Here is a 144,179-nt window from a genome sequence, read left to right on the forward strand (position 1 = left end):
AAATAACCGATTTCAATTACCCAACTAAAATCACTAATTTAAAATGCAGCGGAATTACGGAATAAACGACTGAATACATTTGTATTTGACCATTTCAAACAAAATTTTTTTGAATGAATTTTTGAGGTAGAATATTTAAAATCAAATTCATATAAAGATGCCGGTGCTGTTGGCGCGTTCTCGAAGCTAACGTCTACGACATCGTCGATGGGCAAGAGTGCAAAAAGCCATGTGTGTTCGTGGATATAAATAAAAATTCTGTTTTATTTATTTGTTGGTGATTTTTCGTCGGTTTTTATCTTGTTTTCCTGTCACTATTATTAAATGGCGTCAAAAGCAAAGAAATTTATATAGAGACAGAAGTATGACCGACCGAATATGTATGTCTGTCTGTAGATATTTATATTTGCTGTCTATACAAGTGCAAAAATACATAAAAATGTGCAAATAATTGTAGCACATTGTAAAAAAGAATTGTTTTGTATTCATATTTTTTTGAGTTTATTTTTGTTTTTCTCAATCAACCTCATCAATGAAATCTTAATTTGGAAATATTTCAAGAATTCACACATTGGACAAATGGACAATAAAGAAATAATTGTGTATTTTAAAGATTTTTGGACGGCCTTTAAGAGGGGAGTGTCTTTTAGTAAAAAAAAAATTAAAGAAAATATTTCCGCAAATTCTACACACATACATATGTACATATTTTTTCCATGCTATTTTTAATTTTTTTATAAGTACAAATATTTTTATTTAATTGTTTAGTCATGACAGCAAGTTTGTTTGTTTGTTACACATTTGAATGGGGTTTTTTATGACAGTGGCATTTTAATCGTTGACAGGCGGTAATAAAATTTATTTTATTTTAAACGAAAACTGTAGCAGCCACAAACAAATACTTGTTATCCAGGTGTTTATTTGTGTCTTGTTTGCAAATTTGTTTAAATTGAACATGTGCAACATAGAGTCACAACAATGTTGCAATATGTTGAACATATATATATCTGTAGTATTTGTATATTCTTACCTTATTTGAAAAGGGAATAAGTCATTATTTTGGTTTTATCTGTAAATAGAGAAAAAGAAAAAGTAAAATTTTACAAATATGGAATAGAAAAACTTGGTTATTAGAAATACGTATTGTTTTTTGGGTCTAATGAAAACCTTAATAGATATTTAAACAATGGAATTATACTTTTTAATAAAAGATGAAAATGGGTTCGAAATGAAAATGAGTTAGATTGATCATTATTAATCCAGTTCAATTTCAACAAAGTTATGCATATTATCGTGCTTAGGTCCAGCGGTATGATTTCTATACTTGTATTGGGTCAGAATGAAATACTAAATAAATGAACATTAAACCAATTTAGCGCCATTGAATTCCAGTTCGTCAACAAACGGACAGTAGTTTAGGATGGAAAGATCTATAACTTCTTATCGGTTAGTCCAATAAGATAAAAGGAAGTAATATCGAGTTTATGTATTTCATGTGGGCCAGACGCGGCCAGAAGTCCCCAAAGTAGTATATCTCGAGTATGAACAATTTTTAAAACGACCCAATTTCTTCGTTTATGGATCGATTTGCAAGACTCAATTTTTATCTTAATAAGCTTGAATCTATGTATTATAGTCTCTTGTATCTTAGGTACTTATGTTAAGCTGATAGATGCTTTAATCGCTTCCCCTAAGACACCTGTGTTCCCTTGATCTTTTCCGCTTTCTAGTAATTAGGGTTGCAGGATCTCTGGAAGCAAATGATGATCTTCAATGGCCACGTTTTTGTTGTGTTGCCAAGTTAATGTATTGCATTTGGACCTTGTGGATCTACCAGGGGCACGGGCAGAGGTCCCCAAAGAAGTATGCCTCGAGGATGAACAATTTTAAAACATCCTAGTTCTTTGTTTATGTGTCGATTTGCAGCGCCCGATTCTCATTTTCATCAAGCTGCCATCTGTCCGTATTAATTTTACCCTCAGGTTGACTATGGTCTATTATAGTCTCAGGTACTTATGTTAAGCTTTAATCGTTTCCCCTTTACAGTAATTAGGGCTGCAGGACCTCTGGAAGCTAAAGTTGATCTTCAAGTAGAGTAGTCCACGTTTTTTTTTTTTTTTGTTTTTCCTAAAGGATCTTGTTTTGCCACGTTGATCACCTCCAACAATGGTCATTTTAGTCCTATTATATGAGTGTACAACATGGGTCTAGACTCTACAGTTGTTAATCGATCTAATGGCGATATAGCGAAAAAGTTTAGAAGTGTTCACAATACTGCTTTAGTTTTGCTAGTTCCTGGTCCGCTTTACCGCCCTAATTCATAAAAAAATTTCTCGCAGTCAAAGTTGCGGGACGGACAACCGAAGAAATCTACATTACGATCTCAGAAACGATCATGGCCAATACATAGGCACGGACATATACGAAATTCAATATGTTTATAAACGATGCCGATTAGCTAATAAAATGTGTTTGTCCAAACACCGCAATGACTTCACTGAAACAGTCAAAGAAGACATAAAACTTAATAATCATTACTACACTAAAAAAAGGTGGGTGTTCAAATAAATAAATTTATTGATTCTAAGCGAAATATTTTGTAAAATAAATGTTGTTAATGCCAAAAAGAAAAGAAAAACAATCGATAAAAACATGAAATAAAAGAAATGACCACAAATCATTTACAACATATTAAAAGTCGATAACAAAAATATACACAGTTTCCAGCAAACAACAACAAAAACAACTGAATATTGGCACGGTATTAACACTTCTTTGATAAATTGTTGAATCTAAACACGATGACGATGGCTGTAAGGCATCAAAAACACTTAAAATCATCAGCACCATCATCATCATCTTCATCCACCTCATGGTCTTCAAGAGAGAAGTTAAACAAAAAACTATAATGAAGAAAGTGTTGCATTCATTGGCGGAAAAACAGACGGACAAAGCGACAATTGAATGGATCAACAATGGCGAAAAAAACTGTGAAACAAACAGACATACGAACGTGTACAGCGCGAGTAAATATGGTGCGAATGTTTTAAACAGCTTTTACCCACGACTCACTTTGAAAGCAATAGATAAAACGATATTAAATCAAAGACTATAAATACTTGTTAAAAAATTATAGCAAAAATAGAAAAAAAATTATTTTATAATGTTGTACTATTAGAAAACGCTTAGCCACTTAATGTACACAATAAGAGCGAGAGCGGGTGGTGATCAAGACCAGATTTTGCGCACATTTTTTTAAAACCTAACACACAACTTAACTAAAACAGGTCTGGAAATAATACTGGACAAAGTCGATATTCATAGATCGCTTTTGAAGTTATTAAAAATATAAACTAAAATAAAAACTAATCCAGACTATAGACTACTAGTCCAAACTTAGTCTACACTATAGACGAGACTATAGTCCAGACTATAGACGAGACTATAGTTTAGACTATAGACGAGACTATAGTTTAGACTATAGACGAGACTATAGTTTAGACTATAGACGATACTATAGTCCAGACTATAGACGAGACAATAGTCCAGACTACAGACAAGACTATAGTCCAGATTATAGACGAGACTATAATACAGACTATAGACGAAACTATAGTCCAGACTACAGACGAGACTATAATACAGACTATAGACGAAACTATAGTCCATATTATAGACAAGACAATAGTCCAGACTACAGACAAGACTATAGTCCAGATTATAGACTATAGTCCAGACTATAGACTATAGTCCACTATAGTCCAGACTATAGACAAGACAATAGTCCAGACTATAGACAAGACTATAGACATGACTGTAGTCCAGACTATAGACATGACTGTAGTCCAGACTATAGACAAGACTATAGTCCACACTATAGACAAGACTGTAGTCCAAACTATAGACAAGACTATAGACTGTAGTCCAGGCTATAGACAAGACTACAGTCCAGACTATAGACAAGACTACAGTCCAGACTATAGACAAGACTATAATCCAGACTAAAGACAAGACTATAGACAAGACTATATAGTCCAGACTATAGACAAGAGTGTTGTCCAGACTATAGACAAGACTATATTCCAGACTATAGTCCAGCCTATAGTCCAGACTATAATCCAGATTATAATCCAGACTATAGACAAGATTATAATCCAGACTATAGACAAGACTATAGTTCAGAAAATAGACAAGACTATAGTCTAGACAATAGACAACTATAAACAAGACTATAGTCCAGACTATAGGCAAGACTGTAGTATCATCTATAGACGGGACTAGTTCAGAGTATAGTCGAAACTACAGTCCAGAATGGAGTTCAAACTATGAGAAGAGATTACAGTCTATATGAGACAACAAATGAGACTATAATAGCATACTATAGCAATTACGAATATATAGTCCAAAGTGTAGAATAAATTATAGTTCAGACTTTAAACTAGACAAGAAGTCCAGAATGTTGAAAATGAAAAATTAAAAACTGTCCCCTACAGTTAGTGGCTGGCACAACACAAACATGTCCCAACATTAAATAAAATCAATGATGATCGAACGTGTCTACGTTTTGCACATACAAGGGCAGTTTTGAAAAACCAATAATGGTTAAAATATATTAAACAAGTTCATGTTCATACATTAAAAAAAAAAAAACAAATTGACGCTGAAAAAACAGTCAATGTTTTAAACGGCTAAAACGGCAGCAACACCAACGACAACAATAATAACTGACTAACAATACGTTGGTTGATCAAAGCAAAAAAATCGCTTGATGATGAAGATGTTGACGATTATTACAATGATCATTGATCATGACGATGATAATGTTGTTGTTATAAAGATTATGATGATGATGATCTCAATAAAGACATTTTTCTAGCATTTGTTTTGAAAGCCAACAAGTCTGGTCTATAGAAATTTAATCCACAATAAAAACAACAAGAAAACACTACAAGTTTTCAACAACAATAACTGCTGTCCATAGTTGTTGTTTTGCACCGAGTCAGAGTATGAGACAGGGAGTCAGCAGCTTATTCAATGAACATAATTTGTGAAAACATTTGCAACACAAATGTAAACATGAGATTTACCAGTTGCCATCAACAATGTCATCATCAGCCATTCTCCTCCCTTCTTTTTTCTTTCTTTCTACCAACTGCTGTATTGCAAGTAAGTGACAGCATTAATGTTAAAAGTCTGCTTCAACCTCCTACTTCTGCTAACACCACCACCATCAACGCCACCACTATGAGGCGAGTAATGTCTGGTATTTTTTGAACATGTTAATCGGTTACTCATTTCAATGAATAACTATCACTATGTATAGCCAGGCAACTACTTACTTATTTGGTAAATTTAAAAATTAACAAATATTTTAAACAGAAATAATTATTTGTTTAAAAAAGGTTATTTTTTAAAGACTTTTTTAGTAGTTATTGTTGTTTCATTTCAAACAGGTGATGAAAATAAAGAAAGAGGTGCAGAAGTGGTTTTAAGTGTAATATTTTTAATCAATCGGTAATAACGCAGCCTGATCCTATCCAATGACCGACCGTGGAAAAGTCCGTTTGTAAACTATAGTCTAAACTATAGACAAGTCTATAGTCCTGACTATAGATGAGCATATAATCCTGACTACAGACGAGACTATAGTCCTGACTATAGACGAGACTATAGTCCTAGTTATAGACGAGGCTATAGTCCTGATTATAAACGAGACTATAGCCTTGACTATAGACGAGACTATAGTCCTGACTATAGTCCTGACGAGACTATAGTCCTGACTATAGACGAGACTATAGTCCTAGTTATAGACGAGACTATAGTCCTGACTATAGTCCTGACGAGACTATAGTCCTGACTATAGACGAGACTATAGTCCTGACTATAGACGAGACTATAGTCCTGACTATAGACGAGACTATAGTCCTGACTATAGACGAGACTATAGTCCTGACTATAGACGAGACTATAGTCCTGATTATAGACGAGACTATAGTCCTGACTATAGACGTGACTACAGTCCTGACTATAGACGAGACTATAGTCCAGACAATAGACGAGACTATAGTCCAGACAATAGACGAGACTATAGTCCAGACTATAGACGACACTATAGTCCATACAACAGACGAGACCATAGTCCATACTATAGACGAGACCATAGTCCATACTATAGACGAAACTATAGACGAGACTATAGTTAAGACTATAGTTAAGACTATAGACGAGACTATAGTCCAGACTATAGACGAGACTACAGTCCTAACTATAGACGAGACTATAGTCCAGACTATAGACGAGACTATAGTCCAAACTATAGAGGAGACTATAGTCCAAACTATAGACGAGACTATAGTCCAGACTATAGACGAGACTATAGACGAGACTATAGTCCAGACTATAGACGAGACTATAGACGAGACTATAGTCCAGACTATAGACGAGACTATAGTCCAGGCTATAAACGAGACTATAGTCCAGACTATAGACGAGACTATAGTCCAGACTATAGACGAGACTATAGTCCACACTATAGACGAGACTATAGTCCAGACTATAGACGAGACTATAGTCCATACTACAGACGAGACTATAGTCCAGACTATAGACGAGACTACAGTCCATACTTCAGACGAGACTATAGTCCAGACTATAGACGAGACTATAGTCCGGACTCCAGACGAGACTATAGTTCAGACTCCAGACGAGACTCTAGTCCAGACTATAGACGAGACTATAGTCCAGACTATAGACGAGACTATAGTCCAGACTATAGACGAGACTATAGTCCAGACTATAGACGAGACTATAGTCCAGACTATAGACGAGACTATAGTCCAGACTATAGACGACACTATAGTCCAGACTATAGACGACACTATAGTCCAGACTATAGACGACACTATAGTCCATACTACAGACGAAATTATAGTCCATACTATAGAAGAGTATAGTCCAAACTATAGACGAGACTATAGTCCAAACTATAGACGAGACTATAGTCCAGACTATAGACGAGACTATAGTCCAAACTATAGAAGACTATAGTCCAGACTATAGACGAGACTATAGTCCAGACTATAGACGAGACTATAGATAGGACTATAACCCAGACTATAGACGAGACTATAGTGCAGACTATAGACGAGACTATAGTGCAGACTATAGATGGGACTATAACCCAGACTATACAAAAGTCTCTACATTTCTCTGATTTTGCGAATATAAAATTGATCGCCAATATCACTAATTCGAATCAATTGATAATAATACAACTTAAATTTCAATCATAAAAACAACTTTTTAAACAAATTTCACCTGTCAATTGGAGGGTACACAAGATTCGGTGAATTCAAGCGTAAACTTTTACATTTTTTTCTTTCAAATTTGGTGAGACTTCTTTCGCCACTTTGTATCCAGTTAATATTCAATGGCTATAACAAATGCTTTTAAACATCCCAGACTGATCTTAAAGACGACGACGAAAAAAAATCATCATCAAGAAAAAATGATGATCTATAATGCTTGGAGCATAATGCCTAATCATGTTTATAGCTCGTTTAGTTTATTCACTTTTCTTGAATAAAACAAGATGCTAAGCACAACGTGTTAGTTACAAACTAACAAAATCATCATGATGATGCTCTCGAATATCATTATCATCATCATGCTTATAATGGTTATGATGATTGTTACAAGAAGTATGGTGATGGTGGTCATAGTGCTGGATCTTGATCGTTTGGAATTGTTCGCCATAAATCCAAATGGTTAATGGCTCATAAATTTTCAAAACTACTTGCGTAAAACAAAAAAAATGTAAACAGCAAGTGGTTAAAAATAAGCTAAACATAAAAAAATACATAAAACTTGTCTAATCTGGATAAATTTCATTATCAATTGTAAAGTTGTTGTAGACAAAAAAGACAGTCAAACGTTGTATAAAGACAACATAAAGCTCTTCTAGCTGAATATTGCAGCATTGTAGTTTATGGTAGTCGAAAAGAAGTCTACGATGATAATGGCGTTGACTACTTGGCTCAGCTGAGCGCTAAGCTGATGGGGCATAATCACATCTAAGAAAAGCCATCACTGTCAACGTTATTTAACGACTGACAGTCAGACATTATGGGTGCAAAAATTATTTACAGGAGCAACTAACTTCTGTATTTTTTGTTTGTTTCTGTTGTTTCAATAAAAACACTTTTAAGTTACGACAATAAAATTGTTTTTATCAGCAACAGTAATAATAACGCGAATAAAAATAGAAAGAATGACAATTTGTGGCTCAAAAAGAAATTTGTGCTGCCAGATTAATTTAAATTGTTTTTAACGGTGAAAAGCTTAAAAACTACTTAAGAATTTCTCTGACAATAAGCTGAACTTCGTATGTATGTTATTAATTTATGATCATTCAAGGACATTTAAGCGTTGCTAGTATATTAAGAATTTAAATATCTTAAAACAAAAACTAAAAAAATATTTCATAATTGAAGTCCGATCAAAATCGAATCGGTCTGAATATAATATTCATCTTCACAATTCAATCTGAATATCATGGTCCAAACTTCTCTAAACTGGGGGATAAATGACGGTACTAAATTGAACAGCCAGAAACAGTAGTACACTACTACACACAGTAGACTTTACCTAATCACAACACTACCACTAACCAAGCAGAAGTCGGTGCAAAAACGGAATGTGTAAACTTATCAAATGTTGTCAATTAGGGCGATATCAAGTAACTGGTTAAATTAAAGACCGTAATGGACTTTAAGAGAGCCTTAACCGAACACTCTTTTAAAGATATGCTTTGTATCATATGGTACAAGGACACACGGGAATAGGTTAAGTTAAGAAGGGTTATACACTATAAAAACAACGGTGTATATCCACTTGGAGACCATAAGGTCCATTGTGACTCCCTTCAAGAAGTGATGATTCAAAAACAGTGAACAAGGAACACTGCAACAAGATAAGAAAGCAAGAAGATAGGCAAAGAGGATAAATGAAAGGAAAACGGGTCTATATAATACAATGGGATACAACCAAGAATATTTGTCAAGTTCTCACCCTAAGAAATAAATAAACTAATAAATTAATTATAAGAGAAAAACCTAGCAGACTGTGAGGGTTAAGTGCCGCAATTTCCCCCAGTTCGCCGTGGAACCTATTCCCTAGCCATTTCAGCCTGAGATTCTGTATCCTAGGACATTGGCAAATAATATGCTCGATCGTCTCTACTTCTTCCTCATCTTTGCATAACCTGCAATACTACTGTCTCAGTTACTGACTTTAGACTGCGTCTATCCAGTCCTATAAGTATTTTGGTAGCACCCATATCAAGATTTGGTAAGAGGGCCTTTGATATTTCGCAATTCAATCTACTATTCCAGGACTGGTTGATGATATCACGTATTCTCTCGGATATAAACCTTATATAGTGACAAATGGGTGGTTTTACCAACCTTTTCCTGGCCGCTATATCAAGGTTCGAACCTAATCTAGCTAGTTCGTCCAACCTCATTCCGTAATCAGTTCCTTCGCTTTCCAGATCACCAGGATCTCTGCTTGAAATACTCTACATCCGTAAGGGAGTCTGAAAGACCGTTATATATACATATATTAAACAACTAAGGCAGAAGTTTTCAGATTGAGAATCTTAGTTCCTTTAATCTTAAACACACTCAATACCATTAAGATCACACAGTTATAGTCTGGAGTCATGGAAGCAAATTTGAAAACTATAAACAAAGATCTATTGTTTCAGACGTTAACTGACTATTCTGTAATTACTCGTGATGACCCAATTAATGTCCGAAAACATCTAGTTGATATGCCAAAGAAAGTAGCAACACTAATTTGGTGGGTATATCAAGATTATAGTTGAACTTTCTAGATCAGAGCAAGATATGGACAATCTGTATCTTCTAGTATCTTTGTCCACTTGGTCAGTCTCAGATTGGCTGATACTATATGCGTCTTCCAGCAACATACGTCATCGAAAGGTTGCGATAACCATTACATTGAAAGTGTTTCCTTTTCCATCCTTTTCCCTATGTTTCAAGATATATAAGAACTAGGGAGTTGAATACTCAATGTAAGTTCTACATCGACTTGGAAAATCGTTTAAATTTTTAATGAAAAACATAAATTGCGTAATTTTCAATCTGGTAACATTCAATGAAGAGGAACTTCATAATCACTTTGCAACAATGATTCATTTCGTACAGTCAGTAAGTCAGTCATTCTTCAATCATTGTAAAATAAATGAATAAATGGGGTCATCAAATTACCCAGATAGATGTAGATCAGTTTTCTTTTCAATTTTGTTTTTATTAGTTGCCAAAGTAACAACTACTACAATAAAAATAATGAAAGAAAACAACAACAACGAAATAAGTTAAAGTTCAATCACGTTTTATTTCTTTGTATTTCTAGATTTTGGATTTATACGAAACTTTAGCAAAAGAAATAAAAAAAGAAGTTTGACTCTGTGTAGAAGAAATGAAAGGATGTTGTCGTTTTTTTTACATTGTTATTATTATTACTGTTGTTTTCCGTATAAAACACAACCATTCTTCATCTTTAATCGCTTAATTTATTGATCGCATTTAGCGATATTGGAGGAGAGCGAGAAAGATTATGACCTTAACACTTTGTAACACGATGTTGATGAAATAAAATACTGCTATAATGAAAAAATGGAGGCATAAATAGCAAAACCTTTCGAACCAGCCAACTAACTAACTGTAAAACACAGTGGTATTAAATTTTAGTCGTTCATGTTAAACAAGTTAATTTATCATTACCAAAAAACAAAAGGCGGGAGAAACAAATAGTATGAATTTTATGAATGAGAAGAATATTCGTGGGGAATCTTATAAACTGAAAGTATAAACAGTTATCGTTAACAAATTGCCTTATTATTAGGAAAAATGCAATTTGTTAACAGGGTTGCAGTAGTTGTGTATTTGTTTGTATGTCGAATTATTAGGCTTAAATTTTCAAAATTATTTTATTTTTTCGCCAAGTTTCAACAAATTTTTAGGTGATCTAGATGCATTTTAAGAAATAAATTCTCTCAATTACATATGGCCATTCTCTGAAAGGTTCCAAAGATAAATTCAGTTAATAATGCTTGACGTGATGTGACAAAAGTAGATGTGGAGGAAATGAGAAATTAATTGTGAAACTTCTATATTCTACGATCATATAGAATGATCGTCAATATTGCTCGTCGTTATTCTGCAATAGTGATATGGGCATCTGAAGGAGAGTTCACTTCACCTTCATTTAATTTCATTTAAGGGCCTATATCAAGTTCATTACTGGTCATTCCCAACATCGAAATGTCTGTACGATATGAATTGGAGAAAGGCGACCATAGGTCATGTGTATACTCCAACAAATATCAGAGACAGAAGTTGTTGGAATTTGAGACATTATTTGAAAAGATTATGGGCAACACAAGCATTAAAGATAACATTGATTGGGATCTACTGCTACACGAAAGGCTCTAAGGGGATTTACATTTGAAACCCAAGTGTTTTTAGTTCCTTAGATTAGTAATTCTGAAAGAAATAAGATAACAAAAGAGCTAATACACTTCGAGACAAGGAGAGCAAATTAGACATAGAGAATCTAAACGAACAGAAAATGAGAAGTCTTTTCAGACATTGATCCGAGATATCTGTAAAAAAAAACAGGAACATTAAAGCTATCATTGCTACATAAACGGCTCTAATCTGGGGATTTGGTTTTGGATTTATTATTCTAAAAGAAATAAGATAACAAAAGAGTTAATACATTTTTGCTATTTAGGGAAGGGGACTTAAGGAAGTCAAATGTTGCTGTCATTTGCAAAAGTGTAGATGGGGTTGGAAGTAGAAGGCCATTTATAGAGTCGAAAAATAGATTGAGAGCGGAACCTTGCGCTATTGAATTCGTTTGATGATATTCTAACTATAAAAACTCGTATTGAGCGATCCTTGAGTAAAATCGATATAAATCAAGAGAAGTAATTAGTGACATCAAAAGCAAGATTAATTTTGATATCTAGAGCCAACACTCTACGAAATGGTGTTATTCCATGACTAGTAGGCCTACAGTAGAACGACCGCTGTCGCTAAGTAAATTGTTGAATTATAAATATTTGACAATATGGTTTACCATACTTCCTACGACTTTGATAAGTGCAGAGCAAATTGCAATAGGGCGCAATTTTCAGAGTTGCTAGTCTCTTCCTTTTGGGAATTGATGTAAAATTAGCAAACTTCTAGCTTGCAAGAACGCAAAGAAGCGTTAAAGGGCACAAGACAAGTGCTGGAATGACATTTGGTCCAGGAGAATGCCCCGGGCATGTTTCCTTGATGAAGACCCAAACTTGATGTATTGCAATCCCGGGGTAAAGAGGTGGTACCAGTACCTCTAGTCTGCCGGGACTATAAACTGGTTATGTCAAATATACCCTCGGTCTTTCCTTGGAATTTGACATGTGGTCGAACCAGAGCACCATATAATCTGGTACTACTGGTGGCCAGTTGTCCACAGGACTTTGTTCTAGCTGGATGACGTTCTTTCAGGACCCACGTAGTGGCTGTGAATAAAAGCTTAATACACGGTGAAATATACAATTTCCGGGATATGTTTCTGTTACCGCTCCTAGTTTCTAGGAGATAATGCAAAGATTGGCCATGTGTTGGAGCGAGATGTACCATCGAATTCTTGTATCTGAGGGACGGGGATCCTGAATTGTATCTGTGGAGATGTCGGAATGAGAGAAGGAGTGACGATGTAGTTGGTTGAGACTTTGTGGATTTGTAATACCTTAATCTTTAATTTGTTGGCGATTTTCCTTCATGGTTTACTCTAAGACATGCTCAACTAAGGGGCCCAGGAATGCACTGGGGTGAGTCTTAAGATGATGAGAATGTTTGTAAGGACAGAGTGTCACCTGATGTTATATTCGCCCTTTCTATCGACTCTAACCACTGATTGCCTTTTCCTTTGTCAGGGTTAGATTAAGCTTGACTCATGACACCTATCATTCCCCCAAGGAACTACTATGGCAAGATATTGGATAACTCGAGTACTTGAGCAAACTGCTTGTACATGGACCGGCACAGCCAGCACAATGGGGCGGTGGTGAGTCGTCAAATCAACTCACCCAGTCGTTGAAAAAGACCACCTTGAAATAGGCCAACACGGCAGGTGTACACGTAAAGCTCTTCGACATTCATTTGGCCAAGGAGCCTTATTTAAGATCAGATCCGCTGTTTCCTTTTTAGCTGTTCGATTTTGAAAAAACAATTGAGATAAAAGTTTAGCTTTATCAATCACGTCAGTGAATTTTTGGCCATCCTTTACTCTTTTAACGAATGGCCGGAAACTTTTACTGTTTCGTCGGGCAGTAAGATCCTTTCAATGAAGACGTTGCTCGTATACAGCTTTTTTGCGCGTTAGTACTTTGATACGCGAAGATCTTGCCTTTTTGCGAATCAGTTTCAAAGAATAGTTTTTGAACATCTTCCATGTAAAAGAGCACTTAACAGGGGTATATCCTCCTTTTAATCTGTCCGAACTTAAGTGATCAAAAATTTTTTTAACGGACCTGTGAAGTTTTATCTACAGCACATTTCTTATCAGTTTTACCTTTGGATTTATAAATTCAAACATGAAGTCATGCATATTCTACGAACAATAATCCTCTTAAAATTCCACTCATAAAGGAAACATTAATAAAAAATGAATTAAACTCTTTTAATTGTATATTATTGTACAATTAAGATATAAATTTTTGTATTTAATTATATAATTATTTTATCATATAGAAAATGAAAAAAAAACGTGTCTCTGTGAATACATTTCAAAATGAAACCAACATTTTTATTAAACCAATTAAATACTAAATTAATTTTTTATTTAATTAAATATTTTCCCAGAGGCCAGGCAAAGAAATAAGCAATAAATGCAAAAATCTTTTTTTTTAATAAAACTAAAATTAAAAACAAGACACTGCATACAAAACGACTTAGATTTATACCCTAAAGATATCAATAATATCATATAACAAAATTTCTGATTAAAAAAAGTAATTGAGATATTGATGGATATCACAAGCTAACAATAAAAGACCTATAATTAATAAAACATACAAATAGAAAGAAAATCGGTGGCAATGATTTACAAGTGTGGAAAAATTAAAAGAAAATTTGCATGTTTACAGCGCATGTCATCATCAAAGCCATCATCGCGCCATCATGGTCATAGTCAACGCCATTGTTATAATCGTGGTCACACATTCCCATTAATGCTCAAATTAATGACAACATACAAATAAATGAGCAAATCCAATTAATTTGCCACCTTTTATAAAACAATTTAATGATAATGTTTCATCAAATTACAGGCTGCCAATAAAACGCAAACCCAGCAAAAGAAAACAATAGACTAAGAGCAAAAAAATATACAAATTTATAAAAAAGTGAAAGAAAAACTTTATGGTAATTTACTGGAATTTTCTCCTTTTTTTATGACAGAAGAATGTGATTATCTATTTGGCTGCTTACATGTCTGTCCTTCTAGTGTTCCGTCCAGCTGACCACAAGTGACTGTCATTAAACGTGTAACGAAATATACCATCATTACATTGTGCCCCAAAGCTAAACGGCACAGACAGTCGCTGGTTGTCCAGGGAAACAAGTATCAGATGTTAATTAGTGATTATGTTTATAATGACTAAACAATTATAACAGGCCTTGGGAGAGAAAGAAACTCTTTTTGTGTTGTAACCAGCCAAAAGTGTCAAATTCATTTGGCGTTGCTGCCTTTCGACCACTATGGATTTTTATGTTTGGAGTTCAGTGTCCCAAATAAATTTATAATTAAACATCTCAATTTCACACATATTTAACAATTTAACGTATGTATTTGGTATGTATTTCTTGAGTTTAAAAAAAGATGTCTAAAAATTTTAATTACTTTAGTTGACAACACTTTTGTCTAGTAACCTTCCTGCCAATATTAATTAAATAAATTCAAAAGACTTTAAATTGTTTTGCAGTCGAAATGCTCTATGATCATATCGTATTATGAGATATTTAATTTATAAGTTAAACATTTTACAAGGTTTAAAATGGTATTGATTGTCGACGGACGGACGTGCGGACAGTTTATACCTTTTTTCTTTGGGGTAACATTAAATCGCAGGCCTATGCCAACAAGCTAGCAACTTAAGAAAAGCTTCAGAAAAGAGTTCCGAACTCTAGTCTAGTCTAGTTAAAAGGGTACTTAAGTCAATCCAGATCAGTTTCGATAAGTTCGGGTTGGCTTGAATCAAGTTCAAAATGCTTGCAGCAAGCATATTTTGGATTAAATCAAGTACATTCGTACTTAAGTGGATAATTACAACATCGGACATACATTAAGCATGGAATCGAGATTAAATCAAGAGAACATTTCTTAACACAAGTACGTTCTGAGATTTTAGCTAAAGTCGCGCTAAAATCAACACTTTCTTACTTGGATTCAAGCATTTTGTACTTGATTTAAGGCAAACCGGACTTACCGTACTATTGAAACTGATCTAGATTGTTTAAGCACGGATTGCTTGATTCTTTTTTGGAGAATACTTGACTAGATGGCATACCATTACTGTTCTTAAAGAAATGATCTTCTTCCATTTGTTAATCCTTTCATCACTCGATATAATGTCTCCAAATTTCCTGCATATTTGAAGTTTACAAATATAACTGAAACTCCTAAAATGGGAACTACTTACAACCCTCATAATTACCGCCCTATATGTTTAACACTTTGTCATGAAAAGTACGATAAATATCCAGGCTTTCGTATTGGAAAATCTATGGAAGACTATTTAGACTACCTATCGGTAAGATAGTTCAACATTTGAACGAAAGTAACGTGGTGGCTCCGGATACTTCCAAAGCGTTCGATAGAGTGTAACATAGTGTATTCCTATTAAAACTAATTGCTTATGGTTTTGGTAATAATTTCTATCGATTTATTTCGAGCTTTCTCATAGATCGCACTGTACGAGTTGTCTCCCCCTGGGAGAATGTTACCTTCATGAAAGACCCCATCTTGGTGTGATTACAATCCCGGGGAAAAGAGGTACTACCAATACCCCTAGTCTGCCGGGACTATAAACTGGTGATGATCAAATGTACCCTCGTCCTTTCCTTGGAATGATTTGACATGGGGTCGAACCAGAGAACCAAGTGATCTGGTACTACGGGTGACCAGTTACCCGCAGGACTTCGTCCTGTCTGGTCAGTTAGTTGAGGTTCCTTCGAGATCCACGTAGTGGCTGTGGTTTAAACCCAAATTCGCGGGAAGAGAATTTGTCGGTTAAAGGACTGACAGGGGTATACAGATCTTACCCGCCTTTACAGTGAGTGTGTCGGATGTTGTTCTCTATTGAGTGTGTCGAATGTGTGGTGGGTTGAATAGTGATGGATGAAAGGTGAGTAAGAAGAAAGTCCTCGGTTTATTTGATGGATTCGTGTTTCGGTCTTCCTAATAACGTCTCTTGGTGCTGTTGCCGACTCAACAGAGGCCATTCCATCTCCGTGGTTTCAAACGGAAGTTCTTGTATCTCGGAAATTAAGCAATGGTCAGAGATTGGATAGCTCAAATACTTGAGCAAAGTGTTTGTACACAACCATGTACAAAAATTGCGTCTAAGATACACAAAGAGGCGATGGTGAGTCGTCACAGAAGATCAGCCAGTGGTTGAAAAAGACCACCGTGAAATAGGACAACACGGCAGGTGTTCACGTAAAGCACTAGTCTTCATTGTACGAGTTTTCATAGATGGAATTTTATCCAACGGGTTTGAACGAAATTCAGGGACACAATTCTTCACCCATTCTGTTTTTTATTTTCATAGATAAGCTTCTTTATTAAACTTCCAACCCTTTCTATTCTTTCTCAGATGAAAGCAACATCTGTCATTCTTATTCGTTCAAGAATAGGGTAAGCCTCTTGGAGATAGGAAGCATAACATTAATGAATCTCTCAGCCACAACTTGATAACAATCTCCAAATATGGTCAAGGTAATGGAGTCGATTTCAGCACCCGTTGGTTTATCACCACTTCAAAAGTAGCACTAAGTGAATTTTTAACCTTCTGTGGCAGTGATGTACAATGACTTCCGAAGAAGCGAAAATGACTTCCAAGAAAAGAACATAAATTTTACTTCTTGAGAATTACTTTAGAAGTAGTGTATTTGGAATCAAATTAAAAGCACACATCATCACTTCTGCAGGTCTTTTTCAGTACTTCCATAAAGTAAATTCTACTTCTTTTTCGCTTCTTTGGAAGTTCTTTTTTTGCTGGGGTTCATATGTTGAACAGTCTTCCTGCAGAAGTATTTCCCGTCTCTTTCGATGTAAAAACATTTAAAACACTACTCCCTACATGACTCTTTCATACATAATTTTCCAAGTTGCAACACAATATATTGCATGAATAGTGGTCATCTCCTGAGTGCTGGAAAGTATAAATTCGTCTTACCTTTCTTACTAGATCGATGAGCTCTATATTTTAGGAAGGCTAGCTAGAAATATATTCCCTCGAAGTCTATATCGAATTCATCTACTAAATCAGACTTTTGACTCAAAGAGTGACACTGTAACAATTATAAGATGTTCACGCCGATTTTCTGACTATAGGCAGATTATACAGTACTTCGGAATTTCCAGATCAGAATGCTGACAATACATTGCTGGTCTGTAAGCACAGATTCGGATATTTTTTGGTCTAATACAATCTTCGTTTTCCAGGGAGAAATTTACGACATTGATATGTTAGCCAGAAGAATAGAATGTGATGTCTATTTCAATCTTTCAATTCTAATGTAATACGATCAAAATGTCTTCTCGACTGTATTAAATCCCTGCAGGATTCAGAATATATTCGATCCAGGGAAATGAGTGGTCAGTTAAGGAGTCGTTCTTAAACGAAAGTGTGAAAGTAGAATAATGTAGATATATTTATACCAAAATTAACAAATGGGGGAATAAAAGACAGAACTAATTGGTCCATCATTGGCATACCTCCTATGCACTGTATGTTTGGACAAATATCCTTCCAAACTTGGCTTACTTTATACAAGAGTTTTATTTATGCAGTTTGTGCGGAAATATTAAAGTAGGAACTCTCCATTAAGTACAGTTTTAGAAAGCTCAGTATGAATTTAACTTTCAGTATCAGCCTGAGACCTTCTTTACAAGAGACATCTGATTTCCATTTATGGCGAATGACCGCTTAAAGAAAAACCATACAGTGATGATAAGTAATTTATCATACGATATATCAAAACAGTAATTGAATTTAATTTAAGCAAAACTCACAATTAGTTAAATTAATTGAAAACAATGTTACCAGATAATATTACAATTATGAAATTGCGTGTCGCATGTTAAAATATTATTTAAATTAAAGTGAAATATCAAGTGATTTTTATTTGTAATAGAGTATATGAGTATATGTAAATAAAACTAGTAATTGTAAGTGTCAAAATGTCCCAAAATAGAAAATGATTATCATAAATTATACATACAAAACTATATCTATCATAATTGGAGAGACAAACATTTGGATAGTCTAAACAAGTCCGATTTTGTCATTTAAAGGATGGTGTATCTGAAACTTATGACGAAGTGACAAAGAACTAACCATTGACCCTAACAAGAATACAAATTCCACATTAGCGCCCTTGCCCAACCCTTATGAAATAAACACGATTTCAAAATACGATGGCAGTTTTAAAATTCAATGACATTAAAATCCCAAATGTTTTTCTCAACAACTATTTTGAATTGTAGATGAAGACTTTTTATTGACAAAACGAGACATCTGTGCCAATGAATTAAGATAATTTCCTTCAAAAAAATACTAAATTCCTTACAAGCTGACCTCGTATATAAAATATTGAATCACTCTCTATATGTAAATACCATTAATGTACCCTCACAATATGTGGTTTGTGGCACTGTTGCATGTCCAAGCGAGTTTTAATGTACGGACAATGTTTTAAAAGACCGGGGTGGGTACTCACAGTAGTACATTTAAATACGCTGGCAATATACAACCACTGGAGACATAAAGTAAAGTGATATGACCAATAAAGAGAAATCATAAAACCGTATCAAAATGCAACTTTTTTTTTTGCGTTGTTGCCGCTGACGCTGTTGCATTATTTTAATTTTAAATTTATTTAACAAAATATACAAACTTGACATTTGTTTAAAGCTTGGGAAATTGTCAACAAACGGCACACAAAACAAAAAATAGAGACAACAAAATATTAAAACGCAACATAAATAAACAACATATCCCAAGTGGAAACAACAACGATGACGATAACGTTGATGATTATGATGATGACGATGATATTTATCGAATACATAAAAACTTGTAATAAAAATTTTATATAGAAAAAAGTTGAAAACATAAACGTCATAGTCAAGAAAACAAGAGTGTAGCAAATATCACGGCTTTTTAGATCACCTGTGGTTTAAAAAGAAATGTAAAAAAAGGAGGAGAGATAAGAAATTTTGTTAACAAATCTTAATGTTTAAGGCGAGGCGATATAAAACAAGATTAGCGAATTTTCTTAGAGGCTTGAGAGCCACAAATATCCAACAAACACTTGTTGACAAAAATAAAAATCCAACAAAATAGTAGAACCACTTCTAATGAGACTACATTATCACCATTTGAAAAGTAGGGATAAGTCCGAAAATTTATTCAAAATTGACTCAATATAAATTTTGACTTTTTAGAATTTAGAAATACTCTGAATGCTCTAATTCCAACTGTGACCAAAAAGTAAGACCGCTATACAAAATTCCAAATCATGATAATCTATTTTTAACTATGGAAGTAATACGGGACTGAAAAAATTCGGCAGCTGTTCGGAAGTGGTAAATTGTGGTCCTCTAACCTATCGATCACAAATTAAATCCGGAAAAGGTTTCCTAATTTCAGAGAAACACATTCCACTGTAAAATCGATTGAACAGTGAAATATTCCACAAGTTGTGACAGCCTCAGATAAATCCTTGGTCTTCTCCTGTAATTTACAACTCCTCTTTGCTCACAAATCATATCATGCAACTCCAGACATGATAAATTATCATGTTGTGAAAGGAACCAATGCCAACCATTGACCATTTTCTCACTTCACATATTGACAAGTATGAAAATGGGAAACTCGGATTACAGCACCATCTTCGCCTCCGTTTCGCCCTCCAAACTTTGCAACGTTTCGCAAACAACTACAAATATAATTATGCTGATAATGAAAACATTCATTCTATTAATGAAAACGACGATAAGGCTTTGGAAAAGATCCAGAGACGCTGAACAAAAAGACAAGGACTTCTTGTAATGTGCAAAGTACTAAGATGCAAAAATCGCTACACGATCAGCGACTTCGTTCGTACTGCTCATAGGGTCTTTCCTTAAAAGTAAAGTATAATGCTAGTTCTTGAACTGCGACTCTTTTCGAGCACTACCTAACATTCACTGACCCTGAAAGTGATCAACCGCTGTCAGAGCTCGAAAGGATATTAGAAGTTTAATATATCCGACGCTTATAACACTTCATGTTAATATTTTTGTTAGAAAAGCTTTGGCTGGATGTGAATAGAGAGGTAGAACTGATAAGAGGTCTAGAAATGATCAATGAAAGTCAATTTGATCGAGATTGTTATTGAGGTCTGTAGGACAATAAGTATGTTGGTCACAAGATATGACATTGGTGTCTATAAGATGATGCTAATGTCAAATAATTTCCTGTCTTCGATATCATTATTACTTCAGTGATTTTCCAATGGTTTGGAAACATGGCAAGAATCAAGATCGTCTTAAATAATAAGATAAGCCACATTTGATGACTTTAGCATCACGGAAGAAGTAATAGAATCATAAACTGGTGACTTTTTTCGTTAAGAATGTCATATAATATCCTTTATAGGTTAAAGATCATTTGTGATTACATCAGATCCCATTGGTTTACTATAAGAGTCAGAACATCTTAAATATGAATTCAAAATTTCCCTACATTTTATCGGAGTTTGTTTAGTTTTAAGGTCATTAAATATAATCCATCATGAAACACATTATATTTTAAAGTATTGTCTCTAGAAATCCCTTATTGGCCACTATTTGTATGGTCTGAACGTTTGAGGCCATTTGCACCCATAGGACCGCAACATAATTAATTGTAATTGGCCGAATGATTCGAGTCATTTCGGTACAGGCCAATATCCCTCATGTCACCTGTTCTTGAAGACTCTTGAGGGTATTCTACTTTTCCTGCTGTCATACCACACAACAGCTCTCATCTCAGCATTAACTGCCATTTAGATCACACAGGGCTTTAATAAGCAGATGCCTAGTGGCTCTCGACCTGTCAAAAGATATCTGCCATGCCACGAGGATATTTTTCTATCATTTCTCTACAATAGGAAGATATGATTCATGTGCGTTTAAAATCGCATAGAATTAAACAAGGAGTTTCACAGTTCCCTTATTATAGGTGGTCTCTTATGCCATGATGTTGACGACCAATGCGATCTGGTGAGTAGTTACTGCGCGAAACCTGCATTTATCTCCAGCGATGTCACCTGAACAAAGGAGGTAAACCTCAAGCTTACTGTCGTTGTCAATGGGGGTTTAACTTCCAGCTGTAAGCTACCCTAAAATGTTGGGGGTTACCTTTGACAGTCTGTTTCAACTCCTCAATTCGTGTCACTGCAATCACGCCTAAATTGCGGTGTAAGAACAAGGTACTCAAAGCGCTAACTGACAGCGTATGATATTTAATAATATTTTTGTTACAAAAACTTGGTTGGATGTGAATAGACAGAGAGATCTGATAAGAGGTCTAGAAATGATCACTGAAAGTCAATTTGATAGAGATTGTTATTGAGGTCTCTAGATATTACATTGCTTCTAACAGTTGTCTCCTTCTAGAAGTAAAAAGGCAAGATTGCCAAATGCCTGGCAGGACAATATATTGATCATCACAGATCCACAATTTAGAAAATTGTGCCAATGAAAAACAGGTTAATAAAATCGGGGTTGTCTACAATATTAAGCTTTTCTTTAAGTTAATTTTAATTTAGGAAATAACATTCATATGTATGTATGGGAAAATAGAGAAATTTTTTAAACTTGCACTACTAATTCTAAATTAATAAAATCGTTTAAGTTTTTACTGGTATCAAGTGTTGATTATCATATAGTTTTTAACCAGTTATATTAAATTGTTGCATATTAAATTTAATAATTGTGAAATTTAACAGTTTCCAACAGAGACACTAACTGGTCATACAAAATCTCTTACTTAAAGTGAATAATATTCACTCACATTCACCGGTCGAGAGTCATTTAGACAGACAGACAGACAGGCTTAGGTTTATGGTTACATGAAATCATTTGTTGACAGTTAAAGTATGGCCCAAATAATAAATGTAAAGTTTTTCAGTTGGTTTTGTTGTTGTTGTTGTTCATGCTACATAACAGTGATGATCATAATTGCTGCTGCTGCTGCAAATAGTAGCTGCTACTACTACAACTGATTACTGCCAACCACTGCTGTAGCAAGTGGAACACAGTTAAAAGCAAATCCAAAAACAACTCTTCATAATGGTTAACGATGAATAAAGAAATTGTAGCAACTACTTTAACAAATTGTAATCATGACTTTTCAGTTGTTGCTTGTAGTAGAAAATGTTTTTGTTGCTGCGGTTGTTGTTTCTATTGCATGATGTTGCGGATGCTGATGATTTTATGCAATTACAAAAAAAGTGTAAAAAACAATAACAACTACAAACACAAAAACACTCACTAATTCACTAACAAACCAAAAAAAAAATAAATAAATATCTTAAAACAAATCTAGAATATTTGTCACGTTCCACTGTTTTTTCTCCGATTGTATTTCAGATATTAACACGGACAATAACAACAACAGCTGCAGCAGCAGAAGAAGAAGAAAAAATGTAGAACGCGTTTTACTCTGATTCTGTCGTACACACATGTGTAGCTTAGGAAAAGACACAGATTACAAGTATAAAGTCGGTAATATAAGTTGCATGATCATCATTCAAAAATAATAACAAAAAAAAAATTGCCTACTCATAGATAGAATTACTGATGTTGCAACCAAGAGTAACCACTAAACAATAGTTAAAACGAAATAAGACCAAAAAATATTGCAAACAACACTAAACAATAAAACTCATTTAAGATGTTTTTCGTGCGATTAGTGGTGGCATGTAATACTTCAGTGATGGGCATTCATAAACTAACGCATTTATGATTAAGAAAGAAGCAGCAAAAGCTGCTGATCTGAAAGATCTTTTAAAAATGGCAACAGACCTACAGATGCAAAATGACCCACCACTGCAATAAATGCTCGCAAAGGTCGCAAAGTTTAAATTGCCAACATATTTCATGTGTTTAGACAAAAATAAAACGAGTACTTACTTAATATAACAGCAAAAAAAAGATCACAAATGAAAAAAAGTTCATCAGACAAAAAGATGTGTATTCAAATAGCTGTTGTCTCATATTTAACTCAGCCAGTTGTGATTTAAAACCGACTATTTGTTGCAACACAACACAATTTTTCAAAAGTGATGTCAGAGCTTATGATTGTATTTCTTTGTTTCTTTCAGGGGATGCCTTATAAGCATACAAATTTATGGAAAAAGAATTCCACCTTCACATGGCTGAATTTCGATTGATGTCCAATTTGTCTAAGCTTAGCGTCTTATATGAAACTTCTTGGATTTTTCTCGATGTTCGCAATATAATAAGTAGCTTTATGCTGGAACCAAGTTAGGAAATATTGCAAAGTTATTTTCACAGAGAGTTATGTTTACATCTAAGGACCGATCGCTAATGCTTTACGCTATTGAACAACATTTTAGGTCTCCGATTTATAAAAACGATGGATGCAAATTCTGGAAACCGAAATCAATACAAGCTCTACAGAGTCAAGATATTTTTAATGATTGAAATCGAAAATATGTTATAATAACAGCGGACCATCAGAGTGCCGATTTTTAACGTTAATTACGCATTGGTTGGCATTGCTATTTCTCCAAATGGTCTCGTATTCTGGGACCCCTATCATATCGACGGAGTTTCGTATATGTCCCATGATAATTCTGAAAATTTGGTGTCTGTAGGAAGATGCTAATGTCAAATAATTTCCTTTCTTCGATACCATTATTACTTAAGTGCTTTTCTTATTGTTTAGAAACATGGCCGGAGTCAAGATCTTCTTAAATAATTATAATAGTAGCCACATTTGATGACTTTAGCATCTAGGGAGCAGTAATAAAATCATGAGCTGGTGACTTTCTCTGTTAAGAATGTCATTCAAATTTTCCTTTATAGGTTAGAAGTCAGTTCTTCTAATACAATTTGGATTCAAAATTTGGGGTCATTTTGATATTCATATTATTAAAGAGTTTATATCATTTTTAGCTTCAGAGACCAGATCCATCATCCATCATGAAACAATTTATTTTTTGCTGTATTTTTTCTTAAAGCCGCAGGACCACAAAATAATTAATTGTAAAGTTGTTGCTGGAGTTAACAGCTCTTGGCCGAATAATTTGGGTCATTCCGGTACCGGCCAAAATCCCTCATGTCACCTGATCGCAAAGATACCCTTATCCCGGGGTAAAGAGGTGCTACCAGTACCTCTAGTCTTCCGGGCCTATAAACTGGTGATGTCATTTCACTCCTCCGCTAGTCCTTGGAATGATTTGACATGAGGTCTAACCAGAGAAACAAAATAATCTGGTACTATTAGTGGCTAATTGCCCACAGAGCTTGTCCAGGCTGTTCAGTTGGTTGAGGTTCCTTCGAGATCCATGTAGTGGCTGTGGTTTAAACCCAAATTCGCGGGAAGAGTCAGTTGTAGTTAAAAGACTGATGCACGATTAAATCTATATTTCGGGATAACTTCGGTACTTTTAGCGATTGACAACAGATACCCCACAAAGGAGTGACTGTTGGACTAAGCGTTGGAAATGAGTTGATATTTATTGTATATGATACAGGATGAATGTAAGGGTATACGGAACTCATCCGCCCGTATACCTAGAGTGAGTCTGTCGTGTGTTGTTCTCTTATGAGTTTGTCGGATAAATGAGAAGTGTGCTGGGTTGAATGGTGATGGATGAAAATTATCTTCTCCAAGTGATACCATTGAATTTTCCTTCCTTGTCCAGGTATGTTCAGAGTAAACTCTGTTCATACCAGATTTACCACAGACTCAACAGAGGCCATCTCATCTGCGTGGTTGTAAACGGAAATGATGTTTTGTGCATTTCGGAAGCTGGGGAAAGGGGGCAGTAATGGTCAGGGATGATCAGATGCGCAAACTTTTCACCAGCTATCTCCAGAGAACACATCATTTTTCACCACCTGAACAAAGGAGGTAAATTTCAATCTTGACGTCGCGACGTTATCGATGGAGCCCCAAAATTCTACCAAATTCGAAGTAGGAACAAGGTACTCAAAGCGCTAACCGACAGCACTTGGGGTATGGATAAATAAACATTAGACTGATTAGTATAATTAAGTTGGAGAGAAAGCTACCTATGTGCTGCCCTAAGCAATGTTAAGTGCTGTATTCGAATACCACCTACATGAGGTAACGAATGTCGCTCCCAAGCAAAGAACACAATATAATATTGACAAAATAGACCCCCTAGGAGAAGGAGTCATCTTACACATACATATTTGGAACGACCTTCATGTATACGGGAGAACTTACGCAGGTATGTTTATGAATCGTTTACAGCAGCTTTAAACGACATTCATAGACTCACCATCAATCGCTGTTGCAGGACACCTTAAGAATGTGGTACTTGGAGATCGACCACCGTCAATATCAATATCAGAAACAGAAGAAACCCGCAGCGAAAAACAAAAGGTGTTTTAAAACAATTGAGGTCAGAATGGAGCAATACACTCAATGCCAACTAATGAATGTCCAGCTTGTGCTCAGAGGCCTCATGAAACCCCTCACGTAGGTATTCAACTTTTATAATAATTGCAAAACTTGAAAAAATCGATATAAACCAATCACAATACATCTTACAAATTTCAGATAAGCTAATTAAGTGAAAATCATTAAGCTTTAAAATCATTATTAAGCATTTACAATTGCAATTAAATAAAATTTAACTATTATTTAAAACACACAAATTTTCAATTAAGCATCGGGTTGATTTTTATGGGAAAATTAATTAATTCAATTAATTTACAGTTGTCATCATTAATTAGTAAAAAAACGTTTCACTTGTCCAACAACACCTTTTTCACTTTCAACACATTTATCAATGACTGCAGCTGAATTGTGTGAATGACGGGGATTTTGTCATATTTCAATCACGCCGAAAGAAAGTCTCTGAAAATTTACAAACAAAAATTTGTACACACGGTCTGTCTGTCCGTCCGTCCGTCTGTCCGTCATTCATTCACTCAAAAGATCATTATTTTTAAAGTTACGTTGAGTAATTGCCCGGCATTTAGTTGTAAATGTTTTTTTAAACAAAAATCATTAAAAGTAAAATTACTACAACTATAGTTTAGTTTTTGTTTTGTTTCTTTTTTTTAGGTTTAATGACTGTTTGATTTATGAATAAATCATTTGAATACATTTTAAGGTAAAAGTTCATAAAAATAAACAAAACCGAACAAAACATTATAAAGTTGTAAAATAAAATAACACGACAGCAACATAAAAAGTTAAACATTTACGACATGTAAGTGAAAAATTAAAATATAAAAGTTATAAAAAGTTTAATATATAAACATATTTCACGACTCTTTTGAATTCATTTACGTCCTACATGAATATGTTGGGAAATTATATAATAATTTCTATTAAGCCGGCGATCGTGTTACATATTTTTATGATATGAAAATGAAAACTATTTTAATTGATGATATGAACAGTAATTAAGAGCATGAAATGCGTGATTGCAAATAGTTCCTATTAAATTTAAATTAATTTTTTTTTTATTGAGAAAATACAAGAACACGTTTAAATTTCGATGCGTGGGTTTTAAAAAATATAAAAAGTATAAAAATTTTGGAATTTGAAAACGAAAATTCGGGATCCCCTTGTGCAATTTTATGGGAACATTGAATCTTGGTGTCATACACCTAATAATACAAAATTATTTCACATTTAAAAATAAACATATGTTTTTTTTCTAACTTGTAAAATTAATAAATTTTATTTTAATTTATTAGTGTATTTAAAATTCATATTTATTTTAATATAAATGATTTAATTGTGACTGATATATCATAAATTTTAAGTTTTTTTTTTTTAATTTATCTTCCTACAAGATTAAGAGTCGTAAATTTTTATGTTGCTTGTTTTTTATTTTTATTTGTATTTTTATATCTATTTATCTATATTCAGTAAATTAATCCACACAAAAACTGGCAAAAGCAACAACAACAACATAATTATTACCTTGAAATAAAAAGAGCAAATTTTAAAGAATTAAAAAAAAAACGTTAACAAAAAAATTTCAAATTTGCAGCATCATTTTTTATTCATCATAATAACAATGAGTCTCTCTAGTTTCGCGGTATGTTGGCAACATTTATAGCTAAACAATGTTGCCAAGTTGAAGGTATAGGGAGGATTTTGGCATTTTTAAGAAAAATTATTTTAATTTAAGAAATTCAAATTGTGGAAACAGTTTTTCGAAGATTTCAAAAGTACACTGGACAACCCAGAGAAATTTTCTAAAAATATCAAAACGAATGAATTCCTAATGAAACTAAACTGGTAACTTTACTGAAAGCAGAGCCGAAATACTAGAACACTCTTGGGGTTATACTTAGGGTTAATGAGAATTTGGTACATATTTCGATGTCATAATTACAGATGATTAACAATAACGGGTAGTGACATCATTGCAAACCCCATAAATTCTCAAGCATTATAGCATACTCACTAACAGTTATGTCTTCACATAAGAATAGCTTGGGATTATAATGAATTCTCAAATAATGTTAGGAAGTAACAGTGGTATTTAATACCAAAGCTGCAAAAGGAGATCAAAATTACCGTATCCTAATACTGTTGCAGAAGTAGGTAAAAAGAATAGCCACTCAATCAATCATGAGTGGCTCATATGGGTCCACCCAGTTGCGGTCCCGTTGTGATACCCTATGGTGGTCGTAGGAGTCCATTTAAGTATCACTCTCTACTTCCACACTTAAACCAGCAGGTTTGATTCACAAAGTTTAGAATATTTTTAAGGCATATCTCAGATCCAAACAAGTTAGAGCAGCAAAGGCTAAACAATGTTCTCTGCTTTCATTGAATGATGAGTAATAACAGAGGAGGTGAGGTATTGTTTCCTCTACCTCCTCATTATTACAACTCCTACAGTAGTCGTTATATTCGAGACCCATTATTCTGGCGTGATTGCCAATTGTACAATGTCCCGTTATGTTTGATACCAACATTCTTATCTGTTCCATACGAAAGCTTAATAATAAGATTGACCTGGGAGTATCGTATAGAGGCCAAATTGTCCTCGAAGTGATACATCTGATTTGAGCCATTTCATATAGTTCAGTCTGAACCAATGATTTACAGTTCGTAAGGGAAATACCAGTAAATGCTTTGACTTCGTCTATTACACCATTAGTTGAGTGGGATTCAGGTACTGAGCAGGAACTCGGATATGAAAGCGTCTGTCGAGAAATATATTAAGATGCAAGGATTCGAAGTGTTTAATTATTCGTGAGTACCCTATTCCTTTACAACCAGAACACAAATCGCATGCGTTTAGTCTGATTGCAAAATTAAGTTGAATCGCCATCATTTTAGCTGGTAACCAATTCATTATAGTTAACAGGACCTTCGTTGGCGTCGTCCTTATTGCTCCCGTGATCAGGATTGCAATATTTCGTAAGGTACGTTCGATGGCTGCACAATGAGAAGCGTTTTCCATTGCCTGCCACCATACGATAACACCAAAGAATAGTATGGGTCTAACTGGTGGTGACTTAAACGTGTTTAATTTATACAAGACTGCAGTTTTCCTAAATCAGCTCATAGACCGCTAGAATATCACGGGTTCGGAACAGCATAATTCTATATATATCAAACTTTGACCAGACCTCCCGAATAAGAAGAGTGAACTGTGTACGCTGTCCTGTGGACTGACCTGCTACCAGCCTACACCGACCTCCCGAATTATAAACTGTATACGCAGCCTGTAGACTGACCTGATACCAGCCTACACCGACCTCCCGAATTATAAGAGTGGACTGTATACGCTGTCCTGCGGACTGACCAGCCTACACTAAAGGTTAAAAAGTAATTTCGGGTACTAGATAAGGAATTTGCTTCGAAGAGATTGGTCTTCTTCATATTATATAATATGTACATCGATCTCCTGGCTGAAAATTATGTTATCGACATGTCCGTCCAATCCCTGTCCCTATTCTGACGACACTTTGTCAGAGTCATGACTCATTAGGGGTTATAAATTACTAACAAATATGTAATGAATGGATCATTCTTGCAAGGATCCGTTTATATATTCCCTCGGCTACGCTGACAAACATTATTGACGAAACAGAGACCGAAAAAAACAAAACACTGTGTGCAGAATATTTAAAATGCCCCAAATTACAACTTTGAAGCGCTTACCTCGCTTTACACCCTTCGGGGTATGTTACCTTGATTAACCACCCTCATCTTGGTGTTATTACAGTCCGGAGGTATAGAGGTGCTACCAGTAACTTTAGTCCTCCGGGACTATAACCGAAAGGTGTGATTTTGCTTGCAGTCTGACCAGAGAACCAAACCTATGGCCCGCCGGTCATTGTTTCGAACTTTATCATATGCTGGTTGGTTTGTGGTACACATAGATGTTGTGGTTGAAACCCAAATTGCAAGAAGAGAATGCTTAAGTTTGATGCATAATGAATTTAAATTTTTGGCGTAAGTTCGCTGCCCTAAGAGTAGTGATTGTGCTATAAATGATGAGAATGAAAAATGTGATACAGAATGTAAATGGGATTATGGAGCAGCGTCATCCAAAATGCCTGCGTATTCTTTGCACGTCATAAAGGACCGTTTTGCGTCACTTCTTCTCTACACTTCTGGTACTCAGATAAAACACTCGGACATCTACCCCGCTCTACAAGAGCACAAATATATCTTAGAACACAGCTTTTTCATATTCTAGACTGTCTCAAAGAAACGTCAACAAAAAATCTAAAAAAAAATAGTTAGAAGTAACAGGTCTCTAGATTCAAAGGATTAAGAGAATATTTTAAGAGTATCACAATGGACCAAATAGTCTCTGAGCTCCCATGTAATCCTATTTTTTATTTTATTCAAACCTTTACCTTGTTATCATATAAAGTCCATAATTTTAATTCTTCATTCTAATTCTTGTTAGCTGGCAACTCTAAATATTTACTATAAAATACCTATAAGCAAACAGCAACAACAAAACACCAACACCACCGCCAACCTGTTTATATCAAAAATAAATATACAAAAAAATTGCGAATGACTCAATGATACAAATTATTTTGTGGTCGTCTCTTGATTTGAAGCTAATGCCAATAAAAACCAACAACAACAACAACAAAGCAAATGTGCTAAAGATATCAAATGAGACAAAAACAAAATCACACAACAAATCAACAACAACATAAACAACAAATATGTGTGGTACAGAATGATGTAAATAAAGTATGAGACAACTTGAAAATATAAAAAAAAAATTAAACCAACCAGGGAGAGAGACACGGTAAAGAAAAGAATAACCAGTTTTTTTCTAACAATAATAATAAAAAGCTTCATGCAAGTGAAATTATTAAATAATTTCAAAAAAAGAACAAGAAAAAACAATAACAGCACAACAACAGCAACAACAATTTGTTGAATGAACAGAGCAAACAGCACAGAAAACAAATGATGAGAAAATATTCAAAAAACAAGAGATTTCATTTGAAATCTTAGATCACTGTCAATAAATGTCAATCAATCAATATAAAAGTTTAGGTTACTCTGCCTCTGGGCCCTATAGATTGTTTAGCTTAAGAAAAAAAACAATTGAAACTACTCTAACATAGTACAAGCAAAAGCATTAAGAAGATCGAGAGTTAAGATCACTTTAAAGAAGAGTGGAGGAGATAGGAAAAGGAAGTGTAAAGTTTCAAGCTGTTATTTTCAAAAATAACCATTAAAAACTTGGCCATCAAAGCTTACAACGATAGTGTGCTTGATTAAATTTATTTTTGGGTGATTTTTTTAAATTTTCGTTGCCAATTGAATTAAATAAATGGAATATGTTGTGCGGCACAGTAACACACTCCCTCTTTAATTGCAAGAAAATTGTAAAATCACGAATCACCCACAAATAAAAAATCGAATATAAACAATATAAAATAAAAACGTTAAAACAAATCCAACATACAAGACACCAACAACTCACCAAGTCTTATTAGCCAAGAGGCTATAATGAATAAATTGGAGGATTCATCTAATGACCGTATGATAAACTTCAAACACGAATTTCATTTTAAAAAACAAAAACACAAAAAAAAAGAAACGAAAAAGAATAAACAAAAGATTGATTGACTTTTCTAGTTAAAAAGAAATTAATAGACAAATCGAAATGAAACAAAATAAAGACAACTACACATGCGCAGAAACTGAGAAGAAAAAAAAATATACCAGTTTTTTCGGTTTCTTCTTGGTAAATATCAATTTATAAAGATTCAAACGAATGCATAGTATATCTCTATCCGTCGTCCCTCGATCATCTGTTTAACACATGGAGACGCAGTCAGTTTAGAGTCAGTTAAAACAGAAAAACAAAAAATCAGTTGAGCTAAAGAAGCCATAACAAAATTAAATCACACCAAATCAAAATTGAAGTTTTATGCTGCAATATCGAACAAAAAATTCATTGACACAAATACGTATCACTTTGATAGAAGTCATACATTTCCGTTAACACGGAATGACTTTAGGAGGGTCCCTGTTTTTAGTACCAATTTATTTTAAAATACAAAATTTAGAGGTCGTGCGAAATGATTGCAATCGTCCTCTTCTTGCTTTTTTTTTGGCACTAAAAAAGTTGGTGTGGCAACGTTGGAATCTCGAGTTCCTTGTACGCACCAAATGCAAAGCTTTCGAATATGTTAAATGTTATCCGAAATGCTTTTATTTCTGCATTATTGGCGAGTTAAGTTTTCTCGTAGTCTAGTCTATAGATCAGACTATAGTCTAGTCTTTAGATCGGACTATAGTCTAGTCTTTAGATCGGACTATAGTCTAGTCTTTAGATCGGACTATAGTCTAGTCTATAGATCAGACTAAAGTCTAGTCTATAGATCAGACTATAGTCTAGCCTTTAGATCGGACTATAGACTAGTCTATACATCAGACTATAGTCTAGTCTATACATCAGACTATAGTCTAGTCTATAGATGAGACTATAGTCTAGACTATAGATGAGACTATAGTCTAGTCTATAGATGAGACTATAGTCTAGACTATAGATGAGACTATAGTCTAGTCTATAGATGAGACTATAGTCTAGTCTATAGATGAGACTATAGTCTAGTCTATAGATGAGACTATAGTCTAGTCCATAGATGAGACTATAGTCTAGTCTATAGATGAGATTTTAGTCTAGTCTATAGATGAGACTATAGTCTAGTCTATAGATGAGACTATAGTCTAGTCTATAGATGAGACTATAGTCTAGTCTATAGATGAGACTATAGTCTAGTCTATAGATGAGACTATAGTCTAGTCTATAGATGAGACTATAGTCTAGTCTATAGATGAGACTATAGTCTAGTCTATAGATGAGACTATAGTCTAGTCTATAGATGAGACTATAGTCTAGTCTATAGATGAGATTATAGTCTAGTCTATAGATGAGACTATAGTCAAGTCTATAGATGAGACTATAGTCTAGTCTATAGATGAGACTATGGTCTAGTCTATAGATGAGACTATAGTCTAGTCTATAGATGAGACTATAGTCTAGTCTATAGATGAGACTATAGTCTAGTCTATAGATGAGACTATAGTCTAGTCTATAGATGAGACTATAGTCTAGTCTATAGATGAGACTATAGTCTAGTCTATAGATGAGACTATAGTCTAGTCTATAGATGAGACTATAGTCTAGTCTATAGATGAGACTATAGTCTAGTCTATAGATGAGACTATATATAGTCTAGTCTACAGATGAGACTATAGTCTAGTCTATAGATGAGACTATATATAGTCTAGTCTACAGATGAGACTATAGTCTAGTCTATAGATGAGACTATAGTCTAGTCTATAGATGAGACTATAGTCTAGTCTATAGACGAGACTATAGTCTAGTCTATAGATGAGACTATAGTCTAGTCTATAGATGAGACTATAGTCTAGTCTATAGATGAGACTATAGTCTAGCCTATAGATGAGACTATAGTCTAGTCCATAGATAAGACTACAGTCTAGTCTATAGATAAGACTACATACAGTCTAGTCTATAGATCAGACTATTGTCTAGTGTATAGATCAAACTATAGTCTAGTCTATAGATCAGACTATAGTTTAGTCTATAGATCAGACTACAGTCTAGTCTATAGATCAGACTATAGTCTAGTCTATGGATCAGACTATAGTCTAGTCTATGGATCAGACTATTGTCTAGTGTATAGATCAGACTATAGTCTAGTCTATAGATCAGACTACAGTCTAGTCTATAGATCAGACTATAGTCTAGTCTATAGATGAGACTATAGTCTAGTCTATAGATGAGACTATAGTCTAGTCTATAGATGAGACTATAGTCTAGTCTATAGATGAGACTATAGTCTAGTCTATAGATGAGACTATAGTCTAGTCTATAGATGAGACTATAGTCTAGTCTATAGATGAGACTATAGTCTAGTCTATAGATGAGACTATAGTCTAGTCTATAGATGAGACTATAGTCTAGTCTATAGATGAGACTATAGTCTAGTCTATAGATGAGACTATAGTCTAGTCTATAGATGAGACTATAGTCTAGTCTATAGATGAGACTATAGTCTAGTCTATAGATGAGACTATAGTCTAGTCTATAGATGAGACTATAGTCTAGTCTATAGATGAGACTATAGTCTAGTCTATAGATGAGACTATAGTCTAGTCTATAGATGAGACTATAGTCTAGTCTATAGATGAGATTATAGTCTAGTCTATAGATGAGATTATAGTCTAGTCTATAGATGAGACTGTAGTCTAGTCTATAGATGAGACTATGGTCTAGTCTATAGATGAGACTATAGTCTAGTCTATAGATGAGACTATAGTCTAGTCTATAGATGAGACTATAGTCTAGTCTATAGATGAGACTATAGTCTAGTCTATAGATGAGACTATAGTCTAGTCTATAGATGAGACTATAGTCTAGTCTATAGATGAGACTATAGTCTAGTCTATAGATGAGACTATAGTCTAGTCTATAGATGAGACTATAGTCTAGTCTATAGATGAGACTATAGTCTAGTCTATAGATGAGACTATAGTCTAGTCTATAGATGAGACTATAGTCTAGTCTATAGATGAGACTATAGTCTAGTCTATAGATGAGACTATAGTCTAGTCTATAGATGAGACTATAGTCTAGTCTATAGATGAGACTATAGTCTAGTCTATAGATGAGACTATAGTCTAGTCTATAGATGAGACTATAGTCTAGTCTATAGATGAGACTATAGTCTAGTCTATAGATGAGACTATAGTCTAGTCTATAGATGAGACTATAGTCTAGTCTATAGATGAGACTATAGTCTAGTCTATAGATGAGACTATAGTCTAGTCTATAGATGAGACTATAGTCTAGTCTATAGATGAGACTATAGTCTAGTCTAGTCTATAGATGAGACTATAGTCTAGTCTATAGATGAGACTATAGTCTAGTCTATAGATGAGACTATAGTCTAGTCTATAGATGAGACTATAGTCTAGTCTATAGATGAGACTATAGTCTAGTCTATAGATGAGACTATAGTCTAGTCTATAGATGAGACTATAGTCTAGTCTATAGATGAGACTATAGTCTAGTCTATAGATGAGACTATAGTCTAGTCTGTAGATGAGACTATAGGCTAGTCTATAGATGAGAATATAGGCTAGTCTATAGATGAGATTGTAGTCTAGTCTATAGATGAGACTATAGTCTAGTCTATAGATGAGACTATAGTCTTGTCTATAGATGAGACTATAGTCTAGTCTATAGATGAGACTATAGTCTAGTCTATAGATGAGACTATAGTCTAGCCTTTAGATCGGACTATAGTCTAGTCTATAGAGCAGACTATAGTCTAGTCTTTAGATCGGACTATAGACTAGTCTATTGATCAGACTATATTTTGGACTTTAATTTGGTCTATAGATAAGACTATAGTCTAGTCTATAGATGAGACTATAGTCTAGTCTATAGATGAGACTTTAGTCTCGTCCATAGATAAGACTACAGTCTAGTCTATAGATAAAACTACATACAGTCTAGTCTATAGATCAGACTATTGTCTAGTGTATAGATCAGACTATAGTCTATAGATGAGACTAGAGTCTAGTCTATAGATCAGACTATAGTCTAGTCTATAGATCATACTATAGTCCAGTCTATTGATCAGACTATAGTCTAGTCTATAGATCAGACTATAGTCCAGTCTATTGATCAGAGTATAGTCTAGTCTATAGATCAGACTAGAGTCTATCTGTAGATCAGACCAGAGTCTAGTCTATAGATCAGACTAGAGTCTAGTCTATAGATCAGACAGTAGTCTAGTCTATAGATCAGACTGTAGTCTAGTCTATAGATCAGACTATAGTCTAGTCTATAGATGAGACTATAGTCTAGTCTATAGATGAGACTATAGTCTAGTCTATAGATGAGACTATAGTTTAGTCTATAGATGAGACTATAGTCTAGTCTATAGATGAGACTATAGTCTAGTCTATAGATGAGACTATAGTCTATAGTCTATAGAGCAGACTATAATCTAGTCTACTGATCAGACTATAATATAGTCTATAGATCGGATTATAGTCTAGTTTACTGCTCAGACTTTAATCTAGTCCACAGTCTATTGATCAGACTATAGTCTAGACGATAGATCAGAATATAGTCAAGTCAAGTCAAATCAAGTCATAAGCTAGTTTATAGACCAGAATTGTCCAGATTAAAATAGCCTTGAAAAAAGGATACATGATTTATTAGGCTCTTGATTTAACAATTATTCATTGGATCTAAAATTACTCCTGTTTTTCCCATAACTTAAAATCTTTTGGAATATCAGGAGCCAAATTGCGGCACTCGATAACGACCGAGAATTTAAGTAGTGACTTCGGTCCTTATCGAAAAGCTACAGCTATATCGCTTCGTCAAATGCTTCAATGGCCGCCATCAAAAACCTTAAATTAGTCAGTCTACCACTTGTGCGAATATCGGGAAAGTCTCCTTAAATCGGATGTTGTTACAAAAATCTTTGATGGTATGTAGGTGCAAATTCATGTGATATTTCTACTCGAACTTTTAAATACAATTTTTTGCAATTTTTTTTCTTTTAATTGCAACTTGTAGGGTGTTTAACATTAGCTATTCGAAGCAAATCAAGTCTTTCGGTATTTAAATTAGTTAAAATGAAAAAAAACAACATCAACGAATTATACGTACAAAAAAGTAATTCATACTATCTTGTACATAACTATAATTTTTATATTTTATTATTACTTTTTACTTTAAGTAAAAAACAGCCCAGAAAAATGCAAATAGCAAATGAACGGACGTCAGACGTATTGGTAAGTGTTTTTGTTGCTGTTGTAACTTTTAGTTTTTTGGTTTCGTGGTTTTTATCTTTAAGCCTGTCAAACATTTCAATCATTGTTAAAGCAACCAAGTTTTAAAGTGAAGTCAATAAATTGACCGGAGGTGAAATTGAAAATAGAAAATTGGTCAGATTATTTTCAAAAGATGTTAAAAATCTCACAGAAATCAAGTACACAAACGGGCAATTTTTGTTGAAACTAAGTGAAAATTTATTTATTAAAATTAAAATAATAAAATGATGTAGATAAATATAAATTGAATTTCAACCAAAGAAAATATCGTTACTTTTGATTTTCATAGTAAATCATTAAGATTTAGTTAGCAAGATAAGGAAATTATTCATTGATTTTAAAACAGTTTCTTTAAACTGAGGTCAAAGAACTATTCAAATTTATATCGTAGATCTTAAAAAGTCATTTAATGATAAAAGCTCAAATCCTTTGGTTTTACATAAAAAAATTGAAAGGAACTATTGTATTTTTAAGCCACAATGAAAATTCAGTATCTATCGCTTTAATCCTTCCACTCCAATTAATCTAAAATCCATTTTAATTAACACTCAAACACTAAACTAACTTTATAGTTTTATTTTTTTCGTTCATTATTTTTTTTTTTTCAATCTATGCACCAAAAAAATAATGGCATGCATTGCTAATAAATAGTTAAATTCTGTTGTTGTAGTTGTTTTTTTCAATAGCCATTGTTGTTGTTTTTTTGTTATTCTTAATATATCCGCATTCAAAATGCCTTTTAAGCTTAATATTGGATGCATTAAAACGTCTATGTGTCTGGTCATTTTGTGAATCAGCGCTTGTGCCGCGCTAAAACTCCCCAACGCCAAATTGGTCGTTTCAGAGGTTGTTTATAGCAAATGCTAGCAGGCAGAGCTTGAAAAGAACGAAGAATTGTACGAAGTTAAGTATTAGCAATATCAAAAGAGATCCACAACATAGGCTACTTTTAATTTGATATATTTAAAAAGTTTTTGGCTAGGACCGACAACAAGGCTCCTGAAAAGGGCATATAAGAAATCTAAACGTAAATAAGTCTATTAATTATTGGGCATTACAATTCATTAGTATTCATGTCTGGAACTTAACTTCAGCACAAGTTGTCCAAATTACGAAAAGAAAGAGATGACATTTGAGTATTTGAAGGTCTGTCTTAAAATGGTCAAAGCCGATAAATGTGGAGTGAAAGAATGTGAATATTTCCCTGAATCTAAAGATCTGGTCTGCTTTCTATTGCTTCCTTCAGAGTTTTCAGATTGATCTTACTCTGTATATCTCTTTTATTCGAAAAGTGATGACATTTTAGAATTTGAAGGTCTCTCTTGGAATGTCCAAAACCTAACTACTTCCATCCCCTGAATAATAGAGTTAGAATATTCTGATTGATCTTACTCTGTCTCTCTCTTATACGAAAAGGTTTTCAGTCTCATCTGCTTAAATGTGTTGCCGTTGCCTCCAGCATGTGCTTCGTAAACTGGGGCGAACGGCATAATTTGTGGGCGTAAATATCAACTGCACGCTCCTCTTCTGTTCTGCTCTTTATAGTTTTATAGAAGCAATGAAAGAATGTCGAAGTGCTTTACGTGAACACCTGCAGTGTTGGCCTTATTTCACGGTGGTCTTTTTCAACAACTGGGTCAGCTTATTTAACGACTCACCAACGCTCCATTGTGTATCTTACACGCAGGTGGCAATTTTTGTACATGGCTGTGCCGGTCCATGTACAAGCACATTGCTCAAGTACTCGAGTTATCCAATATCTTGCCATAGTCCAAGCGCTTGAGTCAAGCTCAATCTAACCCCGACAAATGAAAAGGCAATCACTGGTTAGAGTCGACAGAAGGGACGGACCCAACATTAGGTTAAAACACCCATTCTCATCATATAAAGACTCACCCCAATGCATTCCTGGATCTCTTAAAGTCGCCCAACCACACTACTGAGATGGTTTCTGTTGTTTAGGCAACAGCACCTAGGGACGTAATTGGTGGATCGAAATATTTAATTTGCTATAGACTTATTTAAGTGGCCACAAGGACCTACTGTGATAAGTTGAGCATGTTTGAGTAAACTCCAACACACTCAACCATGAAGGAAAATCGCTTAGAGATTAAGGTATAAGCAACCACTTCAATCTCCGCCAAGTCACTCTATCCGTTATTCCGACATCTTCACAGGTATGACTCAGAATCCTCTTATCTACCAGATACAAGTATCTGATGGCACACCGTACACCAACACATACCCAATCTTTGCATTATCAGCTCTAAAACAGAATTTTATTAATTCAAAGCCTTGCCCTGTGGTTTGTACCGCTCCTAGAAATTAGGTGCGCTAAAGAAACTTATCCCGAAAATGTATATTTCACCATGTATCAATCTTTTAACCAAGCGCCCCTTCCCTCGAATTTGGTTTTTAAACACAGCCACTACGTGGATCCCGAAGGAACCTCAACCAACTGACCAGCCAGGACAAAGTCCTGCGGAGTTGTAGTACCAGATTATATGGTACTACATGTCAAATCATTCCAAGGAAAGGCCGAGGATACATTTGATCATCACAAGTTTTTAGTATCGGCAGACTAGAGGTACTGGTAGCACCACTATACCTCGGGATTGCAATACAACAAGATGGGGTCTGTCATCAAGGAAACATGCCCCGACTTCGTCGGATCAAAATCACCCGACGAAGTCATAAAGGAGAAAAGTGCATTAACAATGTTTATCCTCTCATGGATGCGAAAGTGGACGCGACTTATAAACGTCAATGTTGAAAGGAGAACCCAGTTTAAAACAGCTAACGTGTCAAACTAATACAAAACACGATTAGAGCCTTAAACGTTTCATCATCAACAATGCGCTGCTGCTCTCTGCACAGAAAAAATTATCAGTAGTTTATTTTCAATTAACATGTTTTTCTCTTTCTTTAATTTTAATTTAAGCAATTTTTTATTTGTCTTAATTATCTCGTTGTTTAAAACCTAAGTTTACAAATTTGATTAAATTTTTAATTGATTCAATTAGTTTTTTAATTGATTGAAAAAAATTTTCTGGCCAACTTTTCTATTTTAGTTTTTTTTAAATATTTTATTTTGATTTCTTATGCTAACGATGTTTATAATTCTTAAATAGTCAATACGATTTTAGGCATATAATATTCAAGTTTCATGACAATTTATAAAACACTTTATATGTTCAAATTTGATAATAAAGTGATATTTTTTGTAAATGCTCAACGCATTGTTAAAGGTCAAGCATTCCTTTAACATTGTGAGTAATCAATTAATAATTTGATTGTTTTAATCATCAACTTAATTGGTTTTTAATACATTTTTTACCAAACAAACTAATTCATTTGATTAATAAATTAATAAAAATTAGATTTTATTGTTATTAAATATTTAATTTATACAATTAATGAATTAATCAATTTTAAATTTTGTCTCAATTATTGATATTAATTGTTCTGATTAAATCGTTATTTGGAAAAAAAAGTATTATTTTAATTTTTTTACAAATTTGATAATTGATATCATCATTTTGGTTATAGGTGCAAAACTTGCTTGATACAATTATTTTGATAATTGAAACATATTTTTAGTTTTTTCTGTGTGGCACCAGAGTCACGTTATCCTTCTTAGGATTTATGTGGACTAACGTTGTTGTTACTTTTCTGTTGCATTGTTGGATGGATTGCGAAACTTAAGTTTGTGTTTTTAGTTTTGAGATAACCCGAAGAACTAGGTCCATCTCGAAAGAAATTTTGCAGATTCATGAGTACTGCAAACTGTTCAAACTGTGAAGTCCAAAGACGGTACAAAATGCAACGAAGCTGTCTATTGTCACTGCAAATACGCGCAAATTAGGTATATTATGGCGACTGCGGTACAAATCCGACTCATGTTTCAGCAAATGGGCAAAAATCGTGAAGTAGAAACAAGGTTCTTAAAGCGCTAGCCGGCAGTACATGGAACCCCCAACGCAAACACATAGAACACTTAGGAGGTCAGTAGTTAAGAACGATTATGGGAAGGTTCTCCTAGCCACGAAATACAACTTCTTGCTGCCAAAACAGTTCCTCCTGGGATTAAGATCAAAGAGTTAAAAGTTCCAACGAGATGCCAGATAATAAGCAATAAGATTTCGAACCAAAATCGTATAAGGTAGCTTGGTTCGTCAATCATAAAGAAGCAAATGATATAGTCGTTGCAGTATCTCGAATAAATTTTGTACTATTTAGAGATCGCTCATTTCTAGTTAATAGATTCTTAAAGATTCTATTCCTTTAAAAATCTGCACAAAAGATTTTCGTTTTCATATACTAAATTGGAAAATGCGAGTAACACGCTTTATAGCCGTCGTACGAGGAGTAGTTTACTGGTTGAATGCAACATATATACGACTAACACGTTGCATTCAATTGGGAGTGGGTCACACAGCTGTGATGTTTTTTTTGTTTGTTTCTGGTTCCTTTTTCTGTGATTTTACGAATTGTGTAGTAGAGAAGTAAACACTATTATTTGTTGTTATTGTTTGGAACAGTGGTAGTCGTACGAGTAGTAAAGTATAAGACGCAGTGCTACGATAGTTTAAGTTGTTGTTAAGTTTTGTATAGTTTGTTATGGTCTGGACAGAATGAAAAAAAAACACAAAAAGATCTTTATATCCCAAAAAATAAAAAAGCAACCAAAATAAACGATCTTACGTAGACAGAAAGCAGTAAAAATAAGTAAACAATTTTTCCAAAGATGGTTAGTGTTTGGATCTTTAGAGAACCGGCCAGCCAACTCCAACTGCCATTAGGGTTTTGCAGGTATGTGAAAACATACCATTTATGTGTATGTAAGAATGTCGGTATGTTTGGAATGACTATGATGAGGTTTGTGACTTCTAATGGAAGTTCGGCTGGTAGTAGTTGGGATGGTATGGGATGGTATGACTCCAATTGACTTTGAAGTTAAATGAGTTTTTAAGTTGAGTATGTTTTTGTCGAATGGACAGACGCTTAGACAGACATACAATGGCGACTACGCTGCAAACAAATAAAGTTTTGTTGGTACATTGTTGTTGTTTTTTTTGTCTATTTATGTTTTTTGTTGATTGTGTGTTTGTGTTTTGGCCTGATGTTTGGCTTCTTCGTCTTCTACAGACTTTTAACAACTTCGAACTCCTAAAGCTTAATGCAACTTTTATACCCCATCGTACATTGTAGTTGTTAAGAGTTGTTGTTGTTGTTGTTGCTCTTGGTTATATTCATTCTATTTAATATTTTTTGTCTGTAAGAGTACGTTACACGTACGCTGGTTGTTTGTTTGTTTGTTTTATATTTCTGTTGCATTGAAATAATATTGTGTTGACGGTCTCACCTGGTTATGGCTTAAGCAGTCGTAAATTTTTCAATTTATCAGTTTTTGATACTTTTTGTGTTGTTTTTGTTGTTTTTCATTTTGTGTATTTAATTCACTTTTTTCGGCCACTTTCTACCTTCTTGCAATTTGGCCACAAAACTAAGTTTTAAGTCATACAAATCTTAACGAATACATACAAAATTATTTATATATGTTGTTACCGCGTAAGTATGTCAGTGGCCTTTGGCCACAGCCCTTTTCGAAAAGAGTCAGCTGTGGTGGCTTGACTTACTGGCCACTCATTGGAATGCAGTCGGCCTAATGTGTAAAAGCGTATAAAACCATCCTCCATTCTACATACATTTACACATACATGTGTAAAGTAAGTAGTATCTTAATGCCACATTTCTTGTGAGGTTTCTCTTTAATTCAGATAATAATTTGTATGAATCGGTTGTAATTTTTGTTGTTGTTTTTTTGGGGTTTTTGATTTAACTTGTTCTTAAGTATGATTAAAAACGTAAAAGTTTTTGTTTTCGAAATTATGTCAGTAGTGTTTGTAGTCGCAGCCGCATCAGTGATTGACCCCCCAGGAAATGAAGGATGTTTAAAAGAAAGTTTTGTTTCTTTTGAAATTTAGTTCGTCGTATTAAACAGAAGAGAGATGTAAGATACAAAATAGTAATTATATACTACCAAACAAATAATTGACCGCAAAGAAAATGTGGTTGTAGTAAAACTATGTTATTTGTAATGCAACAATGTTTTCAATTGTTGCAATAAAACTTCATATGTGTAAATTAACTACTTCCGTAAAAGTAATTACTACAACATAGGAACTTTAAGAAATCGTAGACCGCACCTTATAAGTAGTGGCCAGAACCATTAAACATTACTCGGTATTTTTTAATTAATCTACTCTTTCCGGAAATTTTGCAATAAAACATTTTATTGTTGCTTAAGTTGCATTTTTGAACGTAATGGTCCACAGACACCTAATTAAAGTCGGACATTTCCAGTGACACGATTCCTGTTAGGTTAGGTTATTGAGGCAGTCGGCCATTTGACCGACTCACTTGGGTCCTAATGTTCCCGTTGTGATACCCTATAGCGGATCCTGCCAAGAGAAGACCAATCTATGGGACATTACATGTCCGTGATTAACATGGTGTTAAACCAGCCAGAGGCACGAATGAACGATTCAATCTTATATATGTCTATATTAGATAAAGCCGCAAGTTCATGCAATATTGGACTGCCTAGAAACTCAGTCCTGATATTAGCTAGGGCAGGGCAGAGGCAGAGAAAATGTTCTACAGTTTCCTCTTCTTCCTTACTTTGACAGCTCTCATCCTTGGAAGCCCCATCAGACAGAAAGACCTTCGCTCATCATAGAGAGGCCAGGTCATTCTTGATGTAGAGCAATAGGTCAGTGATGACCATCTGGTCTGAGCAGACCCATAGAGTTCATGCTGAATAAAAACCTTACAGCAAGAAAGCGGAACACCGACTAGTGTGTAAGTGTCCCCTATATGAAGGCGGGAGCCAGTTTTTGCTAGTTCGTCCGCTTTTCTGTTTCCGGGAATATTAGAATGACCCGATACCCAGAGTAGTTCCAGGCACGAATGGTTCGCCATCTCGTCAAGAGAAACCCGACATTCGCGAACCAGTCTGGATGTCGTGTAGACACCAGTTAGAGACTTTATAGCTGTCAGTACAAATTCGGATATTAACATTGTATATCCTATAGTACCTCATCCAGTTAACCGCTCTTTTTATAGCTGAGATTTCAGCCTGTAGGACGCTGCAGTTATCGTTCAGCTTAAAACATACCGCTTTATTTAAGCGGGGAATAAAGAAACCACCACCCACGCCTGTAGTGGACTTAGATCCATCAGTAAAAATGTCAAGTGTTTCGCCTTCTGAGAAGGATGGTTCATTTGACATCATAACTGTGAATCTTTTGTCCGGAAGGAGCGTGGGAGAGCAGTAATCTATATTTTCGGGGATGTAAGTCATACTTCCCAGGATAGATGCATGACCATGTCGGTTTGGCTTCCATATTCCGGCAGCATGAAGTCTGACTGCCGAGTTTAATGCCAGTTGCCTGGCCATCAGATCGGCAGGCAACCAATGCATAAGTGTGAACAAAGTCTGTGATGGCGTACTTCTAATCGCACCGGTGATCATTAGTGCAGAAGCTCGCATTATTCCTTCAGTATGATTGCAGTAGGTGGATTTTTCCAAAGCTTTCCACCAGACAAGCGCTCCATACATTCCTGTGTTATTTAATTATTTTCTTACAAAAGTTCAATACCTTTCCACAGGTCGATGTTCTGCATAGTTTTGTGGATTTGCCTCTTGTGGTACAAAATTGTCATTATTGTTTGAATATGACTTAAGAGCCTTTTGTCGATATCGATCGATCGGTCCAGAAATAGAAGGCGCTGTTTAAAGTTTGGTAAAACCTATTTTGTAAACACTCCATAATAGATATTTCTGCGTTTATTAAACCTTATGTCACAAATGATTAGCTTATTATTATTGAATATTACCTCGTCCATCAGCTGCATAAAAATCTTAACCGTGGAAGTTGGAAAAGTCTCTCGGTAAGTAACAAGTGTACTTTCGTATCATCAATATTTTAAAGATTGTCATGTATATCTTCCGAGTCCTAATAGCGGAGTCGATTAAGCTATGTCCGTCTATCTGTCTGGCGGTCTGTATGTTTATTGAAATAAATTTTCTGAAGACCCCTGATATCTTTGGAAACTATTGCTATTTAAAATCTGCAAAATCTAACCATAATAATAACGCAGATATGAGTAAAAATCCGATACATAAAAAATAAGATTTTTATGCATTCTTAAGGTACGTTCACACCTATCAAATATTTGATGAAAAAGACGTAACCATTATTTTTTTAAATTTATCTTTGATTCAACATGATTTTTGTAATTGCAAATACTTAATGTCGAAATAAAAAATAAAGACTGGTATCGTCAAAGATATATAATGCTTGTGTGAAAGAAATCAAAATTTCAATTTGTAGGGGTCATATCAAGATCGTCAAATATTTGATAGGTGTGACCGCAGAATTATACAAAACGTAATAACAACAACATACAGCTTGATACGGTAAATGTTGTTCGTGTAATATATTAAAACAAAACCGAGCAAGAACCATACGTTACTTATGAAGCTGTGTGTTATTATTGTTGTTATTTATGTTGGAAATTAACCCGTAATGGGAAAAAATGATTCAAAAAATTCTATATGCTAATGGGGTGTTATTTGTAACTGTTATAACAACGACCATTTTTTGGTACTTTTTCGCTCATCAAAAGGTACTTTTTGAATTTTTTATAATATTGAATATGAAATTAAACATGTAGAGCCTGAAGTAAATGAGAACCTACAAAAGGGAATTTTTGGTACTTGTTCGTTCTTCAAAGGGTACTTTTTGAAATTTTCTATAATAGTGAACCTAGAAATATGAAATTAAACATGTAGAGCCTGGGGTTAACCTAGATGAGAACATACAAAAGGTAATTTATTGATACTTTTTCGTTCTTAAAAAGGTACTTTTTGAAATTTCTATAATATTGAAACTAGAAACATAAAATTAAAAGTCCGGTATAAATTAGAACGTATAAAAGGGGACTTTGTGATACTTTTTCGTTCTTCAAAAGGTACTTTTGGGCATGTAGAGCCCGGAATAAATGAGAATCTATAAAAGGGTACTTTTTAGTGGTTTTTCCTTACTTGTACTTGTACTTTTTAAGTTTTCCATAATATTGAACCTAGAAATCATGTAGAGCCCGGAGTAAATGAGATCCTATAAAGGGTACTTTTTCGTTCTTCAAAAGGTTAACTAAGATAATATTGAAGCTTGAAACATAAAATGAAACATTCAGAATACTGAGGGAATGAAAATCTTTAGGAAAGGATTTTTGGTCTTTAAGATTTTTAGTGTGCATTTTTTTGTACATTTTGTTCTGATACCTTTTCGTCATTGAAATGGTACTTTTTGGATTTTCTAAATTAATGAACCTGGTATTATACTTATAGGATTATGACGGAATAAAAATGTTTATGAGTAAACTTTTGATACTTTTTCGTTATTAAACCTCGAAACATAGAATTAAACACGCAGCGTCCTGACTGAATGAAAATCATTTTAGGATTTTTTTTGCAATAAAATACGTACACTGACTCTTGTTTTTTAAGACACTATGGTGGAGATTCGACACCGCCGAATTTACAACTCTAACTTGTTTTCTTCTGAGTTTTTTGCCGTATTAATTTGGAACTTTCTAAACTTTATACGACGTCAATCAGAGCATTTAATACTAATTTAATAATAATAATAATAGATTTTTATAAAAGTACATATTGGAGACCATTTTGACCGAAATATTGGTTGAAAATTAATGAGTTAGAACAATATCTGACATACGTTTTAAGGCCAAGGAGATCAATAATATATAATTTTATGGACCAAGGATGCTTCAGCTTGTATATACGTTTTTTTCTGACACTTACTGGTTACATATTTTGGAACTTATATATTTCAAACACCTTTTTCCTCATTATAGTACTAAACTAAATTAAAAATTAACTTACGTAGAGAACAAAAGGAAATCAAATTACCTGCAAATAAAAAAAAACATGTTAATCAAAGTGATAAAAGAATTTCATATTGTAATTGGATAATTCAGAAAAATATGATAGTTAAGATAAAATGCTGAAAAATACTTAATTTAATTAATTAAACTTTTTACATCTTTAAAAAAATTTAAAGACAATACACAAATGGTTTTAATAATTAAAAATCTAAGAAGTGTAAAATAAACAATTAAAGATCATATAACTCAAAAAGAACATTTTTTGGACATTAATAAAATGTTTAAATTTTCTAGCCATTTGGCAAAAATAAAAAATTAATTAAAAACAATTTTACAACATGACAATTTTAACCTCAAATATTAAAACAATAAAACTCTTGTACACATGCAAATAAAAACTTGAAAACAAAACAAAAACTCTATTGTACAATAAATGTTTTCAAGACGGCAACAAGACCTTCAACCTTGGTAGGAACGAAACCAAGCCAAAAAAAAAATCTACAAAAAAAACAGCCAAGTCATTCAAGCAGCCGCTAGTCAGACAAGACTCGAGCAAAAAAGCTCAACAGCAGCAACAGATATGTCTATAATAACAATAACAAACAAAGATATATCCAAAATTTAAAAATTAAAGACAAAAAACTTCAAGACCAATAACAAGAAACCAAGTTTTGCAAAAAAAAAAAAAGAAAAAAGTTTAAAAAGGGTTTGGCAATGTGAACGAACGAATAGTAGTAGTACACAGAGCCTCAGACGACCAAAATATAAAAATACAACCATGACACAACAAGAACAAATCCCCTTCAAAAAAACACAACAACAGCAATAAAAGCAATGTACATAAATTAAAAACTATTAAAATACTTAAATAGTTTTTTGCTTATTGTTGTAATTTTTTGCAAATTAGCCTTAAATGATCTTTTTTAACCAAATGCTTGTTGTTTACACCACAAACAACTTCAACAAACACAAAAAAATATTATTTTTTTCTTATTATATATAGTGACAAATCCTATTACTTGAAGTATAACTTTAGATGTTTTTGTCCATTAACTGAATGAAGAACAACAATAAAAACGTTAGTTGGTAGATCAGTAATTATGGCTTAAAGAAACGATAAAACGGTTACAAAAACACAATTATTAAAGTGTGGTACCCAGCACCCTTTAATGAAATTAAAATGGTTCGTTAAAAAGAAGCAATGACTAGATAATGCGAAAATGTTAAAGTTTAACAAAATTATAAAATAAAACTTGATGACACTCTAGTCTAGTCTCTAGTCTAGTCTATAGTCTATAGTCTAGTCTATAGTCTAGTCTATAGTCTAGTCTATAGTCTAGTCTATAGTCTAGTCTATAGTCTAGTCTATAGTCTAGTCTATAGTCTAGTCTATAGTCTAGTCTATAGTCTAGTCTATAGTCTAGTCTATAGTCTAGTCTATAGTCTAGTCTATAGTCTAGTCTATAGTCTAGTCTATAGTCTAGTCTATAGTCTAGTCTATAGTCTAGTCTATAGTCTAGTCTATAGTCTAGTCTATAGTCTAGTCTATAGTCTAGTCTATAGTCTAGTCTATAGTCTAGTCTATAGTCTAGTCTATAGTCTAGTCTATAGTCTAGTCTATAGTCTAGTCTATAGTCTAGTCTATAGTCTAGTCTATAGTCTAGTCTATAGTCTAGTCTATAGTCTAGTCTATAGTCTAGTCTATAGTCTAGTCTATAGTCTAGTCTATAGTCTAGTCTATAGTCTAGTCTATAGTCTAGTCTATAGTCTAGTCTATTGTCTATTCTATAGTCTAGTCTATAGTCTAGTCTATAGTCTAGTCTATAGTCTAGTCTATAGTCTAGTCTATAGTCTAGTCTATAGTCTAGTCTATAGTCTAGTCTATAGTCTAGTCTATAGTCTAGTCTATAGTCTAGTCTATAGTCTAGTCTATAGTCTAGTCTATAGTCTAGTCTATAGTCTAGTCTAGTCTATAGTCTAGTCTATAGTCTAGTCTATAGTCTAGTCTATAGTCTAGTCTATAGTCTAGTCTATAGTCTAGTCTATAGTCTAGTCTATAGTCTAGTCTATAGTCTAGTCTATAGTCTAGTCTATAGTCTAGTCTATAGTCTAGTCTATAGTCTAGTCTATAGTCTAGTCTATAGTCTAGTCTATAGTCTAGTCTATAGTCTAGTCTATAGTCTAGTCTATAGTCTAGTCTATGTCTAGTCTATAGTCTAGTCTATAGTCTAGTCTATAGTCTAGTCTATAGTCTAGTCTATAGTCTAGTCTATAGTCTAGTCTATAGTCTAGTCTATAGTCTAGTCTATAGTCTAGTCTATAGTCTAGTCTAGTCTATAGTCTAGTCTATAGTCTAGTCTATAGTCTAGTCTATAGTCTAGTCTATAGTCTAGTCTATAGTCTAGTCTATAGTCTAGTCTATAGTCTAGTCTATAGTCTAGTCTATAGTCTAGTCTATAGTCTAGTCTATAGTCTAGTCTATAGTCTAGTCTATAGTCTAGTCTATAGTCTAGTCTATAGTCTAGTCTAGTCTATAATCTAGTCTATAGTCTAGTCTATAGTCTAGTCTATAGTCTAGTCTATAGTCTAGTCTATAGTCTAGTCTATAGTCTAGTCTATAATCTAGTCTATAGTCTAGTCTATAGTCTAGTCTATAGTCTAGTCTATAGTCTAGTCTATATTCTAGTCTATAGTCTAGTCTATAGTCTAGTCTATAGTCTAGTCTATAGTCTAGTCTATAGTCTAGTCTATAGTCTAGTCTATAGTCTAGTCTATAGTCTAGTCTAGTCTAGTCTATAGTCTAGTCTATAGTCTAGTCTATAGTCTAGTCTATAGTCTAGTCTATAGTCTAGTCTATAGTCTAGTCTATAGTCTAGTCTATAGTCTAGTCTATAGTCTAGTCTATAGTCTAGTCTATATAGTCTAGTCTATAGTCTAGTCTATAGTCTAGTCTATAGTCTAGTCTATAGTCTAGTCTATAGTCTAGTCTATAGTCTAGTCTATAGTCTAGTCTATAGTCTAGTCTATAGTCTAGTCTAGTCTAGTCTATAGTCTAGTCTATAGTCTAGTCTATAGTCTAGTCTATAGTCTAGTCTATAGTCTAGTCCTATAGTCTAGTCTATAGTCTAGTCTATAGTCTAGTCTTAGTCTAGTCTAGTCTATAGTCTAGTCTATAGTCCTAGTCTATAGTCTAGTCTATAGTCTAGTCTATAGTCTAGTCTATAGTCTAGTCTATAGTCTAGTCTATAGTCTAGTCTATAGTCTAGTCTATAGTCTAGTCTATAGTCTAGTCTATAGTCTAGTCTATAGTCTAGTCTATAGTCTAGTCTATAGTCTAGTCTATAGTCTAGTCTATAGTCTAGTCTATAGTCTAGTCTATAGTCTAGTCTATAGTCTAGTCTATAGTCTAGTCTATAGTCAGTCTATAGTCTAGTCTATAGTCTAGTCTATAGTCTAGTCTATAGTCTAGTCTATAGTCTAGTCTATAGTCTAGTCTAGTAATAGTCTAGTCTATAGTCTAGTCTATAGTCTAGTCTATAGTCTAGTCTATAGTCTAGTCTATAGTCTAGTCTATAGTCTAGTCTATAGTCTAGTCTATAGTCTAGTCTATAGTCTAGTCTATAGTCTAGTCTATAGTCTAGTCTATAGTCTAGTCTATAGTCTAGTCTATAGTCTAGTCTATAGTCTAGTCTATAGTCTAGTCTATAGTCTAGTCTATAGTCTAGTCTATAGTCTAGTCTATAGTCTAGTCTATAGTCTAGTCTATAGTCTAGTCTATAGTCTAGTCTATAGTCTAGTCTATAGTCTAGTCTATAGTCTAGTCTAGTCTATAATCTAGTCTATAGTCTAGTCTATAGTCTAGTCTATAGTCTAGTTTATAGTCTAGTCTATAGTCTAGTCTATAGTCTAGTCTATAGTCTAGTCTATAGTCTAGTCTATAGTCTAGTCTATAGTCTAGTCTATAGTCTAGTCTATAGTCTAGTCTATAGTCTAGTCTATAGTCTAGTCTATAGTCTAGTCTATAGTCTAGTCTATAGTCTAGTCTATAGTCTAGTCTATAGTCTAGTCTATAGTCTAGTCTATAGTCTAGTCTATAGTCTAGTCTATAGTCTAGTCTATAGTCTAGTCTATAGTCTAGTCTATAGTCTAGTCTATAGTCTAGTCTATAGTCTAGTCTATAGTCTAGTCTATAGTCTAGTCTATAGTCTAGTCTATAGTCTAGTCTATAGTCTAGTCTATAGTCTAGTCTATAGTCTAGTCTATAGTCTAGTCTATAGTCTAGTCTATAGTCTAGTCTATAGTCTAGTCTATAGTCTAGTCTATAGTCTAGTCTATAGTCTAGTCTATAGTCTAGTCTATAGTCTAGTCTATAGTCTAGTCTATAGTCTAGTCTATAGTCTAGTCTATAGTCTAGTCTATAGTCTAGTCTATAGTCTAGTCTATAGTCTAGTCTATAGTCTAGTCTATAGTCTAGTCTATAGTCTAGTCTATAGTCTAGTCTATAGTCTAGTCTATAGTCTAGTCTATAGTCTAGTCTATAGTCTAGTCTATAGTCTAGTCTATAGTCTAGTCTATAGTCTAGTCTATAGTCTAGTCTATAGTCTAGTCTATAGTCTAGTCTATAGTCTAGTCTATAGTCTAGTCTATAGTCTAGTCTATAGTCCTTATAGTCTAGTCTATAGTCTAGTCTATAGTCTAGTCTAATAGTACTAGTCTATAGTCTAGTCTATAGTCTAGTCTAGAGTCGTAGTCTAGTAGTCTAGTCTATAGTCTAGTCTATATTCTAGTCTATAGTCTAGTCTATAGTCTAGTCTATAGTCTAGTCTATAGTCAGTCTATAGGTCAGTCTATAGTCCTAGTCTATAGTCTAGTCTATATTCTAGTCTCTAGTTCGTCTAAGTCATAGTCATAGTCTTAGTCCTAGGTCTAGTACGTCCTAGTCTATAGTCTAGTCTATAGTCTAGTCTATAGTCTAGGTCTATAGTCTAGTCCTATAGTCTAAGTCTATAGTATAGTCTATAGTCTAGTCTATAGTCTAGTCTATAGATCTAGTCTATAGTCTAGTCATAGTCGTCTATAGTCTAGTCTATAGTCTAGTCTATAGTCCAGTTATAGTCTAGTCTATAGTCTAGTCTATAGTCTAGTCTATAGTCTAGTCTATAGTCTAGTCTACTAGTCTAGTCTATAGTCTAGTCTATAGTCTAGTCTATAGTCTAGTCTATAGTCTAGTCTATAGTCTAGTCTATAGTCTAGTCTATAGTCTAGTCTATAGTCTAGTCTATAGTCTAGTCTATAGTCTAGTCTATAGTCTAGTCTATAGTCTAGTCTATAGTCTAGTCTATAGTCTAGTCTATAGTCTAGTCTATAGTCTAGTCTATAGTCTAGTCTATAGTCTAGTCTAGTAGTCTATAGTCTAGTCTATAGTCTAGTCTATGGTCTTGTCTAGTCTATGGTCTTGTCTAGTCTATAGTCTAGTCTAGTCTATAGTCTATAGTCTATAGTCTAGTCTAGTCTAGTCTAATCTAATCTAGTCTAGTCTAGTCTATAGTCTAGTCTATAGTCAAGTCTATTGTCTAGTCTAGCCTATAGTCTAGTCTATTGTGTTTATTGCATTTTCATCAGAAATTTCTTTTCAAAACGTTCGATATATGTAGGTATTTTGATATTAACTGAATATAATTTTAAATTAAACTTCTAAAATTTGCTGGGTTATCAACATGACTATGAGTTTGAATGTTAAATATTGGTATGGATTAAGTAACAAACAGTTATTGGTCTTTTTTTCGTTTGGTAACAACAAAGACGTATAAATACAAAGAATCCACATATGAGGAGTACAAAAAGAGTTTATATATGAGATTACAAAGTAAATAACAAGAATATTAAAAGGGTTTGTTACAAAGTTTATGTTTCTTGTTGTTGTCTTTAACATGGTTTGAAAATATGATACTTTTTTTTCTTATAGTCCACACAATAAATTGTAGAAAGAAACCCAGACATGTGAACTGCAACCAAATGGCCTGGCGTCGCTGAGGGAGAAACATGACCAGCAACTTAAAACAGCAAAAAGAAAAGAAGTTATTTCTTTAACATACTTTAATGATAATTTAGCTCTTTGAGTAGAAGACATTACAGGAATATATGAGGGCAACTGATTTAAGCCTGATGATGGTGGTATGTATGTTGTTATTTGTGTTAAATGGCCGTACAATAACTAGGAAAATTTTACGAAAATATTAAATGACAATGATTTTGTGTTCGAAAGTAGAAAACAAACTATTTCCATTAACACCTCTTAAGTATTTACACTAAGAGTTTTATAATAGGCAGAGTAGTTATTCATTAGAGTGTGTCATGGTATTCAAGATAATTTGTAAAAGTTTTTGCAAAGTGACAGGTATTAATTACATTTTAACATGCAGATATTCGAGTTGACAAATATGTATTTTAATTTATAATAATTATAATAATTCAATAAAGAGAAACAAATCGAAATTACTACTAAATTAATAAATTAAAATACGCTTTTAAAAGTCAGTTTTTGTGTCCCGATTAGTCGGTTATAAAGTTTTTTAAATAATAAACTTATTTACTGATCATTAAAAAAGTTATTGATGGTTTTTGGTAGAAATTTTGTTTGCGAAATATGTTTAATAAACCAGAAATATACCATAAATATTTTAATGAAAACGGTGTTAAAGTTTTTTATAGTTACAACAATTTTTTGTTATACTGTACATTTTTTATTGCTTTGTATTTGCAACAACGGCACTTAAAAATTGTAAGTAGTAAAAAAATTTAAAACAACAACGACAGTTACACTAAGTAATCTCTCGAACATGTTTCTTGTAGTCGAGTGACTCAATCGATAAAATTTCTTTAGAATTTAAGACGAGAATCAACTATTGTTATTTCAAATTGTGAAATACCCTTCGCACTTAATATTTACGAACATTAGGGTTCCCCTTAAAGCATATAAGCAAATTTAATGGATATGCCCTAATACTAGAGGTACTATATTGATCTATCTCCGCTTTGTATGTCTTGAAAATATCACGCTTTCAGAGTTCGGATATCTTACAGACCGCGCCTAACTGCTAAGCCAACATTAGTCAAACTTTCTGAACGGTTCTCAACAGTCACAACAACAACACTCTCACCGTTAAGCAGATTAACAATAGTAACGAGACAACCCGACCGGTACTACTTTGGCCTAAGTGGTCAGCCATGGTATGGAACTTTTGTCGAGAATAACAGTGATAATCTTATCGATAGACTAGGATACCATTGCTCCTCCTCTGCTTCCTCCAAGGAAGCGAATGTCCGAGCATTACCAGGTGCATCATAAAGCGAAAGCCCGCAAAAACTGCATTCTGAAAGTATGATTCTCAAACTCCAAAGGTAAACTACCTAAGAAACAACATTTATTGACATAACCACAGATATCATAGCATACCATTTTCTGACCTTTAAAGTCCCGAATGTCATCCTCATTGAACCTGTTTCTTTAACATTATCGTTGCACTAAATGACTTTGTTGATTTAGTGTGATGGAGCCTACTATTAGCCCTTCTTTGAACCAATATTAATGTACCGCTATTAACTGTTCCGCATTAGAGGACATTCACTCGATTCTTTGAAGTGTCAGAGCTATGTATCTGACATCAGGCAAGCTCAGGCCCTAACACATGATTGTAAAACAATGGTGTCTGCGTTAGTCTTCGGACTCTCTTTATCTCTCTTTTTACTTTTACATCTTATAACACCTTTCAACTACTGTTATCATTCTTATTTCATCCATACACATTCAGTACACATTTCTGCTGTAGCTCAACTTGTCTGCTTTTCCCTATTCTCTTAATATATTTTCAGGTATCACAGAGGGACCACTAGAACCCATATGTGCGGTGCTGTAGCCTGTTCGCCTAAACTTAAGTTTAAAACACTGACAGATTAGGGCGATATTAGTGGATAATGTTAAATCTAAGATCTTATTGGACTGTGAGATAGTCTTAATCGAATACTCTTTCAGAGAGAAGTTTTCGTATGGTTACCAGGCTACTTGGGAATAATAAAGAGAATGGAACTCGAGGAAGTTAACTTGTAGAATGCAAAACCGTTCGAAGCGTTCAAAACGAGGCCTGAATTAAAAACATGGATAAGAGAACCGAATGCAGCCACTTTGAATAACGAACGGCTGGGTCCAATATTAGTATGATGGTATTCTGAGTGGATATAAAGGATTACGGGCACAACTACACAAAATTGAGACAAATATTGAGCAATCGATGAAACTCCGGAAAACTTTCTTTGTGATTGTCATCAATTCGTTGTTGGAACAGATTTCAAAAATTACATCTCTCAGTAATAGTGATTGGAAAATTTAAATAAACTACATCCAGGATACATTTGAGAGACTATGGTAATGGCACAACAGGACCGATAGTGACCTAGTCGATTTCTTTGAATCTGATTTAACACACATCTAATGTACATCTACTAACTGATTACCTAAGGTCTAGTTTCTCAACCTTGATAGAGCACTTACATATAAGGAATTCCATAAATTAAGATCATTTCATTACTAACTTACAAGTTTTTTATTGTAATTATAAAAACCCCTCAACTTTAAATTTTAAATCCCTTGAGGAGTCTTCCAGTAAAAATGTTTAATGTTTTCTTGAACAGATTTGTAAAAATATACGCTGCTTACAAAGCTTCGCTTAAGTCTTCCCCAATTGTCATGAAAAATTAACAAAAACAAAAAATCATTTTTAATTACAACAGTTTTCCCAAAGTGATAATTAACAAAACAAACAAACAAACACAATAAGATATACAACAACATTTAATAATGTCAACGAGGCGGCAAAATTGAATGAAATTTTTTTAATTGTTTTAAATTTTATTTTTGTTTCGTTAAATTTTGCAGCACGAGAGGTCAATAAACTCGAGTGTGCGGTTTGAGTATATGTGTATATATATTTTTTAAGTTAACAACAAAAACCATAAAATAAAAATACAAGTATAAATAAAATTTATTTGTCAATTCCATAATTGATTCATATCAAAAAAACATACATAATATTAACGGAACAGAAACAAAAATAAAACCAATTTGATGTAATTATATATTTGCTCTGCAAACTCTTTCCATGTGTACACGAATGACCAGAAATTGAAAGGAATTAAAAATTATTTCAACTTTTTTAATCAGTTTTAGTTTATTTATTTACTTATCTAACGAAAATTTATGGTGTGGAACAGGTTGGCTAATTTAAATTTTCGCTTAAGTATTTTTTCTCAAATTCTTTTTTTATTAATCTTTTAAAGACTTATCAGTTCTAAAAATACATGCCTTGAAGTTTAGTTCGAAGTACTTAGTACTTAAAGGATTAAGCAGAGATACAAGCCGAGACGGCTCAAATCGTCGGCGGCTGGCCGCCGGTAATATTTTGCAAGACGCGCCGCCGCCGACTTCTTTCGGCTCAAAAGCTAAGCCGGCTTAAACGTAGCCGCTGATAAAGATTGGAATCGCACATGTATTTCAGAAAATAATTTCACCAATTTGAACGGAGTTGCCACTATTTTAAATTCTTTTGGCAAATTGAAAAGAGTTGCCACACAATATTGTGCTAATATTAAAATAGTGAAAACTACTATAACTGTCCATATAAGGTCAATTTCTGAAGAAAAAGTTAAATTCAGCCGACAATTTAGCCGCCGCCGATGTTTTCTATAAGCCGCCGACCTAAAATGGTTGCGTCGCCACCGCCGATCATTCTGCATCGGCTTGTATCTCTGGGATTGAGCCTAAACTTCAACCGTTAAATACTAAAAAATACGTATTTATTCAAATATTGTTCAATTTCATTAAACATTGAAATATCGGCATAATACGCAGTATTTATAAACTTTTCCCAGAAATCCTCCCATTAAAGTTTTTATAGAGGCTTCAGTCGCAATATTGTACGAGGTGGTCCACTGACGTTTAAAGTAGAACATTTCGTGGGACACCTTTAATGTGTTCTTTAATTGGAAGGCCGAAGTTCAGAACTGTTTTTAGGATTTCCTTCTCATGGTACAAAATTATCATTATTGTTTGAATACCACTTAAGAGTATATTTCCATAGTGGTGTTATGCCAAATCGGTCCAAATCGTTGTGTTCTTGATGAAAGAAGTGTGTTGCGTAAAAATATACGGGTATCGGAAAAAACTTTCCTAATTTCAGAGGAACTTACTTCATTGTAGTATGAATAGAACAGTGAAATACAACCCATGTTGCAACGGTGCTTATATAAGTTGATATAAGTTGTGTAAATAAGTAGTAAGGTTATCATATGGAGTGAAATATCTCTTAACACCTTTTTAAAAAACCGGGACACTTGAATGCTTCTTTCGACCCTAGAAATATGTGTTTAGTCCAGCTGACATCACGCTGTATTTTCATGCCCAGAATATAAAGAGTTTCCGATTCCTTAATATTTACATTGAGTCTTGCTGGCGTTAAAATCGACTCTATTACCACTACCCTATTCAGAGATTGTAGTAATTAAGTCGTGATTGAGAGATTCATTTATATTATGCCGCATTGCCCCAATCTCTAGAGGGCTTGTCCTCTAATTGAATGAATAAGAATGTTAGATATTGCTTTCAGCGGCAAAAGAGTAGAGTTGGAAGTCAGAAGGTCATTTATAAAAATACCCTTGCGGTACCGATGAATTAATCTTGAACTCAATTATGTTTTATATAAGTGCTTCATGCCACACTCTATCGAACGCCTTGAAACTATCTAGAGCCATCACTTTACTTTCGCCAAAATGGTGAAGGCATGGACACTATTTCTCCGAATGAAAGGCCAGAAGGTCTTCCGTAATACGACCTCCACGAAAGCATACTGGCGGTCGTTAAGTAACTTGTTGGTCTCTAGGTGACAAGATGGAACTTCCATAACTTTAGAAAGTGCAGAACAAAACACTATTGGGAATAGTTTTCAGGGTTTTAACATGTCCCTTTTACCGAATTGGTGTGAAATTTTGTGAATTTTATACGACTTCAACCAGCGTTATCAATATCTGCTAGAGCTTTTTTCGTTTAGAGCTTTTTTAGAATCTAATACGGTTTTAGATTTAACTTTATCATCTGATATCGCCCTATTTGCCTTCTGACTGTCGATAAATATCCGATTTATGCATTCCGTTATTGATCGAACTTCTGTCTGGATGCTAGTGTTATGATTAGGTAAACGGTGGTATATTTCTGTTTCTGGATCTTCAATATTAAAACCCTGGACCACTTCGTCTCACAATTTAGTGCCATCCGTGTAGCAATGGATTTAGAGGAAATGCCAGTTCCTCTAAAGTTCCGCTTGACCAAGCTATTCTATCTGGGATCAGCGTTTCAAAGTTTCCTTGATATTTTGTCTGCTCTAACCGAATACTCTCCCAGAGGTAAGGTTCACATCATATGGGTACCAGGCCACTCGGGAGTAGTCGGCAATGCAAGTGCGAAGGAAGGGAGCTCGAGGTAGTTAACCTGACGAACGCAAAACCACTTGACGCAACAAGGGCAGAATTAAATTTATGGGTGAGAGAAACCAAATAGTCCTCTTGGAATAATGAAACCGTTTGTAGAACATCAAAGATCCTATGGGGGAGCCTAACGAGAAGCCTCCTCAAAATAAACAAATCTGAGGTTAGTATGATGGTACGTATTCTGAGTGGACACACAGGATTACGGCACACCTATAAAGGACAATGACACTCTGGAGCACTTTCTTTGTCATTGTCAGGCTTTCTCCGAAATTAGATCCAAATATCTTGGGTGTGATATTATTCCGGATATATCCCTCACGAACACCTAGTGGCAAAGATATATTTCTTTGGATTTGATGTAGATACATCCTCCTATCAACCCAACCTAACCTAATATCTGCTAGACCATTTTTCTTCCTGATCCAGGGTTTCTTTCAGTGTTCAAATTTTTCAATGGCCCAATATCTAATAGTGCAAGGCAGCTCTATGTTATTGAGGACTTCAACGAAAGCAGATTTATAAAGAACAAGGATAGACTAAGCATTATACAAATATTGTATTAAGAACATAAGTAGACATGCAGTACCTACTGCGATTTAAATATATGTACACAAGTGTAGCTAGAAGTCCAATAATTCCTTTAGAACTCTGCCTTCAACAAACTTTTTCTTATAAACTTTGGTACAACTTAAAACTACACAACTTTGCACACATTCTTAACATGGCAGACGCACTGACTATTTATTTATTTTCTATCTTTGTATTTTACTAACAGATGATGGAAGGCGAAAGAGGCGTGCCAGTATATTGCTGTCATCATAATAGTCATTTCATGTTATTTTCTTTATTGTACATATTAAATAAAGATTTGTTTGATTTTCTTCATAAAAGAATAAAAACTAAAAATAATAAATGTGGAGGTGGTGTTTGATGTTAAGCATATTTCAATGCATAAGGAATAATGATAAACTTTAACAAACTTTTTTTTCTTGCTGGATTTTCTTTGTTACCAATATGTCTGTCTAAGGAAGATTTACGCATTCTGTCATAAGTTTTCTGTACTTCATTTACACAACAAAAAAAGGAAAGAAACCGTTAATATTTCACAAAATCGCATGTTACAATTCATTTGTGTGTCGCTGGTGGCTGGTATTTTGAAACAGGATGGGAACTGGCAAACAGACAACAAAAGATGTTCAATTCAAGATCTACTTAATGGATGGAAATTTATGAATCACTTTTCTTTACAGCAAACAAAGAATAATTACACAACAAGCCTTCTTTTTGTCTCTCCTTTGATGAATAATTATTCCGCCTTTAACCAATTCAAATAGATAGATACTTATTATATATTCGATTTTTTTATAGTTTTTATGTTTTTTTTTTATATTTCGATTTCACCATCACTTTCGAAATCGTTTAAGTAGTAGAGAGGAACAGAAAAATAAACATAACTAAACAATTATTTGTATTAAACAAATGCAATCATGCTGCAAATTGTATGTAATTAACAAACATTTTGTATAAAATCATTATTAGACAAAGATATAAAATCAAACAAAACATTTTTTAACTTTGCTCGAAATCTATGTACATTTGAAATTTGAAATAGTAAAATTAGTGGAAAAAATTAGAGTGACCAGATAATTTCAATGACTTAAAAAGTTGTTAGTTGGAAAAATACGCTAACGATACTACCGAGAAGAGGAAAAGATAAAAATAAAACTTTACATTTCCTTGCATTTATGGAGGAGTAAGATTCTCTATTTAATCTTCGTCTTCGAAGGTTCTCGATCTCAGCATACAAATGCAAAGCTGTGGGCTAAGTTACTATGAGGTCAAGAAGATTTCTGAAGCTCTTAATCTCGGTTTGACTGCATGAAGTCAAAAAGAATCTTGATCTCTACTAACAATATAAACTTCTAAATAACTACCAAGTCGAATAGATCTTGGGTTCTGCTAATAATACAAATGCAAAACAGAATTATTGCAAAATAGTACGAATTCTAATTACGAATACAAGAAGACGAAGGATTTTACAATCTACAATTTGCTAACTACTAGAGCAGATATTGAGCTAAATCCGAGTAGTACTTCTGAATCATGAACAAGTGCAACTTTCTCTCTTATTACAAACATATGAAAGTCCTCGGGCTAATGACCGTCTGTCTTCGGATGGTCGATCATTTGAAATGTCCAATTTCATATGATTCAGACATAAATCAGGCCGACTTTACTAGATGACTTTTTGACTTCTGCTAATAATACAAATGTAAAACAGAACTAATACAATAAGACGAAGGATCTTACAGTCGGCAATCTATAATTTTTTAACTACTAGAGCAGCTTTTGTATTAAATCCGAATGGTACTTTGGAATCATGAATAAGTACAGCTCTTCCTCTAGTCACAAATTTTGAAAGGACTCAAGCAAATGATCGTCCGGCTAGGTCGAATGCCAAAGTGCTTTACGTGAATACCTGCCATGTTGGCCTATCTCACGGTGGCCTTTTTCATCCACAGGGTGAGCAAAAATAGACTCACCACCGCCCCTGTGGTGAGTCGTTGTATACGTATATGGATGCCGGTCCATTTTACGCGCACTTTGCTCAAGTACTCGAGCTATCTAATCTCTTGCCATAGTAGTCCCGTTGAGGAAGAACAGGTGTCATGAGCAAGCTCAATCTAACCCCGACATATGTAGGTAAAACCTTATATGTCGTCCAACCACACTACTGAGATAGCTCTGTTGATTCAACAACAGCACCTAGGGGACGTAATTGATAATCCGAAACACGGATCATTTTAATAGACAAGACTTACTTCAGTGGCCACAAAGACCAACTGTGATAAGTTGAGCATGTTTTAGGGTAAACTCTAACACACTCAACCATGAAGGAAAATCGCCGATAAATCAAAGAAAGGGCAGTGGCGACCTTGCAACACAACTCCGCCTCCATCTTGCTAAACCATTATTTAGCACATCAAATCCATCAATTACTCCATCCGCTCTATCGAATCAAAGTAAACATCAAAAAGCACCAGAAGAACACCACTTCGTATACCCAGTCTTTGCATTATCAGCTCAAATCCAACATTTTATTAATCCCCAGTCATGCTCTGTAGTTTGTACCGCTCCTAGCATCTGGGAGCGATAACAGAAATGTATCCCGAAAATGTATATTTCACTGTGTATCAATCTTTTAATCTAGCACCCCCTTCCTGCGATTTAGGTTTCAATCACAGCCACTACGTGGATCCCGAAGGAACATCAAATAACTGACCAGCCAGGACAAGTCCTGTAGTCAACTGGCCACCCGTAGTACCAGATTATGTAGTGCTCTAGTTAGACCTCTTTTCAATTCATGCAAGGACTAGGCCTGGCAGTGAATTGTAAACATTAGTTTATAGTCTCGGCAGACTAGGGGTATTGGAGCACCCCTCTCCCCACGGATTGCAATACACCAAGATGCGGTCTATCATCAAGGAAACATGCCCGGGGGCCCCGTCGGCTAGGTCATTCGAAATGCCAAATTTCCCATGAATCAGACATAAATCAGGCCAATTTTACCAGATGACATATGTTATGTTGTCTATGAGGACCGCTGTGGTTCGTGGCTTATTCGCATAGACTTGCAGTTTAAGAAACCCCCACAAGAAAAGAGCTAGGAAGTCAGTTCACATAATCTTCATGTGAGATGACGATGCCCTTAAATCGTTTGTGCAAAATGTCGAATGCAACATGAGATGTGTGGCACGTAACATCGCCCTGTTAAAACAAAATGTCGTCGGTGTCAATAGCACATTAATCCGGCGTTTTTGGTAGTCGCCTAACCAATATTGTTCGCAAATATTAATGGTTCCCAAAATCCACACTATTTAGTGACTTTTTCGGAATGCATTAAAAGCTCTTTGATCTCATATGAATTGTCATCGTTTTGCAGGTATTATTTGACGCTATATGTTTCCATGCTGATTAGGCAAAGCCGAATTTAGCATGGACAATATGACCCCTGACAATTGTTAAAGTTCGGAATGTATCTTCGGTTCAAAATAGCATCCATGTTTAATCAAGTTCTTTTTATATACCTAAATAGCTCAACATCAACACAATCTATGACATCTTCCGATATTACGACGATTAAACCAAGATGGAAATCTGAAAGTTAGATATTTCAAGTATTCAAAGATCCTTAATCATCTCACTCTAGTGGAAATCAGGTTTGGAACATAAATAATCATAATAAAGTTACAAATATAGGCCCTCAATTTGTTGTATCATTGGCAATCTAAAATTGAAATTATTAACTTAACCTGGTAACTTTAAAATTAAAAACAAATTATAAAATAATAAGGTTGTTGCAGCCGTATTGTAACCAGGCATTAGATTTTATAACACGTTAACATACATTTTTATTTATTTATTCATTCATTCATTCATGCAGTTATTCATTTACCGACAAAATGTCCATGACTGTAGAGCTGTATGTTTTGTATATTGTAGTTGTTGCTGTAGTATGTTGCAATTTTTAACAATTGTTATTGTTTGTTGCTTGAATTTTTTCATGTTGCATGAGTATTTCAATATAAATTGGTTCGCAGTAGATGTAAGAAAATAAATTTATATAAATTTTTTCTTTAACACACGTGTATTCAATAGTTTATTCTGTGGCTGTGCGCTGTTGCTTTTTTGTTCGATTTCTATAGTTTTTTTTTATAGTTAATTTTTTTGTTTTAATAACAATAGACGATTAAAGTGCTCATGAATTAAATGTTTTTTTTATCCAACATTTTCATTATTATTTCCTTTTTATATAGTTTTTTTTTGTTTCTGTTCGATTAACTCTAATAAGCAACTGTGCACTTTTTATTCATTTGTAAACGAAAAGTATTTATTCGTAGTTTTATTCGAGACGTAGAAGAAAAAAAGTTTCAATTACAATTAAATGCTTTGATGCTTGGATGCAATGGATGGATGGATGAATGGTTGAATAAAGAAATAATTATTAATTTCTTTCTTAATTAAGGTAACAGACATTAAGGAAACTGACAGTACAACAGCACGTTTTCAATTTTATTGTTGTTTTTTTTTTTTCAAAAAGGGCCAAACTTGAATTAAGATTTTACTTAAAAGTTTTATAAAAAAACTTGTTAAAACTTCTAACAATTTCCAAAATAATTCACATATTTATTGCTGAAATATTTCTCAATGACAAATGAAAATCCAATAGTAATTATTAACAACTAAATTTTAACTTATAATAGATGATATGGATATCACTGGAATGCGCAATGAATTCTGTGCAAAACAAATTTCCAGATTTGATAATTTCAAGAAGGTCAGATGTTGATTGGACGCCCCAATCAAGGAATCCGTGACATCATTAACCAGTCCTAGAATAGTAGGGCTTGATGTGAGGGCTACCAAAATACTTGTAGGACTGCACAAACTCAATCTAAGGATTCTGATAGGGATGATAACGGGGCATTGCTCAATCAGGGCCATTGTCATTTGACACTGTCGTAGAGTACAGAATCTTAAGGTTGAAATAGCTGATATAGGGAGAAAAAACCTGTTTCCATTCATCTCTTCTTCCTACATATTTGCTTTCTTTCCTGTTTTCTTCCAGTGGTTTCGTTTCTTTGTCTTTTGATCTTCACTCACTATGAAGGCACCTAGGCAAAGTAAACCTACCCCTAAAAGAGTGAGATACGCTAAGTCCGAATATGTCCTCAGAATTTCTCATTCGCATCAAGTTTTCGAGATATCATGTCCTAAAACTTAAAAAAAAAAACATTTTTCAATATTGACAGCACGAAAAAAGATATCTCAAAGTAGCAAGATAATATAACAGAATTTACACTATAGACTGGACTGTAGACTAGATTGAAGACTAGACTATAGACTAGACTATAGACTAGACTATAGACTAGACTATAGACTAGACTATAGACTAGACTATAGACTAGACTATAGACTAGACTATAGACTAGACTATAGACTAGACTATAGACTAGACTATAGACTAGACTATAGACTAGACTATAGACTAGACTATAGACTAGACTATAGACTAGACTATAGACTAGACTATAGACTAGACTATAGACTAGACTATAGACTAGACTATAGACTAGACTATAGACTAGACTATAGACTAGACTATAGACTAGACTATAGACTAGACTATAGACTAGACTATAGACTAGACTAGACTATAGACTAGACTATAGACTAGACTATAGACTAGACTATAGACTAGACTAGACTAGACTATAGACTAGACTATAGACTAGACTATAGACTAGACTATAGACTAGACTATAGACTAGACTATAGACTAGACTATAGACTAGACTATAGACTAGACTATAGACTAGACTATAGACTAGACTATAGACTAGACTATAGACTAGACTATAGACTAGACTATAGACTAGACTAGACTATAGACTAGACTATAGACTAGACTATAGACTAGACTATAGACTAGACTATAGACTAGACTATAGACTAGACTATAGACTAGACTATAGACTAGACTATAGACTAGACTATAGACTAGACTATAGACTAGACTATAGACTAATAGACTAGACTAGACTAGACTATAGACTAGACTATAGACTAGACTATAGACTAGACTATAGACTAGACTATAGACTAGACTATAGACTAGACTATAGACTAGACTATAGACTAGACTATAGACTAGACTATAGACTAGACTATAGACTAGACTATAGACTAGACTATAGACTAGACTATAGACTAGACTATAGACTAGACTATAGACTAGACTATAGACTAGACTATAGACTAGACTATAGACTAGACTATAGACTAGACTAGACTATAGACTAGACTATAGACTAGACTATAGACTAGACTAGACTATAGACTAGACTATAGACTAGACTACAGACTAGAATATAGACTAGAGTATATACGAAATAGTCCTGCTATTTTACCAAAATGTGTTTCAAAATGTTGATAAAGGTATCGACATATTTTTATTTTTCATTAATAATTGCGAAACTCTGAACTTTTCAAAATCTTGATTGATTTCAATGTTTTGAAATAAATAGCTATTTTGATCAAGGTGTAAAGGGTATAGGTACAATTGGCAACCCCACATCGAATATTACAATTTCAAAAGCACGCAAAAAACGCTTCAAGTTCAATTTTATCATCACATAGTTTCAAAGAAATATACAAATTTCCTAGAAAATAAATTTGAATATTGAACAAATTCAATAACTTAACTCTCATCTTCCTTTAAAGAACGAACAATTGTTTATTTATTATAAACAATGGTTGCCTGTATTTAGTATACCTATTTTTTTGCAAAAAATAAACAATTAATAATAAATAAATTGGTATGAGTATAAATCGATAAAATAAACACAAATTTTGGTGTAAAACAATATAAAAAAATAACAATAATAAATTAAAGACAAACAAAATTTAAATGCAAAAAATGTCGTTAACTTACAACAAAAAATAATCAATTTATTTTAATATCTGGCCTATGACATCTATTAACAAATAAAATTCAAATACCTACAAATACGCCTATAAACGCAACACAATATAAAATAGCATTCTCTTATATAGTACAAAATCACAGGAAAGGGAGCTGGAGGGAGAGTTACAGAAATGTAAACAAAGAGATGATGGAATAAAATGCCGGTTAAGGAAATAACTGTGAATAATCGATAAGGTTACACTCACTACTAAATGATTAGGCAACATAAACTTCATTATCGTCAATATTAACATCATCATCAACAATAACAGCAAATGTGGTAACAACAAAAACAAATGTTTTAAATGGTAATATGTATTAACAACAAGGATGTTGCTAAGCATATAAAATAACAAACTGGCAACACTGGTTGCTGTATACACACAAAAGGAAGCAGCATAAAAGGAAGTCGATTTAAGGAAGAAAACAAAAACAAACGTGAAAAGGGAAAATTAAAATAAAAATGGAATAATTAAGATGAAGAAAAAAACTTGTAGGTAAAAAGGGAAACTTTTGAAAATTAACATTTACTTGTGTTGCTTACGTTACCACCCTGTTCAAGATAGAAAACATTTGAATTTTAAATTCACTTTTTTGTTGTTTTTTAACATATTCATTAACTTACCCTTATTTTGCTGCTCACTTTTAAAAAACTGTAGTTGTAGTTTTAACGATAATACATTTTTTTAATGCTTGTGAAAATAATTTGTATTTGCTGCTTTATTTGTATTTTATTGTAACTTAAAGTTTATTGTAATTTGTTATTTAAATTTTGTTCATTTATTTGTTGCTGATAATGTTCTACTTGTTTTTCCTTTGTTTTATTTTATTTGCTGATTATTCTATTGAATATATTTTGAATATTTTTCTTTAATTAAACTAACAACAATAATCAATAAAAGTAAAACTTGTTAAATAATGCATAAATTATGTATGTATTCGTAATTGTAAATATGATTGTTTAAAAATATACATAAAAAAGGTTGAAAAAGTTGTTTAAGAATTACTATTTTTTATGACTTTGAGTACAGACGGTAGAATTCTTATCAGAAATAAGGCTAATTTTTAAAAATTCCTATTGGAAAATGTCTAACAGTTCAGTTTCATATAAGAATTGGTCCTTCATTTAGTTTAATATAAAATAAGAAAAAATCTCTCTAGCATGAAAGTATCAGGGTTAGAAAATCAATCATCAATAAAACAAATAATAGATTGAAGTATGATGCAAAGAAATATCTCAAAATAATAGAGTATAATTTACTCTATTAGGTATTTTGTTTAATATGTTTAATCGAAAATTTCGGATGAAATAATTCACTTTTCACTGTGTTAATTAGCGTTTAAAGTATTGTAAATTTCTTAAACGCTTGCCCTGAAATTTTATTCAATGAAATTCCATTAAAAAGGATTTGATTTAATTCCTTGGGAATGTTAAATTCCTGTTAAATGATAAAAATGAGCTTTGAATTTAGGTTTTTACTCATAAACCAGAATCACTGAATCCCCATCTGGCAAAACGTTCCCACGTCATTCGATTCTTCGCACCGGATTGACTCGGAGTTCAACGAACAACGACCAAGGATTGTCAACTGCTACAACAACAACAATACCAATCTGGCCACATAATTCTCCATCACATAAAGAAAACCCATTTTTCGTAATTTTTAAGACTTTGTTATAGCACAAAGACAAGACATCGTTGTCTTTTTATTGTGCCCTCTAAAAGTCCAAGCTGTCAACTTCAAAATAAAATATTAATTTCAGTAATATCTTCTTTCTTCTTCGAGATATTTTACCTAAAATATGTAACTACCATAAATTAGCAAAAAGTAAATGTTTAACAACAATTCGTCTTTATTTGACAAAAATCTTGTATGTCACAGTTTCATAATTTTTCCCATAAAAATACTTTTTGTATTTTTTAAAAATCTATTGTATTTACTGAGTTATCGGCCGTTGAAAATTTCTGCCGTTTAACGCAGGCAATATACATATATTTTTTTGGAGTTAAGATATCTCGAAGTAAGAAGATATTTTAAAGTTGATAGACTGAACTTTCAGACGATATAACAAATTTATTAAAATAAAAAAGTTTTCGGGACTTTTCAATCTTTAAGACATGATAATTTGAAAATGGATAAATTATGAGGCCAGAATCGGAATTAGCTCTGCTTATTCCTTTATAAATGTATAGGTACTTAAGTTTCTGGTATTCGACTTTTAGATTGATGTCACGCTTTTATAATGCCAAGCATATGGCATTAAACTTGAGACTAAAATATCTCAAAACCCTGATATGAAGTTTGCCGCTCACGAGGTAAAATTTCTTTATAAAATCATACTCTGCCCTTTGGGTTAAACTTTTTTGGACAATGATATTTTTGTTTACAAACTTTAACAAAATGTAGTTTTCCTATTGGTTTTCACTATAGTCTGAACGAGATGAAAGCATTTATTAGTCTGTTGATTCGGAACAATGGTTAAGAAGTTAGAGAAATTCAATCCATTTTAAATATCTAAATTTTTGCAAACATTTGGTATTTTAGTTGATTTCCTAACCCTGACAATTAAAAAAACCCTAAAAATCTTCGTTGAAAAAGAACAAAAAGAAAAAATCTTTCATTGGTTAGCAATTCTTTTGTTGTTGTTACAGTTCTTGGGTGCTTGTTGTCAACGTCTAAACAACAATAAGAACAACAACAACCACAAAGCAACACAAATAACCACATCATAATTAAAAGGAGAAAAACGTTTTTCAATAGTTTTTGTTTTAATTGTTGCTTAAAAAAATTGTTAGAACACAACAAAAAGCACAATATGTGTGTTATTGAAATTGTTGTTGGCAGTTTAATTGTTTGTTTTTTTATTTTTATTGTTTCCCGTATTGCTATTTATAAAATTTATAATTAAAAATAAACAAAAAAAAGCACAACGTGATTACAGTTATTTTTTTTAGTTTGTTTTTATTTCTCTTCACTACAGGAAAACAATATTGGAGTTTTTTTTTGTATTTTTAACATGTTTTTGTTTTTATTGCAATTTATTTATTATTTCTTTACACTTGCACTTGCTGTTTTAACAATTTTTTTTTTGCTCTATAAGAATTCTTTTTTGCAATATTTTTTGTTTTGTTTCTTCTACCACCACCACTCTACTCGTTGCACACACATTTATACAAACATATTGGTTAAAATTCTTTTGCTGTTCTTGTTGTTTGTTCTTTTTCAATTTTAACAGTCAATGCCAGTGTTTGTTTTATGAATTTTTGCAACTTCTTCTTTAAGAAATTATTTATTCTTACTTTGGTTTATTTACACACCGCACAAAAAAAGTTAAATAGTTTATTTATATTTGTTGATTGTTTGTTAATAAAAAACTGCACAAGGCTAAAATCGAATTTAAACAAGAGAATACACACATACGAGATGCAATAACAATAAGAAAAATACGCAAAAACACACGAACCTCACTCGCAAAATGACTCCAACTGACTGAACCCTGCTGCGACAAACATTAACGACGGCGCCTGGCACTAAAATTTTTGGCGGCGGCTTAAAAACGGCTGTAAGCCGGCTAAGTATTCAGTTGTGTTTTTAAAATTTTCAACGGTTTTAAATAAAAACGGAATCCGAGAGATCAGAAAGTGGGATTTTGGAAGCAAATATATTGTTTATAACAACAAAACAGAGCAAGCTAAAAAGTTGTGTGAGAAATTATGCAGGGATGAAAAAAAATCTTAAAAATTAAAAACAAATCCTTCTTCAAGTTTTACGAGGATCTGCCGATATTTAACCCTATCCTCCATATAAAACATCTTGCAGAAAATCAGTTTCTAAAAAATTTAAAAAGATATTTTATTTGTTTATTTACTAGCTATATACCCAGTGTGCTGTGCTACCCTAAAAGCAATATAAATAAGAAACCCTTAACGATTTTGATGATTCTAACTACAATGGTTTTCCAGATATACAATTTGTTAGATATGGGAGATTCCACGCAAATTATTGCAATTTCGCCAATTATTCCGAACGTTAATTAAGATTTTAATTTAATCTATGAAAAATTTGAATAATCTAATAGTTTCCCAGATATACAAAATTTTATATTTAGTTCATATGGGAAGTGCCAAGCCCCCATTGAAAGTCCGCCCGTATTCTCTAAATGTTCTTCAGTAAAATTTGAAGATTCTAGCTCTAATATTTAATTCATATGGGAGCTCTAAGCCCCCCAGATGAAAGTCCGCCCTTTTTTCTCCAAAATGTTCAGATGAATATTAAAGTTCTTCGTGCAAAATTTGAAGAATTTAGTTCTATTAGTTTCCCAGATAAACGAATTTTTGTATTTAATTCATATGAGAGGTTCCGCTCCCCTCATTGGTAGTCCCCCAATTTATTACCTAAAATGTTTACATGGATGTTAAAGTTCTTCCAGAACAACATCATTTAAAGGGATCACAAAGAGATTGAAAAATATTCCAAAAGTTTCACTCTGAAAACATTATTAGAGTGTATGAAAACTCGCAACTCTAAAGGCAAACTATTCCTATTTTAGCGGTAATTTCTTTATGATTAAAATAAGTAAGAAGTAAGAGTTATATTCGGCAAATCATATGTCGTAAAAAAACAAATTTCGGAAGTGGTCATATACATATATGTATATGGACTTTGATCATTAGAATAATAAGAACGTCACCGTAATTTTCGGATTAGGGACTGACCATATGGGTCAATTGACCATATGGGTCAATTATGGACAAAGTTCTCTATAATTTAAAGTATTTTTTTTAATTCTACCATAATTCTATCATAATGATAACTTTTGGAATGATGTATTAGCTATAAACTGATTTTCTGTAAGAGGGTTATATTGGCGGACCGATCCTCATAATTTTATTTTTCATAAATGTAGGTTTCGGTTCCTAAAAATGTTTTTTTCGTCGACATCGACATTTGAAAGCCATTTATGTGCGTTTAAGTCATTTTCTGAAGATGATTTCATATACATATTTACATTACATATTTTCGTTCCAACAAAAATTGTTTTATTATGGTATTATTATTATAAGTACGTAGAAAACGTTAAAATCAATTATTGAAGGGGGCAGGGTCAATTATGGCCTATAGAGATTTCGATTGATATCGAGCCCTTTTTGCAAAATGGACGTAAGCGAGATAAATTTTCGTTCAATTAGGATACTGCGTGTTTAATTTTATGTTTATATATTCAATATTTTAGAAAATTCAAAAAGTACCAGTTAAAGAACGAAAAATTAGCAGAAATACTCCAGTTTAAATTTTCATTCACTCAAGTCCCTGAATGCTTAGTTTTATGTTTTTAGGTTCATTATAATAGAAAATTCAAATAGTTCCAGTTGAAGAACGAAAAAGTACCAAAAAGTCCCGTTTTATATGTTCTCACTTACTCCATGCCCTACAGGTTTAATTTCATGTCTATAGGTTCAATATTATAGAAAATTCAAAAAGTACCAGTCGAAGAACGAAAAAGTACCAAAAAGTCCCCTTTTATATGTTATCACTTAATCCGGGCTGTACATTCCTAATTTCATGTTTCTAGGTTCAATATTATAAAAAATTCAAAAAGTACCAGTCGAAGAACGAAAAAGTACCAAAAAGTCTCCTTTTATAGATTATAATTTACTCCGGGCTCTAGATATTTATTTTTATGTTTCTAGGTTTAATTTTATGGAAAACTCAAAAAGTACCAGTCAAAGTACGATATAGTTCCCCTTTTATAGATTCTCATTTACTCCAGGCTCTAAGTGCTTAATTTAATTTTTCGAGGTTCAAATTTTGTAGCAAGCTCAAAAAGTACCAGTCAAAGAACGAAAAATTACCAAAAAGTGCCATTTTATAGATTCTCATTTACTTCGGGCTATACATGCATAATTTCATGTTTCTATGTTCAATTTAATAGAAAATTCAAAAAGTTCCTTTTGAAGAACGAAAAGTACCAAAAAGTCCACTTTTATAGATTCTCAAGTGCTTAATTACATGTTTCTAAGTTCTAAGTCAAAAAAGTACCAGTCGAAGTACGATAAAGTACCAATAAGTCCCATTTTATAGATTCTCATTTACTCCAGACTCTACTTGCTTAATTTCATGTTTCTAGGTTAAATTTTATAGAAAACTCAAAAAATACCTTTGTAGAACGAAAAAGTTCCGAAAAGTCCCTTAATTATTAATTTCATGTTTCGATTTCAATATCATAGAAAACTCAAAAAGTACCAGTTGGAGAATGAAAAAGTATCAAAAAATATCACTTGGTACCGGTGTTCCAAATAACACCCCATTAGCATATTTAGTGTTTCTTGAATAAAATCAAATTTCCCGTTTTTACCCCTTTTGGTACTTTTTTCCTCCTCATTAACTAAATAAAAATTCTGTTCCAAAAAGTTGCAACATCGTATTGGGAGCCCGTTATTATGTATTCATATGTATAAGTTAATAAACCAAAAACAATGTTTTATAAAAAAGTACCAAAAATAGGTACAATTTTCACCCCTTAAACGTCCGAATATCCAAAAAGTACTAAATTCATATTTTTATTTGTTCGTCAAGTTATGAAGGATTCAAAAATTATTTTTTAATGTTCTCTGGTTTAAAAGATACATGGGGTGCAAAAGAAGTACCAAATTACAGTTTTTACCCGTTTATTCCCCAAAACGACGATAAGCTTTAACTGTTTTTGTAACTTTTCTAGTTTAGGAGATTTGAGGTTACCGAATTTACGTTTTTACCTTTTTTTAACCCCAAAAAATTCGAATTTCCAAAAATTATTAGATACATTTGGTGGGAGACCAACCTCCTGCCCAAATTTCAGCTATTTAGCTTCAACCGTTTAGGCTCTACGATGATGAATCAGTCAGTAACGTTAGAATTTTATATACGTATGTATATAGATTTCGTGCATTGAATTATACTGTAAGAACATTATAATGTTCGACTTGAATTCAAGTTTCGTTTTCACTGGAGAATGCTATTGAATTAAAGTGTAATGAAAGTGTATTTCAACACTTGAAATTTGAATGTTTGACTGGAATTAAACTTGTTTTAAACATTAATTCCAGCAAGAATGCTTATTTGGTATAGTGTGACAACTATAAGGGATCTAAAGTCGACATAAAGCCCACAATGCCCCAAACAATATCGACATACATATGTATATAAGACGACAAGCTAGCCAGGTAACCTGGCCCAGGTTATATCCTCTAGGTCCATGAAGACATTCTCTTTTATTTGTATAAAAGGCGGCTTAACAATTGTTTCTTGTAAATATTCGGCCACCATAGTGTTTGGAGACAACAAGAGCTTCACTGAACACACTAGATAGACATCACGCTCTATTATGGGTATATGGTAGTGATTCTGCTGACATCAATGATATAATAATAAGTATGTATCCTTGTGGTAACCTCTGGATACGGCAATTAGCGTCCGTCCATTGCCTCTAGGTGATAATATACCATGTCACCACTAGCCGACCGACCACCACCCGCCTAGGTGACTAGGGAGGTATACAATTGCCACTCTCTTGTGGTCATTCTTCCAGGAGACCATCATGATGCCTCCTCTTTCTTAAAAAGAAAGACGTTCTTTAGAGACAAATAAATAATTAATTAGCATCATTACTTACATTTTTTTAATCTTCTAGATCTCACAAACAGGCCAAATCAATCAATATTTTTAGTATTTACACTTAAATACTTTTTCAATAAACAATTATGTTATTTCCAAAACCAAAATTATATATATTTTATAACTTTTGAAAAAAATTCAAACAATTTCCAAACTGAACACCTACGTTTGTTACAAACTCAAAATGTGTGTAAAATAATGGCAGAAAATCAAATAAAGAATTTGCAAAAATTGGCGCGAAAAAATTGCAGAATTTTTCCTTCAAACAGATTTTGTTTGATGTCCCATTTAAATACATTGGTTTGACGACCTAGGAAACTTTGGTTTGTCAAACAGCAATGTATTTTTCGTACATCGTGTTTGCTACAAACTAGGGTTCTATAAATCGACTTTCGAATAATCGAACAATCGACTTTTTGTCGAAAAAAGTCGAAAAGTCGAAGTCGACTATTTTGTTCCAAAAAAGTCGATAACTCGACTATCGTCTATGAAAAAGTCGAAAAGTCGACTTTGTAAATAAAAGTCGAAAAAAGTCGGAAAGTCGAAAAAAGTCGAAAAGTCGAAAAAAGTCGATAAGTCGAAAAAAGTCGAAAAGTCGGAAAAAGTCGAAAAGTCGAAAATAGTCGAAAATTTTAAAAAAGTAGAAAAGAGGTCAAAAACTCTAAAATAGTTGGAAAAACTCGAAAAAAGTAAAAAAAATAGTCGAAAAAAGTCGAAAAAAAGTCGAAAATAGTCAAAAAGTCGTAAAAAATCGAAAAGTCGGAAAAAGTCGAAAAGTCGAAAAAAGTCGGAAAAAGTAGAAAAGTCAAAAAAGTCGAAAAGTCGAAAAAAGTCGGAAAAAGTCGAAAAGTCAAAAAAGTCGAAAAAAGTCGGAAAAAGTCGAAAAGTCGGAAAAAGTCGAAAAGTCGACCATTTATAAAATACTAAAAGTCGACTTTTAAATAAATGAAAAAGGTCGAAAAGTCGAAAAATCGACTTTTCATAAAATGGAAAAAGTCGAAAGGTCGAAAAGTCGACTTTTAACTAAATGCAAAAAGTCGAAAAGTCGACTTTTCGTTTCAACTATAGAACCCTACTACAAACCCTACAAAGTGTTTGTAGCTGACTGAAACCTGCTGCGACAAACATTAACGACGGCGCCTGGCACTAAAATTTTTGGCGGCGGCTTAAAAACGTTCGTGAGCCGGCTAAGTATTCAGTTGTGTTTTTAAATTTTTCAACGGTTTTAAATAAAATCGAATATCGAGTGATTAAAAATTGGAATTTTAGAATCTAAAATATGAATTTGATTAAATATGTATAATATTTTTTATAAAAATTTAACATTTTTAAATGGTGAAAAATTGGGGTTCAAATCTATGCAATAGAAAAACCTTCATGACAACAATATTTCTGAAAGGATTTTTGCAGTAATGCTACGAAGATAATCGAAAAATGCTCTCCTGCTGTTAGTTTTGTGTGTTACTTTTTTATTTGAGAATTTTAATGGATTATAAAATGATATCTTTATTTATTAATATTTTTGATCACATTCGAGTCATTTATGACTCTGCTGCATGATTAAAAAGGTTAAACATGCGGTAATTTTCTGATCATAAATGATACTTTCGTCGGAAGAAACTCCTAAAAAAGTCTTTTATGAGCCCCTCTTCTGAACAGTTCTGACACATTTTTTAATCTTTTTTGGGTTATTAATGATCGTTCGAATCTTATTTAAGATTTTTTGAATCTTTTCTAAGTAATTTTTATGGAAGTATATTTTTTAAATCCGTTTTAATGCGTTCATATAGATTGATAGATTTGAAACAAACTAAAATTAAATATTTCAAGAAAAAAAAAAAATGTATTAAAGTTAGATAAATGGATTTTATTCCCATTTGTAAAATTCTGAATGTTTTCGTGTTAAAAATTTACTTAACTGTTCGTAATTTAAGGTACTCAATGGAAAAAAATTGGAAATGGAAAAATCTTCGTTAAATCCCGAATTCGCTATATTCCGTAGAAAAATTTTTATAATTATAACTAAACGATAATGTAATTTCAATTTCCTTTGCAAAAACTCTACTTTATATAACACCTATTTCTAATCAGTTTCGATTCATTTTTGATTAGAAGTACTAATCATTTGTGAGCCATTTTTATGTATAATTATTGTTATTCCATTACAAACAAAAACAATTGCATATGAAACAAGTTAAGATCTTCCAAATGCTTGAAATAACATCACAACATAATTACGAAAACTATCGCATTTTAAACACCAGGATGATCAATTTATCATTGCTATACATTTTGTTAATGTTTTTTCATTCATATATAATTTCCAATCATGTTTTAAGCGCGTAAATAATTATTAATCACTTTTATGGTAGAATGTAGGAAACGCCGGCCAAATTTCAATGTTCGAAATTTTTCATAAATTTTGTGAAAGTGTTCAACAAATTACACAAAATATGGCGAAAAACTTATGATTATTTTCGAATAATAAAAACTTTGACTTTTTCGACAAAAAGTCGATTGTTCGAAAATCTATTTATAGAACTATAGCTACAGCTGAATATGTGACTTCGGTTGATAATTGCGGTTGAATTAGCAATTATGTTATATCGTGTGAATTGACATTAAAAATAAATAAATAATGAAATCATTATATAGTGAACAAACTCTCAACAACAGCAACAAAGAGGAAGAAAAAAACAAAAAAGAATATAAAAATCGTAGTAAATAAGAAAATTCACCACAAATTCCATGATTCAATTTTCAGCCTTAAATTGCGCTGTGTACCTTCAGCTTTTTGAGATTTTTCATCCCTAAAGTATGCAACTCTATATAATTCAAAAAATCATGGTGTTGTTAAACTGTTGTACCTACTTAAACTGCATTACCTGTTGTTTTATATACATAAATATGAGCGTTAATAAAAACATTGCACAAAGCTTATTGTCGCAAAAATTTTAACGAACGAAACTTGTATACATATTTTCTACATCAATATGATGATGTAAATTGATGTAAATACAGGCCCGGCATTTTCGACAAATGTAAAACGAACTAACATTTAGTAAAATTCTTTTTCTCTTACCTTCTTTATAATCGAAGCACCTCCTCGGCCAACAAATATAGTTTGTTATTAGAACTGAATTTCTTATTTGAGTTAATTCTCTAAAGATTTATTTTTTTTTTGGAAAATTTAATAAGCTTGGACATTTAACAAACACAAAAATGAAACGACTAAAAATTTTTTACTTTGATTAAACAAATTTTGTTTTCAAACAAAAGCTGCCATTTAAGTCAGTAGGGTGCCCGTAATTCGGAAAATTTTAAATATGATTTCAATTTTGAAGTACATTACAAGCGTTGTATACTTTGTATACGTTGTATACATCATCCTGTTTAACGCACATTGTCCATGACTCCATGTATAAATCGACAATTTCATCTAGAAATGGTTCTCGTCGTTCAAGATCATTTTTATTTGCTTTATTTGCTTACTATGATGATTTTTTTCTGTTTAAAGGTAATTTTCTTGGTGTTATTGTAATTAGGGGGAAAAGAGGTGCTACCAATACCTCTAGTCTGCCAGGACTATAAACTGATGGTATCCTCGGCCTTTCCTTGGAATGATCGGGTCCTTTTCTTGAAACTAATGGGTCAAACCAAGGAGCCTTATAATTTTGTACCGCGGTAACTGGTAGTCTAAAGAGCAGAGTTTCGGACTTTGTCTTGTGCCGGTTATTGGACCGGCAGAACCTTGTACAAAATTGCCATCGGGGTGTAAGAAGCACAACGAGTGGTGGTGATTCATTTAACAAGCTAATCCTGTGTTTTTAAAACTACCAGCGAGAAATAAGGCCGACACCACAGGTGTTCAGGTAAAGCACTTCGACTTATACGCAATTAGGTATATATGTCGCAATCACAAGAAGCAAGTCAGATCTGATCTTTAATAGAAGTGATATCCGAACAATTCTGGGATCCCACCAACCATTCTGTCCAAGGCCATGTGTTCAAACTTTGATGTTAAACCAACTAAGTAGACAATAAAAGTAAAATGATTCTAGCAGGAATGATAACCGATCATGGAATATTCATGCTGATGTTAAAACACCTTGGCGAGCAGGGAGTTGAGTACCTGACTATGGTTTTCAACAAGTCAGTGAACAGCCTCGTAATACCCGAAGCCTGGGAAAAGTGTAAAGTCATTCCCATTTTGAAACCTGGGAAAGACACGACGGAAGGACAATCATACAGACCGATATCCCTCCCATCGCCAGTCACGAAGACTTTCGAGGCGCGTCTCCTTCCCCAGCTGTCCAGCCATCTAACAACAGCTCGTCACCAGCATGGATTACGCAAAATGAACAGCACCACCACTGCATTAACCGCCATTGCCACTCAGATCTCACAAGGCTTAAATCAGCAGAGGCTTTGTGAAAGAACGGTCCTAGTGACTCTTAACCTGTCGAAGGCCTTCGACACTGTCAGTCACACCACACTCTTCGAGAATATCCTGCAATCCATAATGCCCAACAACACGAAGAGATAGATCATAAATTATCTCAGTAGCCGTCATTCGTTCGTAGAGTTTAGAGACAGACGCTTCAAACCCCGTAGAGTTAATCAAGGCGTACCTCAAGGTGGAGTTCTATCGCCACTTTTGTTTAACTTCTACCTCTCTAAGTTCCCGGCACCACCACAAGGTGTGGACATATAAAACAATTGGTCGGTCAGTGGTTAATTATGCTGCTGCAGTGTGCTCACTTTCGCTCAGTGATACCCAGTGGAGAAACAATCAAAGCTGCCAAAATGCTGCCCTAAGGACTGTAACGGTCTGCCTACAAATTACCTCGGAACATCACCTGCACGATGAAACGAAGTTCCTCCCAGTCAAGGAACTCAATGTCATGTTGACTAAACAGTTTCTCCTGGGATGTCATCGGAGGAGTCATCCAAGCTTTAACATCACACAGTTGGATATTGCCCCGAGGCATGTCAGGAAAGATCTTCGTATATACGAGGAAAACATATGCAGACAGTGTTGTCAACTATTTTATACTAAAACGCGCCGTCCATTCACTTAAAACGCACTAAAAAGCGCTAAAATTATATATTTTACACAGTCACTAAAAAATATAGTATTTAGCTAAAATTGTTTATTAATTGGAATTTTGATTTGGGAACGAAATTTAAAAAATTAAGGTTAATACAAATATGTTCGATTTTCTTATTCAATGACTAATTGCTATCACGCAATTTTAATTTTAAGTTCAAGTTAACCTAACTAAAATTAAGTTAATTTACAACTTTTCCCTTTTTTGACGTGAAAAACTTGCCTTGTTGTGATTTTTTTATAGAATTTTCTAATCAATAAAAAGCTGTTATTGAGCAGAGTACTATCTAAAATTATTCTGTTTTATCTTTATTGTTAAACTAGAATAATTTCATGTTATTAAAAAGATTTTTCATTTCTTGAAAAAAGCGCTAATTTAGCGCCTTTTTCCAAAAAAGCGCTAAGAGGAAAAAATGCGACTTTTGGAGTGTTAAAAGGCGCTAAATCTAGCGCCAAAAGCGCTAAATTGGCAACGCTGTATGCAGATATGTGCAGGATCCATTGGATCAGTCCTTGTATACGTCAGCTTTGAACGGCATTCACAGAGACGCCATAAATTCCGCGGTCGTAGGATGAATGTCGTACTAGGAGATCGCCCACCGCCCATAGCAGACACGGAAGAAAACCTTCCGAGGAAAACACGAGTAATTCTGGTACAACTAAGATCGATATGGAGCGATTTGAGTCAATGCCTACTGGTCACGTATAAACCATTCCGTACCCAACGAATGTCCTGCATGTGGTCAGAGTCCTCATGACACCCACCACATATTCAACTGCTCAGCCAACCCTATTTCACTCTGTCCAATTGATTTATGGAGCCATCCAATTGAATTAGCCCAATTTTTAGGCCTGGGCATTGATGTAGAACCCCCCAACTAGATTACTACGCAATTGGAGAGAAGTACAGAGTCTAAGGCAGAAATAGTTTGGAATTATATTCCATGATGAGCTATGAGCTGTAGGTAGTCATCAATAGGGCTGACTTCCAAAGTTTAAACACAATTTCACTGCGGTATTTCAATATTGTACACATGTAAAGTTTCAAAACATTGCAACGATGCTTTGTTTATTTTCACGTTCTAAAGTATAGAAGATGCAAAATATTGTTGTTACTAAGTCAGCTGTTTGTGTAGTTTTAGCTAATAATTTCACCAATCATCAACTTTAAAACTGATGCGCTGATTGACATTTCGCTGCGTTTCTAATACTTGTCGATGACGTTTTGAAATAGTATGCATTGCCAATGTATTGTTCCGGGGCGTTATGAAACACTATACTTTGTTCGTACACAATGCAACTGACGTTTTGGAAGTCAGCCTATAATTCCCTTTCACTTGACTGACAACGAAGTATGTATTTAATTTTGAGCCTTGGATGGGGTTTCTTAATAAGGATTGGAATTCAAATATCACATATTTCCCTATTTAACTATTTCTGTTCTTTGCAATAGAAACCTCGGGTCAGTTTTTAAACTGGTAACCTGAGTAAAATAAATTAGTTATTGACAACTTAAGACAATTTGGCACAATTCCAAGGATAAAAAGAAACAAATTTTATGCTTTAATTTCAATCATGAGATGATATTTATTTTATTTGGAAATTATTTCTTTTTCTCAAATCTTTTTTTTATATTTTTTCCTTTTAATCAATTTATTATAGTGGCTTGTGAGTTCAATAATAAATCAATTAAAAAAATGTTTTAAATGTTTTTATATTGATTTCTTTGTGACTTATAGTTAAATAAATAAACAATTATGTTGTTGTTTTTTTTAAATATAAATTATGTACAACTTAATAAAAATTTGTGTTTATTAAAAAATAATTGAACTAAATAAAATTTACAATAAATTACAGTTAAAAATAAATTCATTTACAGACAAATTATAACATTTGTAAATTACAATTAAAAAAAATTATAAAAAAAATTCACTAGATTGTTTAAAATTTATAACATAATTTGTGTGTGATTAAAAACTGAATAACAAGTTTTTTATTTGACATTTATGTATATGATTTTTGTTTAAAATAGAGGAATTTAAACAGATTTTTAAAAATTTATTTGTGTATAATTTTGTTTGGTTGTGTGTACGACTATTGTTAAATACATGATGTGTAGCGACGTTTCAAGATTTACAATTAATGTTTTAAGATCGATTTCGTTATGCAATTCAATTTTTTGTTTTAGAGGCTAGAAATTTGACTAAAATTTTTTTGTTTTTGTTGTTTTTTTTGGTAGCTTGAATAGATTTTTAATTTTGTGTGAGTTTTTGCTTTTGTTGCAGCTTTAAATATTTTCAATATTTTTTGTTTTAGTTAGTTTAAGCTTATTTTTTGGCATTTTAAACCAAAGTAATTGTTAAACCTTTGGGCAAATTGTAGGTATTGGTTAAAACTTCTGTTGTTGCTTCCATTTCCATAAGTTCTTCAACACTTTCGTCTTCTTCTTCTTCACACAAATCAATTACTTCCGCCGTTTCGGAAACCTGAAACATTAGACGTTTTCTGGCTGTAAACGAGTTAACATGTGTAAACTGATCTGCCAAAGAGGGTAAAACTTCCGATATGCTTGTATCGAAATTGACTAAAACTTCATCTTCTTCTAGGGGACGCAACCATTTTGATTTTGGTTTAGTGGGACTCATAATTTGTGGTAAAGTGCTGTTATTGCTTCCGTTTTCTTGTGGTTCACGTGTTAGTGTGGTGCCCAAGCGCCTTAACATGGAGACAACCTTACCATCGACTGTGGGTTTTGGCAAATATTGATGACGTATTTGTTGAGGTGGTGGTGGTTGTTGTTGTTGCAATTGTTGTGTACGATTTTGCTGTATACTTTGGCTTTCGTTTTCTGTGGTTTCTATTTCTGTTACAGTTTCAGTTTCAATGACTAGATTTTGTGGATTACGTGCAATAAATAGTGGAGGTTCTCGTTGCGACAACTCTCTTTCCACTTGAACAATACTACGCAGATAACAGGCTTTTAAGCGAGAAAACTCCCGACACTTGCGACATTTCAGTGCTGTTTGTGTGGGTATTTTCAGGGAGGTTTTAGCTGCTCTTACCACCATGTATTTGCCACAACTACATTGTTGCATTGATTTCTGCTGCACTCTAGCGCCTGCACGTTTGGCTAACTGCAAACGGAAATTACGTTTGTTGAAATTGATTTTACTCATAGGTTTGCTGCTGTCCTCAGTTTCTGAACTAGAGTTTTGTTCTGTTTGCATTGGTGGTGTGCTGTCATGTTGTTCGGCTGTTAGCAGTTGCTCTCGCTCTAACAGTTGTCTGGGTTTGACTTGTGCTATGGGCCGACAAACGGCCACTACTTGTTTTTTGGAGCCAGAACTTTTTTCATCTTGCATTACATTGCCACTATTTAGATGGGAACGAAAGGTACCCGAAGGACTTTCTGCATCATTGCTGTTTAAAGCCTGCAACGAATGCCAATTGATGAGCCAATTATTGCAGCTGAAGCATAAATATTTATCCTCATTTAAGGGCTGTAAAAGAACCACAGAAAATAACAACAAATTAGTTTAAATTATAATTCTAGAAAAAGTATTTGAAAATTTATTTTGCGGTTTTTCTTCTGAAACCAATTAGAAATCATATAAATGTAACCACAAATCAATTATAAAAGTTCATAATTGTAACGCCCCTTGAATTTTGAAAAGCAAACACCCTGATCCTTTTTTAAAAAAAAGATCAAACCAGACACATTGGTAATTACCATTGCATAGGACAACATATCAATAAAATGTGTTTAACGGCAAAACCACCTGCCGCCACCAAAACCTATAACTGCCAAAGCAATAACAACAACAACCAAAAAAGCCGGTAAGTTTGTAATTATAACAAAACTGGCTCAATGGTAGAGTAGCTGATAACAGCTGCCAGTGGTGTTACTGCTGCTTAAATTGATCTACATATACATACATACATATATGCAGTTGTAAAGTCAATAAAAACAATTTTAAAGGTGTTAGTTATAAAGCTTGGCGCGCATGCTCACCATACATTAGTGATAACTCACTACAATAGTTGCTTGGTTCTTTTCTATTGTTTACCTGTACAATCATTATTAGATCAATGTGGCATACATATTAGAAATTCTATTATGTTGTTGTTGTTATGTTACGGTTGTGGGGTAAAAATGACAGATGACGCGTGTGCCGTGTGTTAAACAGGATTTAGAATGATAAACAAAAAGGTTTAATTATTATGAGTTGTATTAAGACGGACGGACGTAAGGACAGATATAAGTAGACGTCATATGTTGTGTTGTTGTTGTTATTTTTGTTTATAAAATGCATAAGAATCGATCACCAGGTGCAAAATACGCACACAAAAATTTCATATTCGTATAAAACCAAAAAAATGTGATAAAAAAAATAATTTTGAGAAAAAAAAAACAGCACCCAGCAAAGGTGCTATTACTTTGCCACAAATACAGCTGTCGTTATGTTGCATGTTGCTTACACAAAAAATTCCATAAAAAATATAGTATGTTTTTGAAAAAATGCAGTTTTAGTATCAGACATTTCAGCAGCAGATAATGAAGAGCTAAACACACTGACCCGCAGAAATTGCAGTAAGAACAAACAACAAATCCTGAAAGTGATTTGTTTACTAAAACTATGATTTAGTTAACAGTGGGCTTGAAGACAACAAATAGAGCTTTATTATATTATGAGTATTAGCTTATTTTTGTAATTCAGCTAGCTGAACTTAAAAAAAAATCATATAAAACATTTAGCTGAATAGCTTAGTGGGCTTAAAGAACATAAATATATTGTGAGAAATAGCACATTTTTGTAATTCAGCTAGCTGAATTTTAAAAATTCATATAAAAAATTAAGCTGAATTGCTTAGTAGGCTTGAAGTACATGAAAATCTTGTGATAATTAAGATATTTGTCTAATTCAGCTAGCTGAATTTAAAAAGATCATTTAAAACATTAAGCTAAATAGCTAAGTAGGCTTCAATAACATGAAAATATTGTGAGAATTAACATATTTGTGTAATTCAGCTAGCTGAATTTAAAAAATGTAAATATGTACATATGTATGTATGTAAAGCGTTTAACTAATATTCATTTAGCTGAATAACTTTACTTTGATTATTCAACAAATCACTGTACTAGTGAATGTGTGGTGTTTAAAACAAAAACAAACAGCAGCAGCTGCTGCTGATGTTGTTCGTCTGCATCATACTGCAAGCAACTCTTCATATAACCTGCATAATGATCTTTCTCATCAACATGCTCTGAGTCTGATTATCACCGGTTAAGGGCAGCTGACATTTTTTTCGTATGTCTTGTTGTTGTATTTGTACCTTAAAATTGTAAAACCTACCAGCAACCTGCATCTTAAGACAATTTTCTTAAACAAAATCTCTCATCAGCAAACAAAAACAAAAATTGTATAGAGAACAAGTAAAGGAAGAAAAAATAGGACAAATAATATGAAATGTATCAAATTTCAAACAAGTAGCTACTTTGCCAACACCATTAACAGGAGTTTTAGGAAACATGTGATCGATATTATGTCTGCAAGTGTGTGTGTGTGTGTCAGGATACACTGTTAACAATCAATACTACACCAATATCATCGATCATTTTTTTATTTCTTTTGTTTTTAATTAAGCAAACTACACAAGAGCCACTTTATTAAAGCAGAGCAACAGAGACAGAGAGTCCGTATCAAATTACGGGATATGTGGGAATTATGAGAACAAGTGACATCTGCTGTTTTAGGACAAAAACAATAACATTCATACTTATGAACATAAATATGTACATATTTTGTTTAAATATCCGGTATGATGAGTATATTTATGTGTGAAAAATTCTGAGGTTTTAGAAACTTTTATTGTTTTTAATAAAATATATTGTTATATGAACCATATTCAGCTAGCTGAATAAGTTTCTTTTAAGTATTATTGGCATCATTGAAGAAATTCAGCTAGCTGAATATCGATTTCTATAATGATCTATGAAAGAATGAACGTTGTGGATAGTATTAAACACATTCAGCTAGCTGAATTCAATGATTTATATAACAAAGTGAAGAAAACTTTATTGTTTTTGATTATTCAGCTACCTTAATAAGTTCTTATATCATTTTTTTCACGTAAAAAGATTTTAGGTAGTAATAAAGAAATTCAGCTTGTTGAATATGGATTTTTATAATAATATAAGTCATTAGTGACAGTATTGAACAAATTCAGCTAGCTGAATTTGGATTTTTATAATAATATAAGTCATTAATGATAGCATTGAAAAAATTCAGCTAGCTGAATATCGATTTCTATAATGATATACGAAAGAATGAACGTTGTGGATAGTATTGAACACATTTAGCTAGCTGAATTCAATGATTTATATTACAAAGTTAAGAAAACTATATTGTTTTTGATTATTCAGCTACCTAAATAAGTTCTTATATCGATTTTTACGATTTTTATAATAATATTAGTCATTAATGATAGTATTGAACAAATTCAGCTAGCTGAATTTGGATTTATATCATTAAGCCAACTTTATCTGACATATTTGAAGAATATACATAAGAATACAATTAATTCAGCAAGCCTAATGTGGATTTTGATTGATTTTGATAATTCAGCTAGCTGAATGTTTTCAAATTTATATAATTTTATTTTGGAACTAATTTAGCTGGTAAATTATTTTTGAATAAATTCATTATACCTTATTCAGCTAGCTGAATAGAGATCGGAATTATTCCGTAGCAGTATAAAGAGCTTTGTCTTCAGTATTAAACAAATTCATCAACTTTTTGAAATCTATTTATCTATTAATCTATTTATTAAATCTCATTAATTGGCATTATAAAACAAATTCAGCTAGCTGAATAGTGGTTAGAATTCATTTATAGCAGTTTAAAAAACGTTTTTGTTTATATTGAACAAATTCAGCTAGCTGAATATGAATTTTAAATATATTAAATTTCAATTTACATAAGTGGTAAACCTTTTTATTTCTGGAAAATATCTATTTAACTAAAATTATAACGGCTACACAATTTCAACGGCAGTTTAAGTAAAAATGCCGCATGAGTGACATTGACATGAATGAAACTGATTGACATTTCTTCGTACTAATATTAACAGTATTGACCTATAAATGTGTCAACTCATATCACCATTTTACACAAAGCTCTGCAGTGTATTTGTAATCTAATGTAAAACGTATTTAAAGGATTTCAACGATAAATAAAAGCGTCAGCATCAGGATGCTGTACTCGGTACTGTTTGCTTTTCTTCTTCATGATGATAATAATAGCAACAATAACAAAACACAGACGTACGATGTGGTATAAAATGATGTTTAAAACTCTAAAGGGGTGGTGAGCTAGAGACAGAAAATTTGTATACAAATTTGTGGGTGGTTGGGTTTGGTTGGTCTGGTTCACAAAGTATTCTTCACATTGGAAAGTCAATCACCCCAACTCATTGCTTTCAAAAGATACGATGACTCATTTTATATAAAAAAAAAAGCAACGGTATAAAGGAATAAATAGTCTCATATTGATTTTTTCCTCGAGTTAAATGAAGTAAATAATTGTTCTTACAATGATTACAGTTATAAAAGATTTCTTAAGTTTTCATACTATAACTTTTATCACAATTTGAAATAAATTTTTAGCAAATATATTTTAAAAATTACCTGGAATTTAAATTTGGCCTGTATAAGTTGTACAATATTTGGTCCACTGCGTGGCTCATAAATGTTGATGGTTTGGTTTGTGTGACAACCACAGATGAGGCAGGTGCGTTTTAAATATTCCGATGATTTTTCAGACATTTTTGTTGTTGTTGTTAGTTTTAGTATTTTATCCAATAAATACAATTTTATTGAAAAACTCTCAGTATTTTTTTTAATTAATTGCAAATAATTCACCAAAAATTTCTTAAAGAAAATATTTCTCTTGTTATAATTTATGCCGCACCGTACTTGTATTTGATTTTTCGTTTTATTTTTTTTGTTGTAGGTATGTTTGTATTCGTATCTTTTCTATTGGGTTTCTATAACAATCCTTAGGATACACAAATATTATTGCGCAAAAACCCTCTATTTTTCATTTGCACACTCACATATACGCTCACTTTACTTTGTATTGTTGTACTTTACTACGTCATATGTTGTTTTAATTACACTCTTTTATTACGTTTTTGTTTTGCTCTCTCTTTGCCGTCATGTGAGAGTTGAAAATAATTTCGTTTGAAGGGCTCGCACAGTTATTGTATTTCGTTTATACGTTCGTTCATTCGTGCACGTCCTTCACGTTGTAAGGTTCAATTGCGAATGAAGTTTAGTTTGACGTTGGCTGTTCTTAACTCACATTGAACCTTTTTTTTTCGTTTTTTGTTGTTTTTCGTCTGCTCTGTTTCGTTCACAGTACATAACAGCACTTCGATCCACTACATCTTTATATTCGTACGTACGTACATTCATATGTTGGTAGGTACGTACTTCTTGTCATAATAGTTTTTGGGTGTATTGTTCTTTTAAGAAGTACTAGCATAAGTCCTTTTGAAAAACAAGATACACTGAAAAAATCTCAAGACTTTGTTGATGGTTTTTAGTTCTTCCTCAAAAATAGCTAGTCTTAAGTATGTTGGTCTATTCTGGTCTATTATTCGAATAGCATCAGTTTTTATGGGCAAATTCTTGGATTTAATTACATCTATTGGCTCCAGCTGCCCATTATTGTCGATACTGTGCTTACGATGTTCTCTTGATAAAAAGCGATGGGAAGGTTTAAACTGACAGCTTTATAATTTGTGGTTAGCCGATCAATTGCCTAATGATTAATATCGTTGGATAACATTTCTAGTTAGATAGTCGTTCACATCTTATCCATAAATAGTCGTTAGTATACCAAAAGCCAAAGCATTGAATAATCAAATGAAACCTAAATCTAAAATTTTCATATAAGTAACAGTCTTGTCGGAACTACGACGATATGTCTCAGCTTTCTTTTTTGAAGAGAAAAACGAAAGTTTTATCAGAACCCGATGTGAGGAATTTCCCAGTCCAGTCCATGTCTTTAGGAAATACTCTTTCATACTCGCTCGTCCACTTGGGAACTTAACTACCATTCCTTATCGAAAGTCTATCACTTCGTACTGCTAGAAATTGGATAACATCCAACCAATTTCCAACTCGAACCATTATAACCCATCCAACTCGAACCATTATTGCAATTTGTCCGGCGCTACAGAGAGTTTTTCCAACTAACAGTAGGTAAGATAATTGGAGACTAAAAAAGATCATGGCGACAGACAATACAGCTTACGTACTGGTCGTTCTACTGATGTCCTTATGGTAAGTACATCTCTACGAGCAATAGTATCAGTCAATTCAACACATGGATGAAAGTATGGAGTATGGCCCCATGTACTGATTTCCAAACTTAATTCGTTCAAGCAAGATCTGAAGATAATCAGAAGCCAGGACATTAAAATGTCAATATTTTCCTAAACTTCCACGGGAATTACATCATTGCGTCCCGGAGATTTAAAGTAATGAAAGATTTTTATAACCCATTCTACTCGATGCTCTGTTATTGAATTGACTTAGATATCATCTGCTTCGATTTCCCGAGATTGGGAAAACTTTTTCCATCAGCACTTCTAAAGTGTCACGACTATGGGTCTATGTTTCATCAGTTTTCCAAATGAAATCGTTGGACTTGAGGATTGAATTTGATAAACTTATTAGAGACTATAAAACTTTCTGACAGACAGTACGGCTACCGCACTGGTTGTAATACTTAAGTCCTAATGGCACATCTTTCCGAGCAGTGGTCTCAATCAATTTGACGCATGGGTGAAATTAGGGTAGTGGCAGTGAACATTTCAAAAGCATTGGAACGAGTGTGACCCCTTGCACTCAACTGTAGAGTCTAATGTAGACCTATGGGCATGGTGGTAACTAACTTACCAGAACATTCGCAAAAGCGAGCTAGTTACCTGTCTGTTTTCAGAATCTGCTTCTAACGTTAAGTCAAATTCAATATATTAGTGATCAGAAAATGAACAGTCTCATTCTCATATGAATGAGCAATTTCGTCGTCACAAATTGCGTGCCCGATACTCTCTGGAGCTGGATGATTTTCTTTGCGATCTCTTTGTTGACGTTGAGGAAGATGGTTCCAAATCCAAAGTAAGGGCAGCAGGTCCCTGTATATTTCTTAAATCTTCCTATATGAAAATAAATAGCAAAAGAGATTTAAAAGTAGGAAGAAACCACTTATCACGGAAATTCTTCAATTTATTGGTGAAATATTGTTACAAAAACATTAACATTATTGTCTATTATTTCTTCAAGTGTAATTTCCTTTTTACGCATACGAATGAAATCTGAAATATTCGTTCTGCATTAAACTGTGTTACCGCTACATTTAAGAGCTGAATTCATACTCACATACATACAAACTACTATAGAAAGTATCTGTGTATTTTACGAACGTAGTTATGAAAGGAAGTTGGAGAATAATAGCAGTACAATGCATAACAACAATGTGTAGCAAGGAGTAATAACAGAAACGAGAAAACTTTGACAGATGTTGGAAACAACATTAAAGCGACAAACTCTTACAGCAAAAAAAAAAAAAACAACAATAAATTTACAGCCGTAAAAAAGAGAAAAATAAAACAACTGAAAGTGTTTTTCGGTATCAGTTGTAACGAATTGCAATTGCACTACACAGTTCAGTTATCTATAGTAGGGATGAATTCTGTGAAAGGTTGTGTTTTTTGTGAAAATGTTTTAAGTTATTTATGTTTCTTTTGTTTGCAAAACATCAAAGATTTATTGAATGACAGTGAGACAGATTAGTATAGTAATGGCGCATAGTTGTAAACAAACTGATTTAGCAAATCGTTGCGTGAAATCTTTTTACTTAGTAGTAAAAATATTTCACGCTAATAGCTCCCTTCCGGTACCACCACATGGACCGGTAGTAACTCCTAGCTTGGTAATGTACGCCGCCGATGCATGATTCGTCCTTCCCATAAAATATATTCTTCTTTTTCAACAAGAATTGAATTGATGGAAATGAAAAGAGGGAGTAAGAGGCAAACATCCTCGTGTATACTCGTGTTACCAAAATATGGAAACGAACAATCAAGAAGTAACACAATGGACAAAAATAACACATTCTAACTATGATCTTTTCTGCCCGAAGGCTTATCAATGTGGTGATGATGGACCATTTTCTAATGGCTTCAGCAAGCAGCAAAGAACTATCCTGTAGTTTGTAATAATAATAAGGTGAGTTTCATGGATAATACAGAGTCACCATCTACACGAATTCTGAATGGGCTTACTCCCCAGTTTCTGCGTCGTTATGATCAGTGACACATTGGAAATAGTTGAAGTACAGAAGATGTTGGATTGTATGAATAAAATTCATATAAATGGCTAGTCGATCATCTGAACTAAACAAGTCTACGATCACATATACCTAATCTTTGCTCAAATCGTAGCAGCTACTTAGTAGTAAAAAGATTGCACGATAATAGTTACCATTCGGTATCACTTAATGGACCGGTTGTAACCCCTAGTCCTGGTAATGCACACCGTCGCTGCATGAATCGTTCTTCCCATAACATACCTTCTTCTGAGACCAAAATATGGAAGGAACAATCAACAAGAACAGGATGGTGATCAATTGATAGAAAGGAAAAGAGGGAGTAAGAGTCAAACATCCTCGTGTATACTCGTGTTACCAAAATTTGGAAACGGATAATCAAGAAGAAACAGAATAGACAAAAATGACACATTCCACGACACACAGCGGGTATGATGGTCCATCTTCTAATGGCTCTAGCAAGCAACAAAGAACTATCCTGTAGCTTATAATGGAACACACTAATGGAACACTCTAATAGGGATAGAACGGTACCTGGTTTAGACTCTGGTGAGTTTCTTTGATAATAAAGAGTCACCATTTAGGCGAGTTCTGAAAGGACTTACTTCCCAGTAACTGCGTCGTTATAATCAGTGACGCATTGGAAATAGCTGAAGTACACAAGTCGATCATCGGAACTGAACAGGTCGACGATCACACATACCTATTCTTTGCCATCTCGGAATCGAGAAAAGGCGTGTTTGACAGAGAGTGAATAGCATGAATTCAATCCAGCCAACTTTGGAGCTATCTCACTAAAAGGTTGCAAATACGTAACAAATCGAATAAAAAACTAAGAATACCTCATGATTTTGTTTCGTTATTTTTATAGAGGCCAACAAACCAACAACACGCACACGCTCACTTACAAAATGTTGTATTCGAATAATGATTCGAATTAAAGCATGTGTTTTTTGTGTTTTAATTTATTTTGTTGTTGTTGTTAGTTGCTGCTGTAGTTTTAAATATTATTATGTGCAAAGGATAAAAAATATATTGTTGATATACAGACATACATACATAGTTTTTTGGTTCATTCTCCCTGTTATCAATATTGTCTTGGATCTTCTTTTTGTTTTTGGAATCCAATGAAACAAAAAAACAATCGGAAAACAAAACAATACAATTTACCAAGTAGGATCGAAAACAACAGCATTCATTGTGGTACTCTTATGTTGTGCTCAATTATGCCAACGGCAGATGCTGCAGAATTTGAGAAAAGGTGTTTTTTTTTTTTTGTTTTTTATTCATCCTCCTTTTGTGTGAGTCTTTATTTTTTAAGGTGAAGAAAATAAAGAGAAGAGAGTTATTACAAAGAAAAAAGAAAGGTGTATCAACGATTGATTAAATCTATGTTATCAACAACAACATGTTTTCTTACTATTATTGTTGTTGTTGCTGGTGTTTACCTCTTACAAACATTTATGTAAATTGATATTGGGTGCATGTCTGTCTGTCTGTCGGTCGGTCTCTACGTATTTGTGTGTATTCATTTAATAATTTATGTTTATTAAATGACCAAAACGCCGGTAGTTGAATTGTACTGCACATATACACACACACTCACGTACGCACACTCGCATACACATGTTATCCTGCAGATGTTTGGATTTGATTGGATCAGGAAAAAACGACGACAGCTGTTATTTTTCTTATTGTTTTCGTACTAAGCGCATGTTTTTTTTTTGTTTGTTGATTTGCGCACTTTCCTCTTTCTTCTCGTATCCATCCATCCCATTTAGCGTGTAGTAAACAAAACTTTTATCAATGAATTTTTTACGCGACACTCACACATTTTGAATCAGTTGCGTCGTTTATACGTACGCATGCGTATTTAGGTTTCGTTTTAATTGATAGCAATAAGTGAGCGAACTGATACTTGCAACTTTGTTGCTAGTTATTAAAATATGATTTATTATCACTGGACTCAGTTTGAATTATTGTTGTGTTAATTTTTGTTTTAAATCAAAGCTGGTGAAATTTTTAATAACCTTTTACGAAATACAAGCTAATTTAATATTCGCCGATTTATGGGGTGAAAAAGGTTCCCTCCCTTAAATTGATTAAAAAAACAAGAAAGTTTTGAAATAATCACCATATGGTTAAATTCTTAACAATTTGTTTATGTTAAAAATTTTCATATATTTTCCTATGTTTTAAAAAATTGGCTCTTTGTGACATTTGGTACTTTAAAGAGTTAGTATAAAGTTTAAACTAACATTTAGTGGATAATGCTAATCCATTGCATTTGTTCCCAATTGCATTAAAGGGTTAACTTCGCTGCTATTTTATTTATCGGACTATAAAGTGGACTATAGTCAAGATTATAGAGTCTATAGTCCACACTATAGAGTGGACTATAGTCCAGACCATAGATTGGACTATATTCCCAGGCTATAGACTGGTCTATAGTCCAGACTATAGACTGTAGATTAGCCTATAGTCCGGACTATAAAGTGGTCTATATTCCAGACTATAGTGTGGTCTATAGTTCAGACTATAGAGTGGTCTACAGTCCAGACTATAGCGTGGTCTATAGTCCAGACTATAGAGTGGTCTATAGTCCATACTATAGAGTGGTCTATAGTTCAGACTATAGAGTGGTGTATAGTCCAGACTATAGAGTGGTGTATAGTCCAGACTATAGAGTGGCCTATAGTTCATACTACAAACTAGTCTATAGTCCAGAATATATAGAGTGGTCTACAGTCCAGACTATAGAGTGGTCTATAGTCCAGACTATAGAGTGGTCTATAGTCCAGACTATAGAGTGGTCTATAGTCCAGACTATAGAGTGGTCTATAGTTCAGACTATAGAGTGGTCTATAGTCCACTATAGAGTGTTCTATAGTCCAGACTATAGAGTGGTCTATAATCCAGACTATAGAGTGGTCTATAGCCCAGACTATAGAGTGGTCTATAGTCCAGACTATAGAGTGGTCTATAGTCCAGACTATAGAGTGGTCTATAATCCAGACTATAGAGTGGTCTATAGCCCAGACTATAGAGTGGTCTATAGCCCAGACTATAGAGTGGTCTATAGTCCAGACTATAGAGTGGTCTATAGTCCAGACTATAGAGTGGTCTATAGTCCAGACTATAGAGTGGTCTATAGTCCAGACTATAGAGTGGTCTATAGTCCAGACTATAGAGTGGTCTATAGTCCAGACTATAGAGTGGTCTATAGTCCAGACTATAGACTAGTCTTTAGTCCAGACTGTAAAGTGGTCTATAGTCCAGACTATAGAGTGGTCTATAGTCCAGACTATAGAGTGGTCTATAGTCCAGACTATAGACTAGTCTTTAGTCCAGACTGTAAAGTGGTCTGTAGTCCAGACTATAGAGTGGTCTATAGTCTAGACTATAGAGTGGTCTATAGTTCAGACTATAGAGTGGTCTCTAGGCTAGACTATAGAGTGGTCTATAGTCCAGACTATAGAGTGGTCTATAGTCCAGACTATAGAGTGGTCTATAGTCCAGACTATAGAGTGGTCTATAGTCCAGACTATAGAGTGGTCTATAGTCCAGACTATAGAGTGGTCTATAGTCCAGGCTATAGAGTGGTCTATAGTCCACTATAGAGTGTTCTATAGTCCAGACTATAGAGTGGTTTATAATCCAGACTATAGAGTGTTCTATAGTCCAGACTATAGAGTGTTCTATAGTCCAGACTATAGAGTGTTCTATAGTCCAGCCTACATAGTGGTCTATAGTCCAGCCTTGACTCAGAGCCGATGTCCATCTTACGTTTCTAAATTGTAGTTTAGCAATAAGAATTTTTGTAATAATTAATTCTAAATTGTTCTATAAATTATAAAAGAATTAATTTTTAATAGATACTAAAAACATGGAAGTTTTTTTAAAATGGAATTTAGAAAATTGTTTTGTTTCTATTGTGTTTTTTAGTCAGTTACAATAGATTTAAGAGTTTTCGTATTTTTTTGGTGAAATTCAATACTTGCTTTGGAAGCACATATACCATGAGAATAATTTGTATATTTATTTGTATGTGTGTTTTTCGTGAAGCCATATAAAATAGGCAAAGAAATTTAGATTTAATGAAATGTCCAAATTATTGTTATCCTTATTCAAATTATTTAAATGAAACATAATTGACAGATTTCGAGAAATATAAGTATTTATGATTCTTTTATGAAAATGATGAGAACTTGTATCGTATTGTGAACTTTTCTAATCATCTTTATACATTTATACATACATATATTTTAAGAAAATAAATACTACATGGATTCTGACTTCGTTATTTTTTAAGTGGTTATCCATTCAATGAATTCTGGCAACTCTTTTACAGTCACATTCATTTGATTAAACAAGACAGTCTAGCCAACAACCATTGTAATGAAAATATTTGACTGGCAATACTGTTTTTTATCTAGCAAGTTCATGAACAATGTGGAAATAAATTGTTTATACAGTACCTACAGTTTTACTAGAAATGTGCGTATGATTGTGTACTTCATAACCCATAAAGTATGCTTTTCGAAAAAAAAATTATAAAAACAAAACCGAATAGTTAGATAAAAGAGCGCGAAAAACTGCAAAGTTAAGCAATAATTAGGATTTTTCTGTCTGTCCGTCTGTGTGTCCATGTAAACCTTGGCACATACTCTTATTTTGACCCAAGGACGAAGCCTATTGAAAATTGTTAATTATTGTCCATTATTTCGCATAGTCCACATACAACCGTACTCCCCGAATAGGGCTTTAGATCTCATAAATATGTTAAATGTTCTTGTATCACTCCAAAAATCGGCAAAACTTATGATACTGCTGATTTTCGTAATGATCGAGCCTCATTTGACCCTATAGCTCATATAAAGTCCCTGGTGTAGGGTATCATATGGTCGTCCATGCCCGACTATAAATTCTTAATTGTTTGTTAATATGTTAAATTATTCTATGTATTTACCATGATACAACCATAGAAAGGTAGAATCAGTAGGGAGAGTTGTCAATTCTCTGCCTTGTTAAGTCAAACAAAAAAGAACTAAAAAGAGAAAAACTTCAAAATCTTCAAATGAAAACCCACGAAAAATACCATGAAATGTTTATCGAACGGCACACGCAAACAGCATTCCACTCTTCTGTATTCTGTTTATGATTTTTATTGGTTATACGATCTTTTTTTTCAAATTATCCAATTTTATTTTTTTCACAAAAAATTTTTCAATAATTTTTATTTGATGTTTTTTTTTTGTATTTTTTAATTTTCTTTTTTGTGATAATTCAAGGCATGTAAAATTGAGAACGTACTTTTCTACTGATTCTACCTTATTATTGTTTTATTATTTGACTTCGAAACTAAAAATTATATTAAAAAATATGAAAAAAAATCAACTTGGATACGTAAATCATGTTTGACATATCCTCTTAAATCGTTATGAGTACCAACTTCATTTAAGCCTTTAAAAAAGCTCCTGCGTTTACTACTAGTATCCACCAAATTTCAAAGTTTTGTTTAGTACTTCACCAACCTTGAAGTGCCGTAGATTAGGTTAGTTGAGGAGGTTGTCTCACTTCGATCGAATTACTTTTGTCAGATTCTAACTATTTTATTGCACGAATAAGTGAGTTTACCCTTGGATGGTCATATCAGATAATTCCATTAACTCGTGCAGAGATGAAGTAAGTAAGTCTTTCCTTTTTGTCTTAACGACATCTGTCCTATGGCATATACTGATTCTCTTATCTAATGACTAGACTAGTTTAACTGGACGCTCCGTGACTAGATGTATGAGATGCTAAGAAACAGATGGATGAGCTGCGAGGCGTACGATATAGCCACTAAGTTAGTGAACGATCGGAAAAGACTCCTCTGCCCGACAGGTAGACGTTTACTTCAGACGTTTTCTTCAGACGTTTTCTTCAGACGTTTTACTTCAGGGAAGTTTTCGGTGCTGTTGCCATCTCAACTGGATGCTTATTGTTTCATGCTACGCGTCTTGTGGTTGAGGCCTACCACTCAACTTGTCGGGGCAATTATTGGATTTGGAAATTCATACATCCTTTGTCACATTATCTGACATACTAAGGGATCCTGATTTATTGGCTAAGTACATCTCATCTCAAATACATCTCTATGTGCTGTTGTCCGAATCAACAGGGCCATCTCAGTAGTGTGGCTGCGCGGGCTTTAAAAGGTTAAGGAATGCACTGGAATGGATCATTAGTTGATGGGGATTGCATTTTAAATAATGCAATCTTCATAACACCTAAAGGGTGGTCACCTTCCGCCGTATGATACCTGCAGATTGATTTCACCAGATGTTGGAGTTTGCGTCCCTTCTATTGATTTTAGACCAGTGATCGCTATTTCCTTGTCGGGGTATGCATTGCGATTGATCTCATGCTGTCTGTCATCCGCAATAGGGCTACTATGGCAAGAGATTAGATAGTTCGAGTTCGTCAGCAAAGTGCTTGTACATGGACCGGTAGTGTCATGCTCATAAAAGGATGCAGGTGCGCATGGTAGACCGTTCTCAAGTCTACACAGTGAGTGAAAAAGACTTCACGGTGATTTTTTTCACTCACTGAGCCATCAAGGCAGGACGTTAAGCACTTAGACATTGACCAAAGGCAATGAAAGACTATACACCATCATTGAACATCTTAGCATTTATCGGGAACATTGAATTACCAATGCCACATAGAAGTCACGAGGAATATTAGAGCAAATATCCGTAGGAATCCGTAGCTATACGGTTGACTCTAAATTGGAGGACGAAACGGGTCTGGGATTCTACCTTTAGATCTAAGGAAGAAGCCGAAGGCCATGCAATAAAGGAATGTGTAAACTGGATTGGAATAAATATGGAGCCAACAAAGATTAACAATGGAATTGGGGCAATATCCATAATAAGGTTAAATCTTAAACATATGGATACCATACTGGGTACTCAGGAATAACTGTGACGAAAGAGCGTATATACTTGCTGTACATGTACAAGAACTTGAGAATGTCAACCTAACGAAACCAAAATCGTTCGACGCATCGAGGTCTTAATAAAAAAAACATGAACAAGAGAATACCATACGGCCACTTGGAATAATGAAACGGTGGGTGAAACCAATACCTTAACGAGAAGGGGACTTGGAGTCTTCTCAGATTAAGCAAGTCTGAGGTACGATGAGCGATATTATTCCAGATATAACATCCCTTACAAGCGCTATTCACATACGTTTTTTCACACCAAAAATTGTCCATGTAATGAAGCTCACAACAGGCGCGATGGTGGCATAGAGGTATTTCTCTAAATTTGTTATGCTACACATCCTCCTCTCGTCCTAACCTAACCTAACCTAGTCATCTGGCATGATGTTCAAATAGCTATTCCAATTATATTCCATAGCCGAGGTAGTGCAGTTTTATTATCCCATACTACAGGATTGAGCACCTGATTTGTACATGCTAGTAGAGTTTTTCCTAAATCAAGCATTTGCAAATGGATTGAACAGGACTGACAATGAGAAGTCTGTATGAAATGATGGTTTAGTGGAGCAGGGAATTCTTCTTGATACATATGCGTAATTGCTATTGAGTATAATCGCAGAGTTGAGATCATCATCTTTAGTCATTATAACTATGGGTAACCAGTTTATCATGAAAAATATAGCTTTAGATGGAGCGGTACATAAAGCACATGTAGGAATTAGTTTGGAGTCCAGGATAACTTTCAATTATTTTGCACTACTACACTACATAAACTCCACTGCGTTTAGGTGCGGTAAAATGAATACAGGAAAGAATACTCGATTCAAATTCAATATCTGTCGACTTCTAGTACTACAGGTACTAGGTAATGTGCGATATAATATGTATGTATGTATTTGTCCGATACAGTATATGAAGTCAATGCTAAAGTAACAAGCGAAGGTCGTTCCCAGAGCTAAATTGCGAATGTGCAATTTGCGTTAATGTTTAGAAAACTGAAAAATCAATTGTGAAGCACTATCGAAAGGAGAGAGACACAAATAATGAGTGATATATTTATTACATTTTATAGACTAGTTAAAATGTTTATGCATTACACTATGCGACACTATTTTGGAGGGTGGATGATAGTAAAAAATCCTTCGCAAATTAAAAGTATGCCATTTTATGTTATCGCTAATCGAAAGTTCATCAGACCATGACCCTCAATTTGTTGCATAGTGTTTTCAATTGAGAAAGTAAATAGAATTGTTGCGTTGTATTTAACAGGAGCACGTATATCCACTGCTATACTTTAAGGAATATATCTTAAGAACACAGATCAGACTAACTCATAATAGACACAATTAAAGTAAAGAGTCACTAATAAGAGACTTTTATTATAATGATATAAGAACGGATTATCACCATCCCATATTTGTAGGTGTAGATAGATTATATCAATCATTCAAGATGTGTATACAAATGACTCTATAAAAGAAAAATGGAACATATTGCGGGTTAAATCAATCATCCCACCATGAGATAACTGGTAGAGAATAACCAAGAAGGTATTGAGGTGTAAACAAATGACTCTATGAAAGAAAATGGAGCATATAGCGGTATTCTTTGCGAAAAGTTTGTGAAAATCATAGACTCAGACTAAATAACAAATGCAGCATATTTGAAGCTAAAGTTTTCGCAGTGGCCGAGGCAACGTGACTTACATATGTATATTGATGAGATCTGTATTAAAATACCGATATCATTATCTACATAAATAGTCAATCTGCTGTAAGAGCACTATGCAACAGAAATTGTAGATCTACGATTGTCGCAGACTCCTTAATGTTCCCATTAAATGTTTTTTTGAAGTACATTGATTTTCTATACTATCCACCGTTTTAATATTCCTTGTTCCCATTCTCTTGCCCATATTTATACCCTACACTACTTTAGTTGGGAGGTTATATTGGGTTTGTGCTGATGTTTGTAACGCACAATAATATTGGTCTTATACCAATCGTCTTAGAATCATTTTCTGAGTCGATTTAGCTATGTCCGTCCCTCCCTCCGTCTGTCTGTCTGTCTGTCCGTCTGTCTGTCTGTCTGTCTGTCTGTCCGTCCATGTAAACCTTGTAATCAAACTACAGGTCGCAATTTTGAAGATAATTCAATTTTAGTACATGATCTTCTATTGTCCCAGGGACGAAGCCTATTGAAAATGGTTAACATCGGTCCATTATTTCACCTAGCCCCCATACAACTGAACCCGACGAATAGGGCTTTCAAGTTTATAATTATGTTTAATATAATCGTATCTCGAAAAAAAGCTGCAAAACCAAGTTCTATACTAGCCTTGATGGCTCTCATGAATTTTATAATTATAGGGTCTCGACTACTCCCGACTGGCCTGGTAAGTATATGATGTAGAGCTTACCGCTTGGAGAGTATTCGATTAAAGCTTTCTTCCAATTCAATACGATATTAGATGACTATCGATAAATATGTATATTAACCATTTACGCATTCCGTTTTTGCTCGGAATTCTAAATAGAATCTAGTGTTGTGATTAGATAGAAATTAGTATATATCTGTTTCTGTTCAGAGTCTTGATTGACATGTTACCATTTATACCCACTCAGAATCTAAGCTGAACTCCCTGCAATAGTTTTATTAAAGCATAAGTTAGAATTGGTCTAATAAGGCCAATACATAGTAGGACTAGTGACCAATTACATGTACATGGTTCTCTTATTTTATTCCCTGTGTCTCTATTTTAATTTTTAGTCAACGATGACACCTATATATGTACTTAACTCTATCGGTCACCGGTATTTTACTGCCCAGAAAACAGGGTTCAATATATTTAGAAATTTTCATCTTTCTTATGAAAAGTGATTTGGATCCTTTCCTTTCAGAAGAATTACGACATCGTCCGCAAAGCAGATAGTTCTAAGTCCATTCTCTGTTAAGATCCTTAGGATCCGTAGCTATATCGTACATCTCACAGTGTATCCATCTTTTCCTTAGCATGTAGTTGATCTAGTTATGGAGCACCGGGTCAACCAGTTTCATGTCTAAGGCTTGGATAAGAATATCAGTATGAGCCTTCAATTCATATACATGAAAGGTCTTAAGAGTCGAAGTATGTAATACTTTTCTATTCATTCACTATTTTTGACAGTTTAATACAAATTTCACTCAATCTCAATATTATTTCTTGATAGAAACCTTTAAGGATTAAGAGAAATTGCTAAAACATTTTAAGAAAAAAACTGTTTGCAAAATGTACTTGTAATAATTAAGCGCTTAATAATAATTTCTTCTCGTAAATGCATTAGAAATACTTTCTCACGGTTTTCATATAAATTGATCAAATTGTACAATTATTATATAATTTCGCACAATTACAAGCCAAATCCCGCTGATGAGAAATCACTAGATGATTCTTTAATTTGACTTCACAAAAGTCACAGAAAAAAAACTTTCAACAAATTGAGCCCATGCAACACCAGGAGCAGGACCCCCTATGAACATGTGCGTTGCTAAATACAAGGCCACAATAAATGTAAGACAGGCTGATGATGAGGACAATTATAACGTAGATGCTATGATGACTTTATACAACAACAAGTTAAGAAAACAAATCAAGGGAGAGAGTGAAAAATTGGCAACTAAAAAGCACCCTATAGTGTAGATAAACAGCAGGAACCTAAAAAGGAGCTAAGCTCACTTGAGAACACACTCATGTAAGCGGTAAACGACGTTAGTTTAGTAGTTCAGGCACATGTAGGAAAAAGCACCCCGTGCAATGATTGGTGCAGTTCAAAATGAGGGATGTTTTGGTTTTTTTCTTTTCATTGTGCCAACAATTGATGAATAACTTAATGTACGAATGAATGAGTTTGATTTTATTACATTTAAATTGTCGTAGGTTTTTGAAAGGAGTTTGAGTGTTTTTATTTATTTTTTCCTTTCGTTTGGTAATTTGCGTGTGTTTTATGAAAAAAAATTCTCATACACGTTTGGCAGAATTTTTTTACTACAAACAAGCCAACCCTCTGGGGAGTTGTGAAAATACCGGCAATGGTTTTGTTATTTTTTCATGTTTTGTTTTGCTTATAAATTTCAATGCCACAATTGGTGGAATGGGTGCATTTGTTACAGAAACTTTGCTCGCTCTTCGTTTTAAATGTATGAGTGTATTTGATGATTTACTCTGCTTTAAGGCAAACATTATAAGAGAACAAATTGAGCAAGGAATTTAAGAGTACAACAAGAACACATATGAATTGTAGCAGCCAACCAAACAACACCGGTTAGCTTGAAGTTTTGTAACAAACAAAATTTTATTTCCGGCCACTTGAAGACATTCCGCCAATGTTGCTGCAAGGATAAGCACACACATGTGTAATGAGTGGCAAAATTTTATTAAAAAAAAAAATAACAAAAAAGAAGAAAATAATAATAAAAACAACTAAAACAAAACATTAACACGGAAGTGAAATAAAAGCGCGCGCGTGTGAAAAGTTTTAAATAATTGATAATTGTGTGAAATGAAAGCAAAAGCAATAAATTAATTATTAAATAATAAAATTACATGATTAATGTAATAAATGATAAAATGTTAAAAGCTATATAAAGTATTGAAAGTGTTAAGAAATTATTTAAATGTGAGTGCAAGTTAAATAGTGTTAGTTTGAATAGCATTGGAAGATTTATTAAATATTCCATAAATTAAACAAATCCCATTGGATTAAGGACAACAACGGTGACGGTTAAAATAAATAAAAGCATTATTTTAAAATATGTCGCGTCGTAAACAGTCAAAACCACGAGCTTTTCTCAAGTGTAAGTTTTCTTTCTTTATGTTTTTTTTTTGTTTATACTTTATTTTAGTACCTTGGGTAATTTTTTTATTATTTGTCTGTATGCACATTTGTTTATGTATGATTGATGCATGCACAAATACATACATTCTCAAACCCATTCATTTAAAAAGCTTACTCACACACACATACACACACAGCCATACAATTGTACACAAATTGTAATGCCAATCATGCACTCTGGCAAGTGTCAAGAGTATACACTTTAGAGACTCATCAATGGATTTTTGTTGGCTGTAATCAAACTTTGTCTCTGTCTTCCTCTACTCTTCCTGGCCCTCACACTTGTGTATTTTTCATTTAACTACGTACAAACACCACCACCTGCTGGAATTACTCTCTGTCTAAATGTGTGTTTGCATGTGAATGTTGTTACTCCCTCTGCCACTCCCGACTGCCATCTAATGCACGTGTTAGTTTTTAGTGTAAATAAATTTTTAAATCGATTTCGATTTTTGTCATTTCAATAGTTGTTGCTACTACTACTATTGCTGCTGCTGCTGTTGTTGTTGTGTGATACTCTTAAGTGACATAAAATTTTACAAAAACCAAAAAGTGCCTGCCAAACCAAGCCCAACCAAGTCAAGTCAACTAGTCTGAGCTGGGGCTTTTTGCATTTTACCCATCATCGTCATCATATGAAATTGTATTTTGTTTTATATACCTACACATCCCAAAATCCCTATATGAAAAACAAAACCGAAAAAAAGGTTCCTTTTTGTTCAGTACAAAATTCCCCATGGAATGCGAATATGGTTCCCCAAATAACATAACAGCAGCAGCATCACATCACTGTAAAAACAGTTTCCTCTACTCTTTCTCCGCCAAATGTATTACTACATCCATATGTTTGAATGTACAAACCTATGTACGTATGTAGTAGCTCTAAAAATGCTTCTCCTGTTCAGTTCCCTCTAACCATCATATAATGAATATTTTTATGGAATACCAGTATTTTGTACACAGTAGACTGACTAATACAGAGCGTGTAAAGAATTTCATCCTCTATTACCCACATTTACACTACACAATCTCAACTTCTGGATCAAGAAGCTGTCTGCAAGTGTTATACAATGCTGTATAAGAATTTTTGGAACCATGAAACCTATCACGTCGTTCAGACAACTTTATCAATATTTCCGATTGGTAAACCTGCGGAAGTACCATAGCAACAATTTCGGAAACAACTGAAATGTATGGAAATGACCTTACATGTTATACAAATAAATTTTGAAGGAACTGCGAATCCAACGAAAGAAAGTTATTTGAAAAGTCTATGAATACTAACCTGAACTTGAGTAGACTAAGAATACCAGAAATTTCAGGTCCGATTATTGCCTGAAGATCTTTTAACGCTTGTTGTCATATACTACTGATTTATATACCCACCTATACCCACCTTAAAGTATACTAATAGGCTTAGAATGTAAACCGTGTAATCCATGTAAACCTTGTAATCAAACTACTGGTCGCAATTTTGAAGATAATTAAATGAAATTTGGCACATAATCTATTATATCACCTAGCCCCCATACAAATGAACCCGACTAATAGGGCTTTTAAGTTCATAATTATGTTTAATATACTCGTATCTCGACAAAAGGCTGCAAAACCAAGTTCTATACTAGCCTTGATGACCCTCATGAATTTTATAATTATAGCGTTTCATTTGACCATAGCCCCAACCAAAGTCCCCTTCAAAATTTGACTTAAATGTCCACAATTTTATTCAACAATAAATGGCTTAAGTACAACTCAAGACATGGTCGGCCTCGTCCGACTATAATTTCTTTCTTGTTATACTCTAAAATTGATTCCTTTCTAATTTCGGTGATCTTGTTATTCCCTCAGTTACCTCAGATTTATAATCGCTTGGATTATATTCGTTAGTGACACATTCTTTATACAGTCCAGATCATTATACAGGCTTGCGCTGAGATATCTCAGTCTACGCTTTTAAGGTGTTCTGATATAACAGTTACATAAGTGGCCCATATGAAACGACATACGATCCATCATAAAGTGTCCAGTAAGCATTCCGATTTAAAGCCTTAAGGAATTTATATCAAGTGCCAAGAGAGTCAATGCTAGTGGTACTACCGGAAGTCCTGAGTTTCCATATTTTGTCGTTCATTCGTCGATCGTGTTAGATACCGATGTTTGTCCAAAGATGATTGGCAATTTAATTCCCCCGAAAGTAGCCATTTTCTGGAAACCATACCAATTCCACAGATTGTTGTTTAAGTTTGGACTGTGAGTGACGATTCGACCAATTTTTTCGAGCACAATGAGTGTGAATTGTTTGAGTAACTCGAAAATCCCAAATCCGGAAGGTTGAGAATTCTCGTTTTGGGCTAAAGTTGCCCCAACTGCAGTATAACCACAAAACTGCTTATCTCGTTACGTTCTCTTTTAAGTAGATTTAGGGAAAACATGTGCGATTTTCATGGGCAATGCCATAGAATTTAGATAGTCAAGTCAAGTAGAGTCGAAGAGACTCCGTTTTGACCGGACAATATCAGGATTATCCAGCAATCTCAGGATATCATTAAGCTCTGATCCATATATCTCTTAACGGCTAGAGCAGGGCATTCACAGAGAAGATGTAAGACCGTTTTTACCCTTTCCCTGTCTTTGCAACTGTGTTTATTGTTTATTGGGCCCCCCCAAGCCGACTTACATGTCTGCCAAGCCCACTTTGACGTGTTATTACTATCAACCTCGTGCTACAATAATTTGGCTCCTTTGAAGAAAGGATCTGATCATACTCTTGATAAAATCTAACGGAGTTGCTATTGAAACGGCGTTGGAGATATCAAGAGCAGATCCCGTTCTAGTAGGTTCATCTGCCTGTCCATTTCAATAATAGTATACGAGCTTAATGAGAGAATTGCTGCTTGACTGTAAACATAACTTCTTATATTTGCCGCGAATATTGAGGTCATGTAGTACCCTACAGGCTGACATTATCGCAAATATTACAACCTTAAAAAAATTACAGTTGTTGGAAAGACGGAGAGATATACTTACCCCAGGTTCTTCACAGAAGACACCAGAACCAAAACCGCAGTTAATTTTAGAACCATCTCTATAGATTCTGGTATATTTGCTCGGTAGGTTACCCCTACACCAATCATTCCTGGAAGGAACTCTGACTTTGACAACTATATCAAAGTCCGTGTGTGAGGTAATAGAGTCGGATGGTTGGTTCAAGATTGGAGGTAGTAGAGTTTAGATATTCTTCTTTGGATCGGAATTTTCGGATGTGAGTTTTGGCGACTTTGGTGGAGACTTCAGCAACTTGTCTTTATCCTTGGCAAAGTTAGCATATGAATCCACCAGGATAACATCAATTTCACTGGGAGCATAGTATGTAAAAATTCTTGCTCAGTATTAGGTCCATTGAGAAAAGGATTAACAACAACCGGTCTCCGAAGGAAGAGATCCTTCGGAAATTATATTTTTTCTAACAATTCAATAAATTGCTTAAAATTCAATGAATTGCTTAAAAGCTCTGCAATGATTTACTTGTACTGTAGCTTTGCGCAACGCAACGCAATGTTTTTGTTTTGTACTTGTAGTATTTTGCTTTTTTCAGTTCATCATCATGAATACAACAACAATAGCAACTACAACAACATCAGCAATAGCAGTACCAACAACAGCAACAAAAACGACAACAACAATAATAATAACAAAATAACATAGAAAACCCATCGTTCGTTATTTCTCTTGGGACCATACAGCCAATCCCAAGGGACTTCCCTTGAGGATTAGTTTTTACTTTTTTTCTGTTCTGTTCTTTTACTACTTCTCTCTTTCACTGCTTAATGCCTGTTTCATACTTCGTATATAAATGTAAATGTATAAAAGAGTATGTATGCATGAATGTATGTTTGTGTGTGTCATCAATGTTAGTAAATTTTGCCCAAAGTAGGTTGGTACAAAAACAAACACAGATATAAACATACACACACACACATACATAAGTAATTTTAAATGTTAGTTCAATTTATCCAAATAAAAGTATTTATTTATTTAAGTAGTTACTTACTGTTAAAACTAAAATAAATTTAGTTATGCTTTGAATTTGTTTAGAGATTGTAAATCTTAGATAACTTTATAAAAAGTAAATTTGATTGTAAATATTCTGAATTATTTATACTATTTGTCAATAATCATTTTAACAAATTATCATGATGTTGTTTTTGTTCTAATGCTTTGAAATGCTCCATAGAAATGTTGACAATCCCGGTTTATAATCGCCGACATTAATCACTTTAGTTATAGATATGTTATATGTCTATAACCGATTTTGCCTGAACCAGTTTTGTCCATTTAACGAGAGGTAGTCACCTTGAGTTCAAATTCTAGAAATCGCCGACATTAATCACTTTAGTTATAGATATGTTTACTTATATGGGTCTATAACCGATTTTGCCTGAACCAGTTTTGTCCATTTAACGAGAGGTAGTCACCTTGAGTTCAAATTCTAGAAAGTACCACCATCACTTGATCACAGCTTACGTCTCTACCTCTTTTTCGATTACTTTTTTATGACCTCAACTTTTTAGGGATTACATACATATATCAAAGGTGCTCCCATCACTTTAAAAACATTAAAGGATGTTGGATGGTGCATTATAGTTTTGTTAGTTCGAATTTTAGTGCATACTGCGGGATGCGTTTAACTCATATTGAGTGGATTCCTGGTTTTCTTGTGACTCCCGAGGAGCGACAATATGATTGATAATAACTAATATATGTCCCAATGGTTCAGGGTTCTATAATCTCCAAAGTGGGTACTTAGGTGGAGGTCAGAGGCTTGAGCTCCACTAGAGCTACTGTGACCACGACTAACTAGACGAACATCCCCGATAGTTGGCATAGCTAGTAAATAAGTCTGATGACTCTGACCATCACGCTCAATACGAAAAATTGCCATGAGGGTAGGCCTCCATCTCCACCAAACGTAGTTCTAAGATGATAAAATAAAAAATGGAATAACAGACGGATAGGGTACAAGCACTCTATTTGCTATATTAAGTCGATAAACGTACGAATTACCATAAAGACACGCGGGGTTTGGTAGTTGGTACCGCTACTGATGTCGGCAGACAGACCAAACAATGCAATTCACTTTGGCTATTTCTTCGTTATGACAGTATTAAAGATTTGTGAGGTCGACAAGAGGAATCTTGATAACCTCTGAAAAATTCCAGCTGGGTTTCAGTGGCCTATGGATCTCCAAAGGGAAACCAAGTACAAACAAATTTTAATTAACGAAGAAGGCGGGATATACGAACAATCTTCGAACTCTTAATCTTGGAGACATTTTATTTCCCGACGATCTTATTTTTTACAATAATATACTATAGGATCTCAAGTAGTCGTAATTGTCTTTATACATAAAAATATATGCGTTCTCTAAAGAATATATATATATATTTACCTTTGTTCTTATATTAAACCATTTTCTTTTTTTTCTTTCTACAACTCAAACCACATTGTCTGTCTAGTAACAAGCGAGCCCATCATACCTATCCCTCACAATGATCTCTAAGGGATTCGACATAAAATAATTTCTATGTCCTTTGTAATAAAAATTGTTGCTACTGTTGTTGTTGTTATTGTTGAGTAAATAAATACAATGCATTACCACACTTAAAGCTTTAGCATTTGAAAAACCTGCTCACACACAAACAAACACATATACTAGTTGAAAATAAAACTGAAAAAAAAAAAAGAAAACTGATGAATCGAATTTATGTCGCAAATCCCGAGAGTTTGAAAAAGTCAGAAGGTAGACGATAAGAGTTACCAAGTTGTAAGATATCAACAACAAAGTCATAACTCCAGTATGAAAAAAAGAATATTGGAAATTCCGAGTAAAAATTGTGATACTGATCAGTTGGTTTTCTATATTGGTTTCGGTTGGGAGCATGACATTTTCGCCAAACTTAGCTGAACAGAAAAAAATAAAATTTCGTTTACCAAAAAGGATTATTTCAGTTTGCATGTGTTTGTGTCAATATAGCTGAGACACCGTTTATGGTTGCTTTGCTTAACTGTTTGGCTACAACTTCGACTATGTGTGATTATAGTGAAGTGTTTGTTTATTTGACAATGTTGGTGGAGGAGAAGTGTAGTTATTGGAAATTTATAGTACTTGTGTCCATTGAAACAGCTCCATGGTGGTTATTATTTTCTTTTGAATATGTTTTTTTTTTTAAGAAAAAATACAAAATTCGTTGTCGAATTATTTTAACGATTTGTTCGGTTTGTATGTTTCCTGTTGACGTTGTGCGTATAAAGACACTATTGCAGCATACAACCAACCGCCCATACAAACACACAAATGTGCCATAAGTGGCAACAAAGCCATTAAAAACTTGTGAATGTTTATTTGGTTGTATGGTCTGTAAGTGTATATGTGTGTAGATGTGTTGGCGCTTAGTGGCCATTTGGGAGCTACTTGCTAGACATATAAACATACATATCACTCCTTTGCCTGCCGCTCCATCTCTCAGTCGCCATTTCAAAACAAAACCCCACTACTCCTGTCAGTTTATATATGTGAAGTATATTGCTTAATACGAGAGCTGGCGGAGAAGACTTTGGAATAGAAACACTATGGAAAAGATTCCTAAAGAAATCGGGTTATAAACGATCATAAATTTCATCTATTAACCTTCAAGGATGATCTAGTTTTGTCCATGAGTTTTTCTGACAATTGTAGACGCGATAAGAGGATAAAAATTTTCCCCAACTATTCCAGTTCGATCATGAATTTTTGTTATATAAAATGATTAAAACTGATTTTCAAAAAAGTCCAGCATTTAGACGAAAAGTCATTGCATCCGAACATTAAAGGCTCAAATTCGTTTTTCGTCACGAATGTACTCTTTATAAACGAGCATGAAGACAATCGTGTCTCTTTTGTAAGAGAGAGCGGATATAGTAATCACTTCACTATCCCCAATTAATCTAGAGAGTAAAACATAAAAAAACTCAAACGGAAAAGTTTGACTGTATCTTTTTAATCTTGGAATGGCGATTGACTTCCTCCTAGAACTAACACATGTTCAAACAGCTACGTCACTAGTGCAGTCCAGTGGCTATCGATAACTGTCTTCAAGAACTATTGGGAGTCCTTTGAGGCCTAAACCAAAGGACATACAAAGCTTTTGTTGGTACAATTAGGATTTGGAGGTGCTACTGTCAGACAGTGAATGTTTCCAACAAGTTATTGGAACAATTTTTGAAACCCTCCTCTTATTATTACTTACTCTGAGAGAGTTTGTGCAAGAATGAAAGTATTTTGTATATTATACTTTGTTGTTAGTGTGAAATTTAAACCAACAAACACTTTATTATTACAAATACTTATAAAAACAAACTCTCACACATAAATAACATAACATTACATACTTGTTTTAACAATATACATAAGTACACATTGTTAAGAATGAAACATACACACATACAAAAACACAGTTAAAACATCAAATTCTACACCATCACAGAAATTAACTATAGTTGAAGTGTATGTATGTAATAGCAGAGTGCACCTTTTCTCTTGTTGCCCGTTAACTTCCGCTAACCATGTTGGCTAACAATTCTACCAAACAATTCATTCCGTTAGTGAGCGTTAAGTTTAACCCATCGAAACCAAAGCAACAAACATACATTTATGTTGAAATTCTACTTAACACATACATACATATGTAATACACGCACACATACCTACAAATACTTACATAGACACCAACATAACAACACTTCCGTTACGCTTGTTCTATTGTGTTGCCAGTTTTTTTTTTGGTTGTTCCTGCTGCTGCTGTTGTAGTTGTTGTTAGTGTATGAGTGCGAAATGCACTCTTGGGGGCTTTAAACAAAAATGAAAATCGCTTGCATACATATGGGCGCTTATACAACTATAATATTTTTGTTTGTAAATGTTTCTTTATGTGTGTGTGTATTCATTTGGTTATGACTATATAAAAAGCTGTGTTTTAATCACCCCTTACTCTGTCATTCAGTTTGTGTTGGTTAATATGGGCCAACTAGTTTTTCTTTCATATAAAATCATTGAGATTTTATGAATCATAATTTTATGTTTAGAATTTTTATTATTAAAATCGCAGAAGAGCTTGAAAGCACATATTGACACTTGTAAGGGTTTATTTTATTCAGGGGCCCGATATATTAAGTACTTTACATTATGACTTTTTAGAGATTGTTTACAATTGCTTATCCTCTCCAGTAGGTTAGGTAAATATGGCCTTCAGCAAAGCGCAATTGGGTCCAAACATAGGTCTCGTTGTGTCCTTATCCATAAATGTTTCCTTATCCATCGGGTCACTGTTACAGTCTAGCCAATTTATTGCTCTAATAAATGCGTGAATGTTTCCTCAATCGCAGCCAGACAGACAGGTTTTGTCTTCAAGTGTTCGATGAATAAAATTTTTCAATCTTAATTCATTTAAATCAGGACATGATGACAGAGAAGGTGTTCCCACTGGCCAATGTCCAGTTATAATATTTCAGAGATGGAGTCTATTTAGGTTTATCGTAAAACTTGTCCTTTTCGAGTTTATAATGGGCCAAATCTTATTGGTCGCTGTACTGGTGGGTTCTTACTTCGATCTTTTGTTTAGCAGTATGTTGCAGGTTTTCCGTCATTAGCTATTAGTGATCTTCACTTACGTCTAGAGAAGTGGTAAAGAGACAAGTTAGCAAGAGCATCCGCATGTTGATTGCCAAATATGAATGCATGTCTGAGAACTCAACAGAGGGTAACCGTAGAATGTCTCGCTATCTCCCCAGGAGACATCCGGCATTCTTGAAGTGGTTTACACATTCTTGAGTGCGATGGCAGAGAAGGTATTCTGTTGCTTGCTCTTCTTTTTCATTGTTGCCTTTTAGCGTATCTGTCCACTGGTCAATGACCAGTTATAACCGCTATAAAGTTTTTGAGATGGAGTCTATTTAGGTTTACCGGAAGGTGCGTTCTTTCTCCAATCTTTTATTTATTAGTCATTTGAAGCATTTTTGCAATTATGGTTCCGCCTGATAAGAGGAACACCAATGTCATAGTGATCTTCACTTATGTATAGAGAATATTAACAAGATCATCCGCTCCATATGAGGAAATCAACTGAGAGTAACTGTAAAATGTCTCGCAAAATCGTCCGTTCTTTATTAGCAGAGCTTTTCGACAATTATGTTTCCCCCTGATAAGAGGAACACCAATGTCATAGTGATCTTCACTTATGTATAGAGAAGTGGCAATCCTAGTATCATCCGCTAGTTGGTTGCCATATACATATGTGTGTCTCCATGTCCGGGAATCCAATTGAGGGTAACCGCAGAATGTCTCGCTATCTTCTTAAAAGGAATCTGACATTCCTCAACAATTTTTGAAGTGATGTTCATTTTTTCGAGTGCTCTTATGACCGCTTAGCTTATCACTAAGTACTCATGGCGTATGATTAACATTAATTCTAAGTTTAATTAACTTAAACTATTTCTGAAGCGGTTTAATAAAAAAACTCACTTAAATGATATATTATTTGTCAATAATTATAAAATTATTTTATCAACATATTTATCAAAAAAGTTTTATAATTTTTCCCACCCACTTTAAATTCAAAATTTCAACAGGCAACGAACTAACTACACTAACACAATTTTATCCCCCAGAAAACAAAATCTTTAACCCCATCATTTCCTTATCACCATTAAAACCTTAAACGTGATTAAAATTTTAATTTGATTTTATTTTTTCCTGAAAAAAAGGTAAATAAAAAATATAACATTTATTTTTTTTTGTTATAAATCTACTCGGTTTCCTTTAAAATAATGAAAAGCGTAAAAAGTTGATTTTAAAACAACAACTTTTTTACTTTTCATTACCTTCGCATGTGTTTTTTTGTTTGCATTATTCTTCTGAATGGCCATTTCTTTGAATCCTTGAGGTGTAGTTTAAAATCTTAACGATACATTTATGGAAAGGACAAAATATGTGTATTTTCGACATGTGTGTTTGTATGTGTTGGAGTATGTGTACACTATATACGTATGTATCCATATAGTACTCAAACATAAGACCAGTACATTATTGTACCAAGTAAATTAATATAAACAAAAAATGGTGGGAAATTTATGAAAAATTCAATTTAATTGCAGGCGATTACACATGTTTTGCAAAAATGGAGAAAATAAATATACACTGTTTCCGACGTTTATGAGGGAAATGTTGAAAAGTTAATATCTTTGATTAAATTTTTCAAGGAATTAGATTATTTATGAAGAAATCAAATTACATAAATAATTAAGTAATTGAAAATTTGTTGGGAATTTTCAGAACTCTAGCTTTTCCCATTTGAGACCAATAGCATTTTCAGCAGACACGCAAACAGACGGACGAACGGAATTGGTAGATTTTATACGGAAAAAATGGTTTTGGGTGTATAACTTAAAAATTGAGAGTGTTCCATTGGTTTCAACGTGCCACAGATTTCAGGCCAGCCCACAATGAATTTGGCCTCCGTGACGGACAATGTGTCAAGTGTATAACATGCCACTCGCAAAAACATGGTTGTGAAAGAAAAGGATGTACTAGAAGAGAGCTCTAAGCTACCTCAGTCTTAAAATATAGGTTAGGGTTCCGACTCTGAATCCTCAGATGATAATAACAACATCATCATATCAAATCCCAAAAATGATAAAATAGAACAAATGGTGAAAGAGGTGAGTGATAGCATAGCTATACTACCTATTACTAATAAATGGCTTTCAGGAGCACAGAGGAGGAAGTTGAAGAAGATGATTCAGGAAATTATAGACAGTCAATCCCGCAATACTGCAAAGGAAAAATCGGATTCTCTCTCAATATCTGAAGTAAAACGGATCAGGTCTCCCAAGGAGTTGACAACTGAGAATAAACCTAAGAAGAAAAAGAGTTCTCCGTTTAATATACAGTCGAAGCCAAGCCATAACGCAACGAAACCTCAAGTCAGAATCTTGAGAGTAAGGGTGACAATGCCAAGCCAAATATTCCTTTTCAGGAAATTATTGAGAGTCAATCCCACGACATTCCAAAGGAAAAGTCGGATTCTCTCTGAATATCTGGGGCAAAGGAGATCAGAGCCATACCTCACTCAAAGGAATCTCAAGTCAGAAACCTACGAATGAGGGTGACAATGCCAAGCCAAATATTCCGAACACGAAAACGTCGGCGGAATCAATCTCGAAAGTAAGGGTGTCTCAAAAGAAGTCCTAAAAAGCTAGGAAGAAGGAGCTAGATGGAGGAAAAGGAAAAGAGCAGTCATCTCGTTGCCATGAGAAGACCTCACTTAAAGGAACATCAAGTAAGAATCCTGTGAATAAGTGTGAAAATGAAAAGCCAGATATTCCAAAAGAAGCCCCGTAAAACGAGGATGTAGAAGCTAGGCGGTTGGAAAAGAAAAGAGTCGCCATCTTACGGCAAAGTTCCCAATAGAAGACATAGGGACTATCTCTGATATGCAGTTCACTATACCGGTAGTTCAACAGTCAAAATTCCAAGAGACCAGCAGAGTAGGGTGGAACAATAAGATAGTGGACCATGCAATCGCTTTAAGTACCAATAAAAAGCGTGAGCTGCGAGTTAACCATGGGCGCGATGTTGATGAGGTTGGCATCTTACCAAAGTGCTGGTACCCTGAACAACTTGGTGGGAAGTATACCGCGCCCTGGGTCGACTCTACGATAGGACTGGCTGGAGAATAGGGATCTTCCGGTGCTCTAAAAGTCTACTGTCTACATCAAAGAATGGGGTAATAAATTGGCTAAAGAGGGATATTGGAAATCTTCAAAGCCAAAATGTTGAGCTTTCTAGGGAAAAATGTGCTGTATTTCACAAGAAATAAGAACTGGAGGGAACTCTATTTGTAATGGAATGGACCTCTGAAACCTAAGATGGTGTCCACAGCAGCACTAGCTACTACTGGTAACATTGATGAGTAAAATCCTAAAAGCGAGTCTTTAAAATGGAAACGGTGTTCATGTGTTTGAATTCATTTTCATATCTGAATCATGGGTGGTTTTCTTTTGTTGCTGTACGAAGCCACATAAATATATTCTTCTTTTTTTCAAATCCTTTGAATTATGTTTGTTTATGTAACGCAGCGTGTGTATTTTTGAATGAGATGTTTTTGGCGCCAAATCATCAAATGGTTGGGAGAAAAAGCAGAACACGAAGAAGACGTTAATAGTGGACACATATTGGCAGTTAGAAACACACAAACCTGAATAAATGTTTAAAATAGAGATATTTCTATCTAATAAATATTGTGTTCCAATTTTAGTTGAGCACCTTTTTTGTCCAATTCATTAAAAAGGCCACAACCATCATCATTTTTCAACACATACACATACGCGATTGAATGTATGTGTTAGCATGTATGAGAGTGTGGTCTTTGGTGTTTAAGGAAGAGATGTATTTGTTTGGAGCATTTTATGTTGTTTGTTATTTGTATGAACAGGATATTTTTATTGTATATTTGAAGAAGAGCGAGCGAACGAGTGTGTATGTGTGTACATAGTGTCTTTGGTACTTAAGTTGAGCTATTGGTAAAAAATAAAATATACGTACGTGTAAATAGAATTTATACCTCTATGGTCGTCTGGGGAGTACTTAAGCGTAATCTGCATAAAGTGAGCTGATACAACAACAATAACTCCTGCTGTTGCTGCTACTGCTATTTCTGCTCCTGTTCCGGTTTCTGTAGCCAAACATAGCTACGTATGTGAGTGTGTGTGCTGGTACAAAGAAATAAAATTGCTGATGAAGAATAACGAAATGAAACAAGCCAAACAAAAAAAAAAACCAGCAGAAACCAATTTGCTCTAAATACAAATTTCTTTCGTTGGGCGATACTTTGTATATATTCCACATAAACAATACTACATGAAGGTGGTGGTTGGATGAATCCTTCACTTTTATTTTGTTCCTTTTTTAAAAATAATAATATTGTATTAAGGATATGGTTGTATTCGGATGCATGTACGTTCCTACCAGCTGTTACCGAGGGGCATATAAATATTAAAATTCGATTGCATAACTAATTTTTATTTGGCCATTAAAGGGGTAACGTGGGGGTACTTTAAGATTTATGTCTAACAAACCCAAAACAAGCTTCATCATGCATTTGTATTTTTCTACTTTATTTTTCCATGTTGGTAATAATTCCAACTAATGTTTTTGTTATGAATACTCCAAAGTACCACATACGTACGAACATACTCGTTCAACTTTTATTTAAATTATTTTTCTAATTTTTTTATATGTATGTATGTATTTTGGTCTAATGTATATTTTTTATTTCATATGTATTAAGTGGGTGAAACATCATCATCTGGAGCTGCTGCAGAGGAATGTGAAGATCCGTTGGCTTTATTAGATCCCAAAGAGGAGTTATTGAGTGAAACGGAAAGTTTAGATATGGAAGATGAGAATAAATCAGATGCTCCAGCTGACATGGATATAAACCACAAACTTTTAGCCCTTAATCCTACACAGCCAACTCCCCCTCCCCCTCTTTCTTCTCTAGAGGTTTCAGCTGCAACAACAATAACATTACCAGCCATAACAAACAATAACAATGGTAAGTTTTAACTTTAAACTATGGAAATTACAGTTAGATTTCTTTACTTTCTATGAGTAACAGTAAAGATACTTTCAATTGCAAATGTATAAAAACAACTAATACATATGGACTAGTTACTCCAAGTGTCCATGTACCATTTGTTTTGGACGTTCGAATGTATGTCCTAATATTCCTACATACAATAGAGTTATTTTTCTGTAGTCGTTTTTATTGTTGTATTGATATAACAAAGTTAACACTCCCACGTGTAATTGCTTGTCCAGCTAATAACTCTCAACAGTCTCATAAATACCAAAAAATGCAAATTTCATTTTTGGTCAATGAGTATCAACATCTAAGTGCATATTTGTTTACACATACATATGTATGAATATATCTGTATTTGTAGTAGTATTTAGAAAATATAAACCAGAAGTTTTAGTTGGAGTTATTGTATCCATATTCCCCAAATAGTTAGCAAAGTTGGATGATACTAATGTTCGATCAAAGTGATGAATACAGTCATCACTTTAGTGTTCCCAAGTAATCTTACCGGATGTCAATTGTAGTTAAGTATTCCTAAAAAATCTTAACTGTAACTTTCAAAGTAGTTGTTTATTCTACTCAGATTAAGTTGTACATTTTAGCTAAATCGAGCTCTCTACATAACCTTAACCTTAAGTAGTTGCAGTAAGTAAAGGGTTAATTAAAATTAAAAACAGCTAATATTTTAACCAGGGCTTATATCAAAAGTACTGCTATACGAACTGCAAGGTAGTAAGTATTTCGAGTTAAAATACTTCTGCATACTTTTACTCTCTTACTCCTTCCAAGTACATGAATATTTGCACATGTATTAAAAGTGTTTGTAAAATATGCATTTATTTGTTTGCTTGTATTTTGTCCTCTCTTTTAGTCAATTGGGAGGTCTGATATCTTAAAGTAATGTATATAATACAACTACTTTCTTAATATACGAGGTGTGTTTTCGAAAATTTGGAAAATATTAATCTTTCCGCATGATGTTTTTAAATTTATTAGGAAAACATTTTTATCTTTGACCAGAACTCAGGGATTGACACTTATGCAGTGCTTTGTATTGTAATTAGTGGTAGGGAGGGTAGAGGAAGTAGTGTTTGTGGTCATTTGATTCTTTTTACTTCGAAAGTGACTGGAAATACTTCTGTTTGGCTGAAAAGTGTATTTTCCAACACAATGTTGGGCGATCCACAGGCCAATCGGTCGCAAATGGGTGAAATTTGTGTTTTGAACAAAAATATACGGGTATCGGCAACAAGTGCTCTAATATCAGGGGAACACATTCCATTGCAATATCGATAGAACATTAAAATATATTCCACATTGCGATAATGCTCTAGTGAATCAATACAGTTCGATAACCTACTGTCACCAATGAGTACCTTCGCTCTCTCTTGTACTCGGTCGAAGCTTCAAAATAGACTTTAAAGCTCCGGTCCATATAAGTGATGTAAATAATGGGGAGATAAGATAGAGTGAAGTATGTCTTACACCGTTTTAAAAAGCCGAGAAATTTTAATGCTTCTTTCTACAATTGAAAAATGTGTTTAGTCCAGCAGACATCGCTTATATTCTCATGACCACAATATCAAGAATTTCATGTTCCTTAATATTTACACCACTGATAGATATGGATGGATTAACATTATTTGTTTGTGAGTCAAGACGCAACACTGAGTCTAACGAACATTGAAATCGACTCTATTAGATTGAACCCATTCAGAAATTGTTACTAAGTCGTGGTGGAGCGATTCATTCATACTATGCCCCAATCTTCAAAGAGCTTGGCCTATAATTGAATGAATAGGAATGGCATATGTCGTTGTTATCCGCGAAAAAGTAGATAAGGTTAGAAGTTTGATGAAGAAACTTGTTATGAAACAGAGTGGAAGAATAAACGGAGACTGGAAGAGCCCCTGCATTTATATTGAACTTGTTTGATGAAATCCCAACTGTAACAAATCGTATACTGCTATCTCTGAGAAAACTCGATATAAAATGAGAGAAATTGTTATCAACTCCAAATGCAATTAGTTTTGCACCATGCCACTCTTTATCGAGAGCCCCCAATTTACTTTCGCCAAAATTGCAAATCTTGCAAACATCCGTGGTCCTTTTGCGGTCGACTGTGGAAGTTGGAGGAGGAACTCATATATAAATATAATGGTGAATCTGGTAATACAACTTTTCTGATAGGGAGGCTAATAGGTAAGTCTTTTCAAATATTTGACTCTAAATATTTGACAAAATAGAAATTTACAAAATACTTTACATGACTTTGGAAAGTGCAGAACATATCGCAATTGGGCGATAATTATCTTCCTTTTTAGGAATTGGTGTTACATTAGCAATCTTTCAGCATGCAGAAAATTTGCTGCCATGGTATAGAATGTATTAAGCTATTATCACAGAATACTACTACAAGTCCAGTGGTGGTATGCCAACTGGTAAAGGTGACTTGTTTCTATTGAGATCGGCTTGTTGTTGATCGCTTTCCGGCAATCAAGAATTACATGCGAATAATTCAGTTAAAAGGTTAGCTTTATCAATAGGTTCAGTAAATGTAAGGTCATTCTTGAAAAGTGTCAGAATTGAGGAACTAAAATTATCCTTTACACTTTTAACGAACACTTAAAAGGTCTTATAGCCCCAAGGAGCAGTAAGAGCAGCTGTCTGTGTAGAGCTTTTCCGCGTCTTAACACTCTGGCTCACGAAAATCTCGCCTTTTTGCCGTTTTGATTCCTACGCCACATTCTGAAAGCTTCATCTATGGATGACAATCAAGGTTTAGATGTTGTTATGAAGTTCTTATTAGACCCTCGTTGTTGTCATATTATGTACATGTATGTATAATATAGTTTTAGTACGCATTTACAACACTCTCTTGGTAAGTCAAAAAGTTCTTGTGAATGGTTTTGCAATCGACTTGTGTCCTACTTTTACCCAGTAAACATTTCTGTGACAAATAGTTTGATGTCAGTATTTTTCTAATACTTTAATAATATATTAACTAAAATGCCTGACAGACAAATAGCTGTCTGGAAACATTCGAACCTTTTCGTAATATTTGAACATAAATTCTCACACTAACAAAACTTAATGAGAATGTCTTAATAATTTTCTTTAGAAATCGCACTTTATACATTTTAATAAATCCAAAAACTTAGGTAAACAATATTCCATGGGTACATGCATATGTAGGAGTAAATATATATTTGTAACACATTCTTTTACAACACTCTACAGACTCCCAAACCATCATACTCTGCAGTAATCATTATGAATGAAAAGTTTTTGTATGTCGAACTGATGTTTGTTTCTATGGTACCTTCAAACAATTCCATTCAGTTATCATTTCTGTTGCCGTTCTTGCTGTTGTTGTTGCTGTTGTATGGCCGGCTGTGGTTGTGCACGAAATAAACTTTGATGTGTCCATGTTGTGTCATAGAAATACTCGTACATTACATGAATATATTCCTGTGAGCCATGAATATGGCACTTGGGTGTATAGAGGGCGCCATAGTGTGGCATGGACTAAATAATATAGAAAATATTATTATTTAGTAAGGTTAGAAGTATAGAATGTTAAACTGAAGATCTATTGGGCATTATAGATCAATCGACTCAAAATTATTAAAATCGTTGAATGCTTTTTAATAATTCAGCATTTAATATTAAATTGTGTCCAAAATCATAATTTTTGATGAAAATTCTACAATGTTTGAGTTTAGATCCTATAGTCTTATTCATACGTTTTATATGAACCTAGAAAAAACTCACACAGAATACGAACCTGGGCCTCTTCGATATCTTACTCACAACACCACTGCTTAGTTATTTGATTGTCCGTCAAACAGAAAAACTTTTTTCTTTCTGTGTGTAACTATCAAATAAAGTACTTACATATCTGACTATACGTAAGTCATTATAAGAGTACTTCAAAGTAATGGAGATGGTATGTAGTAGTCACTCAAAACTAAGTACTTGTGTAAGTAGAAGTCATTGCCGAGTTCTTGCTGGGAACTTAAAATTGATACAAGGAGGACATCATAGTTCACACTAGGTATTCTATTCAGAATGTTTCTATCGGATAATTTAAAGATATTTAGTAATGAATTTCATATTTTTTTCAGTGTATTAAAATGAAATGTGTGTATATTTGTTGTATGCCACCTACCATTTATTCACTTTTGTGTCATTTTCATGTACTACTCAATACATTTGGGAAATTTATGCGATCCAAGCGAGAACATCATCATCAAAAACAACAACATCGGCAATAGTTGCAACCAAACAGTAGCAATAGTTGTATGAAAACTAACAAAATATTATAGTTTCAAGCAATTTTGTACAACAGAATCTAAAACAACAATACAGTATTGGTTTCTATATATAGTTAATGACAACTAACCGAACTACCTACATACAAACATAATCGAATAAAACAATATACATATATGTTCTATATAAATACACATCCACACAATAGATGCAACATTTTACAATTGCATTGAATTGTGTTTGAAATTCAACTTGAAGGACAAAACAAATATATTGAAATCCTTGGGATATTAACAAAAATTCTATACTAAATATCTATAAAATATAGTAAATTTTCTTACCTTCTAATGTTATATTTTAATTTCTAGTAGTTTTTTTTTTAAATACTGTTAATTTGCCACAATTATTTCAGTTACTTAGTCAGGTTTTGTCACCTTAGAATCAGTGGTCATTTTGAAAAACCCCATGCATTAGACGAATTTGAGATTAATACACTCACACTCCCTCAATATAGTCCAGCAAGAATAAATGTCATTTGTACATGATGAAAGAAGTACAACCCAAATATTTAGTTTTTACTATATAACTTAATCATTAACACTCCTATAAGATGTTAGTGCCCAAACTAGTATTGAATGTTAGTACAGGGATGAACTATTATGCAGTTGTGGCGACGTAAATAGTAGTAAATTGTATTCTTTAGAAATTTTTTAATGAGGCTTTTTTTCTCCATTACCCCTCTTGGGAGCCCAAAGCATCTCCATCTTACACGATTTGTTGAAGTTGTTTCAGCATCCTCCTCTATAAAATTGCATTGTCCTGGTTCTTGGAATGTGTGTCTCTTTATATTCTTTGGCCGACCACTACTTCTTGAGCCTTGAGGATTCCTCTCTAGTGCAATCCTTATTATACTGTTAGGATTCTTTCTGATAGTATGAACGATTCACATCCATTTCGCACGTTTTATTTGTGTTAGTATCGGTTCCTCGTAGGTTCTCGTAATCCGCGTTTGCTAGTGTTAGGCCAGTACATTTTGCATATAGTTTTTTCATGATGGTGTTTGATACTAACCAGGTTTTACTTTCGTATCACAAAGTAGACATTTCACATGCGTTAAATATTCTAAGCTTGGTTCGTCTGGAAACTTTACGATACTGGTTATAGTTTTCAGAATACCGTTCTTAAATGCATCTGTTATTTACGTCTTTTTCAGGGCCACCATTCGTACCCACAATACTGTCTAGATAGAAAAAGCTTTCGGTGCTAATGTTGATTATTCTCAAAGCTTTGGTTTTCTTAATATTGATCTAAAGTCCAACTTTGTTTATTAAACTTTAGATCTTGCTTGCTTGCAAGATCTTTTTATGATCTTGTGTGAGATAATTTAAATCCTTGAGCTGGCGTGAGCTACACCATGTGTTTTCTCTTCTCTCTGAACAGACTGTGCAATTATCCAGCATTACTTATCATCTCAATGCTTTCCATATCACGAAATCATGAAATCTACAATCAATAGGTATAGGAAGATTCCGTTTGATGTTGGCCTGACTACGCAGCTACAGTTTGACTGGAAACCGGACTCTTCATGTCGTAGATTGTTCTCATATCACGGTCCGTCTGACTGTATTAAAAACATGAAATCTTGAAATCTACAAACAATAGGTATAGAAAGAATCCGTGTGATATTGGCCTGGACTACGCCGCTCCAGTTTGGCTTGAAACCGGCTTGTTCAAGTCGTAGATTGTTCTCTTTTTTACTGTGATTGTATACAGAACTAACATGTTTGTCGGTAAAACGGATATTAGACTCCACTTCCCATATAATACGATTATAACACCCTACTTTATCACGATGAATGTTTTATAAAAACATCAATTTATTTTCCAAATTTTATGAAAATCAGTTAGAACTTCATCTTAGGTACATGTGCTTTTATAAATTCGAGTAATATTCATAATGGATCCAAGCCATATGCCGATCGCTAATGAAATGATCTCTCTGGATTGTATTGCTTAATCAGTTTTATGAAATAACTCTTAGCGACAACCTTTCCCCATTAGCGACTTCTTCGTAAGAAGTTGAGGAGGTAAGGCAACCTAGAATAGAACAAAACAATCCTTGACACACAACATATTAATCATTACATTTCGAGATATTTTGATCCTAGGATCTAATATTCCGATTTCACCGCCAAAATAGCTCTTTAAATATAAGTGTTACTATTATTTTCTACGATTTTGTTTAAATTGAAACACATACTACATATAGAGTTAAGTATTTTTCTTAATATCATACACATATCCTTATTACAAACCATAGTATATGTGTTTGTAACATGTAAAAGTCCTTATATCTTCATTCATTCTATATGGTAGATGTGTATGTTTGAATGTAACACATCTAGAATGTAGAATGTATAATAATATATTTCCTTAGTTGATACTCTCGTATCGTTATACTCTTCTTCATTACTTCTCGTACTATATAGTGTAATTTGGTTTCTTCTCTTCTCTTGCTTCAAGTCTCTAGCGTGTTGTATAATGTTCTAATGGGAAATGAGACTGTGTGATAAGTTTTGGAGATCCGAAAATTGTCTTTTTTACTCTTAATTCCCGTTGAGTCTCCAAAAGTTATATGAATATTTTCTTTTCTACAGTGTGAAAGTGTGTAAGTAAGTATGTGTGTGTATGTTTGAGTATTTGTGTTTTTGTGTATGTTATTGTAAGTGTTTGAGTATGAATGAGTTAAATGTAATTTGGTACATGATTTTGCCATAAAGAATAAAAAGTGGGTCAAAATCTGTGAAAATTTTAAGAAATACATTTATAGAAATTTTTAATGTAAATAAAATTGAAGTGTAGAGAGATATTTATTCAGTTAGTTAGGTGACATAGAATTAAGGCCGGATTTTACAGTTTTTCTGTAGGAAAATTGTAAACTATAAACCGGCCCTTAAATACTTAAGATACATTAAACACCAGGGACTTTGTTTGTAAACAGTTTAGTGATTGAAAATATTACTTTTCAACATTGAACTGACATCCATTTTTTTAACCTGGAACATATTGCAATTTTCAGCCATAATTTGTAAAAACTGCTGTCTACTAGAAATAGTTACATAGACTACATCATTTAGTTTTGTACCACTGTAGCTAGCGCCTTGGCTGTCTCCCATATTGGCTGCGATATTAATATGAGTTCTCACTGTTTATAGATTTTATTATTTGTAGAATAAAAACATAATAACCCAAACAGCAACAATAACATCAAGTCGAAAGAAGTAACTAGTTGTAGCATATAGCATTACAAGTATCGTATTTGGCGGTGTCCTAAAAATACTGCAACCATAACAATTTTAACTGAAACTCACATATAGATTTTCGTTTTCATGCTCTTACATATTAAAATTAGGGGAGATGAATTTTTCTATGAAATTTTAAAATTATTTGGAAGGTTTGAAATGGATTACTTAGGGGTCTCCTAATGCAGCAGCCGAACTTAAGTTATATTGGTTAATGTTAAATCAGCTCTAAATGTCTAATGATTTTCAGTTTATGTTGACCTTGTCGTTTCTCCGTCAAAGATTTTCACTTCATGCTTAAAGTTGTCATAAACTTGAAGAAGCGAAGACGAGTAGTGTGGACCTCCAGCTTTATACCCAAACTCGGAAAACCTAGTTATGCGACATATAAGTCCTATCGACCGATATGCATTACGTCCTTTCTACTTGAATTCTTGGAACGAATAGTCAATAGCATGGTTAAAAGCAGAATGGCAAACAAAGGCTTTAAATATAGGCAGCATGCTTATGTTAAGGGATGATCGGTGGAAAGAGCATTAAATCAAGTTGTCCACTATAGAGGTGAATCCATCGATAGCAAAATGTATACACTGGTGGTATGCATTGACATCGAAGGCGCCTTCCATAACGTACACACTGATACTCTTTTACAATCCTTAGATCAGTTTTATTTTAACGGGACGCTCTGCAACTGGATCAACTACATGCAAAGGAACAGATGGATAAGCTTCGAGATGTTCGATATACCTATTTCGTGGTTATTTCGCGGTACACTACGATGTGGCATTTTGTTTCCTTTACTCTGGGTAATCACGACCCTAATTGATTAAGGACTTAGACCTGTCTGACACCACATAGAGGATAGGATCAATAAAGCACATCGGTGCTGGTTGCAATGTAGAAGAACCACATTCATGAAATGGGGCCTTAGTCCTACTATGACATATTAGCTTTGCAAAAGTGTAATTTTTCCAATTCTAACGTATGCTTCGGTAATATGTCGGACTTCTTTGCACAAAAAATCGTAATATAGTAGTTTAAACAAGTAAGAGTGCTATATTCGGCTGTGCCGAATCTTATATGTATACCCTTCACCATAGTGTTTTAAAAAAATATAAATTTTATAAAATTTAAATTTATGTACCTATGTACATATGTACATATTTAATTTTCCCGATTATATCATTATTATAGCAATAGCAAAACAAAATGAACAACAACAACGCTAAACGAAATAAACACTCAAAAAACAAAATACACAAGGCAGTAAAACCAACATACATCCAAACATACGAAACGAAATACACAAAAAAACAAAAGCAAAATACACAACGCAATGAAACCAACAGACATCAAACATACGAAACTGTAAACCAACAAACAAAAACAATATACACAAGGCAATGAAACACACAGCCATCAGCGTACAAGTTGCTTGGGTATAAGTGGTTCCATGAGAACGACGTCTACCAAGGCTCTGGAAGCGTTACTAGATATTGCAGCTATTGAACCATATATAAGATGTGAAAAGCGTCACAAAGTATACTGGACACATTGCAAGGCTATACACGATCATCGATCACGACGTGCCGATCGGTTACCAGGCACAGAATATGTTCGGAACATTGAAACATTTATCCCAGATAGATTGTCCTTGAAATTGGAAGATAAAGAAGAACCCTAATATACATTTATAAAAAACAACAACAACAACTTTTTTATGCTCCTTTTGGTGTAAACAAACATGCACACACTCACTCGTTCACATATTTACTTATAAACATAAATAGTAGTGTATGTATGGGAGGATGTTTGTCATCCTTAGGGAGTAACCTTGGTGCGAATAAAAAATTACACATTGCTGTACAAGCGAACGTTTTTTTCATTGCTGTTGTTATTGCTTCATTTTTTCCGTTTTTACCATGTAAGCGAGCGTTTCACATACATTTTAAGCTTTATTTCATAACAACAAACATTATAACGACACCAACATTCACACACACACATACGTACATATTCGCATATGTTGGCTTAAGAAAAGTTTAAAGAGAAAGGAACAGAAGGAAGTCAAGGTGGCTGGATATAATAATAAGTATAAGAGTACGAAGAGTAATACAAAATATGAATGAATATTGGGTTCATTCAAAATAATCTGCCACAACAAAGAGAAGAAGAAGATGGTAAAAAGGAGTAGAATTCGTAAAAAATACAAGTAAATATTAATAGTAAAATAGAATTGGGAAATGGAAGTGTAAGGTGTGGTGGTTTAAACTTTTTACAGCTGAAACATCTTGAGACAAGAAACTCAAACAAACACACATATTTAACACATACTCAAACCCACTCTTAGAATTACTCTCAATTATACATACACATGTACATATGTATGTATGCATGTGTTTTAAGTCAGTTTGTATGTTTTAAAAAATATTATTATTACTGATATTTACTGCTACTGCTTGCCTGCCTGCTTGCCATCATCCAGAGACAGAGAGGTATTATTCTGCAGTCATTGAAGTTGCTCATTTTTCCATTATTAATCCTTGGGGTATTGAACATGAGACAAAAGTAAAGTTTATCATATTTTGCGTATGTGACACCTTTTTTTGACGTGTTACAACAACAACAACCGAACAGCAAGAGTAACAGCAACAACAATGGGCATATTAAATAAATACACTCACTCATACACAGAGGTACATGTATGTTTTTTTTGTTGTAGTTGTTATAAATTGTTAAGGTAAAAGAACAAGAGCAAAAAAAGTTTATACATTTATTGGGACACCTTTGGGAGTAGGTTCAGTTAATGTTTTTTCTTGTCGTTATATTGTTTTTTATACCCTACGTCACACACTTGTCCAGCATAATCTAAATATGTGCAGCCAGCCAACTTGCAACAAGTGATTATAAAGTCTATTGAAAGCATAATATCATTACAGAATAGAGATCCATTTACACTAAACATTACATAACTTTAATGGAATGCTCTGTATTTTGTGGGACCAGAAGGGTCGCATCCATAACCATTAGCTGTAATCGTTTCAAATGCCCATGGAAGACCAGTTTCGATTACAATTGCTTTGTTTAAATAAAGCATTGACCGGAAAGCGCCCCAAATATTCGACCAGAACTAATACTATTTAGAAAATTGTAGTTGTGAAATGCTGTTTCATCCACCTTATAGTACAGCCCATATAACTTCCGTCTGTTTCGATCGATATAGAACATTACATCACTTACATTATATGAAGTGATCTTAACCGTCTTATATGGCGATATTCAAGGAGAAGTTCTGTTGACACTTTTCTGTGTGAGATCTCTTAAATGCTTGAAAATCATGCTGAATGGAATCATATCTTCCACTTCCATTAGATTTTTTCTGTATATATCGGGAAAAAAGTTTCCATATCAGAATACTATCGGAAAGAATGGAAAGAATCTTGAAACAAAATTCACATTACGAGAGTGGTTTCTTAAAGATCCATACATAAGGTTTGTTGGATGGTCAAATAAACAGGCCTATTGTAGATAATAAACTCCCGGGGAGTTTGTTCCCTCATAAAGCATGCGAAAGGGTATAAACTCCTGGAAAATATTGTTCATAATTGGCCTGGCAGTGTTTCCAACAAGTAAGAGTACGTTTGAATAATCTTTATAAATATAAGAGTAATGTTTGTTCGTAATCGATAAACTCAGGAACTAAGGCTACTAAGGATAGGACAAAATGTCAAATATATATTCCAGGGATCTTGAGAAGTGTTTCTGTAAACTTTATGCACATCCGTTGTCTAAAAGTTAAAAAACGTGGTAAGCACAAAATGCGTTGTAAATAGTGAGCTTACCACGTTTGTTAACATTTAGACAACGGATGTGCATAAAGTTTAAATTGCGACAAAGAATTGTTTGCGTGGTCTACATTACATGTTGTTGTTGTATGTATGTATATACTTGACAACGGATGTTATTGAAAAATTTGGTGTCAATTTGGTACAGGCGTGTATATTTTTTCCTCTGTGTGGAGTCTACATGGCTAATCATGGGCCTTCAAGGCGGACCGGGCACCACTAGTTTTTAATCAAATAAAAACTATTTTAAAAATGTACGCCTTAGGTAGTGTATATTATTGTCGTCCTTTAACGATTAAAAAATTCTTATTTGTTTATTATAGAATATTATAATACATAGTTCATTAAATACAAACACACATACAAATACAAATTTATAACACATACATTCATATCTCTTGGTAATATTCCATTTAATACAAACACAAAAATATATTTAAGTAACAATATTCCCAATGGAATTAGTTGCCAACAGAGTAACGAATCGAATTAAAAGCATAGTAGTGAAAAGAAAATCTCACAGGACCTGTACACAGTAAAGAATGAATAAAGTTAATGCTTGGAAAAATATATGTACACACACATGTGCAAGTAAGTGTGTATGCATAGCTGTTAGTATTATTTAAATAAATTTAAATATATAGATGACATTCAATAGTACTAGTTAACTTGTACAACATACATACCTATACAGACATACATACATTGGTTATGTAGGCAAAATAAACATACGAAGAGAGTAGAAACAATTTTTCAAGCCAAAAGGACAAAATGACATTAGGGACATAAGTTGCAATATGTATGTATATGTATGAATGTAATAGTGTAGTTACATGATTATCCCCACTAAATACAATTTCACCTTAATCATCATCAGCATTATTGCCACAAATACCTAGACATTTTAGTATGTTTGTATAGGTATTTGTGGTAGTAGACCAATTTAATGGTTATAGTAACTGGACAACTGACTGTAAGCACTTAATAATCCTTGAGTTGAAATTATAAATATACTCTGGCAATTAATTTTAACGGCACCACCTTTAACACAAACTAACCAACGATCATTTCATCTATAATGGTCAAATGCATTACATTTCATTTACAATTTCGCATATTTGTAGATACAAATACATATGTGCAAAAATTACATACATATTTGCCAATGTGTGTAGTTTTATATACGTCGTTTTATGAGTGAAGTTTAATTATTTTTTTTTGTTAATAGTGTACGCTATGCATTTCTATGAGTATTAAAATATATCCCTTCGATAAGTCAGTTATCAGCTAACTTTTTATATATACATTCTTATTCAAAATAAGTCCAATAATCTTATGATTGATGAAGGATATGGAGCAGACTTGAGAATATTGAGCAAACATTGAAACTCCTAATATATTCTCACTTCTGACCTGGTATAGAGGAATACATATTCGGGAGTCACTATATATGTACCATATAAGGCTACAGGACCAGGTGATATTTTCCCTGTAATTTTGCAGATTAAGACGGAACTGGTTTCCGTTTATCTGTCATAGATATTTATGCAACACCAAAGTCTTATCGGCCGATTAGTCTTGGGTTCTTCCTACTTAAATACATGGAAATATCTCAAGTATAAGTAGTATGCTTTTATAAAGAGAAGATCGGTGGAGACTACATTGAATGAATCCTTTGATAGCAAATTATATACACTAATGGTACGGATTGAAATCGATGGCATATCATACTGATACTCTTCTCCAATTGTTAGACCAGTTTCATGTTAGCCGGGCACTACGTAACTGGATCAACCACATGCAAAAGAACAGATGGATAAGTTGCGAAATTCACGATGTTACAGCCAGGAAAATGGCATTTCGCTGTACAAAACAGGCTCCTCTTTACTCTGGGTAACAACGTTTAACAGCCTCCTAAGAACAATAACCGAATATGGACTTAAATCTGTTTTCTTTACAGACGATGTTGGGTCAAAGGGCCTAAGAGACTTAAGGCCATATATAACTATGAAGCGGTCAATAGCATCCTAACTACTGAAATCTTTGGAAAGCTATAGCCTATATACACAAACACATAACATACCCGATTGCATACCAAACACAGAATATATCGTGAACTTTTAAGCACTGATAAATGTTGAATATCTGCGTTCAGCGGAACATTAGATGAAACCCTAGACCAGCTTTGTCCAACAACGGAACGCGTAAATTTTAATAAAATAAGTATGCCGCGAGGTGGGGTAACATATTTACCGATAGCCAGTATGTTAAATCTCAGAAGGTAAAAGGGCTTCAACCGAATACTCTCCCAGAGGTAAGTTTGGCATCATATGAATACCAGGGCAAACAAAACAGCTAATACTTTAAAGAAAAGGGAATTCGAGGAAGTCAACCTGACGAATATAAAAATGTTCAATGCAATATGGTCTAGAGAATCCCATAAGGCCACTTGGAATAATGAAACGGTGGATAGAATCTAACGATAGCAGGACTAGAAGCCAGAATATTAAATCTCAAAACGTAAAAAGGCTTTAACCGAATACTCTCCCAGAGGTAAGTTTGGCATCATATGAATACCAGGGCACTTGGAAATAATCGGCAAACAAAACAGCTAATACTTTAAAGAAAAGGGAATTCGAGGTAGTTAGAATGACGAATATAAAACTGTTCAATGCAATATGGGCTAGAGAATCCCATAAGGCCACTTGGAATAAAGAAACGGTGGATAGAACCTAACGATATCAGGACTAGAAGCCTCCTGAGAAGCGTGTAGAGAGGACAATATAAATCTGGACTACTTTCTTTATTATAGTCAAACTTTCGCAGAAATATGATCCCAATAAGACATTGGGATATATTTCCGGATAAAACGCCCCTAATGCAGACTGATTGGAAAACTCTTAGGAATTACATCCACGAAACTGAGTTTCTGAACATCAGTGATCAATAATAAAGATTTTGTTTTTACCAACAATTGGCTCGATAGTTGTATAAATAAATATAGCCCTAACCCTAAAAATTCTGATGATTGAAATAATCATTTTGATGAAAGGTGCAAATTTGGACATTATTTTTCAATTTACTAATTAATCATTTGTTATTTTCAACTATAGAGCATCATAAATTCGTACTTTACCATTAGCTTTTTAGGTTTTATGGTTTTTGACTGAAAACGGAAAATATTATATTTATGAGTGACTGCGTTCACTAATAATTGCATATACAAAAAATCCATAAACGTGTTAAGCAACGTGATGAATATGGTTTGTTCATTCATTCAGTTATTCACTCAGTCAAATAGTCATTCAGTCATTTGTATGTGTATTTGTATGTAATGACTAGAGTAATTGAAATAAAAAGCTAATAATCTGTTACTCATCGATGTTTAAAAGTTCACGCAGTAGTTAATGTTGATTAATAAATTTTGGTGTTACATAAAATTTGCACATGGAACGCGTAAAGTGTGTGTTTCACAAAAACGGAACATGTTAATTGTGCGAATAATATTGGATTTACAAAAAAAGTTCATTAGTACAATAGAGTTTAAAATTCTCAAATAGTTATGTATGTATGTATGTATATGTTGTAGGTAATGTAACTAAAAATTTTAAACCTTTGTCAAACCCAAATTTAAATTCTTTATTTTCTCAGAATTTAAGAAATATTTATAAGCTTTCATTACTAATTTCAAAATCTACGCTTCAATGATGAATTTGTTAAATCTCTAAGGATAACAAAATGGTGTACGTTGAATAATCAGCAACAGAATTAAAAGCAGCTACAATAAAACACATGGTAAAAAGAAGAATAAGTAAAAATTTCAGTTACATTTAATACTCAACAAAAATCATACTCTAGTCAAGCAAAAATATTCGTATAATTTGGCTTGAAATGCAATAAATGCTGGTGAATGATGGCACTGCATCATTTTGTTCGCGTTTCACAGTCTTAATGCTGGACTCGTAAAGCTCAACTATAAAGTGGCCAAGAATATAAAAACACACAAATACATGTCGATATTTCTAACACTACAACTACAATTATTCATACATACAAAGACTTTGTGTTGAATATATAAAAGAACACGTGAATGCAAGTATACGACAGCAGAATGAACAAGAACAACAACAACAAGAGAAACGCAGTTCATCATCACCATCGGTAACATCAACGTAACATCGTAACATACTACTGGTACTTGTTGTAGTTGTATTCAAATTTTTTCGATAAAAATATTCCCCAGTTGTTGCAGTTTATTTGAATGTGTTTTGTGTATGTAGGACTCGTATCCTGATATTCAACATGTGTCGTCTCATTCATACTGTACAAGTGGATGTTGTAAAGATTCACACAGATATTAAAGTAAAAAATACTCAAGGTTCAATCAACGTTTTATGCTGACGAAAAAGGCGAAAGCTAGCGAGAAAATTTCCAAATAATAAAAATACCAAAAGTTAGAGGCGTTTTTATTTGCCATACGAAATTAGCCAAAGATACAGCTAAAACTATGCGTCCGTACATCATTCATGGTATAAGGATGTATACAGACACATACATATTGCTGGCAAATTAACAGCAGTAAATAGCATTACGAATACGTACATCTGAATCATAAAGATATGAAAGAATTTTATGAAGTTTATCATTGTGCACGCGTGCTTCATAAAAATGGTCAAGTGTATATGTGTATGTGAGTATAAGTAAACATATAATTGTAATATACAGTGGATCAAAATGAAGTATATTCATCCAGATTAATTTAATAATAATTTTGGGATCCACTATATCATACAGAACTTTTAAAAATTTGGAAAAAATTGGAATTAGGTATTAAGGATAGCTTGCTGGTTCCATTGTGATATTAGAAAATCCGGTGTTATACCTTGCGAATTTTGGAGCCATGGGCCTCTTATTACTTTCAAAACATCCCAAATGATATGGCTGTGTACCTTGTTTCTTGGCCCTTGATAGAACTTTGTTAGAATATTGAAGAATTTGTCCAGAAGAATCGATTGGACAGCTCCTCTCAACAAAATTGTAGACTGAGATATCTTAGTACCACCCTCTACATGATCTATTATATCTGAATGACATGTCATTAACTTCTCTCTGAGGATAACAAATGCCATCTAAATTGGCGAGAGATAAATTTAAAAGTATCACTATGGACCAAATGTCCTCCGTGTAGTCTCGTTAAATCGGGAGCAAGAGAACCAGAACTAACCAAGATCCTTCAAAAGTTTAAAAGAATCGTGATATAAACATAAACCAATATTGAGGTCATTCAGACTTAGGAAGAGGGATGTTACAGTTGGTCTCTAGCGAAAGTTTTATGGAAGCCGATAAGTTGGACTTATACACCGGCCTAGATATCGAGCAAATTTTCAAATTATTTATTGTAAAGATGGCTATAACAGCTCCAATCAATCTTTTTCCTTAAGATCGGAAATCAATCGGTTAGTTAGTCGGAAACCCTCTTCTTTTTTTGCACCAGGAGTTAAATAAGTTTGAGGTTTCCAGAAGATTATTATTAAGTCGCCTAACAAAAAAGAACTTCTAAGAAGCCAAAAAGAAGTAGAATTTACTCCATGAAAATATTGAAAAAGTCCTGATGATTTTAACACAGATTGTCATATGAGTGATGTCTTTTTTATTTGATCCCAAATTCCCTACTTCTGAAGTCATGCTCAAGAAGTAATTCCACGGAAGGTAACAAAAACTGCTACTTTTGAAGTAGTGAAAAATGTTATTCTTTAGGAGGTACTTCGTTTTATTTTTGCTGGGTATGTATGTATGAGATCAAAATTATTTATATTAAGCCTTGTGCTACATATTTCGGATCGTCTCCACCAAATGAATTGCATTACATTATCTAGTGATAAATATTCGTGAAGTCTCTCATATCAGCATTCCAAAATTTCGATATGTGGCCAAATATCATGAATATGAAGCATTTAACTCAGGTTACCATCTCTACTATACGAAAAATGGATCATCCCATTAGTACGCCTTAATTCAGAAGTTTCCTTACAAGTAAGGTTTTGATTACTTGGTGGATCAGTAAACCAAGTCTGCCTTTCATTCTGAAAACTTTTAGTCTAAGCTCTTTCTATCAAAGCTCTTCAGAACCCAAGAAAGTATATTCTAATTAAAGGAAATTTCGATACCAAACTGGAATCGGAAATTAAGTATGTTAAATTTATTATTATATCATTTCATAATCAATCCCACTGTACATTTACTACGTACAAGAATATTCGTTTTCATAAATTTACAGAAAGTTGTCAGCATAATTAGACTTTGAGCGTAACAGTATTTTTATACGTACATTTGTGTTAGTGATGTGACTATAAAAGCCTTCAGGCAGGTTACTTAACATTCCGTTCCATAGTCGTTCACGTACATACGTACGTATGTGTAATATTCTAATACACTCAAACATATACATATGAACATATAACGGTTGATTAGTAGAAGGACTTTCAATTTGTTAAACTGTTAAACGCACACAAACATACATATATACATACACACATCTCCAAACAAATATTCAAACGGAATTCATGTTCATAATGTTCGCAGGGAATTCTTGTTTCGCGGTTTTTATTTGATGACTTCAAAAAACCGCGTTACGTATACGACATGCTGGCATGATAAAGCAAAAAAAGGAAACGGAAATTTAACATATTCTCTCTTCCGCAACACACAAACACTTCTACTCATACACATGCCGTAGACATGTGGTGGGTAGACTCCGGGTGGTTTGTGTTGATGTTGATATTAAAATGATTTTTGTACTTGTAGTGTTGCATGAGACGCTTGTATTGAATAGTTAAATGGTTTTTTTTTTGGTCTTTCTGTTATTAAAACTCGTAAACGAATTGACTTCATTTACACGATTTTCATTTGCGACTAAATTACTAGATGACTGACTTTTTCATTGATGGCAACCAAATCTCTGGAGTATTACTAAAAAACTACGTGCGTTGGATGAGTCGCCTTAGTATAGTATGTCAGTTAGTTGCTATTGTGTGGATTGTATCTGTATAACAAGTTATAGTTATAGCATTAGTGTTGGTAGGAGTTGATTTTTTTTCTTCGTTTTTAGAAATTGTTAAGTTTAGTATAGAAAAAGCTAAGTTTTGTTGGCTGTTTGGTTGTATAAGTATAAATCGTGTAACAAACTAAGTTGCTCATACGTACAGTTATATTTGTATATCAACACTTTTACATACATATATAAGTTAATACACATACACACACATACAGTCGCTTGTTTTAACATTTACTTTGGTGTGTTGTTATGTTACATTTCATGTGTCATAAAAACTTTTGCAAATCTCCAAGGTGACATTGTATTGTGGCATGCCACTTACTCACATATACAACTCGTTAAGTGCTTAAGTTTGTATTTGGTTGTTTTTTTCTTCTTATTCTTCTTTGGATTATTTTATTTGTTAAATCAAAATACTCTTTTTGTTTTAATATTTGTTGTTAAAAGAGCATATATATGTACATATTGTTTTTGTTGAATATTTTCTCTCTTTTTTCTTTGGTTTATAGCAATTTGAGCACATAAAAAGGGCATCAATGAGTTTTCTTGAAAAAGGATAATAAAAATGTAAAATATAACTATAGATATCAACAAAAACTAACAACCACGTGCAATGTGGGAAAACAAACACACACGCACATTCATACATACATTATATTGGTATTTATATTTTATATTTAATTTACAGAATTGTCCCAAGTATGTGGCAGAAGGTGGAATGATCCTTATAGAAGTCGATAAAGTTTGTTAAAAATTTACTGTAAGAGTAAATATAGTTAAATAAATTATCCCACAAGCCAGATAGAAGGCTTGTGGGATAATGATTACATAAAGTAATTCATTACATGGTCAATTACAATTACTTGTAATGTATAATTAAGCAATAACTAATTACTATAATTTGTTATTGAAGTTTTGCCAATTACAATTACTTGTAATGTGTAATTTACCAAAAACCAATTACAAGTAATTGTAATTGACAAAACTTCAATTACAAGTAATTGTAATTTATTAATGCTTAATTACACATTACAATTAATTGTAATTGGCAAAACCTGAATTACAAATACAAGTAATTATAGTTGGCCAAGCTTCAATTAGCATTACTTTAAATGTAATTGTAATTGACAATGTAATCATTACCTCCAAACTTGCCTACTACATAGATAATATGTTAACTGATGTTAGCGAGTTATCTAAAACAACTTATCTTAAGCACGCTTCTTTATTAATAGCTACAAATTTAAATTCTTACAAAATATTTTTTTGAAAACCACAAGCAGTAATCTTGTTAACCATTATCCACTTAAAGTATTAAGGACTAAACCACCCCAAAGGCTAATGTTTGTTTCCTTATAAACAATAAGAATTAATAACAGCTGTTTACTAATGAAATTTAAGAGTCTGATTTGATTTGCTCTTATCATCAAAATTCTCCTAAAAATATGCAGCATGAAGGATTTCACACGCATGTCCTTTTTATACAACTTTCTCTTACATATAGCAAATAAAAATCTCTGTTAGTGTTTATTTGTATTTGTTAGTGGCAATCAAACTTTCTCTCCCCCTCCTTCTACTTCTCTATCATGTAAACAACAACATTGTCTGACTTCTTTGCAGTATAACTCTCTTTTTCCCTACTCTCCTCTTACTCTTGCACAACATTTGGCTTTAGCTGTAGCAAACAGAAATTTAAAATTTGCCTTTCATTTCTGGCTGGCACTACTGTGGGGGAATTATGGTACCCGAGGGATTTGACTAATCAAAATTCCTTACACCTGGGACTTGCCGCAGCAATGTCGAACATTATGGTATTCTGTATTCAACATAAAGTATTCCACACATTGTTCGTAAAATGATGATGTAGTAAGGACTGGCTGTTATAGTACGTACTAGTTTTAGTTGTATGATTATTTCACACACACACAAACATTCTTGCTTTATTCTTTAACTTGACTCCTCGCTCCCCCCAATGTGTTGCTTGTGTACCTTTGGTTACTTATTTGTGTTGTTGTTTTTGTTTTGCTACTCGTTTGCCTTAACCAGAAACATATTGATTTTCTTGATGGCCTTCTTTGCTTAGCATCGTCCTTTTTCTCGGGGTTTTCTTTAGCAAGAATGTGTGGGTATGAGTGGCTGTGTGTAGCAGTAGTTTTAAACTTTGTTGTGGCATTCCTTGGTGTCTAGAAGTTGTTAGATTATGTTGCATGTCTGTAAGTGTGTGGAGTTTGTGTCTCGACTCTAGTGATGTGTATTTTTGTTTTTATTTGTTTGTATCTTGGCATGTTTTGGATTTACTTGCACTTCTATATATTCATACACACATACAAACCTATGTATGTATGTATCTGTTTAAATGTTTTAATATTAAGTATGTGTGAATGTGTTGCTGGTGAAAATTTTGCCATAAAATAATTCACTTTAGGGAATTTTGAACGTTAATGCATTTTTAGTTAAAATGTAATTATTTGATTATTTTTTATATTTATAGAAAAATATACACATACATATGTATATATGTATACAGTTTTATAAGAGAGATTGTAGATTTTTATAAATATTATTTTTTAACTAATTGATATTTCTTTTAAATTTCAGATCACCTTGGTGAAACCAATGATTCTGCCAATAAAATATTAACCAAAGATGAACTAAAAATAAATATTGTTAATTCAAATGAGCTCAATGATGCATCGAAAACTTTTAAAGATAAAAGTAATAAAGATCTTTTGGAAAAGGATCAAGAAAAAGAAGTTGATGACACATTTAATGAGTTTGATGATTTAGACGATGACATAGATGATGAAGATCTTGATGAGGATTTATTAAGTTTGGATAGTTATTATTCTGGTAAGTTCAAAAGTTATTTTATAGCAAATGTTAAATTTTTTATATACATTTTAAAAATTGTCCAGAAATTTGAAATAATTCTACTGTACATTACTTTCAAGCGTAATTTTATTGTTAATAATTTCTGCTCACTCAGCTTTTAATATATAAAATTCGCGAAACTTGTTGTAGTAGTTGAAACTAGTTGTTGCAAACATTAGTTTGTTGGAGTTATCAGTTCTCCCATCGGACGCTTTGCCGGTGGCGGATAGCAGAAGCTTTTATCGGGACTTTTGGTTGATATGAAACAAAGTACCGAAAGCGCTGAAGTAATCTCAAGCTGTCATAGTCTCGACCAATATATTTTGTAAGCAGACCGTTACAGCTTCATCAGAACTTTGATCACACTGACTAATGATACATTTCTAATACTTACCCATTAGTTATGACACAATTTGTCTTTTTTCATTATATCCTTTCCATCTTCTTACTTTGTTAGACCTCAAATTTATTTAAATTCCTCTCTATTTATTTCATATTTTACCTTGTTAGTAAAACGATTAATTAGTGTTTTATTTGACTAGTATCATACAACTCACTTCTGATGTTAGTTTACGAATCGTTAGTCAATTTTAGTCCAGCAAAGTGCACCGGCACTCCACGGGTCGCACATTTCAGGAGTATGACATGGTAAATTCACAAAATAAGTTGGTGCACAACTATCAAATATTCCAGTTATAGTCTGTTTGACAACATATTCGAGCTCTCCGAAAGATGCAAAACCTATTACTGGTAGAAGTGTTGATCATATGAACTCGGTTATTGGGACCAAGCAGTAGCTCCTTTAACAACTGAACAGGTCGGATCGTCGAACAAGAACTAACAGCATTTTAATTCTATAGATTTGGATGTCCTTTCCGATTCCATAACGAAGATTTTTGTGAGTTGTTCAAATAGTGAAATTGTTGTTGATGATGATTTGAATGTCCATTCTAGATTGCCATTCTAGTCTTATGACTTCAGAAGGCCAATATGTTAAGCTATTCGCCGCATACTACCATTTAGTGAATGAGCCAACACATATTTACTGTGTTGAAGGGCACCAATACACTCCACTCGATCTTTTCCTCAATTCCCACCCTGATAAGTGCTTATGTAGTAGATATACCAACTACCAATCATGCTGGGAATGGAAACATTTACTTCATTGCAAAAATGGTTCAGACCCAGACAAAAGTCTTGGATTAATTAAGATTCTGCGTAAAACCATCTGGTCCTTCGTCAAAAGAGTAAATTTGCTACTATATATTCTCAAACCTGATTGCTAAAGCTAACCGATTTGGAAAAGTATTAGTTACTGGTGATGAGACTAAACTAGGAATCCCGATGAAGTGTCAAAAGAAGCATTTGAATGCTTAAATCGGCGAACTCTTACTTTATTTGATCTTCTTCTGAATATTCACACTACTTACATATGTATGTGTATCTGAACAAAAATAGAACAGAAATCTCATGTATGAGCCGCTGCTTCAAAGTCTATTTTGGGTCTATGCTACAGCTCACAGGAGAGGGTAAATTTACTTATCGAAGACAGTATGTTATCCAACTCTATTGATTCTCTGAAGCGGGGTGGGGAGTGTTCCTTTGAAATTAGGAAACTCATTCGCGACATTTGCACGGAACAATCTATCTATTTCCATCTTCTATCTTCGATTTGCCAGTGGATGGCAAAACGCATTGCAGGGAAAACTTGTTAAATTATAAAACAAAAGTCTTTCAGGTTACCTGCAATGTAAATTGATTTAAATAGAATGTCCTCGAACACTCTCCTCCTATCCTCCCACCAATCAATTCCTTAGTTCTCTAACTGTTCAGTAGTCATCCCTGAGTGCTGGTAAAAAGAAGTGTTTTGAAGTTTATTGAAATACTTTTCTAAGCGGTTGTAATCCATTCAACACATTATTTCTAAATTTAATGCTTTATATTGAACAAAACAATGCTAAACTAAATTTCACTAAAAAAACTTTTGAACAATATGTGATACTAGTTTTTTAATTTGAAATAAATTTGTTCAAAATTTTTTTCCAAATGTGTTTGTATATTTAATGTCTGTATTTCCTCGTTTATTTCAAATTGTGCACACACTTACTTTCATACATACATATGTATGTTATTAAAACAAACAGCATCTTTTTTTGTTCATATTCTACTCCTACATCCGACATTAGAATCCTAAAATGAATATGAAAAAGAAATAAAATACAAGACATAAAGCAAAAATAAACTAGAATAACAACAACAGCAGCAGCAAAAAGAAATGTTGTTGAACAGAAGCAATAAGCGCATAACCATTGAAATTACTGTATTGGGTGTTATATACGAGCTGGTCACGACACTCCGGGGTGCTCTACACCTGAGTCGAGGGAGTCGTTTTGCAATGGCAGCCAAACATTCAACAAACCCGGCAGCCTAACTACATTTTAAAAACCCAGAACAGCAATCAACACCATCCAACCAGTCAGTTTGTTAGTCAGTCATTCATTCATTCGTTTGTTCAGATACACAAGAAGACAGACCAAAAGCCAACCAGCTAAAGCCAGCAATGCTCTTCCTCTAGCATCCATGCCAAGTTTTAAGTCGAACAAATAAAATCTACAAAAACATATAAAAAGTGGACATATACAAACAGATGCACAATCAAATAAACACTGCCCAGCAAACATTTAGGTTTAACATATAATTAAGAATCACTTGTTGTTAACTCACTTTTTAAAAGTTTCTTGCTTAGGAATAGGATTTTTATTAAAAATTTTGAGTTTTTTTAGATTACATCAAATTATTTCAAAAATCTTGTTAGATTGTTTGCTGGGTGACTGAAAAATGAAAAAATAAAAGTAAAATCCAACATAAAGATTCAAACAACAACCATTGAACCATTGAGCCAAACAACCGACAACCAACATTCAACTATCATCCATTTAACAAATAATACGGACATAAAGCATGAAAGGATCACAAAAGAAAAACAACAAATATGGAGAAGTAGATGGAAGAAATTTCTTCACTTAACTGATACACCATTCGTATAGATAAAAGTATGAATGTATGTTCGTTTATTTTAAATGGAGAAGACATGTCGAATAAACTTATTCACATGTGATGATGTCTGACTGACTGCCCCGGCCACATGTTGAAGTTGAGAATATAAAAAACTTGTGTTAAACTCGTAGATTATCCAAGTCACAAGTTGGCACTTTTACTTTTGCTTGTACGGTTTGTGTGTGTGTATAAGTTCGTTATTATCCCATCATATGATTTTGTTGTGCTTTCTTTCCATTTAAAATCTGTGTATGTTGGAGTCTGTGTGTTTTTTACGAAATGCCTGTTATTGTTTATTTTTATTTCCGGTTTGCTTTCTTATAATGACAGTTATATGAGTATATAAGTGAGTGTGTTAACATCATGTCATCATCATCGTCATTTAAAAACACTTCTATTTCTGTATTAAATTCAAGATGGACATTCAAAAGTTCTTAGATAAATATGTATATGTATGCATGTAAACCCAGCAAACAGTAACGTAAAAGTTTACTGCTTCTTGGGCTTCTTCCTAAACAGTAAAAATGATGTTCGATTAACTATTTACAAAGCAGTAACAAACTTTCTGCATAGGTTGAGCATCCTCAAGCCTTCAGGCTTAGTACTCACATGGTTGAGCTTTTGTCGAGAGTGCGTAGTTGTTGTTGCTGTAACAGCTATAGAATAATCTAGTTGGCGGTTTCTCATCAATGTAGTAGGGTTGGCTTAGCAGTTGAATATGTGTTGAAAATCTTGGGGATTTGGACATTCGTTTGGGACGGCACGATCTATACGAGACCAGTAGGCATTAAGCCTGTAGCTCCATCTCGATCTAAGTTGTGCAAGAACTACTCTTGTTTTTCAAGTATGACATTCAATGCTATATCCTACGACCGCGGAATTGATGACATCTATACGAATGTAGTTCAAAGCTGTAGTACACAAGGGTGATCTATTGGATCCTACACATAATTGCGTATCTTCTCCTCGTATCCCCCAGGGGAATGCTTCCTTGATGAAAGACCTTCATCTTGGTGTATTGCAATCCCGTGGTAAAAAAGTGCTACCAGTACCTCTAGTCTGCCGGGACTATAAACTGGTGATGACATTTAACTCAATGGCTAGTCCTTGGATGATTTGACATTTGGTCTAACCAGAGCACCGCATAATATAGTACTACGGGTTGGCCGCAGGACAGTGTGCTGGATGGTCAGTTGGTTGAGGTACCTTCGGGATCCACGTAGTTGTTGTGGTTTAAATCCATATTCGCAGCAATGGGGGGGGGGGGGGGGCTTGGAGCTAGGAGCGGTACAAACCACAGGGCAAGGCTGTGGATTAATAAAGTGTTGGATTTGAGCTGATAATGCAAAGATTGGGTATGATGAACCATCAGATACTTGTATCTAATGGATTAGAGGGATTCTGAGTTTTATCCTAGGTTAGTCGAATGGAGTGATGGATGTAGTGTTGGTTGTAGATGGTGTGCTGAACTAAGGTTTGAAGAAACGGAGTGAGATGATTGTGGTGCTGTTAATACCTTAATATTTAATTTATCTGTGATTTTCCTTCATGGTTGAGTGTGTTGGAGTTTACTTTAAACATGCTAAACTTATCACAGTAGGTCCTTGTGGCCACTGAAATAAGTCTGGCTAATTAAATATAGAGACGTTTTTCGGACTACCAATTACGTCCCCTAGGTGCTGTTGCCGACCCAGCAGAAGCAATCTCAGTAGTGTGGTTGGGCGACTTTAAGAGGTCCAGTAATGCCCTGGGGTGAGTCTTTAGATGATGAGAATGTTTGTAGAGCAATCCTTAACCTGATATTGGGTACGCCCCTTCTATCGACTCTAACCAGTGATTGCCTTTTCCTTTATCGGGGTTAGTCTGAGCTTGCTCATGACACCTGTCGAGCACTTCAGCAAAGTGCACGTATACTGGACCGTAAATTCTATATACGTAAATTGCCATCTGTGTGTAAGATACACAATGGGGCTATTACAGAAGCTCACCCAGTTTTTGAAATAGACCACCGTGAAATAGGCCAACACGGCAAGTGTTCACGTAAAGCACTCGACATTCATTGTTCTCCTCATATATATGACGGTCCTAGCTGACATGCCTTGCGGGTGCATACTATGTGATGTTAAAGTTGGGATGACACCTCCGATGAAATCCTAGAAGAAACAGTTTAGTCAACATGACATTGGGTTTCTTGACAGGGAGAACTTTTGTTTCCTCGTGTATATCATTTTCCGAGGTAATTTGTAGGCAGTCCTTTACAGTCCTTTGGGCAGCATTTTGGCAGGTGTAGATACCCCAAGTGCTGTCGTGTTGCGCTTTGAGGACCTTTTTTCTACTTCGTAATTAGTGCGTGATTGTAGTGGCATTATCTGAGGAGGAAAATAGGCTGTCAAATGTGATTTTTGCTTGGTGCAGAGTCGGAATTTGAACTCCATCGACCACGACGCCAAAAAGTGTTGCTGTCAACTTCGCTGACAATAGTTGCAGGTTGGAGATAACCATTCAAGAGTGAGTAATTGCGGCTGCTATCCTTTTACTTTCATGTAAACTATTATGTAGCTACATAGTTAAGTTAATTACAATGTTCGATCTATAAACTTACATAAAAGTTTTACGTCTTGTTCACCCAGATCCATACAAACTTCAACGATTTAGTTTTATGTTTGTACGATATCTGTATTGGAACTGCAAATATCTAAAAATATGTCCGTAATGTTATAATTTATTGAAAAAAAATATGATGTATAGCGGCAACCCTTTAACATATGCCTAAATTTATGCAATGAAAAATAAAAAAATAAACAAGCAAGTAAAAACACTTAACAAATAAAATACTACATTACCCTTGTATTTGTAACAGGGAACAACAAAGTGTGGAAGAGAATGAGTGTAAAAGCAGCGTTTAAATATGCAGCACTAGCACCACCTCTCTTGTATATGACTATAAAATAAATATGAAAGTTTATCATTTTTGTATCACTTTGCTACTAAAAATTGCAGTCATATATATTCGTATTAATATAAAAATTGCAACTCGTGTTTGCAATTTCTAGTAGCAGGCAGACATAATTGCAGGTCAACACAAATATATTTTTGTGCTTTAGCAGCGCACACTCAAATTTGTTAAACTAATATGGCGAGTATTGATGTTATTTTTGTTTGCGTTTAGTTTTTCCTAGCAGCAATGTAACTTTTTAGTTTTGCTACTGCCAGTTGTAGTTTTATTTATTATTTTTTGGCAATATTGATGCTGCAATTTGTAAATAAACATATGTAGGTATATATATGTAAGTACACTGACAGTTTTATGACATTTCATGAGCTTATATTCAGTATTTCACTTCACATTTGTACGCATGTTTGTATGTATGTATGTATGTATGTATGTATGTATGTATGTATGTATGTATGTATGTATGTATGTATGTATGTATGTATGTATGTATGTATGTATGTATGTATGTATGTATGTATGTATGTATGTATGTATGTATGTATGTATGTATGTATGTATGTATGTATGTATGTATGTATGTATGTATGTATGTATGTATGTATGTATGTATGTATGTATGTATGTATGTATGTATGTATGTATGTATGTACATATGTATGTATGTCGATATTAATATGTATATTTATTATCATCCATATATCGATGATATTCGACCTATAATATCCTGTACTGATTGACATATTAATTATTAAAATATAGTTTAAATATTCTCATAGTTTCTGTATGATATAATACAGAAAATACTACCTTGATATTTGTTTGTTTTTTTCCTTAATGTATTACACAATAATATTAACTACATTTCTTCAAAAAAAAATTATATAATAATCTTCCACATTTTAACAGTGTGATTTGAATAATTTGTAAAGTAAGCTCATTAGAATTCAACGAAAAATATTTTAATTATGTGTGTTTACCCTGTTTTATACAAGGTGATTATAAATTTATTAATTTCTACAACAAAAAATATTTAAAACTATCATTTGGTTATAAAATTGTTATAAGTATAAGCATATTATCTTACAACTACATTGCTCAAAAATGTTTATTCATTAGAA

The 144,179-nt window shown here is 33.7% G+C and overlaps 1 protein-coding gene and 1 long non-coding RNA gene across 4 annotated transcripts; both read right to left on the reverse strand.

Annotated features, from left to right (window-relative positions):
* Positions 1-1,019: 1,019 nt before the first annotated feature.
* On the reverse strand, positions 1,020-69,482 carry LOC119615289. 3 transcript variants are annotated; one of them, XR_005232398.1, is made up of 4 exons: positions 69,298-69,482; positions 66,622-66,838; positions 46,932-46,958; positions 1,025-1,069 (listed from the first exon to the last, which is right to left on the reverse strand). It is a non-coding gene; the product is annotated as an uncharacterized LOC119615289 (long non-coding RNA). The 3 variants fall into 3 exon arrangements; XR_005232397.1 differs by lacking the exon at positions 46,932-46,958 and having other exon boundaries at positions 1,020-1,069; XR_005232399.1 differs by lacking the exon at positions 46,932-46,958 and having other exon boundaries at positions 1,020-1,069; positions 66,622-66,875.
* A 10,844-nt stretch (positions 69,483-80,326) lies between these two features.
* Positions 80,327-87,068, reverse strand: LOC119615266 (protein phyllopod). The gene is made up of 2 exons (XM_037971343.1): positions 86,449-87,068; positions 80,327-82,261 (listed from the first exon to the last, which is right to left on the reverse strand). Exons 1-2 carry the CDS (start codon positions 86,584-86,586, stop codon positions 81,104-81,106), a joined length of 1,296 nt encoding a protein of 431 aa, XP_037827271.1. The 5' UTR covers positions 86,587-87,068; the 3' UTR covers positions 80,327-81,103.
* Between the last annotated feature and the right edge of the window lie 57,111 nt (positions 87,069-144,179).

This window comes from Lucilia sericata, unplaced genomic scaffold (assembly GCF_015586225.1).
Source record: "Lucilia sericata isolate MDLA Ls3-8-SP2 unplaced genomic scaffold, ASM1558622v1 Contig000046F_arrow, whole genome shotgun sequence".
Classification (NCBI taxonomy): Eukaryota; Metazoa; Arthropoda; class Insecta; order Diptera; family Calliphoridae; genus Lucilia; species Lucilia sericata.

Bases quoted from the DNA above. Each gene is read 5' to 3' on its own strand.
- LOC119615266 (XM_037971343.1), bottom strand. From the start codon at position 86,586: ATGTCTGAAAAATCATCGGAATATTTAAAACGCACCTGCCTCATCTGT. The intron at 82,262-86,448 runs GTAATTTTTAAA...GTTCTTTTACAG, and splicing joins AGGCCAAATTTAAATTCCAG to CCCTTAAATGAGGATAAATA.